The following is a 144,179-nucleotide window of genomic DNA, read 5'->3' as shown; positions in this document are numbered from 1 at the left end:
CACCACACGCATAAGTCATTAGTACGGACTAGAGATAATCCGGACAACAAGGAATATTACACCACACGCATAAGTCATTAGCACGGACTAGAGATAATCCAGACAACAAGGAATATTACACCACACGCATAAGTCATTAGCACGGACTAGAGACAATCCGGACAACAAGGAATATTACACCACACTCATAAGTCATTAGCACGGACTAGAGACAATCCGGACAACAAGGAATATTACACCACACGCATAAGTCATTAGTACGGACTAGAGATAATCCAGACAACAAGGAATATTACACCACACGCATAAGTCATTAGCACGGACTAGAGATAATCCGGTCAAGAAATATTACACCACACGCATAAGTCATTAGCACGGACTAGAGATAATCCGGACAACAAGGAATATTACACCACACGCATAAGTCATTAGTACGGACTAGAGATAATCCGGGCAACAAGGAATATTACACCACACGCATAAGTCATTAGCACGGACTAGAGACAATCCGGACAACAAGGAATATTACACCACACTCATAAGTCATTAGCACGGACTAGAGACAATCCGGACAACAAGGAATATTACACCACACGCATAAGTCATTAGTACGGACTAGAGATAATCCAGACAACAAGGAATATTACACCACACGCATAAGTCATTAGTACGGACTAGAGATAATCCGGTCAAGAAATATTACACCACACGCATAAGTCATTAGCACGGACTAGAGATAATCCGGACAACAAGGAATATTACACCACACGCATAAGTCATTAGCACGGACTAGAGATAATCCGGACAACAAGGAATATTACACCACACGCATAAGTCATTAGTACGGATTAGAGATAATCCGGACGTATCTCGGGTCAAGGTATCACCTAGATGAACGGATTTTGACTGTATTTAAGTGTGTACGGTAATATCCTTTGTAAGTGTGAGTGACTGTGAGATTTGGTAATTGGTGTACCGTCAAACCGTCTCATTTTCCTTCCGTTACAGGCGTGCGAAAGGTCGTGTCTTCAGGCACTACTGGTGAACCGTTGCGGTTGTTGCGATGTAATGATTCCTTGTGATGCTGCAGCTCTCGGTAAAATCCTGGAAACCGTCCCACCAATGCCATTCCCACAGTGTAACTTCAGAAATTCAGGTAACCCTGTTAAACAGTTAAACACGTGTTGGCCTCTTACAGCAGAGAGTGAGTGACCTCTCTTACAATAGTCTCTTATAGCAACAACTTTTCATGACACGGCACTTTACTGTTGTTCCTATTTTGAAGAACCTCAGTTGTCTCCAGAGTGCTACTATCAGTTATACCCTATCATCGATTTATTTTTGTGTTTTTAACCCGAAACTATTGTCATTTCTGAGAATGTGAATATCTTCATCTCGTTACCTGGAATGCTTACCAACAATGAAACTTTCCGTAAGTGTTCGCTTCAGCAGCAATACAGCCTGAGAACAACCCCCGACATTGAGTATTACATGGGCGTTATCACGGCATCGGGGACTACATTGGAAATCTTGAACTACATGTCTTCCGCTGACATGCGCACAGGCATGGTGTTTATAGACATGAGGGCCTAGATTTTCGAAGCTCTCCTAGCGCTAAGATAGTCAGAAGTGTCTTGCATCAACATTAACTTACGGCTATCTCAGCGCAAAGAGAGTTTCGAAAATCTAACCCCCGATAACCATCATTATCCATTGCTAGACAAACCTAGTCAGGTTCGGTTTTGCATTGATGGTGTACTCTTTGTTTACAGTTTATGACTTCATAATCTGACTTCGTAGACAAAGGGCGTGTATAAGATTGAGACGTCGATGTGCGTCTTGCATTAGCGTCCTGGTAGGTAATTACTCCGAAGACATTCCAGAGTTTGGTGACTGGAAGTTCATATTTGCTCCATTTGTCATCAAAATGAAAACTTGATGAAAAAGATTAACCTCTGTCCGTGATGCCCGTGAGTTTTTTTAAATGGTTTCTCGGGGCGGTATGGCAGGCTAGTGATTGTATGGCAACAACCAGCGTGAAAACCCGCTATGTTGGTTTCCCGAGGCAGTAGGGTAGGTTAGTAATTGTATGGCTACAACCGGCGTGAAAACCCGTTATGTTGGTTTCCCGAGGCAGTAGGGCAGGTTAGTAATTGTATGGCTACAACCGGCGTGAAAACCCGCTATATTGGTTTCCCGAGGCAGTAGGGCAGGTTAGTAATTGTATGGCTACAACCGGCGTGAAAACCCGCTATATTGGTTTCCCGAGGCAGTAGGGCAGGTTAGTAATTGTATGGCTACAACCGGCGTGAAAACCCGCTATGTTGGTTTCCCGAGGCAGTAGGGCAGGTTAGTAATTGTATGGCTACAACCGGCGTGAAAACCCGCTATATTGGTTTCCCGAGGCAGTAGGGCAGGTTAGTAATTGTATGGCTACAACCGGCGTGAAAACCCGCTATGTTGGTTTCCCGAGGCAGTAGGGCAGGTTAGTAATTGTATGGCTACAATCGGCGTGAAAACCCGCTATGTTGGTTTCCCGAGGCAGTAGGGCAGGTTAGTAATTGTATGGCTACAACCGGCGTGAAACCCCGTTATACTGGTTTCCCGAGGTAGTAGGGCAGGTTAGTAATTGTATGGCTACAACCATTGTGAAAACCCGCTATGTTGGTTTCCCGAGGCAGTAGGGTAGGCTATTGACTGTATGGCAACAACCGTCGTGAAAACCCGCTATACTGGTTTCCCGAGGTAGTAGGGCAGGTTAGTAATTGTATGGCTACAACCGGCGTGAAAACCCGCTATGTTGGTTTCCCGAGGCAGTAGGGCAGGTTAGTAATTGTATGGCTACAACCGGCGTGAAAACCCGCTATGTTGGTTTCCCACGCAGTATCAGCTGGAATGTGTCTCTTGTCAATATTAGCCACTTTATAAGACTTTGGTAAATACAAATATTGCGTTTTTTGTTGTTTTTGTCAAAAAGGTCAAAGTCGTGACCAGCGCGAACCATTCCGACTGACGAGGAAGGGAAATAACTCTGATTTCAAGAATCATTTATAATGAAAATCGTTACACCAGACACTGTGCCGTAAAGTTAACATCCACTTACATGACAGAGGTAGTATTCTGATGCCCATTTGATTCCAAAACCGGAGACATTGTCTGGTAGTAAAGTTGACTGCGCTTAACGTTTCAGCTGATATACAATGTGACTGGTACATGACGGCCGTGAGTCGAGGTTGCTGGGTGGTGTACCAAGACAGCCCCAAACCAGACCCACTGTCCACATTAATTCAATTAACGGCCGGTACATCCATTTGTACGGAGTTTCGGGCGTCGACGCAGCGATAAAACAGCAAATGCTAGATTAATAAAGATAGCAATGTTAATCTTTTGAGATTCCTGTGGAGCGGCCGTCATGAAGCTGTTTGAGGAAGAAGACACTGATTGTAACACACGGTGTACACCGAGTTGCAGGTTAGTGTGTTTGTTTACACAACAAAGATATCATATATATGAATGAGAATGTAATGTCGTATGTATATTTTCGTGGGTGAGTATGTAATGTACTATGTATATTTACAAGGGCGAGAATGTAATATGCAATGTATATTTACATGGGTGAGAATGTCATATGTAATCTATACTTTCGTGTGTGGGAATGTAATGCCGTGTGTATATTTACGTAGATAACAACTTAATACAGTATGCTCCGACATTTAGAGAATGTTAGCTGTAGCCGACCATGAATTAACCATTGATATTGAAAGATGGGGACTATTTTATGGATATACAACTTCTTTATTTTATACAACTTCTTTAAAATAGTCCCCATCCTTCATCTACCCTTCTAGAATGCCTGTCAAAGAAGTCTAAGTGATTTGCTCCCTTAACATTCCAGAGACGAGTCGTACGAGCAGGACCTATCGGCGTCCATGTGGCCAGCGTCAAACCACGTCCCCAATCTGGCAGAATCATTCGTGGCTCAGCTCGTCGCAAGCGGCAGGGAGGTGCCGATCAGTGAAAGTTCTTCTGCTTCGGAGAAGGAGACTTTCTTCAGGTTACACTGTATTAAATATTCATGATTTGGACATTTTGTAAATTAAGTCCATAAAGGTTGTATTGTAGGCCCCAGAGTGTCATTTAGATAAGGTTTCTTCATTTCAGGCGGAATGTTATGTCTGTGAACGTTTTCTTCAAAGCGCTTAACTATGAGAAGATTGAGACAAGACCAGCGTATAATGTAAGTACACCTTCCTTTCGCTACGACTGTTAATAGTATGTTATAAACGTGAGTTGGTTAACACTACCTGAACATCGGAGAACATAATTTGGCAAGTTGTGTGCCCGTGCAATATTAGTACAAAATATATACTCCCTGTCAGTGTCTGAAAAAGAGAGAAACAGACGACTCGGAAATAAATATCGATTAATATATGGCTGATTTCCCTTCTATATTCCAGCAGTAGTAGGAGGGTCCTATGTCAGCATAATCACATCTCCTCCCAGTGGAAGAGTCTGTTGTCTGATGTCGGCATAATTACCTCATGCCTGTATTAAAAAGAGTGTGTTGTCTGATGTCAGTGTAATCACATCTCTTCCTCTCTGTATTCCAGTGGAAGAGTCAGTTGTCTGATGTCAGTATAATCACATCTCCTCCCGTCTGTATCCCAGTGGAAGAGTCTGTTGTCTGATGTCGGCATAATTACCTCATGCCTGTATTAAAAAGAGTGTGTTCTCTGATGTCAGTGTAATCACATCTCTTCCTCTCTGTATTCCAGTGGAAGAGTCAGTTGTCTGATGTCAGTATAATCACATCCCCTGTCTGTATTCCAGTGGAAGAGTCTGTTGTCTGATGTCGGCATAATTACCTCATGCCTGTATTAAAAAGAGTGTGTTGTCTGATGTCAATAAATTATATGTGTTCCAATGAAAAAGTCTGAGATCAGCATAATCACATGTCCCCCTGTGGAAGAGTCAGTTGTCTGATGTCAGTGTAATCACATCTCTTCCTCTCTGTATTCCAGTGGAAGAGTCAGTTGTCTGATGTCAGTATAATCACATCCCCTGTCTGTATTCCAGTGGAAGAGTCAGTTGTCTGATATCGGCATAATTACCTCATGCCTGTATTAAAAAGAGTGTGTTGTCTGATGTCAATAAATTATATGTGTTCCAATGAAAAAGTCTGAGATCAGCATAATCACATGTCCTCCTGTGGAAGAGTCAGTTGTCTGATGTCAGTGTAATCACATCTCTTCCTCCTTGTATTCCAGTGGAAGAGTCAGTTGTCTGATGTCAGTATAATCACATCTCTTCCTCTCTGTATTCCAGTGGAAGAGTCAGTTGTCTGATGTCAGTATAATCACATCTCCTCCTCTCTGTATTCCAGTGGAAGGGTCTGTTGTCTGATGTCAGTATAATCACATCCCCTGTCTGTATTCCATTGGAAGAGTCAGTTGTCTGATGTCAGTATAATCACATCTCCTCCTCTCTATATTCCAGTGGAAGAGGCTGTTGTCTGATGTCGGCGGCCAGGCAGGGTTGTGGCTTGGCTTCTCCCTCCTCACGCTGGGTGAGGTTCTGGAACTGATCGTAGATGTTGCCGTCCATCTTGTCACCAAAGTATGTCGGCGAGATCAAATCAAACCATCCACTACGCATCGCTGACATGACTTACTGACGTCGACTGGGCTCAGTGCCCGCCAAAGCCTTTCCTCATATACGATACCTCAGACATCAGATAGGTTTTCAAACAAGACAACCAACAAGGTTCTAGACAGGAGTGAGCGACACATTCACAGGAGTAAGTGTGAAACTGAATTTCGAAAACATAAACTTGAAGTTTCGAAAGCAACAATACCAATATCATTGTGTACGCTAACGTTGTGATACCTTGTTGTTTCTGAATGCCGTGGAACCTATACAGTCGACTTGGAGTACCATGGAAGGAATAGTTCTGTGATCTTTTCTTCAGAAAAGAAAATAAATGTATCGTTATAGAAATCTGAACTGTCATTAGCCAAAGTGCCAGTTCATCCTTCCTGGAGACCAGACAAGCCAATTCTGCTCAGTTACCCATCTGAGTCCTCTTGTGAAGTCTATGAGAGACACAAAGCCACGAAAATATAGTTGTGAAATAACCAAAGAAGAAAATGTTAAACGAAAACTCAGTTTTTTTACGTTTTTATGACCGGGATGTCTCTTCTCCCGTGATAGCAGAATATGGCGGCGAGTCGACGTTAAGCCGCTGACAAAATATGGTCTCCACCAAATATATACATTTGCAAGAGGCTTCATAAAATTATCTATTTAGGCTCACGGTTTTATTCATTTAGAAGAGAAACATTGGTAATTTCCTGGTGTTACAGGAAATATATTGAGTACCTATACGAGGATACAAAATCTTAGCAACCATTCAGAGCATCAAGGGACTCTGTGCCCTGTCATTTATAACCATGTGTGTCCTGTTGAAGTATGTGCGAGACTTGTACAGTAGAACAACTGCGATCTTTTGACTGGTGATTTAAAAACATTTAAATACATATTTGATGTCAATAAACTCTTTCATTACATATTTGTACGTCCTAAGAATCCTAAACACGTGGTTGCATAAATAACGGTTGAGTAAAAAGCCTTTAGCCTTTCATACATACACCACGTGTGACAGCCAGGATTCGATGGCGCGTTGTTCAAGCTAACAATGCCTGTTGACAAACACAACATTCGCTCACACGTCTTGCATAATGTGGACATGCATGACAGTCGATGTAAAATATAACGTATGCATTATTTATTGTGATAGAGTAATTACAATCCATAATCCATACCTTCCACATTTACTGGTTACGAGTAAATAAAGCTTACTCAATTTACTTTTATCTGGCGATCTCGCTTGAGCAATATCGGAGACATCCCATTGTGGGTAACGTCAGAACGAACTTTGGAGATCCTCTAATAATATCCATTCTTTTCTGAAACTCTTTTAAACAGATTTTGATGCGATAACCTAGATCGATTATGGAATGGTTAGAATCATGTTTTATGGATAGCAACCACCACCTATATTCTTTGAAAGGCGATTTGAAGTTGATATGATCAACCTGGGACACCATCTCACTTCCTAAGTGGGGAGAATGATTTAGTATGACCAGAAATTATTGAGAATGTTAGGAACATGTTTACTTGGATTTCTAGTATAAACAACCCGCCCAAGGCGCCCAATTACAGGTAGATATCGGACGTAGAAATAATATACCTAAAGAGGATAGGAATTGTAAACTTTGCAACTTAAATGAAAAAGAAGATGAATTCCATGTTATTTAAAAATGCCCACTGTATAATGAAATTAGACAACAATATATTCCTCAGAAATACATCAAGAATTGTAATCTTGTAATGTTTTGTACACTTATGTCTGATTGTAAAAGTGAAACGGTAAATGTAAACTATATATGCTAAATGTGTATTATTTCCATTACCAACGTATATATGAATGCCATTATGTTTATTTGTATATGGGGCCTATGGCCGTGAATACAATAAACTGAATGGATTGATGGTATAAACAACCTTGACCAGTTTTCAAGAGCTTGGTTTCATTCTACAGAGACTCCGTTAATCCTGTTTCATTAGTTCGTGAAGTTATCCCCCTTTGTTTAATTGCTACCAGACGTCATTTTCCGTGACCCTCAGTATGGATGATTTACAGAAGAGGAAGTTATTTCAGAGTATTACAACATGGGCATCAGATCAGCTAAATTAAGGTTGAACAGGCATCCCTTTGTCCACTCATTATCGTGTTTTGACAAATACGGCAAATGGATATGGTATTGAGCACCAGCGCGGCGCAGGTAGGCCCAGAAAATTTACTGTCGGTGCTAGGAGGCGGCTTGGCATTCTCTTCTGAATACAAACGAAGGAGTTTAGGAAACTTAAGACTGGATAGGATTGATAGATTAACTGTGGTTGTCTGTATGTAGACAATTAAAACTGAGCTGCATGCAATGGGTTGGCAGAAAAGTCGAGGAATTCCATCACCGATCATGAGACAGCATAGACATTTTGATTTGATTTTCTCAGATGAAAGTTGAGTGTGGCTGTTTCCCAATACACTGAAATTCTGGACCAAACAAACTGACAAACCTTTGTAACAGCACCCAAAGTACAGTCTGAATGTAATGTGTAGGGTGGCATATCTGTGTTAGGGACAACACCCCTCTGTGTATTTGAATGGAATGTGACCAGTGAACGGTACACAGATATTCTCGAGGGACATTTACTTCCATCTGCTCACCTGTTGTCTGGAAATTGTTTATATTTTCGAGCAGGACAACAACCCAAATCATCGTTCCAAGCTTTTCATAGGCCCGATTTCGGTCCCAAAGTATGACATTATTAGATTGGCGAAGCTAGATCTATAGCCCTGACCTTAATTCAAGAGAAAATGTTTGGGGACTTATGAAGGATAGTGTCAATATGAAAATTCTGACAAATATTGCTGGAATGAAAGGTGGTCCGATATTCGGACAGCATGAACCACGACTTACTAACTTCTTTGATCAGTAGTAGTATACCCCGCTGCATTGACGTCTGCATCGCTGCAGATGGCGACTTGGCAAAATACTAACTGTTCAGCTGTCTTTGTATCTGGAGTTATGTTATGCTAATATTCATGTTTAATAAGCGAGTAATGGATGAGAAAATAGAAAATATTACAATCTCAATAATTTCTGGTCATACTGCATCTTAAACAGTAAATCAATTGTGGTGAGTCGACATAAACTAGTGCGCATATAATAACGCTCGTCACCTACTGATATACGGTCATTTTCGATTCATGAAAGGATTTTGCCAGTATTGAACCGGCATTCATCATAATCATTCAAAACCACACTCCCACTTAGAACTGTAATCAAACAGATCACCCAGTAACCAGTGCTGGGTTGTGTGTACAGGCTCGGTGACAAGGTCGATGGCGCGTCATCGTTTGTATCAATCACTGGACTGTCTGGTCCAGACTGACCTTTAATGTTGCAGGCAAATGGGAGATAACATGGGGTTGATGTACAATGTCATTCACACACAAAGCAACGTAAAGGTTAAGTCTAGACACTCGTCCATCTGGTGGGCATTTACAACCTTGTCGTGATATATACTTCAGATATTTGTAAGGAGACATTGAAGGTCATTCTGACCCACATGTGCAGTAACACTGTCAACTTTTGATATTTGATTGTGTTCATTTCAGCGATTCTCAATGCTGATTGGTCAAATGAAGTCTTATTAGGTCAGTTTTCCTTTGAGATAAATCTGTTGTTCATGTCATACATACTAGGTGCATCATCTGAACAACAGGTAAGTTTCTATACGTATAACAACCTTTTCCTTCTATTTCTATCATAAAATGTCTGTCTCATAAACAATACAGACACCTTGATGCCATGCATACTTATACTTGGATTACACTGGTTATAGATTGTGATTCCACATAATAAATGCCTACCAGGAGTTGGTTTCACTAGGCAACCTGTACCAAGGTTAACCTTAAATCCCATTCTTTAACACTGTAGTTACTAAGATTACCTTAGTGACTTACCGGTTGCTGCTTTGTGCCCAAAGACTTTCCTTTTATTGCAACCTATACTGAAAGTCATTAAAAACGCAATTCTGACATTCATGATTTCCTTACACAGATGTGAGGATGGGTCAGAGGAGTCAAACAAAGGAGTGGTCACCTACAGTCATATCCAAGATTGGCCCCCAGCACTATCTGGCAAGTTGGTGGCGATGCAATAAAACTGAAGGCAGCAAGGTGTCTTTGTACCATTTGGGAGCTGAGAGGAGGTTGTCTGGTGCCAGTTGTCATCCTTGCCATATCAGCAGCTGTTTCAAACGGATTTTGCAAGTGTGAAACTCATCACATGGGTTGCACCAGGTCGCTGGCCATCAGCAACACCTCTGGTGTCCCGAAAACATTATTGCGAGTCGACCAACAGTGGATGGATACACATTTAAATGTCTTGCAATCATCACATCTGAAGTAACTTGTTTAACTACACCGATAGCCAGATTCCTGGAAAAAATCATCAACAGAACTTTTGTGAGTTCCTGGGGCTCCTTTCACAAAGCAACCTTTACTAAGGTTAACCTTAAATCCCATTCTTAAAATTGCACTAAGGTTACCCTCAGTCCAATGTTAAAGAATGGGAGTTAAGGTTAACCTCTGTAAAGGTTGCTTTGTGAAAGGAGACCCAGGACAACAAATACCAATTGCATTTCTAATAGCGTTCAGTATAATAACAAGTTATTTGAATGTCCCTGGGTCCTCTTCCTTGTTTACATGACATCACCGGAAGAACAATGAAACTTACAAGTGTCTGAGATTTATTTCAGTTCATCCTGGAGTATGCCTGGTGTGGTGTTCATACTGCTGGCTGTTCTAGCCAACTTGAAAGATTGAAGGCCTGGTTCATGGATGTATCCTGAAGTGAGGGAATGTTGCTCACAACATCAGTCACTGGATTGTCTGGTCCAGATTAAAATATCTTGCAAATGAAAAAAAGTGAGAATACAGAGTAAAAACATAATTCACCTAAAGATGTCAGGGTTCACTTTGTCATAGGCGATAAATATAACATGGAAACAGACTGAACAAGTTGAAGATTGCCTGGGTGAAACACACGCTGGTCAGCATGACTGAACAAGCTGAAGATTGTCAGGGTGAAACACACATGCTGGTCAACATACCACAGACTAAGGTAAATCTGCATACCTAACATCACAACTGATGCATGTAAAAACTCTACACTAAAAAGAACACTAACATGATCATTTGTAAAAAGCAATAATACACTTTTCAAATATTTGTGTTCTAAGTAAACTCTATCTGAAATTGTGACCCATTTTTCTCAGCCACAAACCATAAAGAAACAGAATAAATTTGAAAAACACCTTTTGCAGTCATCAGTAATTTGGACCAACGTATCAGAGAAACATCAACTGAAAATCAGTTCCCCACAAGCTGTGTTAATACTATACTTAACAAAATTAGAACGGGTGCACGAGTTGAATACTCCTCAGGGAGCTGAGTTGGTTAAAAGAATGCCAGAAAAGACATCTGCTGTACACAGGGACACTCAAGTGCCTTGAGCATGTACTAGTTGTGTGGATATGTGTGCAATACAAATACCCTATAATAATGACATTATCACAAACCATGTCTGATTATAAATATAGATCATTTGTGGGTTCACTTTATGTTCATAAACAAACATCAACATGATCAGTCTCTTTACTACCAATGTATCACTTCTATGTGATCAGGATTTCTTTAGTAACTGAGTATTTAATGCACAAAAGTAAATCTTTGACACTGACTAGAATTAAAAAATATGAGGGATAATTAATTCATATGCAAAATTAAACATAGAAATGTATGGACTATACCACAGTTTAAGTGGGAGAAAACAATATAACCGTCAAATTCTACTTTCTGGATCAAATTCCACTGACTCCACACAAAAATAAATCTCTAGAAAGACATAAAGAGTTTTATTCACAATTAGAAAATTATATCTAAAAGTAAAGAGGTAGCACAAAATGGTATCATGTAGGCTAGTTTAACACACTGCAATGGGCTTGTGCTCAATCACTCTCCATTACAACCTTGGCACAATACATTTTACATGTTATCACATTTTGCACATTCCTTATTAACCACAGTAACATGCCTGAGTGAGTTTAGATTGATCGGTTTTCTGCCACTTTTAGTACTAACAATATTCCAGCAATATCACCAGAAATGGCCTGCAAACATTGTACCCATGTGGGGAATCTAACACGGGTCTTCAGCATGACAAGTGAAAGCTTTAACCACTAAGCTAACCCACTGCTCCTGACAATAAAATGAACACTTTATAATTGTGATCTTAGTCACGGTGAGGGATGATATGTGTGTAATGTTTCTGTTCAGCATCAATCCGAAGGGGTTGGTATAACAGACAGAGTTCAAGATCTGTGTGATTTTACATAAAGATACCACAGCACTAATCCTCACAGACGCCAGGAACACACCAAATTTCAAACACTGCATACACAAAGATATTTGCACATGACCAATATGTGCCCAACCCTGCAATCAATGGAAAGAGAAGATCGCAAAACTAAAAGGCACTTGATCTGCCTGTGAACTTGACTATGGACTAATTAACTTTAGCAACATAAGAAGTTTAACTGCTTCCAACATATTACCACAGACAAAAAAATTGTTTTGGTTTACAAATTTAAACTACAGAAAGAGAATTAAATTATATCAAACTGGACTGTTCAGTGACAATACTTATTTCATTACCCTCGTTAACTGCTTCTTTCACTTCTGTGGATGTCGTGATATGCTTCATTACTTGCATTGCTCCCATCTGGAGATACATACTTGTAGGTTAGATTGTAATACATGAAAAGACAAATCCAACAGTCATGTACTTTCTGTCAGAACAGATGTCAATCCCCATAATTCCACACAATCTTAACAGAACAGTTTTGTGTGAAAGGGACTCTCACTTGGACTGCTATCTGTTCATCGTGTTCAATTTTGTTTTAACAATCCTGATTACATAACACACATATATTATCACCATAAAAGGGTCATGACTTGTCTCTATTGCTCCTCCTGCCAGAATGGCGACTGACTGAACCTTGGTCACTCCTACTTCTAGCCGAGTCCATGAAATCTCGCCCTCGGGCTCTGGGCCTTTCTTCATGATCACCACCGTGATTCCTGTGGTTTTCTTTACATTGGTCTTTGTGCGAAACTCTTGATGATAATGGTGAACTGTTTCTATGACTGTCTTTCCTTCTCTCAGAAGGAATCTGATGAGGTGCAGGGCTGCTGTGATAACGTGGTTCTTCATCCCTTCTGTGTCTTGACGATGACCTGTCAAGTCTTGGATCGCTTCCATGAACTTTTCTACGGAATCTATCCTGACCAGATGTTCCAGGTTTGGATCCTCTACGGTTATCGACAACTCTTGTAGCCCTAGACCTATCATCTTTTCGTTCCAATCTACGATCACGACGTTTATTTTTATGCCTATTTTCATGATCAGAAGGTTGAGATGACAAAGGCTTCTTACTTTCCCTTCCACAAATACCATATATTTTCTGTTCAAGGAGCTGCTTTGCTTCCAACAATTCTCTCAAATCAACAGACATTTCTTCATCGACAGGTCTATCTACAGCTGGACCTTCTTCATCATTAGTGATCTCCCCATCTTCAGAACATTCACCACCATCACACTCCCCATCTTCATCTTCAACTTGAGTTTCTGTGGCAGGTTCTCCATTCTGGCTTCTGAACTGGTCACCATGAACGCTTTGGTCACAGTCAAATTCAAACTGCTCTGCATGCAGTGACAAAAGACTACACTGAGTGTCTTCATCTAGAGATGTCACTGGTTTCCTAGTTACTGTTTCTGGTGATGTGGTTTTATCTGAGGGTTCATTAGACGAAGCCAGCCTTGCAGAAGCTGAAGTAGACATGTCTGGTAATTTAAACTTGGCCTTTTCGTCATTACTCATTTGAGATCTACTGGCCATACAAACAAGATCTTCTGATGACTCAGGATTATAACTGAGACTACTGTCATCCGAGAGAAGCAAGTCATGTCGCAACTTTTCAAAATTTTTCAGAGGCAGACTTTCACATGATAGAGTTTTCATTAGCATCTCACTCTGGCTGCTTTCACAGTGAAATGCATCTTGATCATCAGTCACACAGACATCCTCTGAACTCTCTTCTTCATTGCTACCCTCGTCCTCCTCACTGCTGGACACACTATCACTATCAGCAGCTGATACTGAGGAATCACAGGATGAAGTAGTAGTCTTACTTGGGACACTGGATAGGGTTGTCACAGTTTCACTTGAACATGCACTCTTGGGATTATCTGAACAGGATGAAACCTGAGTTGAAGATACAGTTTTAGAGGATGATACAGAAATGTCCTGACTTGTTGCCGAAATGACATCTTCCTTGTCTTTGGAGTCAGATGTACAACTTTCTTCTGAAGTGCTTTCATGACTGCCATCTCTTTTGGGTGAAGTTATGTCCAATTCCTCACTTGTGTCACTTCTATCCATACTTTGTATTGAAATATTGACAGGTTTATCAGATGATGCAGGTTCTCCATCCTGACAGGGGGGCTTCACCTCCACTGTTGCAGCAGTATCCTGGTTCAGTTGAGGTCGGATTTGACCTTGAGAGGAATTAACTTCAACATCTTTTTTGCTTTTGATTTGTCTACTTAACACAAGATCACATTCATCAGCAGCTGCAACATTTGACTTCATGGTGCTTAAATCAACCAAGGTTAATGACTTTGTATCCATATAACCTGAATGTAAAGCATGTCTGGGAGAAGATGCAACCATGCTATTATTGCTAGAACTCTGCTTTGATTTTGGTTCATCTTGATCAACTACTGTAGCATTGACTTTATTTGCTATTGGGTTACTTTCACAATTTACAACAATTTCTTCAGGTCTCTGAACATGTTTCTTTGACAAGTCTAATGCTCCATCTTCTGACAAACTAAAGCCACGGAAATGACTAGACTCAGTAAACGGTTTTGCCTTCTTTACGGACAAGCGACGTGGCCTTACTGTTGATCTCACAGACAAGTCCATGGGTTTAAATGTGCAGTGACAACTATCTACTGGAACTAAGCCGGGCAGACTGGTGCCACACTGTGAGCCTGAAATACTTCTTGATCTTGTTTTCACAAGATCAATTGAAACGTTCTCATCATTAGTTTTTTGGACTGGAACAGAAGACTGCTGGCACAAAGTTGTTCTGTTTCCTGACAGTTCTTTTGTCACCAGACAATTGGTTGATACACTGTCCATTTCGACATCACTGCTCACTGACAAATGCCTGCCTCTCTTTTTTGTGGCTACATCACACTGAGATTCATTCATGTTGATGTCACCTGAATCTTTGTTATGAGCAACATTCCCAGACAAATGGTTTTCTGGATGACATTTCATTCCCACCTGTCCAGATGTGTTCCTACATTCAACAATTTGGGTATTCCGCATCTCATCCTCACTCTCAGATTTGGCATATGATGTAGGAAATGAGGTAAAATCAAATGGTTCCACATGGTAGGGAGGTCTTTCATGGCCATTCAGACGACTGTCCACATGATGAACAGGTAATGGACCCTCTACATGGGACCCATCTTTACTAACATGTCCACCTTGATGGGAGGAGAGCTTGTTTGTGGATGTATTTTCACTTCTCGACTTCTGAAAAGTATTTTCAGTAATTCCAATTTCAGAAACTTTACAAGTGGCATTATTTACTTTCATAGGAACTCCGTAATCCAACCTAGGATCTCTTCTATCAACATGATCCAATTTAATGTCATTATTAGGAGGCAGCTCTCCAGTACCTACGCCACTTGAGGCCACAGCAATTTGTGTTTGTTCAATCACTTTGGGGCTCACAGAAGCAGGGGTTGTGTGTGAAGAAACCCCAGTTGTTACTGGTGATTTTGTCTCTGATAAAGTAGATTTTGTAATATTATCATACTGACCCACTGAATGAGACTGAACCTTCTCTTTTCCTACACGCTTGGATTTGTGTTTCTTTATAGAGTTCTTCTTCTCTCCTGAACTCAAGTCCATATTTTCTTCCTCCTGACAACCTTTACTGGATAATTCACCTGCCACACTGGAGCCACGATGAGAGTCTGAATTACTTCTTGATGAATGCTTCACCTGGACTCTACATTTCCGAACATACATATATGGCATGGTTCTGGAGCACCTCTCCTCCTCCATCATCAGATCCAGAGAACAGTCTCCGTCTGATAGGTCACCAGCCATAGACTCAACTGTCTCCCTGTCTACAGACACACAATTGTCTGACAAATGGGTATCTACAGTACACATTGGCAAATGTTCAATTACATCTCCATGAATCTGCACCTTCTCCTTACTCACATCCTGTTTGGCACAAAGCTTAGGTGAAGTTCTATCATGTTCACCTTTAAAATCTGCCATGGCATCATCTTTTGCATTGGCAGTACCTTCTTCACAAAGGAACTGATCATCTGTACATTTAGCCGCATCTACAGGACAACCCTTAACATCCATGACAACCACCCTTGCATTAGCAAAGCTGGACCTCTCCCTCATCTCTATGTTGTGTATAACTGAATCAAAACAAGATTTGTTGACCGTGTTGTGGGTATCTCCTACCACATCAGGTTTTCCACTCAGCATTATTGGCTTGATTCTTCTCTTTTCCTTAGATGCACTGTAAGAGGATGAGCTCACTGAACTTGTAGGACTATTGGATGAGTCACCTTTCATCACAGAACCACTTGCTGATAAAGATGATGGTTCAAATTCCTTTTCATTTCCTCCTTTCCTTTTGTCCTGATCAGAAGAGATATCAGTTTGAGGTCGCACAGAATTGTGTTTCACAGCACTGCTGGTCTCTGCATCATACTTTGTCTTTGTTTTAACTGAAGTGCCTTTCAAGAAACTTTCATCATTTTCACTTCCAGCTTGTTTATCACACTTCAAGTTACTATCATTGTTCCTATCAAGCAACCTACCACCAGCAAGACCCTTGTCACTGGGTCTTGGTTCTTTGTCACATGCTTTTGAGTCATAGTTTGTGTTTTTCAAACGTTCTGATATGCTTTCAGTTTTACTGGAATGTCGTTTTCTATTTGCTATTTCAACAGTTTTCTGTTCCATTCCATCTCTCTTTCGCTTCAAAATATTCCGTAAGTCTCCAGAATAGTTTTGGTCATTTCTACTGGACTCTATTCTTTTCACCTTATCACCACTGCTTGATTTATTACGTGTCCTGCTTCGTTCATCTGCAGGACCATCTTTTGATGACTTCTTCAACCCTATATCTCTCTCACCAGCCTCAAGATACTTATCTCTCTCACGACTGTCTCGATCATATTTCCTCGGACCAGTTCTAGATTTCTCTGTAGTACCCCTATCACAATGATCTCTCTCCCTACTTGTTTTGGATCTACGTTTGTGGTCCTCTTCCTCTGCAAAATCCTTCTGTTTGTGATCTGAGGATTTGCTGTCATTCCTCCTCTCCTTTGCTGGGCCCTGTGTCCTCCTATCAGGTTTGTCTGGACTTTGGCTGTGTGACCATGGTTTTCTACAATCTTTGGGTTCAGGGGTCACAGGATGTTTGGCATTTCCGATTTTCTGCCTTTTAGGTGTCCCTTCATTGATTGTTTCGTTTCTCTTCCTTTTCTGGTTGTCGAATTCACCAATTCTTCCTCTTCTTGGTAAATGTGGATCAGTGTCGTCTTCAATCCCTCGGGGCACCTTCTGTTGACTAGACGATGACTCAATATACTTTCTGACCTCAGAGTGTTTTCCTCGGAAGTTTCCGGCACCACGTTTGGATAACAATAAGCTGCAGATAAAAAAGAGGAAAAAGGGATCATTATAAATGACTTAACAGAAGTGTTTGAGACACAAGGCATACAAAAAAAAAGTAAAAAAAATAATGTCTTTCTTCTTTCTTGAGTAAACTACTAACCTGTACATTATTTAAAATGTACTGGTCTGGTCATGTTTTAGCAAGACAAAAGAAACATCAGCTTATGTTATTTGATCACAACTCCAACATACATTCACCAAAAAATCATTGTCGAGACTTCATGGCATTACTTAATCTATAGATTTAGCTACATCCTTGCAACACTTACTTCAGCCTGCTGATTTCTCTATCTTTTCGTTGGAGTTCTGTTTTAGAGGTTAGGAGGAGAGATGTGATGTTTTGTTTGATAACTATGTTCTGTGCACGGGTCTTCTCTTCTGTTTCCTTTAACTTCTGAAGCTCAGCCTCCAGGTCCTGAATCCTTGCTACTGCAGTGGAATACTTTTGTTCCAGCTGAAGCAAAAACAGCATTTAAATCAACAAGGTTATTTTTGCATGGAGGACCTACAATGGCAAGCTAACACTTATACTTGGTGAAAAGGAAAAATATATGTTTTTGGCAAAATTTGATGAGGGAAATTTACTAACTGACCCCCCCGCCCTGCAAATTCATCCTAAAAGAACTTTACACATTACACACTTTGAGACAAAGATCAAAACTGATAAATTATGCACATGATGCAGGAGCAGAATGTTTCTATTAAATCTCACAACTAAACAAAGACCAAATAAAATTCATAAAAATAGTCTGGAGAAACATCAGCTTATGTTATCACTGAATTGTAATAGAAACAGGGTAAAATATCAAAAAACTTTGTGTGTACCAATCTGAATGGCATGACAATATGTCTGATGTGGCTGCCATAAAATGATAAACTAATCTGGATTTGATCCTCTGTGTTATCACTGATGGGAGTAGTATAGGGAATAGGGGTTCTGGACCACTTTCAAGAAATGTTCAAGCTTCCCTGGTCTAGGGGTTTCTTATAGAACATAAACATAAAGATGTGTTTTTCATGGATGCACCATGTACATGATTTGTGTGTTCATAATCAAGAGAATCTAATAGAATGGACTGAGGCGCAACTGTTCAAAAGTCGACAGTCATTGCTAGTGGAATCTGAAAGTGATGCAGCAGGATACACTGGGATCCTCTATCTGTACATACCAGTGACCCCAATCAAACCTACTTTGTTAAATTCTTTGTAGGAAAAACTTGCCTGTATTTGTGAGTCGTGTCGTTGCTGTAGTTCATCACTGAGGATCTCTGTGTACAGGTCCAAGTTACTGTCCTCTTCACCAGGCTTTACTGAAGATCCACTCCTAGCAGTTTCAACACCATCGTTACCTACACTTGATGACAAGCCAGCACAGGTTGACACAAGCAACTTGTCACCTGAAGATGATGACTGTTCGGATCTATTGTTGTCAGTTATGATGTCAGAATACAAGTCCAAACTTTCCTCTTCAGGCGGAGGCTTGTTGGGGACCAGGGACTGAGGTTTTACATCTTGTGACAGAGGTTTCAAATTTGTTGATGGAGGTTTCAAATCTGGTGATGGTGGTTTCATATCTGGTGACATGTGTTTCAAATCTGGTGATGGACCCAGGGGAGAAACTGGCACTGGAACGGATTTAGGTAAAGATCTACACGCAACAAGTGCTAGTTTTGAGTCTTCACATATCATGTCTGTGTATAGATCAAAGTCATCTTCCTGGACCACATCATGGGCCATTGTCGTAGGCTGACTGACTTGTGAGCTTCTGTCTTAGGATTTGATCAAGTCACGGAGAGGTTTCACATGATGAGGTTGATGGAGTTTATCTGTAATGTATCATCATTGTTGATAACTGTTACAGACAATATTCCTGACTGATATAAAATACTAACAAGTTTCTCCATGCTCAGGACATTTTCAATAAATTAATTAATCTAGGATTCAAAACGTGGAAACCTTCAAAGGCAGCTTAAAAATTAAAACAAATTTGTTAATGAGCCGCACTAGGTTCAAGTTACGGACCAGGGGCCCGTTTCACAAAACGCTTGTAGCCTAAGATCTCGTAAGTTTTCTCGTGGCCATTGTACCTCCTATACTGTAACACAGGAGCTATGGATGCTACGAGAAAAGTTATGAGATCTTAGGCTTACGAGAGTTTCGTGAAACGGGCCCCAGACAATTAGTAATCAGCTACATGCAGGACAACCATATGTTATACTTGTGTGAACAAATACACACATTGGAGCCGACCTGCAACAACGTTGAGAAATGTACACAAACACATGTCCCTTCATTCATGAAAACACTGCCCAAGTACAAAACTGTAAAGGTCTTCACAAAACTTACAAACATAGAAAAAGTGTCAAATCGAAGTAGTGGAATGTTTAAGTGCTACCAGTCATCATCAAAGACTGCTGCATATATACTTCTTTATATTAAAGTACTGGAGCTGATGAAAGATGAAATCTGCTGAACAAACTCATTTCTTAGCAGTTTATCTTGAGTCACCTGATATTAATAAGGTCGAAAATACACTGACGTTTTCATTTAACGACTATATTTTTAACTGCAGTCTAGCAACACCTTTCAACTTAACAAGTCAGTAATGTCAAACAATAGAAATGTTTTCTTTAAATCCTCGTTCATTTTTCTGATCAATACCTACAATCAGAATGATATCAAAATCCAATGTCCAGTCTCAGTTCTGCTCTCAGTTTCACTTTACCCGCCATTTCAAGCAAGTACGCAAGCGTCAACATTTCGAAGTTCCGGGGGATGTTAACAAGGACACATGCGCGTCACCATTCCCGGAAGTAAACATCCAACATGTCGGCTCTGCGACAAACACCGCTGACTTGCAGTGGACATACTCGACCAGTGGTTTATTTGAATTTTAGTGATATAACACCATATGGATATTTCAGCATAAGCGCTTGCAAAGGTTTGAATATATCTTTGGCTTCTAGCAGAGCATAAGTCCTAGCGAACTAAATAGCGTTCAATATGGGCACGTGCTCGCACCTGTAGTACCGACAGACAGCATGACACATCGGTATGCCACCGAAATGTGATTTTTGTCAGATATAGATTCGAGGAGAGATTTTAAGGGCGTAACATTAAATTTTTCTTGACTAGAGTGCAGTTTACCGGGCGCGCGACCCGGGACTGCTGAGCGTTCGCTAATGAGCGCGCTATAGCGCGCTGTAGAGCTACTGAACTGTCTCACTTTACCGCGCTGATGTATCCTTAGGGTTAGGGACCCCCCTTCTAGATCCTTAGGGTTAGGGACCCCCCTTCTAGATCCTTAGGGTTAGGGACCCCCGCTTCTAGATCCTTAGGGTTAGGGACACCCCCCTTCTAGATCCTTAGGGTTAGGGATCCCCCCTTCTAGTTCCTTAGGGTTAGGGACCCCCCTTCTAGATCTTTAGGGTTAGGGACCCCCCTTCTAGATCCTTAGGGTTAGTGAGTAAAGGTTAGAGTTGGCAAACCTTAGATGCGATTATATCCATCCACGAATCGAAAGTCAAACGATAAACGTCATCATATATCATAGCTTCGCTGGATTGGCTGCACAACATCTTGAAAACAATGCCTAGGTGTGGCTTCTCGCTTTGATGAATGGGTAGGCGGGGCCTAGCTCTGCGCATGCGCAGTAAATGAAAACAAACCATAATAGCTTGTTTTCATTCACTGCGCATGCGCAGAGCTAGTGGGGTAATGACCCGTTAAACAAGCACTAACAAATTGTGATCGCACCGGTGGTCCCGAGGTAGCGTGTCCGCTAATTAGTCTAATTAGTCTAATTAGAATCCCACGACCCCTGCTGAGAGCGTTCGGGCCCCGCCAGCACAGCGAAAAAAATCGGAAAAAGCGCGCCCGGTAAAGTGCACTACTCCCTTTTTCTTAAATGATATGTCCAATAATGATAAAAACCAGATGCTGAAACTGTATATTTGGTTCGGTGCAGCATTCGTACTAAAAGACAAAACACGGAACAGGTTTGCTCGGGTGCAGGCTAAAACGTCACCGAAGCAAAACTGCACCTGGCATAAACGGCACCATTTGGACACAACGGAACCTCCCCTTGGCGAAGACGGCAACAAATGTTAGGGCGAAAACGTCACCTTATAAAATTTGAAAAGGATGAACATTGATACGTTCACTTTAGTGTTTTGTGAACATTGGATGAACATTGATATGATTGATTGATATACGCATCAACATTCAACTAAGCCATGTCACCGATGAGGTGTTCAAAGTGTGGAGCCTGTTCAAGGATGGTGACTTGTCCTTATCTCAAAGTATAAGATGTGCAGCAATTCATGGACCCATCTTTCATTGAGTTACTAAATAAAACATTTAAACAATAAAAAAAATATTAAAACTTTAAAGTCAACATAACAACAAAGTCAATATAACAATGTTTTATATATGGTGCTGTTTTAGCCCATCAATCAGTAGCCGTTTTCGCCAACATGGTGCCGTTTTCACCACACGATTTAGGTGCTGTTCTGTTGTGGTGCCGTTTTAGCTCGGGTTCAGTTCCCGTCACGGATACCACGCGTGATGCCAGTCTCTTGTTCACCTGTTTTAATATATGTGGTATGTTGCCCTGAAAGAGCTGAAAAAACTTTTTCAGAAATAAATAGATGTGTTGTGTCTGTAGAAGTAAGTCCTATGGGCACTCTGTCTTTAATAAACAAGATTAACCAAAAGTTGAAGTTTGTAAGTATTGACATCCCTTGCCATAATGAGTTTCTCAAGGTCCATGGACAACCCCCTGTATTAGAAACCCCAGTCTGCCTGTGGTTCAGTTGGAAACAATTTGATATAACTTCAATGAATTTCTATTCCACGATTGGAAGAATTTGAATCTTAAGCAGAAAGGAAAATATATCCTATCGTTGTAATACAACTTTGTGGATCTTTAAACCAATTATTAACACAAGTATAGCACTTTAATATTTCTAAGGTTGACCTACTTTCAGTTCGCTCTCAGGACGATCATTCCATTTTAATTGTCATGTCATATTTTGATTTAAGAAAGATGAATGAAAGCTACGAGTATATTCCTTAATTATACATGGACAACTCTTCAGCCACTGAAGATAGCAATAGGACACAAAAACTAGCTGGCGTAGGAAGCTGCGCTATGACTGGATATCTGTAGTCACATGGTTCAATAACAACAAATCAAAGAGAGGGTTACTTCCTCGTTTGTACTTGTTTCAAAATGGCATAATTTTTGTAAGTTATTGCAAAAAGGTAAGTTAAACAGGTGGGCAGGCAACTTTCAAGATGGGCAGGCAATATTTATGGGCCACCAGCCCGGCTGTCAGGTTGAGTTGAAAAATTATTTCAATCACTGCCATAGGCATATAGTACAGTAGCGTAGCAGTACAGTACAGTAGCGAAAATTGTTGAGGTCAGTGACACTTGTTTGGTAAAGGACGACAAGACTACACAGTGAAGGGTTGATCGGACAGTACAGACCTTATATGGCTAACAAAGCTTTATATTATGGTTTGGACCTGCCTAGTGTACCAAATTAGACATGGTGCTATATTTAGAATGGGGTATCCTCATTTTCACCAAGACTTATTGGCTTTCCCATGTCATTGACGATACATGCACAATGTATCAGGATGTAATGCCAGTTGCTTGTCTTTTTGTCAGTTTTCTTCTCTTCGTTATTTTAAATATAGGAGCAGACGATTGTTTTTCAAGTAAAGGAAGTTTCCCTATCATGGTATGCTCATAAAAATTGCTGTAGTGATCAGCAACTTGAGAAAACAATACGGAACTGGAATTTTATTCGGAAATAGCCACTGGTTTGGTAATACCCGATACCGCTCTAATACATCATGTGTGAAATTCATGTCTGTAGGAATGAATATGTTAGATGAAAGATCTGTCAGAATTTAAAGTCTATATCACTAGAAAACTGCTGGTATTCAGGTAATATGGAAATAAATGCTGCTGTCTCAGTGTAGTACCATTTCGTAAATAATTTAACAAGTATACAGTTGCACTCATTGTGAGTTTATTGTAATTGTTGTTATTATTGTCATTGGTACATTGAAATTTCATTTTCCATCTCCAAAGTATCTGTATCATGATAAACATAATAATACTACATTATTGAGAAGTGTATTTTCTTGTGAGTCTGAGTTTTCTCCTAGTGCTCTGGTCGTTCATTTTTAGATGGAAAGCCAATGTTACGGCAAGGCGACACAGGGGACTGGATTGGGACTTTCGAGGGTCACAAGGGAGCAGTATGGGGAGCCACACTGAACCGAGATGCCACCAGGGCTGCAACTGGTGCTGCAGATTTTACTGCGTGAGTAAACTACACCGTGTGTGACTGGGTGACTTGTCATGTGATATGCATCCATGCATACTGCTGATAGAAACTAATGGAACAAGGATGTGTACACTTACAATACTGTGGTGTGCATGCAACATAGAAAAGGCTGAAGGGTGTGCAGCCCCTGACATGTCCCCATGAGAGCACCTGTGGGATGTTCTCAGGTGGAGTCCCAGCACCTGCTGGTATGGCCCAGTGAGGGTTAACTGATCACGCCAAACAGTAGGTAGTAGTAGTGTAGCAGTGTGCATGTTGACTGAAATAGAAGGCAGTACTAGTTCAGCAGTGCGCACCTTGACTGAAATAGCAGGCAGTACTAGTTCAGCAGTGCACACCTTGACTGAAATAGCAGGCAGTACTAGTTCAGCAGTGCACACCTTGACTGAAATAGCAGGCAGTACCAGTTCAACAGTGTGCTCCTTGACTGACAGTATTCCATCATAGAGTTGTGCATGTATGACCCAATGAGTACCCACTAGATATTGATCTACATACATGGATTCAGTTTGACTGACATTTATTGTCATTACATCTTCAATGTCATTTCATGAATTTCCTTGTTTTAGGTTTGTTGTATATATAGAAAGTTGTCAAGAGTTCAAGATACTCAAGAGATAACCTTTAAATGATTTGTGTAACTGAGGTGGGTGGGGAGGGGGCATGAAACATAACCGAATAAGAAGTAAGTGCAGTCTTGTAATGGAGGCAATGCTCACCTTAATTGTTAGGAACGTCTTTCCTACTTTTACCATGTAGTAAGTGTGTCTACATGCATTAAACAAGAGAGATTTATCTAGATGCTCACAGAGGCCAATATATTTGACTATGTCTGCAGCAAGAATCAATGAAATGCTCAAATTTGTGATTGAATGATTTAGGTGTCATTCTAAGCCAACACCCCAGAATGTTGTTTATAATACCAAACTGGGTTCAGAATTTAGTATATATAGATGTAGCTGAACCATAGCTGAGAGAAGTATAAAACTTAAAAATGTCATGTAAATCAGTGTTTCCAAACAGCGTTAATATTTTTAGAGAGTGTATAAGCGTAAGAGATTTGTTCTTGATTAGCCTACAGTACTCACTTATATTTCATGAAAGTACAGAAAGGCTTTGTTGTGACTAACACATGAAGATCTGGGTTAGAATTGATTTAACGGTGTCAGATGGTCAAACGCACTGACTTGGTTGACACGTCATATCCCAGTTATGTAGATTGATGCTCTTGCTGTTGATCACTGGATCAACCTCCACCATACATTTGGAATATGGCTAAATGTGGCATAAAGTTAAACTAACCCACTCACTCACACTCTTTGTTCGAATTAAGATAAAACATGTATGTTACCAGGAAACTCTGGGATGCAGAGAAAGGCGAGGAGATCCACTCGTTTGCCCATAAGCACATTGTGAAGTGTGTGGATTTCTCCGCTGATAGCAACTTTCTTCTCACGGGAACCCAGGAGAAAAACCTTCGAATATTTGATCTGTTGAAGCCAGAAGCAGGTAAGTGTAGATGGTTTGAATGTCAGCAAGACTTGAGACCACGGCTTTAAGCAGAACTAGCATGTTAGCTTGTTGATGGATGAACAACTTCTATTTGTTGAAAGCCTTAAGTGATGCAGGTTTTATCATGTTCACCTGTTTTTGGGGGCTGGGTATGATGCTGATAGATCTATGGCCATAATAAGGGCCAATCTACTAGTGGAATCCATGATAAGTGGATCCTGTCACTGACAAGGGACACGATTAGTCAAGGACTTGGCATGAGACTGCTGTGAATTTCAAGGGTACAAACAACAAACAACAAGTGATAAGATTTAGAAGTCATGAGTTTACTTTTACACCACACTCCGCAATATTCCAGCTATGTGGCGACAGACTGTAAGTAATCGAGTCGTGGACCAGACAATCCAGGGATCAAGAGCAGGAGCATTGATTTGAGCGATTGGGAACCAATGACATGTCAACCAAGTCAGCGAGCCTGACCACCTGATCCTGTTAGTTGCCTCTTACGACAAGCATAGCCACCTTTTCTGTCCACTTTCACGGGTCTTCAGAAGTGAGAGTCGAATGTAAAATGGTTGAAGTTTGATTGAAAAAGTGTAACATTATTTAATATGAATTTCTGATGTATATTCTTACCTCTGTGTTGCATGAGTTGATGCAGAGATCTTTTGTGACATTTCCAGAGCCACGAGTACTAAGTGGACACACTGCCAATGTCAGATCAGCCTTGTTCACAAAGGGAGATAAATCTATCATCAGCATATCAGATGATAAGACTGTCAGGTAGGTAACTGAGATCTGTAAAATGTTCGTATCTTCACATTGAATCCAACCATGGGTTGCCTTGTAACAATAACTAATTGTTAGATCAGTAATGTGTATATACTGAACCTAAAGTCTGGTTCAAAAGCAGAGCAGTGTTTTACTGTTGAACTTGTAAATATAAAATACTCAATGAAACTTTGAATATAATAATTTACTGAGGCAATCTTCAAGTGTCTCAATGTTAGACACTGGTGTATTTATGTCCAACTACCTTGATGTGTTACAACAAGTTTGAATTTCTGCTCACAGTAGTGAGTGTTCATTCTTGAAACTGCATACACATAGATCGTGTTGTCAAGTGATGCCCTTTGCTGTTTAGAGTTTTCAAGAATTTTTCTTTTCCCTGTTACCATGGTAGCAAGTCATGTGTCCACTTGTGTGTATTTCAGACTCTGGGATGTCAGCAGTGGGACAGAGGTGAGGAAGATTGATCTGCCAGCTCAGCCATCTAGTCTAGAGTTGGCCCGCGACGGAAGTGTCTTCCTGGTCACACATGGCCATAAGACATGCTTTTTTAATTCTGATACGTGAGTGTTGTCTCCATTTATCCTGCAGTTTTGTGAATCATACAATATTTGAGATCTGTGCCAATTTTTCATACTGTTGGTGTTCGGTAAATTAAGCTAAAGCATCCTTGTAAAACCTAGATGAGAATAAACTTTTGAACTTGTCCGTGTACTCACTGCTGTGTGTCTGTTTCAGGTTTGATAGTGTGAGAGAGTATGAATCCCCAGCACCGGTAAACTCCTCATCTCTCCATCCTTCAAAAAACATCTTTGTTTCTGGAGGCGAGGACTTCAAAATGTACAAGTATGACTATGAAACTGGAGAGGAACTTGGTAAGATTGGCATTAACAATAGTTGATATAGAAACTGTTTTCTAAACATTTGCCAAGATAACAGTTATGAGAAAGTGCACACTGTCTGTCAGATGTTTTCTTGTTTGATGCCGTCACACTGGCACAATGGGAGGATTTGGAAAACTCAGATGTTGGCAACATGATATAATTCCTGAGCTAAGAGGATAAGGTAGTTTGAGTGGCTTAGTGGTATGGGTGTTTAACTGCCTTGATATGCTAATCATGAGTTCAAACACCAGATTAACCCAGATATCTTTCTCGGTTAGCACCTTTCCCCTACAAAGCTATGATGTTATCATCTGACTTCAAAACCTTTATGACCATTCCATGGTCAAAGGAGGCTCCTCTAACTGGAGGTTGGCATTCCAGTGACACATGGGGCTCTGAAAATCCTCCGAATTGAAAGTTATAATGATCATTGTCATGTATTGGCTCTGAAATCCTTCATTTTGTTCCATTTTAGAATCATTCAAGGGACATTTTGGTCCAGTTCACTGTGTGAGGTTTTCTCCTGATGGGGAGTTGTATGCCAGTGGCAGTGAAGACGGAACTCTACGTTTGTGGCAGACAACTGTCGGCAAAACATACGGTTTGTGGAAATGCATCTCTCCAGAAGACAACCTCTCAAACTCCGATTCCAACATTCCTCTGAAGGCAGAGGCGTAACATTGGCACTTCCTAGCGCTCACAAATCTTGCTTCATGTCCACAGCTACTGACTATCTAGCAAATGTTTCACTCTGAACTTCAACAGAACTCAAAGATGTTGGCTACCTGTCAGTGATGTCCTGTGGAATGGTAATTAAGATGACTGATTTATGTTGCGATGCAAGTCACAACAAATACATGCAGCACAAATACAGAATTATTGTCAGCTGTTTGTCGTTGTGTAAGTTCTGGTTGAAGTCAGATCAACTTCCGTTACTTCTTGACCATGGGACCTCCTGAGAATGTTGAAAAGGAACATGTCAGTGATCAGTGTATTGACTGTAGGATGCTTTTTGTGTTCTGTTTCCATTGGTTATATTTCCCCCAATTCAACTGGCAAGACCTGAAAATGATTCAAGATCAGCATTCTTTAATGGTCCTAAATTTGATGTATTGACGGGGATGTTATTGAAGCAAAATAAATAATATAAAGTCTTGTCTAAGTTAAATGTCTACTAGTTAGTACAAAAGACTTAATGATACGTTGTTATGCTATTCATAAGTAGTGAAGAAACACTTGATTCTTTCAGCTACTGTGTTATGAAAAAATCAGATTTCTTTGGGTACATGTAAATGTATTTTGTTGAATGTAAAAGGGTTGACATAACTATAGGCTTTAGGAATAATGATATTTGAAAGTTTTATAAATTGTTTCAAATATTGTTTGTCTATAGAAGATAAGTATTATTAAGTGTATACATATTATTAATATCTACTATATAAACATTGGCCTTGGCAGTGTATTAGAAATATCTTCCAGTAGTCGCCATGAACAAGACAATCAGTGGGAAAAGTTACTATACTAATCAAAATGTGTCACAGAACTCTGGAAGCTAGTATACTTTACTTCTTTTGAGTGATGTGTTTTTGGCATGATGCTGTTGTGCTGAGATACTAACATTTAATCTTCTGTCTCTTTGTGAGATATGTTTCCTTATGTGATGTGAGCACACTCATCTTCGTTATTTTGAATAACACAATAGCACAACATTTAGGAGCATATGCTTGCTCCTTCATCAGGTGAATAGCAGGCAGTATCAAGGGGTTATATATACATACAAGAGGCACTACAAAGGAAACATTTTTAACAATGTTGAGGAATGAAAATATAACATAAACATGAGGCCAGTAATACACTAAAACAACATGGTAATTGCCTTGATGGAATATAACACAGACATGAAGGGGTCAGCAGTACACTAATTTACAACATGAACTGGCCACAGGTACCATGCCATGTTTTGGGGTGGGGTCTGGCTGGCAGTGCTGGATCCTTTGCAGTTGCTGTGAGGAGGTTCTTGAGGGTCTTGCCACTTGAACATGTGACATCAATGCTAGCTTGGTTCTTGATGAGGCAGGAGATCTTGTGTGGCTTTTTCTTTATTTCCTGTCTAGATTACTGGAGAGGAGCCCAACCAGAATTCTTGAGAATGTGTTAGCAACTCTGTTATTTGTGTGGTTTAACACTTTTTGTTTAAAGTTACATATTGATGTGAGTTTTGAGATCAAAATGTTTTTGGGGTTTCACAACAATGAAAATTCTTAGTTCTGTACAGATCACATGTTCATACAGAAATATATGAATGAAAATATTGGGACGTATCTTGATACATGATGTCAGCATTATATCATGGGATGATATATTACCTTCTGACCCAGTGAAACAACAAGCAGTTTAATGCATGATTTTGTAAGTATTTGGAGAGGCGAGTCACTCTCTTAATATACAATTCTGACTTTTAGTAATCACTCTTTGTCTCTTCTGATGCATTGTTTACAAATCAAAGCTGACCTTCCTAAGCTTATGAGGCTATACTTGCCTTGTTTCATTTGACATGTCTTCACTTCTTTGAGTATATTGGGAGACAGGCATTATTAGTATGTTAGGAACCACTTCTTTCATGGCACCCAGTTGTGGGGGTTCTAGAACTGGTTTTGAGTAGCAGATTAAGAGCTATTCAAAAGTTATCTCACTCCAACCCCTCAAAAAAAAAGAGAAAAAAGGAAGATGCTACAAAAAATATAAATGAAATAAAAAAAATAAAGAATAAGTGCCACCACTCTACTTAATAGTGCCATGTAGATGTTCCTGATACAAATATATTGTGTGATGTGTGCTACAAATGTTCATTTGCTTCATCTCAGTGATATTTGAGCCACGCAGGTAAGAGATTGAATCACCCCTGGTAAAAGCCATATATGTATTTATTTGAATAGATTCTTCAGTATGGTGCAAGAGTTAACATGTGCATAGTAATGTTTTAATTTAGTTGCTCATACCTAGTGTAAACATTGTAAGCAAAATAATTATTTTGTAAAGGTTCAGTTGCTATGTACCTGGGTGGTTTGGTCATCAGTGTTGCAATTCACTGTACAGAGTAGTTGCCCTTGGAAGCCAGGCACCCATGAATGCAAGTCGGCATCCAACTTTGCTTCAGCTATCAGCTTGATAGTGCCCACTGAAAAATATCTGAAACTTGCACCAGAATTTGTTTGTTGAAAGTACAAGGAACAGTAAAAATGCAAAATCTTAATGTCAACACCTTGAAAATACTGTATAAAGATACTGCATCTATGAGAGTATAGATGACACATCCTTGAAAATCTTGCATGGCAACATCTAAATATCTGTGCCATTGTCAAGTGAATGAATGGTGTTAACAGGCAGATTCTAGAGACTACCGATATGGAAGGATCTATTGTTTTGGTTTCTGTTTTGTGTTGCATTTTCAGGAAATAAGTGCAACTTTGTTAACTCAAACAGGTTATGGTCTTTTGAAATAAGTACTAGAAATAATTTGCAGTTATGATGTTTATGAGCAGTGTCTCGTCTGTTCCACTGCTTGAGTATTAGACTCTCCTTGGCTGTGAACTGTTTTACTGCTTTTCAATTTAATGTTATTAATATCATGTATGTTGAATTTATATGGTTTAATATGAATATACTTCAAGTCTGAGTAAAGCAGGCATTTTGAGTCAACGTAATTTACCTAAAGATTGAGAATGCTCAGCTTCGCTAGAATCATCTTTTGGATACCATTGTGATGTCACATGGGACAAGTCTCATCAGCCACATGTTGACATCTTGGTGCTGAGCATGGCAGGGCATATTAGTTCCTCAAACCAACCTTTACTTTACCACATGCTTTATCACAGAAACTTAAAAAGCAGAGAAACTCATGATCAGCACCTTCTTATTGCATGTTTTATTCTCTACATCAACTGACATGTCAAGGTCCTGGTTATTGTAAGAGTATTGTAATGGGGTTCAGTGGTAAAGATTGCTGACTTTGTTGGTGCATGGCATCATGTCATTTGGGTAGATTGATGCTCTTGGTGTTGATCAGTGGAGTGTCTGTTCCAAATATGATTATTTACAATCTGTGTTTATGCATCGACAACAAACAAAAAATAGCAAAGAAAACCTCCACATTAATTCAGTGATAACTGCCAACATGCCAGTCACAGTTAGGGGAAGATAACTTTAGTTCTTTTCTTTCACTTTTGTAGGTTACATGTTTTTCGCATTGTTATGTACCATGTGTCCTCTAATGATATTGTGGCTCCTGTAGTATGAGGACATGGCTACCTTCATCTCTGGATAAAATTAATGTTATGAGTGGAATGTTGTATTTAAAAAGTGGTGAGAAACAAAGACACAGAATCTGAAAACATCAACAGTGCTTAAGAACATATAATAATGAGGACATGGCTGATGGAGTATGAAGAACAGGAAATGAATGATATGAATGCATTCAGGGGCGCAAGCAAATTGTGATTAGGATTGGGATCTGTTTTTCTTTTCCACCGTTTGTTTTAGGTGGATGGGATGACTTGAATGAATTAAGAAAACTTTACCGTCTAATTCCTGCAAAAGTGCTAACCTCAGCAAGTGTAGTTCGTTTTCAAAAAGGGACGAAAGCAATATGATTGTGAGAAACTGACTAGACCATGGTGTTCTGCATTAACTTGAGAACAATTCATGGATGTATTTATCAATATCAGATATTTGATAGTCACTTTTGTAGAGAGGGGTGGTTTCTTTGTTAGATATATGACAAAATCATGTTACATGTGATGTTTTCAGTGATGCAAAATAAATGCATTTATCAGTTTGTGTTCAGTAGTGTTTGTCGTCTTTCTTGATGCTTGTAAATGTTTGAAATTCCTGTTTTGGAAGTCTGGGACTACAAGGCTATGAAACCTCAGTCATGAGTGAATAAAAATGTCTACACTAGTCTTGACCTGCAAGAGCCCACATAAGTGTTGTTGATCAATGCTCATTCTATCACTTACTGGTTTTCCATGTCCAAACCATAATACTTGCAGGCTGTCCTGCACCAAATCCTATTTTCTCCTTATTCTCATGGATAGAGATTCTGCTTGCAGAATGGAAATCTGACACCCTGCCAGGTGCTTGGTATTAAAGGAATAAAACAACTGAGATGAGTCAGTATACTGTGTTTGGAGTAGCCATGTTAGCCTGCTGAATGGTCTACCAGCACAAGTTCGGACAGCGCACACCGTGGACAGTGTATTCAAACAATGATTGGATTGAACTGGATGCTTACAATTAATTTTCCACTTGTTTTCTTGTTCATTCTCAACATATATTTTGAATATTGCCAGGTACAGTACTAAATTGCAAACGAGCAAAAACATGATTTCAAGGCATCTGGTTAAGAAAGTGACTCCTGTATTAACAAGCACCTGTCAACATTTGCAAGCATTTATCAGCTCATACAATTAAGTGAAGGACCATCTATTTTGCACCAAAATTATCAAAGTAAAAAATACAACAAAATAACCCACATTGTTTCATAAGTATTTAATAACAGAATACATTACTACAACTCGTTTAGAAACCATGTATAAAGTTCAGCTTTCCTTTTCCGTTTTGAAATGGCCAATAGACTCCACACAATCACAAATAGTTCACTTCCAACAACAGTCTGATGTAGTCTGGTAGTGCTTACATGGTGTCTCAAGGAGAAAGCTTCATTCATACATTATGTACAAACAATATGCCTACATGCGGTCCCATTAATCTGCAGGCTCAAATGTGTAGTGTTGCACTGCTTTCTCCTGTGCTGGATCACCACCATTTTCCAGGTAGAGGTTGTTGAATGGGTATTGTTTAGGCATCTGAAATACAAACAAGCACGCAATAAATCACCTGAATCTGTAAATAGCAAAAGGCACTAGTTTAGGGTCTGTCTCACGTATCTACCACGTTTTGCTGAAATATATTAAGAAATGTTCATGTTTTGCTTCAGCCAAAGCCCTTCCCTCCCTTTTGAGACAAAGTCTGAAATGTATCCATGGAAAACAGAAAAAAAAAATGCCAAAAATCTGTATAGTATAAGACACAACCCTAGGTTCAGTTTATTATATCTACTAATTTTCGTCTAAAAATATCAAACGTATTTTGAGTTATGCTCCAGAAACAAAACAATTATGGACAGACGGACAGATAGAAAAATCAACTATATCCCCCAGCATTACATGCCAGGGGGATAATAATGTGGGAGGGCTGTTTTGAAGCAACATTGAACAACGTTTCTTCAGCAATTGGTCACCTATAGCCTGTTTTTATGACTGTATTGTCATCAGTAGTAAAATAGTCTTAGATTTATGTACAAGTTTTTTTATACACCATCTATGACACTCTAGTTATTTTACAGTCCTTTGATGACTGGACTTTAAACAATTTGTACTTTTTATGAATGTGAAACTTATTTATTCATTATATGGCTGAAATATTGCTGATGTGATATTAAATTTTAACTCACTCACTTAAACAATATTTCAGTTCAGTGGACATGGTGTTGACAAATAAAGCACCACTCAGACCTTAGTTCACCCTTTTTGGGGATGGAAGAATATACCTGGAGAGTCCATGTTGAGTTATAAAAGAATACATGTACAAATACAGTGAAAGTCAGATTCTACTTACCACTGGCAGAAAGTGTGGGTATGGTTCTGTCAGAATATAGATCGCTAATAATGTACCGAGGAAAGTACCAGTTGATAGGAACATTGTCCGGCTGAAACAAATACGCCAGACATAAATAATGACAGTTATGATCATTATCATTATTATATTTTCAGGTATGGGTATTGTGTCAATACTTCCATAGAGTGTTTTGTAAATTGTATTTTCAGTGTTATCAGATCAGCGCATACTAAATCTGTATGTTGAAGGCCCTGCAGTCACAGTGCTAGTTCATTCCAAACATACATTCTCTACTTCATGTGTAATCACATAAATGAGAAATACACCTTTTTAACTTAGCAAATATTCAAAATGTAAATGTAAGGCTAAAACATATATCCAAAAAACGCTTTCACGGGATACAATGTATAAATGAAATACTGCTGTTATCATGAAATGTATGTCATATTTGGGATTTCACTCTCTTGGTAAAGTACAAATTCTAGTACTTTTTTGGTTCAGTCCCATCTGGAATTTGAACCTGTACCCTCACAGTCAGGCACATAATCGCCAGCACACAAAGTCAGCCATCTAGCCCGCCCAGCCACCGCGACTTCCACAAAAATGAAAGCCAGACAACAGGTAGTCTAGACTGCGTATTTTGTGTACCCCTCTGATAAGGGTAAATTGGCACAGCTGCCACGGCCGAAAGCTATGATTACACGAGGCCATTTAGAAAGTGGTCAAATGAAATACATGTATATGTCATTTTGGGGATTTCACTTTCTTAGTAAAGTACAAATTCTAGTACTTTTTCGGTTGAGTCCCATCTGGGATTCGAACCCGCACCCTCAGAGTCAGACACCTAATCGCCAGCACACATGTTGTCATGTTATGAACATGTTTCATACACTTTCACTGAAAGATCTCTATATTTACAACAGCCAAAAATGTCATTGTCTATGTTATTATAATAGCCCTTGAAAAACATTTTAATTAAATAATCAGTTTTCCACAATTTACCTGTATATACACCTATTTTATAAATCCAAGATATATCCCTTCACATACATACAAAAGTATTTTTTGTCATCGACACATCTTTGTAACAAAATGTAGAAAAAACCTTGCAAACTTGGGTTTATACATCTCAGTATCCCCATCACAAGCAGTAGCTCTATATATAGTTACAACTCATCTTGCTGATTCATCTCGTGAATTAGACTCATTTCATGCTAATGCTGTTATACAATCCTTATCTGTGACATTTTATGGATCACATTATCTAGTTTCTCAAACAGATTAGGAAATGCAACAAATTTTATCATAAACTTACTACGACAGTCTGGGGTTGGCATTTATGTTGTACCTGTCTTCACCAATCATATCATGGTCGACATGCAACTGAAATATACAAAACATTGTCATCACACATTTTAGTTTCATATGGAGCTCATAATCATGAATATATCGAGTGGCACACTGCTCTTGTAATCACACTCATCAATAATTAAGATGAGTACCTTGAAACAGTTTGGTAAATTTTGCACAATCTATTTTAGATGCGTCCTAGTCAAAATGGCCACACTTTGATATCAAATAATACAAATGTCATGAGCATTAAAAACTAATAAAACAATGTATGGCCATTTTGACTTTCCTGTGTGGCCATTTTGACTTTTTGTGTGCCCATTTTGACTGTGGGTCGTGGCCATTTTGACCTTTTTGTATGGCCATTTTGACTAGGGTCAGTGTGGCCATTTTGACCTGTTCCCTTTTAGATCAGTTGACTGAAGTAAGTTTCTACATTTAGGGGCCGTTCATAATTTATCACCAGCGGGGGCGATGAGGATTTTCAAGGGGGGGGTCAGCTGTTTTGCTTTCTTTAATTTATTATTTTAAATAGGCAGGGAGGGTGGGGGTGGGGGGTGTCATGTGTTTTGTACATACAATGCGTATGTGTGTGTGTGTGTGTGGGGGGGGTCCTATCAGATTTGTACAGAAAAAATATAAAAATCCTCATCGTCCCCTCCTAGTGATACCTTATGTATGGTCCCTTACTGTAGTGAGTCTAAACTTTTTGAACTTTTGGATAGTATAGTTTAAATAGTTTAAACAACGTACAGGTTCACCATAGTTTCTTTTTATCTCTGGTAAATCCCAGTCCTCATTTGGATCCCTGATATCTCCAGATACATGTGGAAGCTTGGGGTAGTCTCCATATCCAGTACCATCATCAGCATACACGTCATAATCTTCAACCCGCAACCCGTATCTTTTGGCAGCATTGGCGCGTTCTTCAGGGGTCATGGGATATGGGCCTGGCTTCCAGTCCTTATTCCAGTCTGTAACAAATAATCAAATGACGTTTTAATATCTCATGAAAGACGAAGTTTCTCATCATTACATTAGACTTCTATCTCTTGTAACAACATTCTCACTGAATGGTATCATTTAGTTGCTTTAGTTCGCATTTCATGGTTGGAGAATTTTGACAACTATTGTTTGTTCCTCCACTCACAGTGTATGGACCTTTATCCAATTTTGCATTAACTGAAACAACTGGAATCATTTGGCCAGTAATATGAAAACAGTCTTTGGCGTCAGATTTCAGAGGTTAGGTCTGAGGTATTTTGGGGTGCTTCAGTGAATGCATATTCCTAAGCGACCGACTTGACGCGATAGTGATAAAACACTCAAAGTAAAGACTCAGTTTACAGTACGTACTTGAAACTACCGCTGATGTCTTGATGGATCTGTTAGTTATGCATGGCCGAAACACTTTGCTTGCTAGCAAAACACTCCTGAAGGTCGCCATGTTGGACGTGAAAGTCAAAGACTGAAGATTGTCAACAAGGGCGATAACTCTTTACCCCCCCCCCCCCCCCCCGGGAATCAGGGTGTTTGTTTCAAAAAGAAGGAAATACTTTGAAATGTTGTTTATTGTTAAATCAGAATGCAGACTTCGTAATTTCTAGGTTGATTTCTTCCTTTTTGCCCGGTAGTCTTTGATAGCATGTTTTGATATAAACTGGAAATGATAAACTAAGAATCTATTTGAAATATGTGTTTGACCTGACTTACTAAACATTAATCCCTTCATGTGCCATTTCCGCCATGTAGCACGTTAAATATCAAATATGTTGCCTAGGAAACTTCTCACACAGGCCACTAAAAAAAACTTATTTTTGTAGGCTTTGCAGTATTTAAGCTAATAGCTCAAAGTCATTCGATCATCATGCTTTACACTGAAAATGAACAATGACTGCATCATCTTTGAAAATACTTTACGTATACTGGTAAACTGGGACATATCGTTCACACATACGCATTCATTAAAGACACGAGTTTTTTTATGTGTATTACTTTTAAATGCCCTTCAAAGACTCTATACGTATTCAGTACTCATTTAAATGAAATTTGTTGGATATTTGAGAAGAAATAATACACGAGCTATGACAGTGAAAAGTTCTTTGTTCTCAGCATAGTTATGTACTGAATTTATGGTAGTATATTATTGAATAAACGTTGAAATAGTTTATGTCTTGTAGAGAGATAGATGGGAAACTAAATCATCTGATGGGCGACGTATCAGAACACTTTTGTGTGGTCTGCAATAATGCAATGTTCAGAGTTCAGTCCCTTTGTACGTGAGGAAGTCAACCCACCAAATGTTTCTGATTTCGCACATAGATCGTAAATGGTGTCGGTTTTCTTAATGCAAAACGTGTGTCGGTCCACATAGAGTCCAGACAGAGACGTTTAAGAGGGTCCTGTCAGGTGAAAGGTAAGTCATTTGTACGGAATGCCAAATATGTCCTTTGTTAATTTTGTCAGCTGATTGGCATTTTGACTCACTGTCAACACCCACTGACAGCACCTCGGTTGCTGTCAACAGACTCTCATGGTCTCTGACGGTCTGTTCTCCACGTAAGACATCGGTATATTGATTACAATTTTGCGCATTTCAACAAACCATTTGCATTTTTAGTAAGTACCTATGAGGCGCTATGTTTATTGACTACGTTACCTGACAGTTCCATTAAACAATGTCTAAGTACTGACAGTATATGGTCTTTGGTACTAAGGATATGACATGCCAAAAGATGTGTTAGTGTGAAATTAGTATTTCACGTATTTTATTTATAAGCCATGAACTGCACTTGTGAATTAGCAAGAGCCTTGTTTAGAGCCTAATTACGTTACAGTTATGCATGATTGATTGATTGACTGATTGATTGATTGATTCAAATTGCTAGGTTCAGGTGTTCACTACATGTATTTATTTTATAATAGTTGTTTCGATATGCTTAATCATTAATGCTTCATGTCCTTCATGCAAATGAATGGAGGAATCATGACTACAATTAATTATCATTGAAACTCCCATTTCATCTGACTTAATGTCAAGACCCTGTAATTTCCATGAGGTGTTTTTCTCCAGTGGAGTACCTCTCTCTTTGGCGATCTGAGCATACCTCTGTGGGTGAGATATGTAATCAGATGCTTCGAAATCCTTGGTAATAGGAAGCAAAATTCATATCTACTGCTCAGTCTAGGTAAACTTCGTCTCAGTGTATTTCGTTACACTCCACCACTGAGTCTAACAAAACCTAGTAGAAGGTCGCATCAGGTAACCTTTGAGCAACCAATCACAATCCAATCAAATGCGAGACGGTTAAATAGATTTAGCCAATCAGACAACGGCTACTATTTAGGGATCGGAGGGACTTTCAAAATATTCAGGTCACCGACACAGATCTCTCCACAAACAAAAATCAGCATGTAACACAGTTATTTGACCTAGAGTATATATGCTTTGGGGTTTCTGTTGACATGGTTACCATTAGCTAATATTTCCGCAAGACAACGTCCTTGAATATTGTCAAAAACACTATTTTCAGCGACTGTTTACTCACCGTTGTCATGGCTGTACGTATGCCGTGTGCATCACCCGGAAGCGATTGTATGCTAAATAACATTCAGAATCGTTCGGGTACAAACCTTTTCGAGATAAAAAGTTCAAAAGGTATGTGCGAATGTGCACTTTCGCGATTTGGTTAGCTGTGTTCTGATTAGTCAGTCTCAAAGTTTACCTGACGCGACCTCCCATAAGGTTTTGTTAGACTCAGTGGTGGAGTGTAAAGAAAAGTACTGAGGATAAGTTTACTTAGACTGATCTACTGCTTGACATCTATTAGATGATCAATCACAGTGAATGTGTTTGTGACAAGCAGGCGAGGCAAGTAATCTGGATGAATACACTTGGATGCTAGAGACAGATTGGTGATTAAGCACTTGCAATATATGCTGATCGTGGCGTGAAATCAATACCGCTATAGTTTAACATGTGTTTGGTAGAGTGATTTAGTTCATCAAAACATCATCATGACACGATTCGCACAAGGAAATTGAGCTTTTCAGTATTTAGATGGCAACCTGATTCCCTCTTGTTTCAAATGTTTGAAAACATTGAATATTCTGGAAGGCGATCCCATATATGCAAATTGAGATCATTTGTTACGTGGTGGTTCATCAAATACTAATAGCAATAATGTCTTATCTCAAAAAGGAATATCATTGAGGAAGTGAAAATGAAAAGAAATAATGCTCTATTGTTGAGTTGTTTTTGAAATTTGGTTTGTGAACAACATGGCATCTACAATCAAAATGAATTTGAACAAAGGGTCGATTTCTCAAGAAACTGAGGTTGATGTGTTGAGACATCTGCTTGGCTGAAGGACCTACACATCAACCTTTGTTATCAGACAAAGTATATTTAGGATTTACCTAGCATTACTCCTGTTCAAATTTTGCAGATGCTTGATGGGCATTTAGAAGTTGGATGGTAACACAGCAAAGTATGGTATGGGTTTACAAGGTCTTTATTGTTTTTAACACTGCATTTCTTGGCTTTTCTGTTATCATCATTCACCTGATGAAGGGACAAGAAGAAGTCCAGGAATGTCGTGTTGTAAATAACAAAGATGTTGTAAATCTATTGTTCTATACCATATGTTGTTGTGAAGTTTTTCAATTCTTGATGCAGACAGACATGTACCTGTATTGGAGTAAGAGATAGGGATGGCATGAGGCCATTCCAGAACTCGAAGCCCATTCCTGGTGTTTCCTGTAGTGATAGTGCTGGAATGTTGCTACTGTGATGTAATACCATACATGCTCCTTCATTCTTTCATAGTAGAACTATGAATGTCTTGTTTATAATGTTTAACTTACAGTAACCCTGGAACCTGTACAGACCACCAAACCACTGATTTCTATAATAGAATAATGTAATAGCATGCTGTACCCTGTCAACAAATTCACATGTTGGAGGGGAACTTCACTTGTGCCAACTGACTCTCCTAATAATATGAGCAGTGTTGACATTTTAACTAAATCTCTTATCTATTGCTGAAGTATATTAATCTAATTATCATATTTGACAGTCTTTATCTTGTTGAAAAAAAGATTTTTGATAGTTATTTCTATATTGTACAACTAATGAGAATAGAAATCTTATTGACTTTCAGTAGGATGGCATTGGTTTAACATTGTTTTTCTAGGTGTCAAAAACCCAGTAAAATCAGCTATTCTTAAAAGTAGTAATGCTTGTTTCTTAATTAGATTTCAGGAATTTGTAGAGAAGAATTATGGCTGAAGATCGAGAGATTCTCCGCGAGGTCTGGGAAGGACGAATCCCAGTGTGTTTTGCCTTAGCTTCAGAAGAAATTGAAACAGTGGAACAGCCTGACCCCTATTATGTAAGGGCAGTGAAATATGATCCTGTACTGTCTGTATATTTCTTCGAGTCTATATATTAGCATCAGCTTTTTTGATAATATCCAGTTAGAGCGTTCAGCTTGAGAATGAGTAATCTTGATTTTGAAAGTGAAAAACAATTTATCTTATGTTTGAAGTGAAACCATGAAATAATCCAGGGTTTATCCTAATGTTCCCTTTGAAAGCAAGATTTTGTATTGTTTATCATGTTGATAAAAGCAGAAAAACTCTACCTTCTCAAAACAGTTTCCCTCTGAATTCTGTTTTCCATGGTGTTCAAACACCATCATCAGTGTAATGTTCAAGTTAAAGTAGCTCACTGTGTAGAGGCAAAACTTTGTTCATGGCTATAGGGTAACAAGCCGCTGATCTGAGTCAAGTGTACTTCATTTATATCAATGGTAAGTAAGTAGGCCGATGCTAAATATCACTGGTTATCGAGCAAGTGTTAAGGATAAATATTGCTTAAAAGGTATCTGGAAGACATGGTTTGGGCCAGTGGACTAAAAGGTTGTAATTACATTGACAAACAACATGAATGTCAGTTCTCTGAATATTATAAAGATTTTACAATATTTTTAGCTGTTGGTGCCCCGACAGAGTTATTTCCCCTTAGTGACTGACAAGGTCCAGAAGCACTTCCTGAAGTGTGTGGAGGCTGAGAAACAGGGGGAGATGTGGCTGGAGTTTGAAGGCCAGCCACTCAAATGGTGAGTTTAGAAAATATGATATGTATATTGTTACCATGGTGATGACACATGCTTTGGTGTTTGAAAGTTGTTAAGTTTTGTTAGATAACCTATGCTTCAAGGATCAATGTGCAAATTCTATCATGAACAGTTTCAGGTAAATTATTTATATGTAATGATACCCTATGTACTGGAGCTGATCATAAATCTGGTATGGTTAATGATAAGATGTTGCATGTTACAGTAGAATCACAGGCTTGCTAGGAGCAAGATCCACTTTTCCAGCAATCAGAATGTTTAGTATCTTACTACTAAACAAAACACAGATGAGATTTAGATTATGTTGATGGTGTGTGCACTGATGGTTCAGTGTTTGGTGATGTGTGAGGATGTTTACAGGCACTACCCCATTGGAGTGTTGTTTGATCTCTATGGATCAGGGACAAGCTTGCCATGGAATGTAACAGTCCACTTTCAGGTGAGTGTGTTGCAGAATATAAACATTGTAATTTTGAGTATGTTTATGAGGGGGAACAATTTTTAACGGATGGTCAACTTCTTTGTTGAAAGGTGTTGCATTGCTGACCACAGAATAATATGAGGAAACAAAAGGCTAAAAGTATTGTTAGAATATGCCCCAAACAGAAGACCCAGTGAAGAAGCAGGTTTTAGTTGTGTACTCTGTTCCAGCACTTCCCCGAGGATGAACTGCTGCACTGCCCCAACAAGGAGGCTGTTGAGTCTCACTTCATGTCGGTGGTGAAGGAGGCAGACGCTCTCAAACATCGCAGCCAGGTGGTGAACAGCATGCAGAAGAAGGACCACAAACAACTGTGGACAGGACTTCAGAATGGTGCGGAGCTGGAGTAGGATGTTGGGAGTTTGATTTGTAGGTTGAAAGTGTGGATGCATGTAGGAAAAAGTGTGTAAACATTTGGATGGGGGTGGAGGAGGGGAAGGTTATGAGGTGGAAGAGGGGTGTGAAGTGAGAGCGTAGGTGTACGGGGTGTAAGAGGAGGGAAATGTGTTTGTTGCTATAACAGATGAATATCTGATAATGGGGTTGATTGTGTGCTATCATACCAAGACTCTTGGTATCAAGCTATGTTTCTCATTGCAGACAAGTTTGAGCAGTTCTGGTCTGTGAACAAGAGGCTGATGGAGACCACTGTAGAAGACTCCTTCAAATACATTCCTTACAGAATATACCTGGTATGCTGGTCTGTCAGCCAGACTGCCTTTGTCTGTCTGTCTGTCTGTTTGTCTGTCACAGTTGGTGTGATTTGTCTCTTCCTGTATTGCTTATGAGAGGCAGGAAAACTCGCAACATATGTTTCTTTGGTGTTATCTTAGTCCCCTAAACATGACATATGTCAACTTTGCTTTGCCGCTTGTTGAAATACCAGCTGACCTTGGCAGCAGGTCACATGGAACACTGTTTAAATAGCAAAGGACTTTTGCTCTAGGGGGAGTGAAAACATTACCTTGGCTTCCATCGTAAGTGCTTGCTGCTCAGGGCAAGACCGGATGTCATTGACTGTGTGTTGATGGTACTGCTGCAGAGTTTGGCAGGAGGGTGTCCACATGGTTCAAGTTTTAGTTGTCTCACTGTTTTGTTGTCGGGGTAGCCTAGCAGTTACAGCATTTGCTCATCAAATGCTTTCCATTCGATTTCCTATTTGGGTGCAATGTGTGATGCCTGTTTCTGCTGTCCCACACTGTGATATTGCTGGAACATTGCTGAAAGTGGCATGAACCAAACTGACTGTTTCTGGTGTCCTGCATCGTGACGTTGTTGGTATGTTGCAAATGCTGTGTTGTACTGTCATTCCTCCACTGATCCACTGTGTATTGATCAAGATGGAAGACCACTTTGAATGTCTAACTTCTTTTCAGCCTGACCAACCACTTATACAAAGGTTGTTTCGACCAGTCAATGAAATGGGGGAGACTGAGACGCTGGGGACACTGCTGAACATGTCGTTGCCCAGTGACACCAAAGACGGTAAGCGGAACACTTGTTATAAATGAAAACATGACTAGCTACCACAATGGTTATCTCCCCTATTAACCAGGCCACTAACTAAGTATAATCGTGTGTTGAACTGTAACAGCGAGATTATCATTAAGAATCACATATTTTCTTTGTATAATTTCAGATTTAGAAAATGTGCATGTACTGATCCAGGGAATAGAGCCATCGTTGGACACCCCGATCTTGTGGCTGAGTGAGCACTGCAGCTATCCTGACAACTTCTTACATATATGTGTTGTTCTCAAGCGTCTAGTGCAGAGCTAGCACTAGCATACAGTGTGACTGAAGGGCTGTGTATAGCTTCCACAATGAGTGAACAGGAGGATAGTATGTTCATGTTTTAGATGGGGAGGTGTTCAACCAGACAGGTGTTCTGTCATTCAAATGAGAATGTCATGCATTATCGTATTTCAAATCAATGTTTGTTGATTGATAGTGTCACCATGGTAACCAGGTATTTGTGTCAGGAAATCCATGATCACTGGATAATGAAAAAATCATGTCCTCTTTTCTTTGTGACTCATATTCTGGCAAAGCATTGATTAGAGATAATAACTTTGTTAAACTTCGTTACTGGATTTGAATCCGGGTCCATCTTTGAACCACTTGCCTCACATCACAGAGTCATAGTGAAGACAATTGTGTTCACTGTTTCAGTTTATTAACATGTTATTTATTCCACAAAATGACCTGCTTCCGAGTTGTCATTGACCATTGGTTGACCGTTACTCCTTCCTGTATGAATAGATGCTCTGTATTCGCTGTAGTTAGCACACTTACCAATTTCAGGATGTACAGGTAAGCACTCTTATTAAGCAGCCCTACAAAGACTGCAAAACTGCATGACAGTCCATATATTCTTGTGTATATTACAGAATGTTGTCACAGAAAATAGCATTGCAAAAGTAGTAGAGGATTGTGCTGTAACTGTTATCCCAACTAGTTTGAAACCTAATTTGGCAATTAATTCATTGTGGACTTTAAAGATGTGATATATACATTTATCATGATTTTGTCAAATCTGAAAAGAGGAACCTAGTTGCCCCAGACTTATGATTGTCAGACAGACCGTTTATATACAACTGCATGTGATTATCTGGTAAGCCAAATAAATAGATTAATAGATACTGTTTACTACATCAGCTACTTTATTTAAATGGCGACCTGACTATTTTAGTGGGACTTGAGGTAGAATGTCACCATCAGCCTACTGCAAGTCAGGTCTCATGGACTTGGTTCATTGTTCATGCTGCAAGTGAACACACTTGTTTAGTCAAGAATGAATATTTACAACCAACATTAAAACACCAGGAATATTACTTATTACACATTTGCTATCTTGGATGCTAATTGTTTTGCATGTATTGTATCCTCCAACTATGACCTAGGTCAGTCTGTGGAATGTCTGCTTCTGTATTTGTTCTCATATGGGAACATCACCACTATGTTGTTGAAAGAGATGATGTTGTAGGGGTGGACAGAGTATCTGCAGCTACAGGTTCCTGTATCAGGGTTGAACGTCGGCTGATCTGACACTTTCTTGGGCTGTAGATCAACCAGGGGGAAGTGTTAGCGTAATGTACAATGTGTGAATTACAATGGTCCGTCATTAATCTGATGCAGGATGGTGTAGCCTACCCAGAACTTGGCTTGTTCACTCTACATGATGTAACCACCATGTTTACACTGAATGCTGATGATAGTGACCATCGTGGAATGTATGTGTTGGTGAGGGTGTGTGTATGTTTAGTGGGGAGAATGTGTGTTGGGGAGGGAGTGTGTGTTGGGGAGGGAGTGTGTGTTGGGGAGGGAGTGTGTGTTGGTTAGGGATGTGTGTTGGGGAGGGAGTGTGTGTTGGGGAGGGAGTGTGTGTTGGGGTATTTTTTTAAATGTTTTGGTAGGAACTACTTCAGTATGATGATAAGATGCGGTGTTAAAACTGAGTCGCTTATCAGAAATATTATTAGGAATATTTTGAAATATTTTGAATCTTTCTCCTAACAAGAATGCTTGTTTTATGAGTCTGCTCCACTGTTCAGTCTCCAAGTGGAAAAGCTTGACACATGCACTTGCTGTTTGGGTCTTGTCTTTCTTTGGCTATATGACAATGTGGAAAGTGAAAGTAATATATTGTTTTGTTGTTTGGCTTGACACATATATATTCTAGTGTTTCAGATTGTGCTTGCTTGCTAAGTGCTGGAGAAGATAAAAGTAAAACACTTTCACAACTTCTTTGTTTGGCTTTGAACATTAAATGTAACAATTTATATATTTATGTTTACAGTTTAATCAGTGTATTTAAGTTTGGTGTGATCTGTAGTTCAAATTCAAAATAAGTAAAACAAAGTTACCTGACCATATGGTTTATTAACTAAACCAAAAGCGTACGTTCTCCTTTCAATCTCATTGAAATCACATTTTTAATATTGATACTGTTCTGCTTCCCATTAGGTGTCAGCATACCTCCATTACCCACATCAGGTGACATCCAATCCAATCTGAATGAAAGTTGGAAGGCAGCATTGTAAAGTGTTTTGGTCATCTCTCTAAACCACTTTGACTTGGGGATTTCTGTTCTAACCAAGGAAAACCCATGCAGGCCCAGAATCTGTCCTGAGTGTTCCCCCCTGTCGGTTGTTGATGCCACACGGTTCAGACATGACTGTACTTCAGATGTCCACAACAACTTAATGGCACAGTCTTCAGTATGTAGCTGGCTATATGGTCAGTTTCTGGTAGAGGTATCACAATATGACATCTGATTATACTAAGGCTGTTTCTCCTTTCCCCTTCCTGGTACAGGTGGGCTTATGTTGTCACCCTGTCCATGTCAACCTACATTTCACTGACTTAGAACATATCAACCTCCGACTGAATTTGATTCGAAGAAAAGCGCACTGAGCAGCTCAGGTTAGGTCATTTCAGGTCACTCTAGGATACACAGTATTGAATGTTGTCAATATTTGAACAAGTAAATTCAGCAAGAATGTCTACATTTTACAATGGGGTTTGTATTGACTTTGTAAATAAATACTGATGTATTTGAATGATGTGCTCATGTGAAAGTTGCAACATGACATTTAGTGGACATTTAGTGGCATTTTAATGACGGTTGTTGTAAGAACTTACAGGATATTAAGGCTGATATTGCTTATGGCAGCCATGATGCTGATCACATGATACTGTTGTTAGTATTGTTCTGTTGTTCTGTTCTGTGATTGGCAGATACAGAAGTGTTAAGTGCTAATGTGTGTACACTGTGTGCAATAAAGATGTATCCATTTTTCGTAACCTGTTGTGAAATTATTTGGAATTCCAAACCAGAACACAGGGATGGTGCTGGCAAACCCAGACTTTAAACTCATCTGTCATTAGGATTAAAAGTACATGTGTAGTAAGGGCCAGTCAAGGGGAGGGTGAAGATTCACAGCAGTGTATACTTTTAAAACAAAACACCCACTAAAAAATAACCACCTTGGATCCATCAATTGTCTATGTACACACCCAGTGTCAGAGAGACAGTTTGTTCATAACACCAGTGAGAAGAATTCGATAAATACAATGTTTATTCCTGACATATGGTATTTCCCATCCCAAACCATGCTCTTCCAATAACGTTTATATACATGTAATTTATTTAACGGCACTGGGAAATGTCAGTATTGGGTGCAGGATGGAACAAGCATCTAGGCGTTACATTAGAGAACTGAACACTACAACAATAGCTGATACAAAATGGAGATGATCCGGTAATATTCATCAACATGCACAAGACCATCAGCTAAAGTGATAACACCAACAATTTCCAAGACCTGAAGCATATGTCACCGAGAAAACCTGTCCGTGTCCAGGTAAATATAAACTCACACTGACAGCTCACTAACTGCCATACCCATTAGCTCGTTACTATAGGTGACAGACCAATTCCTGCATTGACAACTGACATGGCCAGGTGTCCAAGTCAAGGCCGTTTATGAAAACAGTCATAGTTTTCTCTGTGCTTGATACTACATGATAGTAATCATAAAATATAATTCTGATCCGTTACTGTTATGCAAGTGACATATATATACAGAAGCAAGACTATTCATGCTGATATTGTTTACAACACTAGAAGCGGGTATTTCTACCTTTATAGAACATTTGCAATGATGAATGTTGCAGATATCATACAATGAAGACTATCCAAATTGTGTTAAATTCAGCAACCTGGTTTAACACATCACACAAAATTTGGCTATTTTTTCAAATCAAGTTGCAGACAACCCTGGATAGTGACAGTGCGTGGCAACATCCCGTGATGACGTGATGGCGTTGTGCGCCGTGCAAGGTGAGGGTGGTGATCATTTACAAGTGTCTGTGGTCGTCTCATTCCAATCTTGTGGAACCTAATCACTCATTGTGGTCTCTCACTCCAGTCTCTAGAGACAAGATAAATTTCATTAACAGCAAGCATGTGCTTGAATGTCTCTATTCACATAATGCATTCTATATAAATAAGCAAAGTTCTGTGTTGGTCAGCACATGATGACATATGAAACTGGCATTCGTTGTACTGAGTTGCCTACCTTAGATGCACCAGAAGCCTGTGGTCTGGAGTTTTGAAGTGTACACTAGCTTCATTTACCTGCCCAGGTTTGATATCGCAAAACGTGTTGCATTCACCGAAGTGGTAAACCTGCTTGTAAGTTCTGTATCAGTTCGTGTTTGCCTATCAAATGGAACTGGTTGGTTGACTTCTTGTTTTATGCCACACCAATCAACTTTCCAGCTATATGGGGCGGTCTGTAAATAATTCAGTCTGGACCAGACAATCCAGTGATCAACAGCATCAACATCGATCACGATGCCAGAGGTAATGTCAGGTAACATTTGCTGGATCCCAAAGCATGTCCGCCTGTTACTGTGTACTGTGTACGTGCGGTGACGGAACCAGTGTAGGAAAAATTACATTCGTAACTACTCGTGTCATTCCGGCAAGCCGGATCTTCTTGTAGGTCACGGAAAGAGACGAGTAGGTACGAATGACTACCGCCTCACACCTACGATGGCTTTGCGGAACGACCCGCTGTTCAAAGCATCAGCGCAGCATACCCAGAGAACCAGGATTGTTCAGGGCCTATAACATTCGTAACTACTCGTCTCTTTCCGTGACCTACAAGAAGACTCGTATCCCTCTCGTACGCCATTATTGCCAAGAATCTTGGCAAACCAATCAAATCGCGCGTAGTAAAACACATTTCAAAACATGAAATTGGCGGAACCGTTGAACTTTGAAACTTCGCTACACTATACAAAGCACAATTTGAACATAAACTTTGATCTAGAAGATGAACAACTTTCAACGCTGAAACATATTTGCAACGGGAATGACGGTATTGCTGTTTTACCCATGGGAGGTAGATATTCCATGAGCCATGTTTGGAAATTAAAAGTTAGCTTTCGTTGATAAAAGTACTAGACTATTTTCATCTTCATGCCCGTTTGCGCTTAGACAGGACCCAGTCGAAAACATGGCCAGGAGAGGGGTACCAGACGCCATCCGGCTTGGCGGAATGACACGAGTAGTTACGAATGGGCCTATAATTGTTCCCATTCGTAACTACTCGTCTCTTTCCGTGACCTACGGGAAGATCCGCCTTGCCGGAATGACACGAGTAGTTACGAATGAGGCGATAGTAAGTCCATACTTTTGCGCAGTCGTATGGCTGTCACTACGCTCTCGCTTTGCTGAAGCACCCAGCTGTGTAGCGCCAGCCCCGGCTCCACTGTAACATTCTTACCTCATTGACTTGGCTCTTGCAGAAGACTAAGCCGGTGTAGATGAGGTTGGCGACGAGAATGATGAGTCCCAGCAGCATGAGCACAAAGTTGCTGATCCTGGTGTCTCGCGCTGTGCACAACTGGGTAGACTGGACCTGGACAGCATCAACTCTGTAAAACAATGACCGTCAGTTATACACTGTGCAGTCTCTACACCGTAAAACAATGTCCGTCAGTTATACACTGTACAGTCTCTACACCGTAAGACAATGACCGTCAGTTATACACTGTGCAGTCTCTACACCGTAAGACAATGACCGTCAGTTATACACTGTACAGTCTCTACACCGTAAGACAATGACCGTCAGTTATACACTGTGCAGTCTCTACACTGTAAAACAATGTCCGTCAGTTATACACTGTACATAGTTAGGAAGACTGAAGCTGGACAGCATCTACACCGTAAGACAATGTCCGTCAGTTATACACTGTACATAGTTAGGAAGACTGAAGCTGGACAGCATCTACACCGTAAGACAATGACCGTCAGTTATACACTGTACAGTCTCTACACCGTAAGACATTGACCGTTAGTCATATACTGTGCACGGCTGAGTAGACTGGGATTGTAATGTCTGCGAGACATTGTAACCTTTAGAGTAATGAGGAGTCACATGTGATTGAAGCGGCTGTATAAGGTTTCGATTACTGAGCTGGTTATGAAAACTGAGTTTTTGCACCTTCTCGTAAACCAAAGAAAACTATTTGTATTCTGTCAATATCATGCTTGGATCAGCTGTTCAAGGGCGCTTTGTTTTTCCCTTGATCATAGGATGTCAATCTCAACGGAACACAGTGTAGAGACTGTATTTTTCAATCTCAACTCCCAGGAGACCATACAGTTATTGCGTGTTTCCCACCCTGGTGATGGCTCCATTTCACTGATGTGTGCACAGGGACACGTAGTCACACTATTCTGTCCAGGTCTACTACACCTATCTGGCAGCTATGTGTTTGCATGTATTCATATGGCTACCACTGGCCATTTACCAACGATTCGACCATTGGCTCCTAATCCCAGATTGTTTTCAGGTCTTAGAGGTTGAGAAACGTTACCATAGTTACGTTACTCACGTGCAGGTGTACGAGTTTCCAACCTGGTTTAATGTCCACATATCTTGGCACAAGACCGCTAGTAGCCCCGCACTGGCCAGTGACAGGATCACTAGGTGAACTAAACGCTGTAAGGCAAAAGGCATTTACATGTACTCTAGTCATACTACCGCTATAATCTTTATGCATGATGCGACATTTTATAACGCATTCTGTCTATTACATCTAATAAGGTGATATATCTCAATATTACATTCAATAACAAGTGTTGCATATTACCGCAATATAAGGCGGATTATACCACTGACCATCTACCCACCCGTCTCCCTCCAACACAACCCCCTCCACTGCTCGTCTCGACTTGCTTGTATTGTACATTTCAGATCTTAAACCTTAAACCTGCTCTTACATTTTAAACACTTAACCTATGCGAAAGTTTACTATACAATACAAATATACCTTTAAAACTATATAGGTGAAGGTAATGCTGGTCAGACACCACCAGGCCTTATGGTTTTAACGCAGGACATATAGTATTCCCAGAAATTATTGAGAATCATGTTGCGTCATGTAACTCATTACGTTTATTAACTTCTGGCGTTTTACTTACATAAACATGTTAAAACATCATCCTTTTACAGTCTCAGTCTTGTTTTAGTACTTTGTTAGACCTCCTCGCTCAGCAATGCATGCCTGAATACGCCTAGGCACACTACCCATCAAAGTTTGTAGGTAATCGTGTGACAGGGTATCCCAATATTGGACCACCTCGGCCTTCATATCTTCAATATTTCTCAGTCCCTTTTGGTTTATTCGGTCCTTCATGACTCCCCACACATTCTCAATTGGGTTTAGGTCTGGGCTGTAACTGGGCCAGTTAAAACTTGAACATTTTCGCCCGACAACCACTGTTTTGTGTAGCGCGCAGTGTGTTTTGGGTCATTATCATGCTGGAAAATCCAATCATCTTCATACAATGTTTGTGCTGTCGGAAGAAGGTGACCATTTAGAATGTCAACGTATCTTTCTTTTGTCAGGTTTCCCGTGAAAACACACAATGGCGTCACTCCGCGAGCCGATATGCCACCCCACATGTGAAACTTCGGGCTATGTTTTGGTCGCTGGTAGATAGGTTTTACAGTATCTTTGGTCCAAATTTTCACACAATTAGGGAAAAGCCAAACAGAACTTTCATCCGAAAAGAAAACTATCCCAATCTTGATTTTCATGAGCCCGACACCAGTTTAAACGTTTTTCCTTTTGTGCATCTTTCATCAACGGCGAGGGAATTCCACGTTTTTTCACCCAATTAAGTCTCTGTAATTCCTGCCTAACTGTTTCATTGCATACCTGAGGACTTCCTCTGCTAATCATTTCATTTCTGATGTTCTCAACACTTTTCAATTTGCCCCTACTCACAATCTGCCCAAGTCTTCGGCGATCCACAACACTGAATTTCCTAGGCCGACCTGACCCTGCTTTGTGCTCTATCCCGGTTCCTGTTTGAATATTCTTCAAAGTTCTGTATACTGTAGACAGAGGAATACCATGTCTACAAGCTAACACTTTAGCATCAGCCTCACCCCTTTCAAAATCATCTAGAATGAGCTTTCTTTTCTCTCTTGCTGTAAATTCTGCCATGTCAACACGGGAAGCCGTCTGCTCAGACAAGGGAGATAACTCTGGACGTAATGAGCTGCCATCTAAGCCTTCAAGAGTTGTCTCCCTTATTTAGTATGCTTAGTGCATAGTGAAAACCCTTTTTCCAATCTTAGCATCATTAGAAAAAAAACAAAGATTTTCTCAGTAATTTCTGGGAACACTGTATATACATGTACTTACCGTGGTGGGGGATTTCTTCATGTTAGCTACTAGAGCGGTTACACCAGGTACAATTAACTAAAACAAAGCAAAAAATAACAAAATAACAACAAATCAGGTTTGCAGCGCATGCTCCTAATACTTTTGTTTATAAACTATGTCTCCATTTCTTTCGTTTACTGGTGTATATTGGCATACAATTGTATTGGAAGAAACTATTCTGATCCCACATGATGTACACCGAGTAGAGCAGATGTTACATGCCGAATACAGCACGTATTATGTACCAACTGCAGCAGATGATATGCATCTAGAAGAGCAGGTGTTATATACCGATTACAGCAGATATTACATAAAGAGTAGAGTATATGCTGAATACGACAGGTGTTATACACTGAATACAACACATGTTGTATACTGAGTACAGCAGATGGTATATATGAAATACAGCATATATTATACACTGAATACAGCACGTTAGATTTTGAGTAGAGCAGATGTTATAAGCTGAATACATAAGATGCTATATACTGAATACAACAGATGTTAAATACTGAATACAGCACATGATTTACACTGAATACAGCAGATGTTATATAATGCATACAGCAAATGTTATATGCTAAATGCAGCAGATGTTATATAATGCATACAGCAAATGTTATATGCTAAATACAGCAGATGTTATATAATGAATACAGCAAATGTTATATGCTAAATACAGCAGATGTTATGTACTGAATACAGCAAATGTTATATGCTACATACAGCAGATGTTATATAATGAATACAGCAAATGTTATATGCTAAATACAGCAGATGTTATATAATGAATACAGCAAATGTTATATGCTAAATACAGCAGATGTTATGTACTGAATACAGCAAATGTTATATGCTAAATACAGCAGATGTTATATAATGAATACAGCAAATGTTATATGCTAAATACAGCAGATGTTATATAATGAATACAGCAAATGTTATATGCTAAATACAGCAGATGTTATGTACTGAATACAGCAGATGTTACATGCTGAATACAAGTGTCATATAATGAATACAGCACGTGGTATATACCGAAAACAGCAGATGTTATATACTGAATATAGCAGATTTTGTATACTGAATATAGCAGATGTTATATACTAAATACAGCATGTGATGTATACTGAATACAGCATGTGATATATAGTGAACACATTATCCTTACAACGAGGACGATAATAAGGACGACGAGGGATATGGCGATGTTGGGCTGTATGATGTAGGGTTCCATCGCGGAGTTGCTGTTCGCGTGGCTGAAGTTGATGACTTGAAGGATGCATGTTTGGATACCTGAACAGGGAAAACACACGCAGGCCTTTAAATATATACCGTTAACGTCTCTGTGGCGTCATCGTTCATTTCTGATCACGTGACAAACTGACGCAAACTATCTTGTGTCTGTGCATTTTATATGAACTTTTAAATTCAGAAACATGTAAACACTTCAGTCTGTGGTATACGCGAGAGTAGTAAATTTTGTTTACGTCACTTTTATCAGCGTTTCAGTTCAAGCGTATCAGCTTGATGCGAGTGGTATGTCCCAATGGTTCACTGATCCTTTGATCATTAACAGTCAAAGTCTAGATTCCAATCTAGAATTAGTAGATCCTACAACGCCAAAGGGACGCAACTCGGTCAGTCGTCCAAAGATTAATTCAATTTCCAGTCAGCTGCCTTATCAGTCTGAATCACTTTAACATTCATTTCTGTATTTTAGCAAAACACCTTTATCAGACAAATGGGTTTCACGTTATTATATCAATAGGCGAAGAACTCCCCTCAGTATCCAAAATCATTATTGGTTACAACGATAAAGTACCTTACCTAAAAATATCAACAGTGTTGTAGTAAGAATGGCGATTGTTTGATCCAAGTCCGCCATGGCGTCTAGAGCTGGACAGTTAACTTACAGCTAAAATCTCTCCATACCCGAACGCCCAGGAAAAGAGACGACCGACAGCACACTGATAAAACTATCCAGAGTAGCCTGGGAACAAATCTGTTACCGTACGTCCTCTGTTTGACGTTCCAATCACCCGACCAATCAATCGATGTCTCCCTCCACTCCGAATGCTTTAAGTAAGGTCGGGGTTATCGATACAGGTTTTGCACATTGTGTGATAAGAAAATGCAAATTAATTCGTTACCGTGTCGTAAGTATAGATTTCCTGTCAGATATAAAGTTTTTTACACCACTCGACGGGAAGAAAGCGTCGTCAATGACTGACTACTTCTGTTTACAATGACGTTGAACTGTATCGAGCTGTCATAAGCCGATCTGTCGCTAACAGCGGTTACGGGTTCCAAGAACCGCTTTAACAGTTACACTATCCCTTTTAAATCGGATAAGTCAATATACAACATTTTAAAGATCTCCATTGATAACACTTTCAAACAGTCCACCAAGCGTTCGCAGTTCCACGTCCACACGTCTTTCGTACTTTCGATAGCTCGAAACGTTACGAACGTTTTGTGGATTGGTTCCCAGGGCCTCGATTTTCGAAGCTCTCTTAGGGATAAGAATTATCATACATTAACACTAACTTACGACTATCTTAGCACTGAGGGAGCTTCGAAAATGTAACCTCTGGTCAGTAGCTATGACATGATCAATGGTGGTGCGAAACTACTTTACTGTGTAATTGAGTGAATACTGTTTAACGCCACACTGAGTCATATAATGGCAGCCTGTAAGTATATGAATTCCTGCCAGACAAACCAGTGACTGAAAGCGTGAGCAAGATGACTAGAGTACATATCTGAACAAAGACTCCCTACCCGAACATAGCCTTACTCTGTCTGAGAGCTAAATTTGACTCTGTTGCTGGTCATCAGAGGCGACTAAATTGAATCGGATGGTCAGGATGTGTGACGTGTCGATGACGTGGTTTGCTAATGTTGATCCTTGACTAGGAATACCGAGATAACGAAGAAGTGAGTGAGTGAGTTTAGTTTTACACCGACCTAGTCAATATTCAAATTATATGGCGGCGGAATGTAAATAGTCGCGTCTTGAGTAGACAGTCGAGTGATCAACAGTATGAGCATCGATCTACGCAATTGTGATAAGATGACAAGTGTCAACCAAGTCATCGACCTGACAAACCGATCCCGAACGAACCAGGAATACACCGTATACACAGTTCATCTGTGGAGAAACTGATATATCGAACTGTTATCGGAACTCCGGCACAATAAACGGACTAACTGCAATGAATCCCGAATTGTACTTCGTACTTCGCCAGATATAACGACCTGATGTTCAGTTACACTTATAGCTTACTGAATTAGAACTGCATTACTGCAAAACTATAAAGTTCTGTGATAAGCAAATTACACGCATGTGCCTTAGTCAGCAGAACACCGATACATTAGGAAGCAGAGCATCCTAGTTCACAGCCAGTTTCTGGCTCACATCTTTGTCCCCTCTCTCTCACATCGATTCAATACTCAGAGAAGGAGAGATATTCCTGAGTACTATAGACTCTTGGGTTCTGATACAGATAGTTAAAGAACAGCATAATGTGGCACGTCGTCATGACATATTACGAAAATGTATTTGGTAATAACACATAGTGATAACCCAACATTGATCGTTTTGCTTCTTGTTGTCGGGGGTATTCGCGTTCTTTTGTAATCCCTATTTTAGGAATGCAGTGGCATGCAATTCAAGATGGCATCCATGGGCATACGTGACAACTTGGCAGGTGTCAGACCAGGATTTCTTTCTTCGTTTTAGTAGACTATGGGTAATTTGTAGAAACTTCAGTGTTCTCAAGGACATAGTTGGTGTAATTTACGTAATGGTTCATCTGACTAGATAAATGTACTTCTTGATCAAAACACCTAAAGAGGCACCACATAACATGTCGGTATGCCCTATTCACGTCTTCGTATTGTACCCACTCTGTTCTGCAGTTTAAAACCGATCCAGTTACAGTGTAATGAGGCGTGCACCATTGCATGTCTTTGGTCGTCCTGTGTGGCATTTCTCATTGTATAGAAAGATGACAGAGCTACTAAGGTAGGCAGTCAAACCGTAATTCCAGTATGTACATAGTGATAAACAGAGAAGTGACGTGATAGTGATAGCTGACTGGGAACCGTGTTTCGAGTCATGACCGTTTCAACAAAGCAACAATAAATTATTGCTGTCAAATTACACGAACTCGAAGCAGTGGAGGAATTTGTACGAATCCAAATCGTTTTGTTTCGATATGTCGTCGAGTGAGTTGGGTTTTACGCCGCGGTATTCCAGCAGTAGCATGGCGGGGGACACCAGACATTTATACAATGTCCATACGTGGGGAGTCGAACCCGGGTCTTCGGCGTGGTGAGCGAACGCTTTAACCATTGGGCTATCCCACCGCCCTCCGAACCCACGAACATAAGGTCCACATCCTGTATTCCCAAATGTTCTATAGATCGGGATGACGACAGCACGCAGTTGTCTCATCACTGTGCTCTTGTTGAGGCAACGACCCAAAGCTTTCGATGCCGATGACGTCACTGTGAGCTTGTGGAGCATGCGCAGGCGATGGTCATCATGTGAAGTCACTCTTGGTCTGCTCTGGCGCCTTCTGATGTTTAGCCAGTTCAATGCTCTAAGACACAAGATGCAACATTCTAGAGGCCCGTTCCAGCTGCGCTTTTGATAATCGTGGTATTTTGATGTGTGCCTTTAGCATGTATATCACCTACAATCCCAGATGACTTTATTTTATATTGCTGGTACATGTCATGCACGTGCTGTGCAACATAATCATTTTTTTCAATTCCACCCAAAACACCATAAGGAATACTTCTGCGGGGCTGTGTCGTGGCCAAGTGGTTAAAGCGTTGGCTTGTCGAGCCGAAGACCCAGGTTCGATTCCCCACACAGGTACAATGTGTGGAGCCCATTTTGGTTGTATCCCGCGATACAGCTGGAATATTGCTAAAAGAGGCAAAAACCCATACTCACTCACCATTTCTGGTGTTTTGGCAAAGCGTACACAATGTTTGTTACTGGTCAGACTAAACAGAACACTTTTTCAAAATATTTCAGTTGTTATAATCCCCTCAAAACCTTTTTGTATTTAAGTTTACACTAAACACTACGACCATTTTGGTGTGGCGTAGCGTTTATTTACTACAGACTTATACATTACAAGCTCTGAGATTACTTTTTGTGAAAAGTATTTATTATCTTATATGTCACTGAAACAGTACAGTATTTCCATTTGTCGTGGTGGGCGCCTCTGAGCCAATACTAACCCGTTCTCAAGAGTTCGGATCAACGCTGAAGCTATCAACCACTATTTGCTTGTTCTTAGACACTATTCCGTATAATTGCACTGTGTGAATGTCGTACAGGTAAACACGTCATGTGCAGACCAGGACTGTCGTGGATTATGCGATTGGGACAAGCGATGACAAAATCATAACATCTTTATTACATTTTTTTTGTCAGAATATACAATATTATACACATGATAAATTTCGTCCTTTATATCGTGGCCAGTTGGGCGCAGGACACAAGTGCGAAGCCATATAAATATTGTATAAACATTACTTCCTAGATTCGCTTATCTGGACACGTGTGAATATGGACAGTTTCATTGAGAAGGATGCACTCCGGATCAGCGGGATTCCACGCTATTCACCTCTATGGTGTATGTTCCATTGAGACATGCCGATACGTACAAACAATTCTACCGCAAGTGGTTTAGGGAGTTTGGTGCACTCAGCAATATTCCAATCACATGGCGGTCTAGTAGAAGGAAATATTATCATCTCATTGCAACGCTTAAGATCATAATCTAATCTAAACTAAGCTTCTTGAGCATATAAAAATGTCATTCATCTTCTCGAGCTCCCCTTCGATCACTGAATACTTGACGTAACACTGACTCCAGCAGATTAAAGCATACCACCCGTTTGTAACTCTACTGTCGGTTGAAGATCTATTTGTTCCTGACACTAAGCACATCGGAGGTCCTTTATTCATTCTGATTTGAACTTCTCTCATCTGTGGGAGCAATCGGGTTTTCTGTTGGACCTTGGCCCACTGTCGCAGTAGCCGCTCGTGTTGGACATTTTATCTGGAAAAGGTTTGTACTAGTAACTGTCTGGCGAAGTATCTGATCTCCAGATTTATTCTGTTCAGATGTGACGAAATGAATTGATCAGCTAACGATAGCATATTTAAGTAGGTAATGCATAGCATGAATTGTAATATTTGAATAATATATCCGACTAGAGTTTTTACAAATCATAAGAACGTTACAGTAGTGATGAGACCAGGTGTCCACCAAACGGTGAGTATATCCTGTTCTTCCGGGTACCCGTCACAAACACATGCAGCAACAAGTCAACTAATCCCTTGATCAAACACAGGACCATATGGACAGTACTGCATTGTCGGATAGGCCTGGAAGTGTCCTCTATTTGACAATCATAAAAATGTTTGAAAGCTTTACTGAGACCTTGAATACTGCAGCCACATCATCTATAACAATCTTTCGTCTCGTATGGTCACCAATGCCGTAACTATCTAAGGTATAAAATTTACGTACCAAAGTTTAGACAATATAATGTTTCAAATTTGATTTTTTTCTGAGATTGGAAAACGTTTCTGAGATAAGTTCCAAGTGGACCACAGACCTTTGCGCTGCATTAGTAATCTAAAGTTACAGCTTGTATAACACGCAGGTATTACATCTCCTGGATTGGAAAGATTGTATACTCACCAACTTTGCTGCAAGTAACAGACTGAGTACCTCACAACATAAAGCCAGGACGATGAAAACGAGGTAGGAGATGCGCAGATTTCCGCAAGCACAGACGTTGTTGGATCTGGAAGGAGAAACGTGGATACCACTCAGTTAATGACAGAAGCTTAACAACCCTATCATTGGTGTTTTACTTACATCATGGAGTTTAAAGAGGGTTCGAAGTGTTTTGGCGTTTGTCACAATACCAGCTTAACACAGGAACAAACCGTAGGTTCAGATCACGTGTACCACTTTAGTGACCATGCCAATGACAAGTGACCTACGCAGACATTATGTGCCATATAGAGCCTGATACAGCTTTTTGAGAACGGGGTGGTGCACATTCATGAGAAAGAGGGAACGTACAGTTCAGTAGTCATGTGATAGGGGGTGGGGAAGAGGTTGGTGGTGGTGCGCATCCCAGCAGTATCCACAATATACTGCCTCAGGTACCGCAATAACGGTTTGACGATAAAGAACCTGTGTCTTCTTGTCATCAGTACGGCCACTAAATTCGTACTCATACTAGTAGGTTCAGACGAGGCATTTTCTTTAAAGGTCACATGCAACCAAACAATCAAACATAATTAAAATACAATTATGAATCATTCATGGCATGTAATATACACTGCTGCGTGTAAAAAATAAATAAACAAAATTATAAGCGTACAATCCCGATTCAAAAATGCAATATTTTCTACTTGGGCTTACTTCCCTCGAAACGAAGCCTTCGGGAGACCGAACCCAGTCACAGCGGGTGTGGGTGCACTGAAGTGTAACGACGGCTTCCGATTGGCGGGTTCATTTGCTGATACGCTGAGGGCTCATTTTGTGTACAGAAAGATGATCTGTTTGATGATCATTTTAGAAGTATGGCGAGTCACAAGAAAGTAAGATTCGATCCAATAAAAAATCATCTCTGTAGAGATGGTGAACCACTGAGCGGCTGGACAACTGTCATTCGTCCAAGCAGGACTTGAAACTGACAAGACTTTGCACCAGTTTCCGTCAGATCCAGTCATCCGAGAAAAATGGATGCAGTTTGTTTGCAACCCACAGACATAAAAACATGTCATGTGTACAAGTATCACACCTGTCTAATTACATAATGTGGCAGGGACAGGACTCGGGTGCAAGAGTCATAAATCAATTTGTTTTGTTTATGACGTATAGCCTGATAGGTGTAAAGTTCAAATTGCATGTGGTCAATGAGTGAAGTTGTGTATTACATATTGTCTTTAGCAGACAGGCAGGCAGACTTATAGGTGTCAATAAACCAGGCATTGAGCTTTTTCTGTGACAGAGGCTGCTTACCACAATCAACAAGGTTTTTTATGTAACGAGTAGATTATTTATTTGTTTGTGTACACAACCAACATTAGACCAGCAGTTGAAACCACTTTTTTCCCCCAACTCCGATTTCGCGGGCTTTTTTTCATCGCGGTTTTTGCAACTTAGGTTGAATTGGCATTTTTGATGATTTTTTTCGGTAAGTGCATACCAAAAGGTATCAGAATCTGAAAAGTTGTATTTTACGTTGCATGTGATACAAAACAGGAAGTCGCAAAGATGTTCATGCTCAAACTTAAAACCGTTATGACGTTACTGGTGTGGAACGTGAAAGAGCTAAAATACACTATAGAAACATACTGAACTACAGTACAGGAACATGCTGAAGTACAGTACAGGAACATGCTGAAGTACAACACAGGAACATGTTGAAGTACAGTACAGTACAGAAACATGCTGAAGTGCAGTACAGTGCAGCTCAGGAACATGTTGAAGTACAGTACAGGAACATGTTGAAGTACAGCACAGGAACATGTTGAAGTACAGTACAGTGCAGCACAGGAACATGCTGAAGTACAGTACAGTGCAGCACAGGATTATGTTGAAGTACAGTACAGTACAGTACAGGAACATGCTGAAGTACAGTACAGTGCAGCACAGGAACATGTTGAAGCACAGTACAGTACAGGAACATGTTGAAGTACAAAACATTACAGTACAGGAACATGTTGAAGTACAGTATAGTACAGCACAGGAACATGCTGAAGTACGGTACAGGAACATGTTAAAGTACAGTACAGTACAGCACAGGAACATGTTGAAGTACAGCACAATACAGTACAGGAACATGTTGAGGTACAGTACAGCACAGGAACATGTTGAAGTACAGTTCAGTACAGTACAGGAACATGCTGAAGTACAGAACAGTACAGGAACATGTTGAAGTACAGCACAGGAACATGTTGAAGTACAGTACAGTACAGTAACATGTTGAAGTACAGCTCAGTGCAGCTCAGGAACATGCTGAAGTACAGTACAGAGCATGAACATGGTGAACTAAAGTACAGAGAAGGTATATGCTGAGGTAGAGGACAAAACAGTAACTGAAGTACAGTATAGAACCTCCATCAACTTGGAGGCACGTTTGTAGCGATATTCTCTTGCCCATTGGTGTTAACGTACATGGGTTGATCTGCACACACGCAGTTGTTGTTGTCGAGACGGCAGTTAACACCAATGATGTCGCCAATACCTGCCGCCTCGGATGCCAGCAGCACACACAAGGTTAGAATCCCTATCACTAGGAAGGTCACATGGACAACACGCAGCTTCTTCTTGTAGAACCGCTGAAACAATAACACCACTTATACACTGAAGTGAGTAGTTTCGCAAACGTTTCAAACCATTATCAAACTGTTGAAACTGTTCCCAAACAGAACTTATGAGGCAGTATGTGTGTTTATTACTGGCTCGTTGAAGATACTGCAGTGTAATATTTTCACTTCAATATTACACTAGTGTAATACCGCTTGACCTATGACGTCAAAATGGTTCAAAGTTGTGACGTCACAATGCTGATGTTGACGTCGCGATTTTACTAGACCTTGCTTGACTTGAAAGCTGAGTGTCCTCACACTACACAATTTCGCCGCAGTTTCTGTCAATTTATGTTGGCGAGTAATAAACAGAATACTAAACTCGCTTCCGTGAAATACCACTCGTTAAAGATTTAGTATCAAACTCGCTTTCGCCCGTTTGATACCAAATCATTAACTCGTTTAATAAAAATGGTATTACACGGAAGGTCGCTTAGTATCCTCTATGTATTGCACCTATTGCCCGACTCGGGGGCTTGTCATTATCATGGCCACTAAAGTCGTACACTGAGGCTTGTATGCTTACCCGCTGTGTCTCCTTCTTGATACACGTGTAAAACAAACCTATTAACGACGGCACAAACATCTGTCAAAAAACGTGGTGAAAAGACTTATATAAACATCAGTTGTAGTGGAACTTTCTGGAATATGTTGAACAATGTTACATGATGGGCAACACATACATGGCAACACTACACGATGATATACATTACCTTGTATTGTGTATTACAAAAAGCACCCATAAAAATATTCAAGTATCAAAACTCGAGCTGGATGTGAAACAACTAGCACTGTTCTTCTAATATATCTCTCACATGTATGTCCTTTAATGGGATAGAAACATTTACTGTCATTCGAATTGGAATGAGTTTAGTTATACGCCACACTTAGCAATATTCAAGCTATATGGCGTCGGTTTGTAATTAATCGAGCCTGGACCAGACAGTCCAGAGATCAGGAGCATGAGCACCGATCTATGCAACTGGGAAACAATGGACATGTGCCAGCGAAGTCAGCCAGCCTGCCCACCCGATCCCTTTAGTCGCCTCTTACATGAAGCAGGGGTTAATGAAGTTCTAACCCAGATCTTCAAAAGCAAATTGGAACTAGAAACAAAGTGAAGTGAATGGTTTATATTTTAGCAGAATACAAATGCAATACACTGGATTTTGGATGATGAATTTAATACTTTCACACCGTGACATGACTTACCGCGACGGCTAGCAGCAACACGTGGACTCCCACGGGGATGTCTGGCCTGATCTGGTAGTCGGTCAGTTGAAACCCGGAGTTGGCTTTAATGAAAGCTTTGTTCAGCGTCATGATGACAGTCGTGAGAAGACCTGCAATGAGATAAACTCGACTACGGGCGAATAAACTCGACTTCGGATATAACGAAGTGCATGACAAATAAACTTGACTTACCTATTTCAGCAAAGGCGAAGTAGACCCTTTTAGGGTCACTGGAAAAGCCTGCATGAATATTTGCGGAAAGGCGTTTAAGACATGGTCGAATAAATTCGATTACCAGGTAAAAATTAAGTCTACTGGTCAATGTCGTTTGAGAGTGAATGCTTTTAGTTTTAGCAATATTCAAGCAATATCATGGTGGGGGACACCAGACATGGGCTTCACATATATACATATACGGGGACTTGAACCCAGGTGTTCGGCGTGACGGGCGAATGCTTTAAGCTACCCCACTCCCCGTTTACGCTGAGACATAGAAGTGTAACATAACATAGATATTAAACCACGACTCATTCTTACTTAAGGAGCAGCAGAATTTCTGCACTTGATCAGAGCGGAAATAATTAAAAATTAACATACAATTTTACTTGTGCCTTGTTCACCCGGTAGAATCTGTTTCGGCAGATGATCGAGACAAGAGATAAAATACGTTTGTTGCATACATGTTTGCCAAATCAAAACAGATCCCAGTTTCGCATTCCCCCACGGACATGATTAGAAGTTCTGCTACATAAACATGTACTGTAATACTTACATAACAGCAGCAGTCCCAAGTGGACAGTCAAACCAACTACCATTTGTAACTTCATTCTTCATTTGTTGATAAAGAGCCTGCTAGTTACTCCATGTTTAACAAATGCCCTGATACCGTAGTAATTCCTGTAGCGGCAAAACGAAAAGTTCCGCCCTGCTGTACTCCACCTTTGTTCTAACCACCCTTCCACCCGGCGTCGGTACACGGCGGGAGCCCTTTATTGCGTGCAGCATAGATCGATTACTTACCTTCTTTCATACCTACATAATTCATTTCAGCGTCCCAGGCAGGTGTACTTGAAATCCCAAGCCACATATCTCCTCGCTTGTCAGCTTGCGTGCAACTCACATTGAGTGATAATATACATATGGAAATTAATTAAGCAACACCAAATTCAAAGACACATAAAAACTTAACAAAGTTTAACGAAGTAATTTTGATGATTGATTATTCAATTTTGATGTATTGACATACAGCATGAGCTTTTCATGGGTTGATATGACGCGCGTGAAGCTTGCACAGCGCACGTGCATTGCTTTAACCTCAACTTTCGAAAAATGCACTTTTTCCCTGGGGTGTTTACAAGCGCAGGTTGTCGATTGCATTCGGTTTTTCATTCATTTCAATGTCATGGCACGTAGGAAATTATCAGAGGCCACTCGTTGGCAAATAATCGGCATGAGGAATGCTGGTATGTCTCTAAGACAAATCGGGACTCAAATCGGACGACATCATTCCATAATTTCAAAACTTTTGAAAAAATACCGGGCCACTAATGAAGTTAAAGACCTGCCTAGACCAGGAAGACCCAGGAAGACCCAGGAAGACCACAGTCCGGGAGGACAGAGCTTTACTGAGACTTGTACGGCGCAGGTCCTTCGACTCGAGCTCTCGGTTGAGACAGGAGTGGCTTCCAGGGAGACCCATCTCGAACAGGACTGTTCGGAATCGTCTGAAAGCTGCAGGATACCGGGCAAGGAGGCCAATCAAGCGACCCAGACTGTCTCCAGCCCATAAGGCAGCCCGACTGGCCTGGTGTAATGACCGTTTGCACTGGAACATTGCCTCTTGGAGGAAGGTCCATTTCTCAGATGAGAGCCGGTTCTTGCTGCACATGGTGGACGGTCGTACTCGGGTCTGGAGGCAGAGGAACACAGCAATGGCTCCACGGAACATCCAGGAGACTGTGGCCTTTGGGGGAGGTTCCGTTATGGTATGGGGGTGCATTTCCATGAACTGCAAGTTGGATATCATTACCATCCGTGGCAACCTTAACGGTGTTCGTTACCAACAGGAGGTTCTTGACAGGGCTGTGGTACCTCATTTTGAGAACCATCCTCTGGCAACGAGACCCATATTTATGGACGACAATGCTAGACCTCACAGGGCGCATGCTGTAAATGATTTTTTGCGGCAAAATGCAATTGACAGAATTCCATGGCCTGCCATGAGCCCTGACCTCAACCCCATTGAACATTTGTGGGACTTTATTGGCCGTCGTGTGAGGCAGAGAGACCCACCAGTCCATAATCTCAACGAATTGACGGCTGCCCTGCATGAGGAGTGGAACAGGATCCCCCAGAATCAGATCCGGAGACTCATCCAAGGAATGAGGAGGCGTCTGGAATCGGTGGTGCGTGCGCAGGGAGGACACACTAGATATTGATGAAAGTCGGTGTGCAGACTCTCAGATGACTGTTCTTTCTTTCCATGTGACATTTGTGTTAATACACCTGACAACAACGTCTGTGGATGAATAGTAAATTGTGTCCATTTTTTCATGAATTTAAGACAGTTTTAACAATTTGGATTTCGTTGCAATAAAGCAAAGTCTTGATACTTTTTCCCTTTAAGTTGTTTGTCAGAGATCGTCTGTTGAATAAAAAAGTGTCAAACTATATCAACCCGGCATATTTTGATTGTCAGAACACTTCAAAGTTGCTCCAATAGAAAAAATTGGGGTGTTGCTTGATTAATTTCCAGGTGTATATATACACCCATGAAAAAGTTAAGCACCCCTTGTAATATTTACAAAGTTCTGTTTTCCGAACAGCTCGTTTGTAAAACAGTATGCATCTTTTGCAAAATCATGTCTTCACTACAAGGAAACACTTTAACGTTTCCTCCAAAGTTAATAATGAGTATGTCACAATACAGAAATCATTTGTATTGCCTCAAAAGCTGGGATACCTGGGACTGGCGAGAAAGGATCAGGCAATATCGCATGTATATGATGCCAGTGACAACAACGTCCATTTGTAAACGGAACACCGTAAATCAATACGTTATGCACCCTTCACGTGGTTGGTTAACCACCCGTACCCCCATCAGTCGTCGTATCCGTTGAAGATGAAACTGTCGCTGTTCTTCGTGCAAAGCTACTTCCAACTCACACAGATTGTGAACAGGTAGTGTACACTATAAGTTATCACATCGTCTCTCGGGAAATACGGGGTTTTATCAGTCCCTCATAAGGTTGTATAAGGGAATACAGCCTTACTCGGAACTGATAATTTGGGAATAATTTCTTAAATGAACATTATTATCATACACACCCTCATGTACAAACTGAACTTGAACACAGTCACGTTATCGATCAACATGTTTGGGGGTCCTTGGTAATAGTGCTTCATACTGGTGTGTAGACTAACACACTCGTAGTGACACGTGTGTCACCATACGTCCATACCTCCCAGGAAGTGAGATTAACTAGGGTTTAACATCGTCTTCAACATTATTGCTCATATATCGCGACCTGCGTGTACGTTTACTAGTTTCACTGAGCAAACCAACAGAGACAGCATGGCTATGTTTAAGAGTGACAGTCAGCCCAGTCAGCAATAGACTTGAGTGCCATGGTTCATATCCGATAGTGCCAAACAGCGGTCAGGGGAACAAAAAGTAGCCACTTGCTTCAACAAAGATATGCTCAAGAGACAAACACAATTGTAGGGACGACTCTGCTGGAGATTTCTTATGAATCGTGAAAGGGTTTTGTCGCTGTTATTGTATTCGACTGCTCTAATGGACTGATATCGACAGGTCGCAGTTCGGTAGAGCATACAACCAAAGCGGAAGTCCGCCAGTAGATGTTTTTACACGTTCTGCGCATGCGCACAGCGAGTCTATAGTTAATATAAAACCAACGAATGTTAAGTTTCATTGTGGCGCGTGCAAAACGTTGCGTCTCGTCATGTGCACTGCTGAAAAGCATTGAAGTCTGGTTAACATGTCCTGTCTGTAAATTAATTTGTGGAATTGGCCGTGTTTATTCGGTGTTTTTATCTCGTGATACATAGGTAATTCAATTACAAATTTACACATTTTAACATTTACACAACAATCTTATCAATAGAAACAGCTTGGGCCCGGGGCTGGTAAGGCGCCGGACTAGTGGTCCAGAACTTGAGGTGTAGGGATCGAGCCCTCATGTGACCGCGTGTAAAAAACCCTAAGAGTCAACTTTGTCTGCAGACTCTTCCCATGTTGTCACAACCTCTTTGTACAGTACACAACTCTGTGCACTTAAAAGAACCCACGAATCCGCTGGTATTGACCAGATTGTGGTCACATGAATACGTGCGTGCACCTAGCTGCCGGACACAAAGTACTTGACTATGTATCCCAGTCCACACAGCTTTGAAATGGGTATCTGTTTAGCATGAGAGAGCAATAATAAATTCGGTGCGCCTAGTGACAGCAAGAGTTGTATACTCCCCATGGAGTTGAGATTTGTAATACAATGCGACGTTGAGGTTGACATCCACTGATCGAAGGCAACTTTTTCCAACGTCTCGAGCAAGCACTGACTGAATGGATATGTGCGCTATATAAATATCAATATTGGTAGAAGAGAACCAAGTTCATTTTCTGCATTTCGCATTCGGTCATGAGAACTGAGACTCGTGACGCTCATGGAATTTATGGGAACATCAGGGTGACCAAACCTTCCTGTCCCATAAACCTTCTTGTCGCAGCTTTGTCCTTTTATCTGGTTAGATAATTTCCCTAAATACTCATAAGAGTTATTCATAATAGGGTTACGATAGTCTCATGTACATAACATGTTCATTTCTATTTTGTAACTATGAATATTTGTGGGAAACAAGCTGCTACGGTAGAGAACTAACAAAAAGATAACGTTCAACTGTTCTTTGAAGTAGATATTGTCTGATTTATTTTCATTTTTCAATACCGATAACGTTATGTATGTCTATTTACCGCGGCCCATAAATGATATCCCCTGAGCACGTTGTCGGTATATAGACGACCTCTGTGGTCCAGGGGATGGATTGTCTGCCTAAGTATGGTGCTTCCATCCCTTAGCCACGTCATATCGAAGGATAGTTAGCGGACTGATGGTTGGCTGGTGTGGACTAAAACTCCTGGGACTGTATTGTATCTGAGTGTCTACAAACGTACAAAACAATACTTGCACCATTCTACCATATAGATTGGCAGTGATACACTTGAACCAAACTTGCACAAAACCCACTTGATATTACTCATAATATGTGTGATGGCTTTGATAAATATGAATCATAACCAAATATTGATAGCGTTTGACTGTCGTATATCATCGAGTAAATCGCTTTACAAGCGTGAGACCACCAGTCATTGCATGACAGGTACATGGTTTTAAAGGAGTAACATGACGAGATAGCAGGAATCGTTGTATCTACCATCTCACAGGGAGCACATGTCAGACAAACTGTCAATATGGCCTTCGGTTAGGGGGCATGCGCAATCGAAACGGAAATAATGATTTGACATGAGTTCATTGCCAACGTTCCTCTCTTTGAAATGGCGGGAGAAAAAGCAACGCTCTACGTTTTTATGCTGGCATTATGTGAGTTGAACTTCAATCTGTGAGTTAATGAATGACTGATTTAGTACCTGAATCTTTTTGAGTCACACGAACAGATCATTTCATATTTTGATTTTCTGGGTATTTTTACGACGCGTAGCATTTCAAGCCAACAGTTTCTGAACAGTTCAGGTATAATGGTTCTTATTTTAACCCTGCATTCCCGCTCTGAGAATATCAAATGATCCGTTTCTTGTATCGTGTATGCCACATTTTGGAACAGACATTGCCCGATTTGATGTGAAGTCGTCACGATCACCGTTTATCACAGTCTCAAAGTCTTACCATGTTTGATGTTTGTATTCGAACGGACGCCACCTGAAAACAACCCCAGTCTCCAAACAAATACAAGCCCCTAATCTTAACCTATCTTTCACATGTGTGACCTAAGTTCATATCTCCCTCCAAGAGTTGCTTAAAGGTCACATGCAACGGAAAACACAACTTGCAGATTCTGATACCTTTCGGAATGAACTTAAAGAAATAAGTGATAAAAATGCAAATTCAGCTTATAAAGTTGAAAAATAACGCGATGAGAAAAAGCGTGCGAAATCGCAGTTAAAACGATTCATTAATTTTCCCCCAGGGCTGGTGGAAAAAATCGTTTCACCGGCTGTGCTGCGATGCGCCCATAGAGCATGTGCGGTGATTAGGTTCGCGCGGCTCGAACCGGGAAGGCGACGCGTACAAACACAGCAAGTGATGAGTGCAAGGATTATCGCTACGGTCTAATTTGGAGAACAGAGATGTTTCTTGTCATTACGACATCGACGTCAAGTCTGAGCTAGAGATTCTTCCGTGAAAATTCAATCTGTAAATAACGCAGGTTCTTCAAGAATGGCAGACAGTTCCAATGTTGAGAATTAGACGCCAGATGCCAGTATGAAATATGGTTGTGGTTGATGAAATCCCAACAATCACTATTTGAGTACCGTGGGACCCTCAGATTGTTGTGGATATTCATGGTCTTATGTATTCCTCTCAGAATATTGCTGACAATTTCATTTTTTTGGGTGTGTTTTCATCAGAGCGAATATACTACTATTACCATTTTAATGAGTGGAATTCGGTTTTCAAAGCATACAAAACAACATAATGTGTTAGGAACAAGTGGTTGGTGATGACTGATGAATACTCTTATAGCTCACAGTTTTGATTACCTTCGTTAATTCCTCAATTACACCGGGTTCGCCACAGTCATTTTTGTTCACATTTTAATGCGATACTCACTGAGCCATTAAAATAGCGAGAGACCATGTTGTTCTCTATACTTAGCTGTTTACTAACGACTTTACTTGATTTTAGGTCTAGTGGAAATAGTTCTGTTGACGCTGAACCGCGCCGTGTACAACAACTTCAACAGCAGCATCGCCACAGGGGCAGGCGTCAGCATCTACGACTACTTGATCCAACCGGATGTTCAGCTGTATACATCCATTTTCGTCGTGTTGATTGGGGTATGGTCTTGCTGAGTACGCATTGTTTCATGATTAGGCCACATCCCACTGAATCAACTTCCATGACTGCCGTGACCTCAAAATATCCCCTATCCTGACGAATCTCGGTTTGATCGTGCCCTTTACTTTCGGACATTTATTGTATCACATTTAAATTTACACGTCATACAAACACGTCATATATATCTTTTCACGTCATGCTAATACGTCACATAAACATTTACACGTCGTGCAAACACGTCATATAAATCTTTTCACGTCATGCTAATACGTCACATCAACATTTACACGTCATACAAACACGTCATATATATCTTTTCACGTCATGCTATACGTCACATGAACATTTACACGTCATACAAACACGTCGCATTTCACTGTCTGCTAAATAGAACATGACTGCTGCATTTCATATATAATAGGTAATATGTTTTAAGTTAAATTAGACTAGATACGCGTCTGTGCTGCAAAGTGCGGAGTCGTAGACACTTGGGTCGGCCTCTTGTACAGTTCTGTGCGCAGGCCTTAGTAAACATGTATAACAACATCTGTGATGAATATAGCGCTTGTGTAATTTGTGTTCCAGACACTTCTTCCTGCGCTGTGCGGAATAGCCTTTACCCGAGTTAAAAAACAATGGACAGTTGTAAGTATTAAAATCCAAAACCGTACATTCGTACTTATACTAAAATGTCTATCCAATCTAATGCAAGCGAGTGATATTCTGTGCTCATTCCTCTCCATTCGCCCCTTTCCGTAACCTTGGCGTGTCCCGGAATAACAAGAGTAGGTCACCACTGTAGCTGTGCTGAGTTTCAGGTATGGAAAAATGAGGCGATGACGCCACCCCCACCTACCCGCCCCTTTCCATGAATGTATTGATCTCTGGTGACGAATCCCACTATTGACTGCGGATACTTTGAATTTTGTCCTTTAACACAACTTACTCTTATTGAGTCTTTGAAAGGCATACTCTTAGTTTATTATATCATCATATATTTTATGCCCAACTGTAACATTCATTATTAACTGAAATATTATTGCATAAATCTGAATCATTCAAAACAAATGAAGCATTTTCTGACATATCAACTGTACGATACCTTCTCATAATACGTACTGCTACCGTTGAAATTTACCAATTTAATTTGAGACATATATTTTTGAAACAGAAAGTACAGGCGTGTCTGTTCGTGACAACGGTTATCGGGTTCTTGTGCACCGGTGTCCTCACAGTCCTGGACGTCTCTACGATAGGGAACGTGAGCCACGCCCAGTGCTGGTACACCTCCGACAACGGGTGCTTCTGTGGATTAGCCGTCGAGCCTTACACCACGTAAGTAGGAAGCGTTGTGGTCCAGCAGTACTTGACGTAAGTAGACAGCGTTGTAGTTGAGCTACACTTGACGTAAGTAGGAAGTGTTGTGGTCCGGCTGTACCTAACTCAAGCAGGAAGCGTTGTGGTCCACCTGCACCTGTGGTCCAGCTGTACTAGAAGCAAGTAAGAGGCGTCGTGGTCCAGCTGTACTTGGTGTAAGTAGGGATGCGTTGTGGTCCAGCTGTACTTGACGTAAGTAAGAGGCGTTGTGGTCCAGCTGTACTTGACGTAAGTAAGAGGCTTCGTGGTCCAGCTGTACTTGACATACGTAAGAGGCGTTGTTGTCTAGTTGTACTTGACGTAGTCAGAAAGCGTTGACATAGGAAGACATAGGAAGCGTTGTGGCCCAACTGTACCTTACGCAAGCAGGGAGGGTTCGGGTCCACCTGTACTTGACGTAAGTAAGAGGCGTTGTGGTCCAGCTGTACTTGACATAAGTAAGAGGCGTTGTTGTCTAGTTGTACTTGACGTAGTCAGAAAGCGTTGTGGTCCAGTTGTGCTTGACGTAAGTAGGAAGCGTTGTGGTCCAGTTGTACTTGACGTAAGTAGGAAGTGTTGTGGTCCAACTGTACCTAACGCAAGCAGGGAGGGTTGGGATCCACCTGTACTTGACGTAAGTAGGGAAGCATTGTGGTCCAGCTGTACTAGAAGCAAGTAAGAGGCGTTGTGGTCCAGCTGTACTTGACGTAAATAGGAAGCATTGTGGTCCACCTGTACTTGGTGTAAGTAGGGATGATTTGTGGTCCAGCTTGGTGTAAGTAGGAAGTGTTGTGGTCCAACTGTACCTAACGCAAGCAGGGAGGGTTGTGGTCCACCTGTACTAGCAGCAAGTAAGAGGCGTCGTGGTCCAGTTGTACATGACAGACATAGGAAGCGTTGTGGCCCAACTGTACCTTACGCAAGCAGAGAGAGTTCGGGTCCACCTGTACTTGATGTAAGTAGGGAGGCAGTGTGGTCCAGCTGTACTTGACGTAAGTAAGAGGCGTTGTGGTCCAGCTGTACTTGACGTAAGTAAGAGGCGTTGTGCACCAGCTATACTTGACGTAAGTAAGAGGCGTTGTGGTCCAGCTGTACGTGACGTAAGTAAGAGGCGTTGTGCACCAGCTATACTTGACGTAAGTAAGAGGCGTTGTGGTCCAGCTGTACTTGACGTAAGTAAGAGGCGTTGTGCACCAGCTATACTTGACGTAAGTAGGAAGCATTGTGGTCCAGCTGTACTTGACGTAAGAGGCGTTGTAATCCAACTGTACTTGACGTAAGTAAGGGGCGTTGTGGTCCAGTTGTACTAGACGCAAGTAGGAAGCGTTCTTGTCCGTCTGTACTTGATGTAAGTAAGAGGCGTTGTGGTCCAGCTTTACTTGACATAAGTAAGAGGCTTTGTGGTCCAGCTGTACTTGACGTAAGTAGGAAGTGTTGTGGTCCAGCTGTACTTGACGTAAGTAGGAAGTGTTGTGGTCCAGCTGTACTTGACGTAAGTAAGAGGCTTTGTGGTCCAGCTATACTTGACGTAAGTAAGAGGCGTTGTGGTCCAGCTGTACTTGACGTAAGTAGGAAGTGTTGTGGTCCAGCTATACTTGACGTAAGTAGGAAGTGTTGTGGTCCAGCTGTACTTGACGTAAGTAGGAAGTGTTGTGGTCCAGCTGTACTTGACGTAAGAAAGAGGCGTTGTGCACCAGCTATACTTGACGTAAGTAAGAGGTGTTGTGGTCCAGCTGTACTTGACGTAAGCAAGAGGCATTGTGCACCAGCTATACTTGACGTAAGTAGGAAGCATTGTGGTCCAGCTGTACTTGACGTAAGAGGCGTTGTAATCCAACTGTACTTGACGTAAGTAAGGGGCGTTGTGGTCCAGCTGTACTAGACGCAAGTAGGAAGCGTTCTTGTCCGTCTGTACTTGATGTAAGTAAGAGGCGTTGTGGTCCAGCTGTACTTGATGTAAGTAAGAGGCGTTGTGGTCCAGCTTTACTTGACGTAAGTAAGAGGCTTTGTGGTCCAGCTGTACTTGACGTAAGTAGGAAGTGTTGTGGTCCAGCTGTACTTGACGTAAGTAGGAAGTGTTGTGGTCCAGCTGTACTTGACGTAAGTAGGAAGTGTTGTGGTCCAGCTGTACTTGACGTAAGTAAGAGGCGTTGTGGTCCAGCTATACTTGACGTAAGTAAGAGGCGTTGTGGTCCAGCTGTACTTGACGTAAGTAGGAAGTGTTGTGGTCCAGCTATACTTGACGTAAGTAGGAAGTGTTGTGGTCCAGCTGTACTTGACGTAAGTAAGAGGCGTTGTGGTCCAGCTATACTTGACGTAAGTAAGAGGCTTTGTGGTCCAGCTGTACTTGACGTAAGTAGGAAGTGTTGTGGTCCAGCTATACTTGACGTAAGTAGGAAGTGTTGTGGTCCAGCTGTACTTGACGTAAGTAGGAAGTGTTGTTGTCTAGTTGTACTTGACGTAGTCAGAAAGCGTTGTGGTCCAGTTGTGCTTGACGTAAGTAGGAAGCGTTGTGGTCCAGTTGTACTTGACGTAAGTAGGAAATGTTGTGGTCCAGCAGTACTTGACGTAAGTAGAAAGCGTTGTGGTTGAGCTACACTTGACGTAATTAGGAAGCGTTGTAGGGATGCGTTGTGGTCCAGCTGTACTTGACGTAAGTAAGAGGTGTTGTGGTCCAGCTGTACTTGACGTAAGTAAGAGGCGTTGTTGTCCAGCTGTACTTGATGTAAGTAAGAGGCGTTGTGGTCCAGCTGTACTTGATGTAAGTAAGAGGCGTTGTGGTCCAGCTTTACTTGACATAAGTAAGAGGCTTTGTGGTCCAGCTGTACTTGACGTAAGTAGGAAGTGTTGTGGTCCAGCTGTGCTTGACGCAAGTAGGAAGTGTTGTGGTCCAGCTGTACTTGACGTAAGTAAGAGGCTTTGTGGTCCAGCTATACTTGACATAAGTAAGAGGCTTTGTGGTCCAGCTGTACTTGACGTAAGTAGGAAGTGTTGTGGTCCAGCTGTACTTGACGTAAGTAGGAAGTGTTGTGGTCCAGCTGTACTTGACGTAAGTAAGAGGCTTTGTGGTCCAGCTATACTTGACGTAAGTAAGAGGCGTTGTGGTCCAGCTGTACTTGACGTAAGTAGGAAGTGTTGTGGTCCAGCTATACTTGACGTAAGTAGGAAGTGTTGTGGTCCAGCTGTACTTGACGTAAGTAGGAAGTGTTGTGGTCCAGCTATACTTGACGTAAGTAGGAAGTGTTGTGGTCCAGCTGTACTTGACGTAAGTAGGAAGTGTTGTGGTCCAGCTGTACTTGACGTAAGTAAGAGGCGTTGTGCACCAGCTATACTTGACGTAAGTAAGAGGTGTTGTGGTCCAGCTGTACTTGACGTAAGTAAGAGGCGTTCTGCACCAGCTATACTTGACGTAAGTAGGAAGCATTGTGGTCCAGCTGTACTTGACGTAAGAGGCGTTGTAATCCAACTGTACTTGACGTAAGTAAGGGGCGTTGTGGTCCAGTTGTACTAGACGCAAGTAGGAAGCGTTCTTGTCCGTCTGTACTTGATGTAAGTAAGAGGCGTTGTGGTCCAGCTGTACTTGATGTAAGTAAGAGGCGTTGTGGTCCAGCTTTACTTGACGTAAGTAAGAGGCTTTGTGGTCCAGCTGTACTTGACGTAAGTAGGAAGTGTTGTGGTCCAGCTGTACTTGACGTAAGTAGGAAGTGTTGTGGTCCAGCTGTACTTGACGTAAGTAAGAGGCGTTGTGGTCCAGCTATACTTGACGTAAGTAAGAGGCGTTGTGGTCCAGCTGTACTTGACGTAAGTAGGAAGTGTTGTGGTCCAGCTATACTTGACGTAAGTAGGAAGTGTTGTGGTCCAGCTGTACTTGACGTAAGTAAGAGGCGTTGTGGTCCAGCTATACTTGACGTAAGTAAGAGGCGTTGTGGTCCAGCTGTACTTGACGTAAGTAGGAAGTGTTGTGGTCCAGCTATACTTGACGTAAGTAGGAAGTGTTGTGGTCCAGCTGTACTTGACGTTAGTAGGAAGTGTTGTTGTCTAGTTGTACTTGACGTAGTCAGAAAGCGTTGTGGTCCAGTTGTGCTTGACGTAAGTAGGAAGCGTTGTGGTCCAGTTGTACTTGACGTAAGTAGGAAGTGTTGTGGTCCAGCAGTACTTGACGTAAGTAGAAAGCGTTGTGGTTGAGCTACACTTGACGTAATTAGGAAGCGTTGTAGGGATGCGTTGTGGTCCAGCTGTACTTGACGTAAGTAAGAGGTGTTGTGGTCCAGCTGTACTTGACGTAAGTAAGAGGCGTTGTTGTCCAGCTGTACTTGACGTAATCAGGAAGCGTTGTGGTCCAGCTGTACTTGACGTAAGTAGGAAGTGTTGTGGTCCAGCTATACTTGACGTAAGTAGGAAGTGTTGCGGTCCAGCTGTACTTGACGTAAGTAGGAAGTGTTGTGGTCCAGCTATACTTGACGTAAGTAGGAAGTGTTGTGGTCCAGCTGTACTTGACGTAAGTAGGAAGTGTTGTGGTCCAGCTGTACTTGACGTAAGTAAGAGGCGTTGTGCACCAGCTATACTTGACGTAAGTAAGAGGTGTTGTGGTCCAGCTGTACTTGACGTAAGTAAGAGGCGTTCTGCACCAGCTATACTTGACGTAAGTAGGAAGCATTGTGGTCCAGCTGTACTTGACGTAAGAGGCGTTGTAATCCAACTGTACTTGACGTAAGTAAGGGGCGTTGTGGTCCAGTTGTACTAGACGCAAGTAGGAAGCGTTCTTGTCCGTCTGTACTTGATGTAAGTAAGAGGCGTTGTGGTCCAGCTGTACTTGATGTAAGTAAGAGGCGTTGTGGTCCAGCTTTACTTGACGTAAGTAAGAGGCTTTGTGGTCCAGCTGTACTTGACGTAAGTAGGAAGTGTTGTGGTCCAGCTGTACTTGACGTAAGTAGGAAGTGTTGTGGTCCAGCTGTACTTGACGTAAGTAAGAGGCGTTGTGGTCCAGCTATACTTGACGTAAGTAAGAGGCGTTGTGGTCCAGCTGTACTTGACGTAAGTAGGAAGTGTTGTGGTCCAGCTATACTTGACGTAAGTAGGAAGTGTTGTGGTCCAGCTGTACTTGACGTAAGTAAGAGGCGTTGTGGTCCAGCTATACTTGACGTAGGTAAGAGGCGTTGTGGTCCAGCTGTACTTGACGTAAGTAGGAAGTGTTGTGGTCCAGCTATACTTGACGTAAGTAGGAAGTGTTGTGGTCCAGCTGTACTTGACGTTAGTAGGAAGTGTTGTTGTCTAGTTGTACTTGACGTAGTCAGAAAGCGTTGTGGTCCAGTTGTGCTTGACGTAAGTAGGAAGCGTTGTGGTCCAGTTGTACTTGACGTAAGTAGGAAGTGTTGTGGTCCAGCAGTACTTGACGTAAGTAGAAAGCGTTGTGGTTGAGCTACACTTGACGTAATTAGGAAGCGTTGTAGGGATGCGTTGTGGTCCAGCTGTACTTGACGTAAGTAAGAGGTGTTGTGGTCCAGCTGTACTTGACGTAAGTAAGAGGCGTTGTTGTCCAGCTGTACTTGACGTAATCAGGAAGCGTTGTGGTCCAGCTGTACTTGACGTAAGTAAGAGGCGTTGTGGTCCAGTTGTACTTGACGTAAGTAGGAAGTGTTGTGGTCCAGCTGTACTTGACGTAAGTAAGAGGCGTCGTTGTCCAGCTGTACTTGGTGTAAGTAGGGATGCGTTGTGGTCCAGCTGTACTTGCTGTAAGTAGGAAGCGTTGTGGTCCAACTGTACCTAACGTAAGCAGGGAGGGTTGGGATCCACCTGTACTTGACGTAAGTAGGGAAGCATTGTGGTCCAGCTGTACTAGAAGCAAGTAAGAGGCGTTGTGGTCCAGCTGTACTTGACGTAAATAGGAAGCATTGTGGTCCTCCTGTACTTGGTGTAAGTAGGGATGATTTGTGGTCCAGCTTGGTGTAAGTAGGAAGTGTTGTGGTCCAACTGTACCTAACGCAAGCAGGGAGGGTTGTGGCCCAGCTGTACCTTACGCAAGCAGGGGGAGTTCGGGTCCACCTGTACTTGATGTAAGTAGGGAGGCAGTGTGGTCCAGCTGTAGTTGACGTAAGTAAGAGGCGTTGTGGTCCAGCTGTACTTGACGTAAGTAAGAGGCGTTGTGCACCAGCTATACTTGACGTAAGTAAGAGGCGTTGTGGTCCAGCTGTACTTGACGTAAGTAAGAGGCGTTGTGCACCAGCTATACTTGACGTAAGTAAGAGGCGTTGTGGTCCAGCTGTACTTGACGTCAGTAAGAGGCGTTGTGCACCAGCTGTACTTGACGTAAGTAGGAAGCATTGTGGTCCAGCTGTACTTGACGTAAGAGGCGTTGTAATCCAACTGTACTTGACGTAAGTAAGGGGCGTTGTGGTCCAGTTGTACTAGACGCAAGTAGGAAGCGTTCTTGTCCGTCTGTACTTGATGTAAGTAAGAGGCGTTGTGGTCCAGCTGTACTTGATGGAAGTAAGAGGCGTTGTGGTCCAGCTTTACTTGACGTAAGTAAGAGGCTTTGTGGTCCAGCTGTACTTGACGTAAGTAGGAAGTGTTGTGGTCCAGCTGTACTTGACGTAAGTAAGAGGCGTTGTGGTCCAGCTATACTTGACGTAAGTAAGAGGCTTTGTGGTCCAGCTGTACTTGACGTAAGTAGGAAGTGTTGTGGTCCAGCTATACTTGACGTAAGTAGGAAGTGTTGTGGTCCAGCTGTACTTGACGTAAGTAGGAAGTGTTGTGGTCCAGCTGTACTTGACGTAAGTAGGAAGCATTGTGGTCCAGCTGTACTTGACGTAAGAGGCGTTGTAGTCCAACTGTACTTGACGTAAGTAAGGGGCGTTGTGGTTCAGTTGTACTAGACGCAAGTAGGAAGCGTTCTTGTCCGTCTGTACTTGATGTAAGTAAGAGGCGTTGTGGTCCAGCTGTACTTGATGGAAGTAAGAGGCGTTGTGGTCCAGCTTTACTTGACGTAAGTAAGAGGCTTTGTGGTCCAGCTGTACTTGACGTAAGTAGGAAGTGTTGTGGTCCAGCTATACTTGATGTAAGTAAGAGGCGTTGTGGTCCAGCTATACTTGATGTAAGTAAGAGGCTTTGTGGTCCAGCTGTACTTGACGTAAGTAGGAAGTGCTGTGGTCCGGTTGTACTAGATGTAAGTAGGAAGTGTTGTGGTCCAGCTGTACTTGACGTAAGTAAGAGGCGTTGTGGTCCAGCTGTACTTGACGTAAGTAGGAAGTGTTGTGGTCCGGTTGTACTAGATGTAAGTAGGAAGGGTTGTGACAGAGCTGTACATGCAGTACGTAGGGGGCGTTGTAGTCTAACTGTACGTTTTTGTTCGTATATTGTTGAGCTGAGCAAATTCGTCCCCATCGTAATTAGTGGGTTCTCACTGGCATTGGTATATAAACTCTCTTCCGTGTCTCCAGAAATATAGTGAAACAGATGTTCTCACCACGTTTGCGTTTGTCCCTCCCAGAAACAGCGTTTGATAGGTATACAGACCCTACCCTCCTACTATATGAAAGGAAATGGATTAAACGACAAAATGAGCCATGAACGGTTTCTAAGCATGACGTGCCTCTATGGTTCTCACAAACCCGTGTTTTTGTTTAAGATCTGTGATGGTGTGCGGGCAGTTTGTGGTCCGTCTCCTCTACCTTGTGTGCATGGGTCTCAGCTGCATCTCCACAATACTGTGTCTCATCACAGTCACCTGGAAGGTATGTCTTCAACAATAACATTCCTCTAAATTAACGTAATACTTCCAATTAAAACAAATTGTTAACAGCAACTCGTTTTAACTGATTATTCAGACTAAACCAGCGAAGAAGAAGAAGATGCCTGGATTAAGGGACAAGAAGTCATGGCCGAGGGTGCAGCAGATTCTTCAGAAGAAGCCAAGACACGTCAAAATACAATTCAGGACAGCTTGACCAGATCAGTGTACAGACAGAAACCTGACAGTAGAGGACTAGACTGAAAGCCTTCCGGGAGAGATTTGTGTGTCTAGCGCATGTTTATAGAAGAACAGCATGTCTTATGGGTGCTCTGTAAACTACAAAATACGAGAAATATGTGTGTCCTCAGTGAGAGTTCTCTCACCTGGTCCTTCCTTTATGACTGTATACTGTGTGTGCATACAGTGTGTCATTCGTAATCCCGACATTTTAGTTGTTCTTGGAAAACCCTGTTTCATGGAAGAAGGCCCTCGGATACTTTCACTAACCCTGCTGCGTCACACTGCCCATCATGGCATGACGGTCGGGTCGAATGAGCATTCTTTCCAGCCAGTCAGAGGCAGTTTAAAGGTCACATGCAACCAAAAAATCAAACATAATTAAAACACATTTATCACTTATTCATGACATATGATATACATTGCTGCTTTTGAAAAAACAAATAAACACAATTATAAGCGTACAATCGCGATTCAAAAGTGCAATAATTTGTACTTGTGCTTACTTCCCCCGAAACGAAGCCCTCGGGAGACCGAACCCAGTCATAGCGGATGGATATGCACTCAAGTGTAACGACAGCTTCCGATTGGCTGTTTCATTTGCTGATATGCTGAGGGCTGATTGTGTGTACAGAAAGATGATCTGTTTGATGGGCATTTTAGAAGTATAGCCAGTCACAAGAAAGTAAGATTCTTTATGGATAACAACTTTTTTTTGTGTACTTGATGCGTCGTTTCAGTATGGATTCATATACTGTTGTCAAACAAAATCATATACACGAAAAGAAGTCGTTATCCATGAAGAATGTTTATACAGATGTTGGGTTTAGAAAATACATGTTCTTTGAATTTGCGCTCGATCCAATAAAAAATCATGTCAGTAGAGATGGTAAACTACTGCGTGGCTGTAATCTGTCATTCGTCCAAGTACAAAGCAGGACTTGAAACTGACAAGAGTTTGCACATGTTTCCATCAGATCCAGTCATCCGAAAAAAGTGAATGTAGTTTGTTTGCAACCCACAGACATAAAAACATGTCATGTGTATCACACGTGCCTAATTACATAATGTGGCAGACACGGGACTCGGGTGCACGAGTCATAAATCAACTTATTTTCTTTATGTCGTATAGTCGGATAGGTGTTAAGTTCAAATTGCATGTGGTCAATGATTAAAGCTGTGTATTGCATGTTGTCTTTAGCAGACAGGCAGGCAGGCAGACATATAGGTGTGAATAAACCAGACACTGAGCTTTCTCTGAGACAGAGACTGCTTACCACAATCAACAAGTTGTTTTACGTAAACGAGTAGATTATTTACTTGTTTATGTACACAACCAAGATTAGACTACTGCTCACGACCTCAGACACTGGTCATGCATACTGTTTCAAGCTCCGCGAACCTATTCACTGCGCATGCGTTATGGACGCAGCGCAGCCCAGCTGTTGAAACCAGTTTTCCCCCCAGCGCTGGGGGGAATTTAGTGAAACGTTTGAACTCCGATTTCGCGGGCTTTTTTTTCATCGCGTTTTTTTCCACTTTATAGGTTGAATTGGCATTTTTTATGGTTTGTTTCAGTAAGTAATCTGCAAAGTTGTGTTTTACGTTGCATGTGACCTTTAACTTTACCTGGGTTGAGTGTTCACCTGACGCGACCTTCTCTGCGGATGACGTCATTGAGGTATCATAGTGGAGTGGTATATTTGACTGTGATGAGACTGGTCCATTTGGCGGTTGTCACTGATGTGCTATTACAATACCGTAGCCAGTGTAGCGTAGTGTACTTTGAATACTATGAATATCTTCGTACTAATCACCCAGTTCCATTACATGATGGCAGTGCGGGTTCCTTGTAGCGTTGCGCTACCTAATCTGTACTACCCATGCACTTGCTGTTGCTGATACATGTATTGTCAAACCGAAATACATTGTATACAAAATATATCATGTTTGCCTTGTTTTATGTATAATATGTGGTCGTTTGTGTTTTGACGCACTGGTTACCAAATATACGTCTTGGAGACACAATGTCTACCGAATATATGTCTTTGACACATAGTGGCCACATATATTCATCCTGGAGACGTAATGTCCACCAGATATATGTCTTTGTGATATTGGGACCACCAGATATATGTCTTGGAGACATAATGGCCGCCAGATATATGTCTTGGAGACACAGAGGCCAACATATATAGTGTCCACCACATATATATGTTGGAGGCATAAATATCCACCGGATATATGTCTTGGTATCATAGGGACCACCAGATATATGTGTTGGTGTCATAGTGGCCACGAGATATACGTCTCGGAGACACAGATATTGTCTTGGGAACATAGTACCAGCAGAAAAAATGTCTTGGAGACATAGTGGCCTCCAGATGTACGTCTTGGAGACATAATTTCCACCAGATATAAGTCTTGGAGACATAGTGGCTACGTGATATACGTCCTGCAGACATAGTGGCCGTTAGTGGTCTTGGAGACCAAAGTGGTCTTTGACCACCAGAACTGTGTCTTGGAGAGATAATGGCCACCAGATACACGTTTTGGAGACACGATATCCACCAGATATACGTCTTGTAGGCATAGTGGTCACCAGATATACGCCCTGGAGACATAATGTCCACCAGATATACGTCTTGTAGGCATAGTGGTCACCAGATATACGCCCTGGAGACATAATGTCCACCAGATATACGTCTTGCATGACCACATGATATGCGTCATCGTATCACAATTGTGGAGATCGATGATGCTCATGCTTTTGATCACTGGATTCTCTTGTCCGTACTTGATTATTTACTGACCGCCGCCATTATAAGTTGTTCACCGGTCACAAGGGGTCCATGAGCTCATGTACCCTCGAGGTTTGTTTATGCTCACCGAGCCGCTGGGCACACGACCCCGAGGGACCAGTGAACAACGTATTTATCTTAACGAGCACCCGAATTTTAATTTCGAGGTGTTTGAAGCACTTCTGTTGAATGCGAGGCGAATTGCCATTTTGCATACGATACAAGGTAAACAGATTTAGAGTTATCTCCCTTCCATCGATTTTCAATCGCAAAACATCGGTAATGTCCGTGCTTCATGCATGATTCAATGGTATTCGAGGCAAAGAAGTACAACCGTGAAGCACCAGAAGAGTTCGGAATTCCCAGCGGTGTACATTAAAAATAATACATCGCCTGTAAGCGGGGTATTTTGAAAATAATAGAATAGTACTTAGCCAATCAGAAAGCGACATTCATGTGTGAGGTAAGATAAAATGTTATATCTGGAATATAACATGTGGCATTAAGAGCGAGTGAGTGAGTGAGTGAGTTTAGTTTTACGCCACACCCAGCAATATTCCAGCTATATGGCGGTGGTCTGTAAATAATCGAGTCTGGACCAGACAATCAAGTGACCAACAACATGATCATCGATCTGCGCATGTGGGAACCGATGACATGTGTCAACCAAGTCAGCTAGCCGGACCACCTGATCCCGTTAGTCGCCTCTTACAACAAGCACAGCCCTGTACGGCAAGCATGGGTTGCTGAAGATCTATTCTACCTCGGGACCTTCAAGGGTCGTGGCATTAAGAACAAACTAACCAGCCTTAAAGACACTTGTGTTACACAATCAGCTAAGTCTCTTCACCCAGTCCACCCCGTGGAGACAATCAGATCTGTCAGATACATGTGTAATGGGACAGACATTATGGTGTTTAAATTGCTTTGATCAAACCTGCGACTGTCTGGTACTAATCGTCTTTAACAGACGTTTAACATTTAACATGACGAGAAAGCAGCTGCATTTTACTCAAACCTAGACAATGGAATGTTAAAAATGTAACAGGTGTTGTCGATAGAGTATTGCGAAGGTTTGATAGGCACCCTGCACCTTCCTGTACAACTTTACTTGCATTTTTTCACATGGCAACTAAGCCTAGCAAATCTCTCAAGTCCGATATTTAGTCCGACTGCATGAGGAGTCTAGGCGCTGAAGCGTTCTCTCATCACGAACTGTGTTCGATTTTGAAGAACCCCCAAACTTTAATCCCATTAAGACCACGGATTAGCTGGGTTCAGTCAGCTAATCATAAACCTCTCAGAATGTATTCAACCAAACAATTACTTATTCTGGTTGTAGAGGTTTAGACTGTGGACTGTACCGGCGGAACCTGACTCCAACAGCTGGGGTATATTCAACATATTTTTATGACTCATTCTTGCGCTGAGGAAACTGATTGAACGCATGTGTCAAAAGTGTTTCTTCCATTCTCTATGTCTCCGGCCGTGATATTGCTATCCGCTAGGGAATCTGTACTCCTTGGAAACACCCCCTTGGAAACACGCAACGTCACTCGAATTTGTTATAAACGTATCGTCTTAATATAATTCTGTTAATCTAACTTTGAAGTTAATCCTTCTAACAACAGATCAACTTGGCAAATAGCCAACCCTCTATCTCACGTCACTGATCTCAATGCTCCAGTCAGGGGCTTTGAACATGGTATCGGCAGGTCTGTATGTACTGATCTGGTTGGTTTACACTGATATGGGGTGTGTTTCGAAACAGTTGCAAAGTTATCACGATAAGGTGTCACTGCAGTCGTGAACGCCGAGGCAACTGACAGGGAGAAGACGACAAATATTCAGTATGTCTGTCACGTCTCTGACCCCCCGCCGAGTTCCATGGACGACTGCCATGAATGACACCTAGGTAACAAACTGTTCATACAAATACATGCATTGTCTGATTAACTGATCTTCCTGGTCATTCGCTAGCGTTCTTTAGCTGTATTTGTTAGCCGTAAACACTTAGATCACCAACATACATACGAATGTTCATAAAAAGTAGAGTTAAGACATTCGACAATGCTTTAATAATCTTGTAGTTACCAAGGAGTTACGTCCCCTGCCTTCCAGGAGATTGTTCATATTGCAAGTTTGACCTGAACTTGTTTTTACGGATGTTTTTCATCCAGTGCCTCAACACTTACAGAGTTTGAAAGGAGCAGAGGAACATTTTTTAAATATAATTACGGCATTTCCTCACAGTATTGTCAATTAATCCTTGTTTGAAAGAAATAATCGTTACTCTCACAGATATCTGTATCAACGTATATCAATGCTGGAAATGAAAATGAAACAAAGAAGCAGTTTCAGATGACCTTGACCTCCCATATGTCACTAAGACTCAATCGCTCAGTATATATTGTGAAAGTCGGTCCAATGGCGGATGAGTCGAACAGATACTCGGATAATCCCCATTGCAGTCCATTAGGATTGTTCAAAACTAGTATTGCAGACTTTGTTTAGTATAAATTAAACCATGTATGGGATAAGGATAAGGGAAACTTTTGAATGAATTGTCCGCCCTTGGATTGTTACACACCCTTGACTGAAGAAGTCGGTACATGTGGGAACCTGATCGCAGTTATAGGTATGACTTGCGATCGGGTCAGTCAGAGTAGAGATCATTGCATCTCGTCATGCCCCTCCGTTGCACTGAAATACATTTACATTGTTTTATTGCCTGTTTCTCTCAACTGCTGCACATACTAACACATACTAATAATAAGAATCATATTTTACAACACTCATGGCTGACAATTTTCACAGATTACATATACATGTATACCCATATTTAACAAAAGATGAAATCATCTTTGTCAGTAAGCATGTATTTTCAACGCAGAATTAATTAGTAACAATACACATCCGGCTGACTCCTCGCCCCATGCCGGATTAGACAGTGTTGGTTGCTATATATAAATGGATATTCGGGCTGCTCATGCAGAGATCCGGTATTGACAGCTGCCGGGTTAAGGGTTTTTAAAATATGATATATGTACTAGCTACGGACGGGATTGAGATTCTATGCCAAGCTGACAACTTGCCGGATGGGACAGCTTCTACTGTAGAGAGAAAGGTGGTATGTAAATGGGTTTTGTACCAACACATGAATGACAAGTAATTGATTGGTTATTGTCTTTCGGTTACTTCCTGCCACGTCCTTCCTGTCTGCCGGGTGGCCGCAATGACAACAAACAACATCGACTGTAGAAACTATGGACAATTCAAGGAAGATTTATGTAAGATATTGGAATGTACCCAAAATATTACATGCTATTTTATAGATTGCTTCAGTGATATCACTTTTTAGAAACACTAGATGCCACGAATGTGAAAGACGTTCAATAAACACCAGTGTTAAATGCAGCGCCTAAATTCGCCAAGGAAGGTATATATTTGTTGATGTCAGGTGTATCGGCCAATTTTCAAGGCCATGTTAAATCACATTTCACCGAATGTCATTCTAAGTAATGTCAAAACAACCTTTAACGCACGCCTTGACACAACATCGCCATCATGATGCATACCGTTCATGTAAAGATAAGATCAGGTACTTGTTTCCGACTGTCACAAAATTAACGAAAGGTGACCTTGACCTTGAGGGGAAGATTCACGATGCTGGCATCACCCTTGTGATATTACCGCGCAACTGCTGGTTCGGGAGATCCTTCCCCTATGAACATAATATACAGATGATGATTTTAAAGGTGTATGTTCAAACTGTGCAAAGGTTTATGTGTGAGTAGATGAATAATTTTGGTTCACCTCCTCTTTGATAGGTATGTCAGTTATATGGAAAGGGAAGCTAAACGTGAAACCCGCGAAAACAAGAATGGTGTAGGAACACCTAGAGAAATAATCAGGGCCAACCAGGAATCGAACCGCGACCTTCCATTTGGTTTTATCAGAAACCCAGAACAACACACAAAGTATAACCAAAGAATGTAGCACGTGTGTTTACCCCGGCCAGTTTTTATGACAGCGGCTTGTAACCTATCGAGTCTGTACAAACCAGTGGGCGATGTAATGAGCGCTGCAACATGTCTGAATATGAATTTGCAATAGAAGTGATCTCAAATTGATGCCACATTGGACTTTGCCGTCATAAAGCCTTTACCGATTTCTTCACATCGTGGCATTATATTCCATGAATAATATGACATAAATTCCTTTCATGAAACAGGAAAGGCACAGAGCCTCATTGTTGAGGTGAAATATTCTGCAATATTCGGTACTCTTATATGTATTACTCAGATGTAGTTTTAAAACAGTAAACGAAAAATAAACGATGAAATGTCAATCCTACAGGAGACGTCACTGAATGCGACCTAAAATATGACGTCATGAACAAGCGATGATGCATATTGGTGCACTACTAAATCTTCTCTGTGAGTGAGTTTAGTTTTACGCCACACTCAGCAATATTCCAGCTGTATGGCTGCGGTATGTAAATAATCCAGTCTGAACCAGACAACCCAATGATCAACAGCATGACCATCGATCTGGGCAACTGGGAACCGATGACATGTGTCAACCAAGTCAGCGAGGCTGACCACCCGATCCCGTTAGTCGCCTCTTACGAGAAGGATAGTCGCCTTTTATGGCAAGCATGGGTTGCTGAAGGCCTATTCTACCCCGGACCTTCACGGGTCACTTCTCCGTGTCTCTTGGGGCGGTGGGAATGAAGGCTGAAGCATGACGTCGCTCGTCACGCTGAAGACCCGGGTTCGATTCCCCAGTGGGTACGATGTGTACAGCCCATTTCTTGTGTTCCCGTCGTGATATAGCTAGAATACTGCTACAATCGGCGTAAAACTGAACTCACTGTCGTGTGGTGATTGTGTTCCATGTCAGAAAGGGTTTGTGGTAACCATGGCAACCATTGTTGTTAGAGACGTAACGAGGTCGGGTGGCCAGGCTCACTGTAAGTCACTGTAACCTATTTCGTAAATCGGTGCTGCTGATGTAAAACACTGGATAATTTGGTCCAAGCATACTTGTTTCGAACCATCCTCTCCCGAAGTATGAAATAACATGCAACCCAAACCCGGTATGATTAATCACTTGGTTCGCGGTTAGTATTTACGATGGACTCACGCAGACTTATGAAAGTCTCACCATTTTAGTTGAGCAAACCAGGCTGATTACGTCACAGCAGAGGTTGACACACAGCAGTGCCAGGTACGTGATCCTCATCTGCTTCATGACACATACTTCTGGGTTCCTGCAAAACACAACTGTTACAGAATATATAGCATCACATATTCTCGTCTCATTATGATATGCCACGTATCAAATGTTCAGACTCACGTAAGTATCCACTACATGGTATGTATACACTCATGGCTACATCGAAGATGAATTATTCCACTAGCTTGGGGGAACAAACTGCAAACATATTGCAGATGAACTGCACGAGGATCATACATCATATTTCTGAAAAACTTGCAAGTATCGTGTGTATGAACAGCTGCGTTTTTGTGTAAAGTTTCACTGAGTTTCATCATTTATTGAACTCAACAATAATCCTTCAACGTTATAAATTTGTTTTACAATACATCAGTTCCGGTGTCAACGGTACCTATAAACAATAAGGAACATTTAGTTAATCTAGTTTAGAACAGTTCACTGAAGTAATAGGCTACACGATGTGGAATGGCGTTAGTCCATAGTTCCAAGCATCTCCACACGAGCAGTAACCAGTGAAGTAACTGCAGGACAAGGAGTTGATCTCATGTATCCTGCTGGCCTCCGTCGTCACCAGCACTGCCAGACATATCGTGCCAGCAACAGCGCTCACTGCGTGAACCAAACGGACCTTCTGAAAAGGAAACCATCCTAGCACTCTATGGACCTGGAGAAAAGTTAACGGTGGGTCTCTTACACCAGGTATGATCAATACTGGGCAGTGATTCTTGAACCAATAAAATCGATTTATATTCTTTTCAGATTTGTCAAACAGTGGAGTATGAATGTCTGTCTGTTATAGCTATTATGTCAATAAGAGTATTCGTATGTTCATATAAATTCTAATGCGGATGACAACAATGATGTTGATACTGACGACGGTGATGTCGACGATGGTGTTCAAGATGATGATGATGATGATGTAAAGACGACGATGACGATGTTGATGCTGACGATGGTGGCGATGGTGTTGATGATGACGATGATGATAAGTATGACGATGACGACTCACGCTAGACATCTTCCTGTTGACCAAATGAAGACCCAGACCACTCACTCCTGGAATGAAGCCCTGTACAAAGATAAGAGACACATGATGTTCACAGGTGTCAGGGTGGCTGATGGATGTTATATTGCAATTTGTGTTGAAGTGACAGTTAGTGGCAATGTTGGATTAAGTCTCAACTTACTTTCGCCAAGGAATATTGATGCCTGTGTTATCAACATCGTCTCACTGTATGTATGTGAGCTTTCATCCCAATTGAGCTGGTGTAAGGTGTTGAAACTGAAATACTGTTCACAGAGGCGATTATATTTTTTTTATTATTCATCAACTTTGCGATATGCGATACCGTGTGTTATTGAGTGTCAGCAATACAACATTACCATCTTGGGGATGATGGGGTTTACCTTATGTCTCTGTTTTCTAACACCCCGCTTCCCTGTCCTGCTGCTCTAAAACGAGGTGAATCAGCTTACCCCGACCAGTAGGAGCAAGACGTGGACTTCAAAGGGTATGTCTGGCTTCATCAGAAACAAGGAAAGGTTCACATTGTAGGGATATAATGCAAGGGCATCGTGGTTCTGTCTGTAGACGCCGTAGTTAAATGCCAGTAACACGGTGTTGATGACACCTAGAAATCACAAATGAGTGAGTTCAGTTTTACATCGCAGTTAGAAATATTCCCGCTATATCACGGGATATCATAAATGGGCTTCACACATTGTACCCTTATGGGAAATGTACCTCGGGTCTTCGATGAGGCGAGTGGAGCCACCTGGCTATTCCAGAAAGCACGAAACTGGCATTACAGTATCGTAGATGGGTACCCGGTAGTATGTGAAGACAATGGGCTTGACAGCATATATACATGTATACTGAGTTCGTGGGTGAACAAAATATGTAAAGTAATGGCTGCGGTAATGTTAACATAATAGTAAATATCATCATGCATGCCCTATATATTATCTTCTGAATCATCATGTTTAGGAGGTCTGGGAATAACAACTGGATTAATCCGCCAATTCTGCTTACAAACTATAAATTTGACTTTCTATAGTTATTACGATCGTGAGCAACCTAGCAGAGCCAAGTAGTTCACTGTCTTATTTATTATTTCGTTCTGTTATATTCTTAACCTTCTTAGGCATCTATAGGCATTCTGGACACATTCGTGAGCTCCACCAGTCAGCTATTCGATCACTGTTTTCACTTCCACCTATCCACCTCATTTACAAAGAGACACACTGATAATGTAATATAACTGAAATGCTAGTCAACCAATATTAAATCCACATGTCCCTCTCAGACGCCTACTTAGACCGCATTCTAGTTATAACACGTCAGGTCAGTTTGATGTCGCATAACGGCGTTTTTGGACATGTATAAATTTGGTTATACCCTTGCATGGTTATTTCATGCTAACAAAACAAGGAATGTAATCAGGACCTTTTGGGATTCACAGTCACACGTTCCAGGAACTCCTAAGAAAAACTGTGGCACCCTTCGTGAGACCACAGGCAAACTGTAGCGCAAATGGGTTGCGCAGCATAGAAAAAATGACCAGTCTTCTTACATGCGAGCGAAGCGAGCAAAGGTTGGCAACGTACTTTCCTCGCGTCAGTTCGAAAAATGTTTTTCAAGAAAAATAAAATATCGCCACCATCAAAGGTATTCATCCATTTCTTCACTGGGTTGTGCTCTCACATTTCCCAACCTAATGTTGACAATTACTCACGTGAAATACTTTTTATTCAACATTTTAAGCGCAACTCGTGGTATATCAGACTGTTCTTTGCCTCCATTCCCTCTTCCAGCTTCCGGATCAACGGAGTGAAGGAGCAAGAGGATATTATTCCATATGGAATACCTACTGTTACCTCCCCTGCTTCATTAGCCCATTATGCCAAAAGTGTTTTATGTAGAATAAATGTTACGAAAATTCTAACAATAGCAACGACAGATAAGACAAATAAGCTCCAACAGGTTCATGATAAAATTAGGCAATATCGTATTCCTTTTTAATTTCTGCTTATTCTTGTTCCTTCACATCGTTCAGCCAGAAACTAGCAGAGGTTATGGAGGCGCATTAACTACTCGTCTCTTTCCGTGTCCTACTTGGCGGAATGACACGAGTAGTTACGAATGATGGAGGCGAAGAACGATCTGAATACCACGAGTGGCGTTAAAAATCTTGAATTAAACATATTTCACGTGAGAAATGATAAAACATACGGGAGAAAAACTGAGAGCACAAGGAAATGAGGAGATGGGAGAGTACCTTTGATTGTGGCGGTATTTTATTTTGACATGAAAAATAGTTTTGATTCGGAGCGAGGGAATTACGTTGACAACCTTTGCTCGCTTCGCTCGCATACAGGAAGACTTGCCATATTCTCTATGCTGCGCAACCCTATTTGCGCTACAGTTTGCTTGTGGTGAGACATAAACTAGAGATACCAAAGGATAGCGTAAGAACTCAGTGTCCTGTGATGTTAATTCGAAAGGAGACGATTTGTGTACGACATCTCCAGAGATACGTATAATGCCATATAAGCAATTAACTGCTCTCTGATAAAAATATAATTTGTTATCGTTCAGCATGCAAAGCACATGGTGAGCATAACAATCAAACACCTGGTAGTCATTAGGTTTTAAAACAAAACCACATTAAAATGGACTTACTTAACGCCAGAATGATCCCGTGTAAGGTGCACCCAGTAGCTCCATTTATGCTAGCCATGATATTTGCACATTAAATATCAATCACCACCTTGTACACAAGTGCACCGGTATATAACGAATATCAAAATAAATCTGGACAAGAATCAACCAGTGTTTGTTCAAAACACAATCGTCCTCCTGAGTCAGATCTTAGACATGCGTCAATACCATAGGGAAATCATTTCTCTATCCGTTAATCAATGATTAGTCGATAGGTTGTCGCAGAGACCATTTATTTTGGCTACATAACCAGTTCGTTCTGCTGATCAAGATAATGTCTGTCCCTTAACCCTAGACTAGAGGAAGTGCTTGTTTTAGAAGAAGATAAAAAAAATCCGAGCCATATCTTTCCGCCTCCATGGTGTGTTCCGAATGTCTAATAACCTCGAGGACAGTCTCAATTTTATCACATTTGATAAATAGTCCTAGTTTTATAGTTCCATTTTATATGTTAGACAATGAAATGAAGACTGTTGCAGTCTAGCAGCATTCCGTTTTGTTGTACGGACGGGTCTTTAATTCAAGATAACATGCAGCAGGATTTGCATGACTGGTGTTTCGTTAGACGCATATAGGCATGTTTTGTGTAAGTCCAATCTTGCTCGGGAATACCCACATTAGTGAAGTGGTGAGGAGTGATAATAGATATTTGGTGTGCTAAAGCGCAGTCTAAGTAAACTTATCCTCAGTACTCTACCACTGAGTCTAACAAAACCTTATGGGAGGTCGCCATTCGTAACTACTCGTGTCATTCCGCCAAGCCGGATGGCGTCACGGAAAGAGACGAGTAGTTACAAATGGGGAGGCCGCGTCAGGTAACCTTTGAGATTCACCAATCAGAACACAGCTTACCAAATCGCGAAGGTGCACATTCGCACATATCTTTTGAACTTTTTATCTCGAAAAGGTTCGTACTCGAACGATTCCGAATGTTATTTAGCGTACGATCGCTTCCGGGTGATGCACACGGCGTACGAACAGCCATGAAAACGGTGAGTAAACAGTCGCTGAAAATAGTGTTTTTGACAATATTCAAGGATGTTGTCTTGCGGAAATATTAGCTAATGGTAACCATGTCCATAGAAACCCCAAAGCCTATATACTGTAGGTCAAATAACTGTGTTATATGCTGATTTTTGTTTGTGGAGAGACCTGTGTCGGTGACCTGAATATTTTGAAAGTCCCTCCGATCCCTAAATAGTAGCTGTTGTCTGATTGGTTAAATCTATTTAACCGTCTCGCATTTGATTGGACTGTGATTGGTTGTTCAAAGGTTACCTGACGCGACCCTCTACTAGGTTTTGTTCGACTCAGTGGTGGAGTTTAACGAAATACATTGAGACGAAGTTTACTTAGACTGGCTAAAGCGTGACTATGTTTTGCACAATGCTGGGGGTAATCATGGTAAAACATGTTTTGGGGGCGTGCCCGATATTTGGTACCATATTCCGAAACTCCAAAAACGGCTGCCAAAAAGGAAAGGTTTCTAGCTGTGTGTCACCATTCCCGGGCCGGAAGACCATGCACAGTGCTAGGGAACATGATAAAAATATTTTTGGGGTGAGTCCGATTTTTTTGCCTATTTTCCGAAAAAATGAAGACAAAAGTCAAAGAATGCTGAACTCCACATATATAAAATGATCGCCGACTATGAAAAAAATAGCTCCATTTGTTGCAATATGAGAGGTATATTTAACATCCAAAGGGCTATTTCTAATACTCTGAAGAAACATAACAAACAATGCATGTTCAGTAACAATTTAATTTACCAATCAATTAACGAAAACAGTAACTGTTTTGATCAGTCACGTGAGTCATCATTTTGTCAAACATTGATCTCTGTGATTTTGAAGCCTCCTTTAACAGTTCCAATTGCATTTTCAGATCAGTGTGCATAGAAGTTGAGAAGATTTACAAATGCACTTCTTTGAGCATGGAGGTCGAGACTTGCAGTCACAGCTGATACATTCTCGTCAACTTCGTGAAGCTTTAGAAATCAGTCGCCGGTGCTTTCTGTCTGAGGCGTAAACAAGTACGCCACGTGCTGGCCTGACACATGTTCCTGTTTGTGTGCTGTGGCAGAGCATCCTGGGTGGTTGGGGGGAGAGGTTCTGAGTCAACTTGATCCTGCGGTTCACCCAGTTTGGCCAACATGTGTATCGGCATTGCTATATGTCTGTAGCACCTTTTTGCAAAGCAACTTTGACATGAAGGGAGATTGTGGTATCCGCCTCTTCCTGATCAGTGCACTGCATATCCTCTTCACCTCTTACGCGATTGGACCTTACAAAGATTAGATCGTCTCGAGATGAAGAGAGGAATCAAATCTCAGTATTTGAATATTGGACTCGTTTTTGACATCCAGTTTTTCCAGTCAGTCTTCAAATGGTTGAAGATTTTCTGCTATAATCCCGTCGAAAAAAGTTGCATTGTTTTAGAATTGGAAATCCTTGATTTTTTTTCCAGCCAAAATGGGCCCAAAATCTCGAGCATACCCCAAATATATGTTTCATCATGATATTCCCCAGCACTTTTTACTCTGGCGTGTAACAACTAACCTAAAAATCTGACCAACGCTACTGCACTAAATGGGAGGTAACTGATATTGTACAGAGATCTCTAATTTAAGATTCAACAGACGAGAGTGAGCAAGGAGAAGAAGAAACAGAATTAGAAGGGAAGTGGACAAAATATAATGAGTATAATATACTCAAAAAATCAAAATATTTACATATATCATAAAAAATGTATGACGTAACATATCTCACCACCCGCACCAACGTGGCTTCCTTTTTAGTTCGTTCAAAGAAAAAATTCATCTGTTTGAAACACTAGTAAAATATATGATTGTTCCCCAACCACAATCAATGGGAAGCAACTCTTGTCCAATCTCACTCGGCGGCTGATAAATATCAACTAGCTCAACTTGAGAAATAGTCACGTGACCACCGGAGGTGTTCCCTGTGGATCTAAAAATACAGGTAGGTGATTAAAGTTGAAAACACACCTGTTTGGGCCTGGATTGGCGACAAGTAAGCGTTCCGGCGACATCAGTATTTCCTGCCACGACGTTCCAGTCGCATTTCTTGGTCGTACGGCACCCGAAACGCCGTCAATATAGCGCATTCCACTGGTTTTTCACGGCCATTTTCCTGTCAAAATCAACCTTGTTTTGGTAAATTTTTATGACTTTATTTCTTTCAACCGGTTTCGGTGTAAAGTGGTGATATCTCGCTGTGATGTTGGGTGTATATGAAATAGAATTATTGCCTTTCCTTGAGTCAGTTCTGGCTTGACGGGTGTGATTTCCACGAGGAAGTTGATACTTGGCATGAATTGTCAAAATTCAACGTTAATCATGAGCAGATGTGATTTGAGGAGGCCAATATAATGGCTATACACAGAGTATCTCATTCCGGAAGCACTGTTATAAGAATTGGTGGTAACTATCAAACCTGAAAGAGCACACTTTGAAGCATATCTATAGGCTGAGCGTGCCATTTAAATGCCTCAACTAGTGTTAGTGTTTGTGTTCATGCTTCTACATCAGTGAATACAATATACTGTTTGACGTTTATGTTCATTTTGAGGAACAGGTTTCATGTAGTACGTTATATTTATCGTCAGTTGTGTTATTTGAGAATAACACTGTATTATGTGAATCAAGTATGTGGACACACCCACACGTAGTATATGATAGAGAGTCAGATGTGAGATAGAGGTTAGGTGTTTTCAATGATGTAAGACAAAAACATAATTATAATCTTTAATATCATTTAACGTTTTGATTTTAGATTTTTTAGATTTTTTAGAAACCTTCTGTGAAAAAGGCTATATTTATCTATTTCACACAAAAATGTCAAGGGTTTCCTACAAAATGGTGACATTGTATCGACAAAACCGTAGCTACTTGCCACATCCTCTAGGTATTTTGTATGTGTTTTCGACGATGAGCCATACCATTCCCCCTGCACTGCAAAAGAGTGTTGTAATCAGGTGGCTTCCTGTTTTATGCATAACCTGTCACTAGCAGACAACTGATCTTGCTTAATTTCACTCACTGTAGTTTGTTATACAGCCAGTTGATTGTGCATCTGAAGTGGTATTAACACTCTTGGGTAAATAATATTGATGTGTGTTTGCTTTTAATGTAGCCTAATGTCTTTATTTCAATTGTCAGTGAAATGTCTCACGACAGGAACTGGGCAATCACCCTACTGATGAAACTGTTTGTTCACTCAGACTGTGCATGTACTTCTCCAATATAGCTGGCTTTGGGATATAGCCCAGTATTTATCTTGATCTATTTTACTGTCATGGGACCATTCAGTGATGTATATTATCATGATTATTGGGTTCAAGACTTGAAAATGTGGGTCCCAGGCATATGACTCAGGTAATGTTACTTTTGAACGAAACATGTTTGTGAAACGTTTTGTGTGGCCTTTCTCTATATGATGTGTATTTCGTCCTTTCTGATTCAACATAAAATTATGGGTGGTGGGGTAGCCTAGTGGTTAAAGCATTTACTTGTCAAGCTGAAGACCCGGGTTTCACTCCCCACATTGGTAGGATGTATAAAGTGTCCCCAGTCATCATGTTGCTGGAATGTTGCTAAAAGTGGCATAAAGCTTATTCACTCACTCAGTAAATTAATAATCTTGTGCTGACGTACCTTGTTCCAGGCATATCTGTGCATATAGTACACAATATTACAAGTCGATTGTAACATTTAATGTTGAATTTACAAAAACGTTTTTTATTATTCCTGAAATAGTAAGAAGTATGATGACATAAAAATCTGTTATTTATAGTATTAGCACAGAGATCATAACCAGCTGTTCACTCTGTGGATATGGTGTATGCAGTTTGTGTTTAAATGTATTTGTGCATCTTGTGTATGGAACAAATGTGCAATGTGACAGACCTATCCTTTAAATCGTTAGGAACATTTCAATGTGTATAATATCCCACCAGGATAATGTTGTTTATTGTGTGGGGGATTCCCTCTGTGAAATATGCAGAACAGATGTAAGCGTTATGACATTTTGCATCAGCATCAGTGCTCGATGATTGCTAGAACACCAGCAAGTTAAATGATTATCAAAAGAGTTTGTGTCATTAAATTTGGATGTATTTAAACATCCCTGTCCATTGTTTATGACCTTGTAGAACAGTTTCAAATAAGAATGAAGTTGAATTTTTTCAAATATTTTCATTTTCTCTTTGGACATGTTAGAATAGTACACACACTATACATGAGGGCTATTTAGAGAGAATGTTCAAATGTCATATTTTCCATCGTCATTCATTATTGAAAGTTTACCATGGTTACATGCCAAAGTGTTTGAAATATGTAATTAACCTGCTTAACACATTAGGTCAGTCCCATACACTATCCTAACTGTTAGAATACATTGGAAGTGGCTGCAACATGTGTCTATCTGTAAACATGTCTTTTGTACAATTTATGAGAAATAGTATTTTTCACAAAAGGAAGATAAGCTAGGCTTCATTGTCAGGCATTGACAGTCTTGGTATTGTTATGAGTTTGCTATTATGTTTAATGCTTAAATTGTGTCTGCTTCGTTTGCAGGGTGTAACAGTGTGATAAATAAGGGTGGAGAACTATGACATGAGTGATGATCTAATGTGACCAAACACATAATACAGTAGTCAAGAAATCAACCTGCATCATTAGCAAGCACTAACAGTGACAAACGTATGTTATGAGCGGTTTTAGAAAACTATTGACAGTTTACCAACCCAGGATGTGTCTGATGTTAAACAGACACTTCTAGGTGTTGTAAGTAATATATAGTATAGACATGGCAATACAGTACTGAGGCCTATTAAACATCAATTTAGAAACCCAATATCATGAGAAGCACATTACATTACAAGTTACAATGGTGAAAAGGCAACAAATCTATACTGTTGAATGACATGGACAGGCTTACACAGATTCTCTAGTATTTTCAGGCTGGCTGTAGATTATGTGGTGCTCAAAGTTGCTTCAGTTGCTGTGTATCTGTATGCTTTAACCCATCAATATCCCATCTCTGTTTTCTGAGTTTAAAAATGATATGGTTCTTTGTGATTCAATGCCTGAAGAAAGGACCTGACTCTATAATATATAAATACTCCATTGTGATACAAATCATATCATGCCCTTGATTTACTGTTGCTCTAACAAGTTGCATGGGCGACAGTCATGAATGGGCTATTATGCACCAGTTTCAGATTTTAGCCACATTCTAACTCAGCTTACCATACTAATGAAAAATTGACTGGATTCACCTTGAAATTCAATTTTTAAAAGCTATCCCTCATGACTATAAGCCTTAGTATATTATTGCTCAGTGCTCATTGCAACTCATTACACAGGACAAAAACTTTCATTGTGTTTTTTTTATATTTAAACTGGTTTTACCCAGTTCCAAATTGTAGCTAACTGAGAACTAGATCAAGATTATAACTTGTAAATGTTTCTAGCATTGTATTTTCTACTCCCTTCCGCACGTTTCAGAAAGCCTGAGTAGAAAACTAATGTGACTTTTAGAGGATACAATCTGACTTCACAGTAGTGTTCAAAGTTGTGGACTGATATGTTGGTGATTGTTGATCACTTTGATCATGCTGTCAGCACATCAGCTTGGGCTTAACCCTCTAGAGTCCACAAGTCAAACATGTATGCCTGCAGTTAGTAGATCGTATGCTAGTTCCATAATAGTTTACCTCACATGGCAAACACTTCAAGTGAGAGTTGGCATTATTAAGGTCAGGGACTGGTATAGGTGTCATGGGTGGATATTCACTGACCTTGCATACATTATCCCAAGGCTTGTAAATGAAATATTACCAATCACATCTGTAACAGTTGCAGGAATTGTCACAGTTCACTTCTCCCAGACACAGGTACAGTAGAATACTTTTGGATACACGGATATAATGAACTGACGGCTATAGCGAACTGTTTTAAAGTCCCGAATAAACCACTATATGTTATCATATAGAAAAGTCGTGAATAACAAATTCTCTATAACGAACGTTCCGGCTATAGCAAACTGATTTGCAATCCCCACGCGTCCCAGGTAACACTAATTAACGGTGTGAATAACGAACTGATGGAACTCAATAGGTGTCATTGCCAGTTAGCAATGCTCACTTTGAAATCCTCGACAGTTCCAGTTAACACTAATTAATGGTGTGAATAGACAATTGAGCAAATTCAATCAGTGTCAATTAGCGGCGCTCACTTTGAAATCTGACCAATAAGTTAGACGTCAATGGCTAGCACTTTTGTGTACAAAACACACTCCAGTTTTTACACCCATTTGAAGTTGTAGTTTGCATTATTAACCAATCAGATTGCCGGAGGCTGTAAAGCCCGTCGCTGACGACCTAGTTTTGTATACTTCCGGCACAGCAACTCGGTCTTTGGCGATTTAATAGAAAACGACAAGTGCATCCCCTCAAAAGGCCTGTGTATATGCCTCCCACACACTTCAGAAATGTGGATAGAAGCGTTTGATACTCGTGAGACTTTTAAAATATGATATGTTCAATGACGAGTGCGTAGTGACGAGTGACCTGTGTAAGATTACTGACTTTGTAGTGGAAATGAATGAATGAATGTACGAATAATTCTGAGTAGGAATGTTTTGTACTCTATAGTGTGTTTTACTGTTCTTTCAATGGATTTTCGTGAATAGCGAACTACGGATATTATGAACTAATTTCAGTGGTCCCTTGTAGTTCGTTATAAAAGTATATTACTGTATATGAACCCAGCACTATGTTACCACCATGTTATTGCAGATAGTTTCAAAGTTGTAGTTGCTTGAGACCCTACAGTTTTTTTTAAGTAAACTGAAAGTAACAAGCTTCACATGTTCAAAGTCAATGGATGTTTTTGAACAAGCTTCTGCTCTGGTAATTTTGTAGTTTTTGTCGGAGACATTGCATGTTGTCAGCCATGTTGATAGGTCAAATACGCAGAATATGCAAACAATCTCTGTAAATTCAAGCTTAGTCATCATATTAGTGCCAGGTGATGACCGGTCTAAGGGACATAACAATCCACTGTTTATCAGGTTTGGGTGTAAGGAGGAAAACAGGTAATGTTTAAATGTTTTATTCATAGCATGGGAGTAGGTATACAAAGGCCTACTAGCACATAGTGCCCCCTTGGATTTCAGAGTTTATTCCCTCACATAGGGCAAGTATTTCATGTATTTGAAAGAACCAGTTCCACTGCATTAGCCATTGTGTGTAATGTGGAAAGATAGGATGTGTTTTCATATACCTGGCAAAGAAACTTGTGTGGTGCATCCAACAACTTGTCGGTATTCACCTCTTGCTGATAAAATAGCACGTTTAGTTGGCAGGAAACTGCTTATCAAGTAATCTGAAAACAATGTATTGAGTAATCTCTCTTGAGAATATACCTGAAACAGATGTGAAGTTAACCAAAGTTTATGTGTTAATACTACAGGAAACTGCTTATCAAGTAATCTGAAAACAATGTATTGAGTAATCTCTCTGGAGAATATACCTGAAACAGATGTGAAGTTAACCAAAGTTTATATGTTAATACTACAGGAAACTGATTCAGAAACTTTGTGAAAACATATATTTTATTTGTTTATTTTGGTCGCACAAATAGGGTATTTCACTAAAGGGGATTGCTGTTTTAATACTGAGAAATGAGAAATAAGTGGTAAGTGCTAATATTTAACACATCATAAGATCACAAGATGTCTTACACTCCAATCAATGTGCACTCATTCACACACACATACGCACTTACACATGCGTATGCACACGAACAAAAGAGCAATTTGTGATACACACATTCGTGTCTACAGCTTGCCTCGCCTGATGGCTTCTATTTTTGTACATTTCAGTATTATTTTGTGGATATTGTTACATAGGCTCACTGGACTGAACAAAGTGTTACAATATGCTGGGTTTGGTTTTTGTGACTTCACTTTGGAAAGATACACAGTTCTGCCATTTCTGTACTGGCCAGCGACCAGATATCACCACATCCTCGATACAGCGCATGCACAGATCTTACAGTGTCAATTTCATTGTTTTTCCAAGAGGAATCTTCAGATAGATGTTGTATATCGTAAAACTTTTCCATGATAAGTAAACAAATTTTCAAACCAATAGAGAGAAGTTAGTTTTTCTAAAATTGTAATAGCGGGGGGGGGGGCGGGGAGAGATGGGGATGTCACGTGATCGACAGGGTTGGGGGTGTAACTTTTAAAAAAAATCTTAGAAAGTTACACTGACATATAACTTGTGTTTCTAGTTACAAAGCAGCATTTTCCTGTATGGTTTTGTATAAAATTTCACATAAAAGATAAATACAGCTTCACTTCAATATGTCCACGTTTTTTCTTACTGACAATCCAACGTCTGCTAATCTGCCAGATTTCAATCCTTGTCAGTTGAATTTGTGATGTACTTGCTTAGTGTGAATTTTAATGAAAAAAATACCCACCAGATTTGCATATTGTTTCAAAGGACTCAAAACCAATTTCATAACAATCATGTGGTTATTTCATTGAAACTTTGTAATAACATCAACCACAACAAAACACTATGAACCACTTAAAATCTTTAATTTTTTTAGGTTTAAAATAACATCAAACAGATACAAATCTTATTTTAAAAAATGATATCAACTGTAGTCCCTGTATTTATTCTACAAACATCTGGCAATCTATTGGAATATGTACATGTTTTGTCTACGAAATTCACCAACAGCCAATACAAGTTACTATAAAGAGAAAATAAATCTGTTGGTCCAAGATCGGAATATCAGTTAAGTTACATGCTTAAAAGTTAAATGATCTGGCTAGCTATTCTCAAAACGTTCGTAACCCTACAAACTCCTTAAGCCCATTCTTAACACATTGGCTACGATCAAAGTTAAGAATTCTTAGGGCTACAAACATACCTACACTAACACATATCCACAAATAAAATGTCAGTTCACTCTGACAATTAGAAACAATTCAATGAGGTGAATCAGCATTCGTCCACATTCAAAATGAGAGTAGGGTTTGCTCTTTCAAATTTCATTTTTAAAATAAAATACCATTGATGAAATGTGCTCAGCATGTCAAGGTTAGAAAGACAATAATTTACTTACAATTTTATGTAATATTTGGTGAATAGCGTGAACTATTCGAAAGTGGAGATAACTGCTCCTGTTAGTTGTTTGGAAAGCACAGTATGTACTACCGCGCTTCCTATTGGCCGCATAATAGAAAAATAGAACTGTAAACAAGCAGGATACATTGGTGAATAGCTAATCTATCAGCATGAAAACTGTTATTTCATTTGGTTGAGGAACTACTATGGCAATCGCAAAAGACCACTAAAATACGGAGATAACTGGTCGCTAGCCAGTATCACTAAAGGTAGCACTCCAGGATGGAACTTTCAGTACAACTCAGTGTCTGGGAACCTGTATGTACTTATTATTTCATTGCGCTCTTTTGGATTTTCATGATGATTTATATACGTCATTAATTGATTGCAATGAATCTTGTGCATCAGATCCAGTATATGGTGGTTATTGATTGCGCTGCTTCTATAGACACTGTGTAGTCAAATAGAATCAGTAGCAATGAAAGTATTGGCAGGTATCTGGTTATCATCACCAACCAGTTATGGCACACATGTGATCATGATTCCATATGTCCAGCTTAAGATAGATACTGGATAAAATAGAACTTTGGAAATATAATGCACCGAAAGAATACCAGTGCTCAAATGAATAAGATAATGTACAAATGGTAGGTTTTTAGACAGAGAGCTATCAACATTGTGATGGCATTTACCTGAGTCGTTATGGACATTGTTTACAGTTATTTCCCAAAATATGTTTGAACAACAAACTTGAAAAACATCTTCTTTTCTTCTATTGACAAATATGCGTAACATGAACATGCTTAGAATGTTTCGAAATGTTTAAGAGTGTTTCAGAATGTTTTGAGAATCATTATGAATCAACTAGATATACAATCCACTTTGTGGATATTCATTAACAACATTGGTGTGTGATGTTTCTTGTTCAGACTGGATTATTAACGGACTGCCACTACATTGCTGAGTGTGTCATCAGCAGCTCACAAACTATTCAATTATTGATGCTTCGACTCAGCTAGAGTGTTGCTGTGAGGGGTATTAAACAATTGAACCCTTAATCTGTTTTGGTTAGGGAGATCATAGCACATATAGATATCACTGTATCCAAAAACTGTTTGTTGATACCGAATCAATACAGACCTATCAGCGTCAGTACAGCAATTCACATTTGTTAACATCACCATGGATAAAATGGACATTGAAAAGGCAGAAAGTTCAATATATAGGAGATAAACATCACTTGTTGGCCAATTCATGGGTGTTTTTAGTAGTTGAAACACAGGAATTCATTTGTAACTGATGGCATTAGTTGTACTTTTGTTTACATTTCATCAATCAGCCTAGTGCAGGTTGAACACATTTGATGCTCCAGTTTTTATAATGCAACAAACAAGTCCAGTATTTGACTTGTGTTTTGCTTTGTTCCAGAGTGAAGATGTCAACTCAGGATGGTTAGTTTGATGTGGTGTGAGCAGAATGAAGACCTGTAATCATGAGTAAGTACACCCTGGACAGACAGTGGATCTTACTGCCGGGGCGGGGAGGTGACCCAGTGACATGGATTTGATTCCTCAAGTCAATACCATGTATTAAACCCTTATATGGTATCCTCAGCTGCATGTTGTTGGAATGTTTGGAGTCAGTGAAGTAAAAGCATTATCACTCACCAATCATATGGCCGTATCGATAGTCATGGAAGCAAGCATGAACTGATTGCACAAGTGAAGTGATAAAATGAAGATGTGACAGTTTTGACACAAGACACTGCTGTCGTATGTTAATACATGTCATTCACACCATAAAGTACAAAAGGAAAGGATTACAAAAATAGATGAGGATATGACATTATCAGCATGACACAGATTTCCTCACTAAGCTACTAATATGGTGAACATGTTTGTCAAGCCTTTGTTTACATGATGTAAAAGTGTATGATAACTTATCAAGATGGAGAGAGTGATGCATTTACAAAATTACCCCATGAAAATTCACTAGTCATTTGGGGCTACATCCTCCATATCTCCACTACACCATGCATGCATCTACGGGTCGGCCCGTTAATTTTTTTACCTCCCTTTGCTGGCTTCGCATTTTCACAGTAGCCAATCAGCTAAGCTGCCGTTAAACCAAACTGGCTAGTGTCAGCAAACAAGGTGTTCGTCTGCTTTTCAACTTTTGGGGACATCATGCAAACAAATGACAGGTCCGAAACTTTACATAAATATATGCAAGAACTACTACTTCTTTCAGAGAACCTCTGCATGGTTTGTGTTGCCAGGTTTAATTGGTTAGATAATTCAAAAAGCGAAAGTGAGTTGTGATTGCTATGCTCAACTTCCCAGCGTAGACATCTGATTGGCTAAAAGTGAACCATGGAAGGTAATAAATTCATCCGGAGCAGTAAGTGCATCCAGGGTATTGTGGAGACTTAGCAGAATGAATATCCTGGAGATATTGAGGATGTTGGAACTAGTGACTGTGGAGATTTGGCCCAACTGGATTATTACCAGCCATGGGCTAGTTAGTCAGTGGCTATTTCACACTCTGTTAAGGACAGGAAAATCAGTAACCTGTTGTGTAAGATTATGCCTGTAACCCATTCTAAGTGAAAATGATGTGTTCAGCTATGTGTCTTTATCATTGTGTCTGTATTTAAAAAATGAACCTGAACAGGCAGTTCAATTGTGAAAAATAGTCAGGCATTGTTATTTATGGTGGATGAATGTTATATACTGCATCATTTCAGATTGTCATGGCATTAACAGCCAAAAGAGAGTGCTTAGGATGGTGTGTTTAGCTTTTGTATGAAGTTATACCATGTTAAGATCAAGGTTGTCAAAAGTTGTACGTAGTGGAACAGGATAAGCAATTTTAGAAGCTGATTGGCCAGAGAACCAACCTGCACATGCTTTATTTTGATTGGATGGTCAAAGGTCAATCTGGCATGACATGATGTAACTTCCTAGATGAATGAAACTTGAAAATATTAGGTGGCCCACTCTTCTGGTGATAAACTATGGCAAGAGACATGCTAGTGAGTTAGTGGTTAAACTGCGAATACATTGGCTATGATGAGGTAGCATGAAAGTCAGGATGTCCTTATCATAGCCCAGACATTATTTGTTGAAGGGGTGTCACTAGATCATGATCATGCAAGGCTGTAACTCAAGTACCCCTTGACCTCCATTGATATGTGAACTTAGATATACTCTTCACTGCTAATGGATGTATTATGATGTTACAAAGTTGTAGCATGTCTAATTCTCATGGCTAGCTACTCCATTGTTTGACCTTTGACCCAGTAGAGTGTGACAGTGGTCTGAGTTTGTCAGGTCCTCTGAGGTCCGGGACACTCCATCAACATGTCATCTTGCCTACACAAGAGGACTATCCTCTGATGTTAAGTGTTGTGATTGGCATGCTATGCCAAAAATAACTTGTTCTTACATGCTCAGACCATTATGGCTGGTTGTTTTGATTAGAGTGAATATTTGAGAAAGCCTAAAACAAATTGCAAAGGGCTATTTAATAATTCAGGACTGAGTGAGTGAGTGAGTTTAGTTTTACGCCGCACTCAGCAATATTACAGCTATATGGCGGCGGTCTGTAAATAATCGAGTCTGGACCAGACAATCCAGTGATCAACAACATGAGCATCGATCTGCGCAATTGGGAACCGATGACATGCGTCAACCAAGTCAGCCAGCCTGACCACCCGATCCCGTTAGTCGCCTCTTACGACAAGCTGAGTCGCCTTTTATGGCAAGTATGGGTTGCTGAAGGCCTATTCTACCCCAGGACCTTCAGGAATATCCCATAACACTGCATGCTTTATCTATGTCTATCTATCTATCTATGCAAGGCAAATGACCTCTTTCCTCTGTTATTCATATAGCTTTGTTTACACAACATTGAAATTTCGCCCCATATTTGGATGATTTGTTTGTGTTGGTTTGCAATGAGAGGGAAGTCTTTGGTTTTTTTTGTAGAATCCTCTTTAGACAGTGGTATTGTTTTATGAAGGGGGCTATTGTTGTAATTGTTATTGATCTACATAATGCACAGGGCATGATTAAGTTTTTGACCATTGCTCACACTCTTGCAGGGGTTAAAAAATCCCATCCCCCGGCGCCCGGGACAAGTCAGTTTTCATTTCGGGCAATCAAATAATGGTATCTTACATCTCCATGGACTACTGGATAATTTCCACTTATGGTTTCAAACTGCAAATAAACTTGGATCTTATTTCATATCTGCTCATAATGTAGCTAATACATTTTGCAGTAATAGTAATTTAGAGTTATTGTTCTTTGAAATTTATCACTCTTCGACAAATAGTCCAGTAAACATTAGCATCAAACATTGTGTCATAAAATCAAGGCAAGTGGAAAGTTTGTCAGGACAAGTAACGTTCTTGAAGTCACTTGCCCTGTGGCAAGTCCCCCATGTCTTGGTCACTTGATTGTCTGATCCTGACTAGAATATTTTGCTGACAGCCAATTTGGTCATCACCAAAGGAAGCAAAACAGTAGTATTATGTGAATATATATTGCTAGGCTACTAATCGTATTTAGAGATTAAAATTAGATATATTTACAAACGTTTTCACTTGTTATTTTCTATGATTATTTGCAGGCTGGTCTTACTTTGAAGGTATTGCTGATTATCAATGTATCGCTAACAGTGCTTTTGTATTAATGGACCAAACCAGCATTATACCGAACTCACTCACTCACTCATTTTGTAGAGGTCTCTGTATCCTAATCTATGAAGTAATACTTATAAATTGTAACCATGCCCTTTGCATACCATTACCAATGTGTTAATAACAGTTCAGATTTATACTACAGTTACCAACTTAACAGCAGGTAACAGGGCAGAGGCCCTGTGATATTGATCAGGAGCAGTTATTGTAATATATGTAATTGTTCATGGGCACTGTGAATCACAGAGTGATATTTACATATAATGACAGTGAGCATAGCACAGTGGTTTGATCTGTGATAGGCCACTGTGCACCTTGATCCACTGTGTTCAGATCCTATAATCCTTGGTTTCATAACAATATAATCATGACATTGACCATGTACATGAGGCATGTTCCTCTGAGTTAACTGGGCAAACTAGGACATTAATCAGGCTTCTGAAATGCCTTGACTGAAATACACATATTAACATAAACCTGGAATTCAAAAACATGTTAAACTCTTGGTCTCCTGTGTACTGGTGCAAAAACAGAGGTAGTAACTACTGGAGACCAGTGTAACATTGTTTTATTTGGGATCACACTTGCTTTGTAAAGTATAGATCTCAGTACCTTTGTTGGGTTGAGTCCCATCTGGGATTCCAACCCACACCCTCAGAGTCAGACACCTAATAACCAGTTCATACAGTCAGCTGCCTAACCCGCTCAGCTACTGTGACTTCCACTAAGCGGTACAACAATCTGTACTTCACTATGAAATCCCAAATATGGCATGTTATATGTGACCACTTTCTAAATGGCATTGTATTCATATTTGAGTTCAGTTTGTAATCACCCACACTTTGAAGTGACATTGATTAGATGGAATCATTAGACAGGGATTGATGGCACAGTTACTTAGTTTTTGATCATATATTACCATATGATTACTGAGGGATCACTAAAATGTGAACACAAGTAAGATACTACTGAAAATAATCCTTGTCAGATGCAAATGAATGAATTAAATTGTTTTTCAGTGCAGTGTTTGTCATAGAGGCTTTACACAAATAGTGGATCAGCCCTTGTAGCATGTACAGTAGTACCAATATCACTTGATAATCTACAGAACAGGTGCATCCTGGCACATGTGAAAATGTGTGTGTGAGTGTGTATGTGTATGTTCATGAGTAGATGATATCTGTGTGTGCGTGGATGCATGTTTTCGTTTGTTTATGTCGGGTACCTCTACTAGTCCTGTCTACTGTTGTCTACCTTATGGTGCTGAGTAAGAGAGTCCGATGAGATACCATGCTGTAGTTTATACTGAATGCCTACTCACAGTATATTATCACTGCACCCACAATAACTTGTTCATTCCCTAGCTGCATTTGGCTACGAAATGGCTGATTCGGTGATAAGTAATACTCACTCACATATTCCCTTAAGGTAAGGTAAGGAAACAAACAGTAATTTCTTATGGCTGACATAGTATGAATTGGGATCAACCAACTCTCTCAGATGATTGTGATAAAGAATAGAAAGACATGTGATAAGACATGTGATATCACTTGTATTCCTCTCAGATCTGTAGTCTGCCATTGTCTAGTAGAGAAAGTATGATTTCTTCACCTTTTATATTTTACAGATATATTTTTAGAAATTATAAATGATTTTTGCTGAAAGAGTCAGTATGTGATGGTAAGGAATTGTAATGAGCTAGCACAAGACAGCAGAACACATTGAATTATGTTCCAGTTCAACATCCTGTAGGTCGTATACTAGGAATGCTGAGCAGAGGATTATGGTAACAGATCTCAGCAATGATTAATATCTACAGTGAGCTACATTATGAGGGCGTGGCCAGGATCACATGGTCGTGATCTCAAATAATGATGCTACAATGTAATACATGATGTATTGAAATACCAGCTGCATATGGTATGTCTGTGCATACAGGTTACTCAAGACTGACTTAGGTCAGCCTTAAGTGATTATTAGACACAAAATGGGGACTGTGATTCAAGGCATTAACGAGTTGCTATCACATCCACAGTATTATTTGGTGCTGACAATAGAGAGGTTTGGTTAAATGGTGGTTAGTTTGTAAAGATGCTCAATTATGCATTTGGAAACATCAGAAAGGATTTAGCTGCATTACTATGAATGTTGTTCTAGGTTACCCAGACAAACCAGAGGTTTTGTAAACCATCAATACAGGTTATTGGTAGCAGCGTTATGAGTTCCTTTGTGGTTGCCATGGTTACATATTTCCTGTTGTGACTCATTGGTGATTTCAAACTGTGGTAAATGAATCATTGAACATGCTATACATGTAATCTGTTATTACAGAGGGGATGTGAAGAAGACACTGATGATGGTTATCTTAAGGAAATGCCATGTCCTTGTGCATCTGGTGTCCTGGGCTGTGTTCATAATGATTTATAGCCCCACCTCTTTGTGGCATGCTGTTGTGATTCCAGCAGATAAGACTTGATAGGGAGAAACAGTGGAAGATATCAGTCTTTTATGTGAACCTTATGAAAATGACATTGGAGTAACTGCTTCAAGAACAATTTGACCTTACACATGTCACTCTGTGTTTGGAGTGAAATAGAAATGTTGAGGAGTTGTAATGACGAAACAAACATACTTTATCCCAGTTGAATATGGAACAGTTTTGGAAGCAAATCACAAGATATAAATGGCTTTGCAGCAATTCCCTAGATTAAGTTAATATTACAGTATCCACCAGTTTCATGTAATGTAACCCCTGAACTGATCACTGGTAATTACTAAGATGTTTTTCAATGGTGAGTGAGTGAGTATAGTTTTTCATTCACTGATATTGCCGCTATATGTTTTTCATCACATTCACCAATATTCTAGCTATATGATTTTTCTATAGAATTGATGCCACATTTGTGCAGATAATGATTTTAGATAACTGAGAGAATGTGTGGTTTGAAAGTTTTCTGCAAATTTTGAAAGGAAGGACCTCTTCAATGTTGCCATGGCAAACTTTGGAATAATTCATGTGCAGTCTGTAGTTGTCATTTGTATCATTGGTGTCAAGGATTGATGCTCATGTTATCAGTCAGTGGTATCTGTGGTCTACACTCGATTATTGATAAGCCATTACCATGTTATAGATGGAATAGGGTCTGATAGTGGTGATACTACATGGAATCAACCAACAATTGACTCTAAAGCCTCACCAGAGAGGCAGATAGCAGATTGGTTTGTGTAACTCACTGAGTATATAGGACCCACTGATAAACCAAAGGTACTGTTACATGCAGATTGTATAATGGTGTAGAATTTCCATGTCAGATGAAATTGTAATGTGATTCTGGAAGGCTGTAGTGCCTAAGTGACAATCAAGAAGATTGTTTGGTCTCGAGAGAGCTGGGAATGTAATTTGAGTGCACGCTGATTCATTGTTTGGGAATACGATTGTGTGGAACCAGATCAGGCTGTTGGGCATCCATGTATCAGTGTATAGGGCATTATGTCAAAAAAGGATGATGGTGATGGTGATGGTGATGATGTCGTGGTTAATGCAGTAATGCTACAACTAAAACTGTTTCTGTAACTCTTCATGCACTTGAATGGATTGCTGAGCAAAAAGTTTTCCTTTGGTCTGTGTTTCTTACCTATTTATCGATAGATTTTGTCTCATAGAGTTAAATATTTACATTCCAGAGTGCTTAAGTGTAGATTCATGTATTTCTTTTCAATATGAAAATGTCAGAGGTGATAAAACACAGCAGGTGTGATTTCAACATAGCATGTGATAAAACCATCGCTCATGTGATGAAACGTTAGTCGAGGTGATGAAAACCATAGCAGAGGTGATCAAACTATTGCCAAAGTGATCATACAATTCTAAGGCGGTGAACCATAGCTGAGTGATGAAATCATAGCAGAGGTGATGAGACCATAGTGGAATTGATGAAAACATATCAGAGGTGATGAGACCATAGTGGAAAAGTCATGAAATCATAACACAGGTGATGAGACCATAGTGGAAGTGATGAAATCATAACAGAGGTGATGAGACCATAGCTGAGTGATGAAATCATAGCACAGGTAATGACACCATAGTGGAAATGATGAAATCATAGCAGAGGTGATGAGACCATAGTGGAAGTGATGAAAACATAGCAAAGTGATGAAACCATAGTCAAATGACGAAACCACAGTTGAGGTGATGATACAATTGCCGAGGTTGTACCATTTCAGAGTGGTGAAATCAATCCCGATTTGTGATGACATGATAGCCTCTTGTATTTTGTAGAAAAAACTCAGGTTCTAAAGTGAAATGGTTGTTGTTGATTTAAGTTGGACTCAAAATATATAAGTTATATAGAACGAAGTCAAACTCATAAAGCGGTGACGGCTCAAGAAAAATTCAGTTCATATATGACAACAAATTGTTGATTCCTCTTAGCTGTATTTTATCCGTTGTATGGACAGTTAATCTCTTGCCTGGTGTTGCAGTCAGTGCGTAGCTAGGTGTGAACAGCCCCCTTTGTCATGTTCAAGTGGACTAGTTTGTCATGAACACCCAGAGATAGCCAAGGTGTATGTGATACTAAGACCCATAAGGAGCTGGTATTGTGAGTCAGTGGACCTTGGAGAGTTACAGTGTGTATGGGAAGCTTTGGCCTGGGCAGTAGGGAGAAGTATGTCCACTGATTCAAACCCACCTATTGCTCAAGTCTCTGTCCAACTGTCGTCCAACTATCATCCCCACTGTTATCCCAGCTCTCATCTCAGCTGATGTTCAAGGCCTAGATTTTTGAAGCTCTCAAAGGTTGTCGTAAGTTAACGTTAAGTATCATATGTATGGCACTTATGACTATCTTAGCACAAAGACAGCCTCGAAAATCTAAGTAGGTACTATCCACTGGTTGTAAAACTCTCATTCCAGCTATTATCCCAGCTACTACCTAAGCTATTGTCCAGGTGTTGCCCCAGTTGCTTACTATCTGTAGTCTGTTTGCAGTATGCTGTCCAGTTACTTTCTAGTTGTTGTCCAACTATCGTCCAACTTTTGTCCCAGCGTTCATCCTATCTGCTGTCCAGTTTCTGTCCTTCTGTTGCCCAACTGTCCAGTTTCTGTCCTTCTGTTGCCCAACTGTCCAGTTTCTGTCCTTCTGTTGCCCAACTGTCCAGTTTCTGTCCAACTATTGTGCAGCTACAGGCCAAACTTTGTCCAAGCTACTTCATTTGTTTGTGTCTTATGTCCTGCCCCACCTTCCTCCTATCCTCTATGTGGATTCCAGAGCACACAGGTTATTGTAGTTTTCTGATTTGAAACTGAAAGTGTTTGTTGGTTGTGATTGTTACACTTCCCATGCTTCACCTTACAACAGGAAAGTAGTCATGACATTTTTGTCTCAGTGTCTTATATAGAGATTAGTATACGAGCATGTGTGTCATACGAATGAGCCAAACGAGCCTGAAATTTGGAAAATGCATAATTTTGCACAAGTTTCATGTAAGTCATATGACACACTTGAGTGTAATAATTTTTATGTTATCCATTATATTCATGTAAATTTGTGCAGTAAAATTTGATAAAAAGTGTGACGGCTCTCTTGGCGTCACATTCAGTTGTTTAATGTTGTCACAGATACCAATGTACAGAAACAATGGTTGCTAGGCTAAAATAATATGTGCATGCATGCCATATATGACACTGGTTGTGTTTCTCCATATTGGTCACTATACTTCACATCAGTGCTCTTGTGAGATCAGTCTGTTCATTGTACACGAGGTAGTCATTAGCATGGTGACATTGTTGACTAGTCATATTTCTACACGAGGTAGTCATTAGCATGGTGACATTGTTGACTAGTCATATTTCTTATAAATGTGAATGCATGAGGCATTTTTGAGTAAAGGCAAGCAAACCACATATTCAGGTGTAGTTTTTCATGCTGAATAGGAATCTGTTGTTTGCTAAACTCAATCCTATTCAAGACATACTCAGCATGAAGCATGAAAAACTACCCTAGGTTATGTGGTTTGCTTGATTTTACTCAGAAGTGCCTCATGCATTCTTAAATGCACATTTCTGAGAAATTTGAATAGACTGTTGTCAGCAGAAGGACTAGGGTGATTTGTATGACCCTGATATTTTTATGGCAGACTGCATATAGAGTTAACCTTTGTGTCCGTCTGTCCGTCCGTACGTAAAGTGGAATGTATTCTAAAAAAAACGCTCATTGTAATTCAATGAACTTATACATGGGCTTTCTTTGGACACCAACGGTGTGCATCTCATAGTTTGTTTTGTATCTCATGTGTTTTTTGCAAGGTTAGAGACATCTGACCTTAGGTACATTTAGCTGAATTTCTCTTTGAATTATAGTGTAATAGGGGATGAAGTCTATCCACTTCTCCACAGAAACTGTTCAACAAAATTGAATGAACTTCAATGTGTCTTTTGGAGGGACTCATATTCCTTTTGTGCAGTGTCTTAATTTTCGTCTTGTTTACAGATGCTTGAACATAGTTGAATTTTGTTGTATTCAGCCTGTTTGTTCAATCAAACAGAGGATGTATACTCCTCAAACATTATTTTACGGAATTCATTTAGATTATATGTGTGCTTTATAGGGACTCTAAAGGTGTGCATCTCATATTTTGACTTCGTATGTTATTTATTTTTCCAATTTGAATGCGGTTTGAACTTTGTTGAATTTGTATAAAATGAATCCACTTCTCCACAAAAGCAGCTCAGCAGAATTGATTTCCAGGTAAACTATGTTTCAAACTCTGCAAAGTGGCCACTGCAGATAGTACATGTAATTTTGGGTTATTATGATCATGGTTGGCTGATTGATTCTGCTGCAAACATCTTGCCACCCAAATATTTTTTGTAATTTTTCACTTATTCAATCTCAATTGAATTATTTTTTTTGTTTTTCATTATCAGCCATCCTCGATGTCTCCAGGGTATACATTCCAATAGATCTCCAGTATACAATGGATGCATCTGTGTCTCAGCCTGATGAATTTATGACCTCCTTTGGATGGCATTGTTATCCAATCAGGTGCCTATGCTCTTAAGTTGAGCATACCAATCATGACTCACTTACACTATTTAAATTATCTAACCGATTAAACTTGGCAACACCAATGGCAGGCCGTTATTTCGATCACTGTATGTACAGATGAAAAATATGCAAGATACGGTAGGAAAAATCAGAAAAAATAGCAGATACGAACTACACCAATGGTCTTAGAATCATTTATAGATGCATTTATCTGAAAAAGTATTGCTTTATTGTTTATTGACCTGTTTACACAAGAGTAGTAATGTTGTGGTGCACATATGAAACGAAACATGAAATTATTTACACGCCATTAAATTCCATTCAGTACACTAACTTTTCCCAGTATTCTTATATTGAAAAAATAAGGCGTAGATATTGATGATGTTGAAAAATTATCTAGAGCCCTGTGTATGATTTCCTCAAAATCTGCAACCATTATCTTTGTTGACACAGGCAAGCTCGGTTGTAATGGCGGCTTAGCTTATCGGTTATTGTGAGAAGGGAGGTGATAAAATTATCGAGCTGACACATAGATGCACAAGGGTATAGTGGAAACTTATCGGAATGTATATCCAGGAGATACTGAGGATGATTATTCGCATGATTTTGTTCCACAAGTGGTGATGAACATTTTCAATGTTTATTGCCTTCTTTGTTTCAGCAACTAGCACTGTCACCGACTATGATGAAATTCAAAGGGCTGCCAAGGAGAGGGCAGAGATTGTCGCCAGATATGACAAGGTAGATGAAATTACTCATTTCTTTGTTGACACAAGATGAGCATACAAATATTATTTGGTATGTTTCAAACACAGCATCACCAACCCTAATCTGACACATATTTTGCCATATCAATCAGCTGTAGCTGTTTGACTTCCTGTTAGTATATACTAACATACATGGAAAAATACACAGCCCCATGTTTCAAAGTTTCAATATGTTAACATTAACCACAGCTAAGGACCATTTCCAAACCTCAGTATAATTTACAGTGTGGATACATTGAACCTGAAGGTAAAAATTAAATGTCAATTACAAATACGAAAAGATTACTCATGGTTTTTTTGTGGGGATAGCAAAAGGGCATCTGCTGGGTCATATGGTTCTGTTCTCTGATTTTAGGCAATTCCAGACTATACCATGTATACTGTTTGACAAGCAAGGACATGGGAGTCACTTTGTTTTTAACACGCCAAATGACATCAGTTGGTGAAGTTGCGGGATTCTGAGGGTTGTATTTCCCCCAAGTGTTGCCACTTAGTGACTTATGGACAAACTTAAGTCCTTTGCATCATAAGTTTGCTGATATCTTCTAGCCAGTCTGCTGAGTCAGTGGATGACAACCACCATCTTTTGTAGTAGCCCTCAGCTACATGCCAGCATTATGCCATTTGTGAGCAGCTGACAGTTGTGGAGGCCCCACATTAATGGCTGTATAACTCAATATTAGTGTCTGATGCTGTGCTTGGTGAAACTGAGGAGGGTTAAATAGGAATCAATGTTTGTGTGCATGTGGAGGTGTCAAACATAACAGCCAATGTGCATACTGTGTTAATCTTTATAATGGATCCATTGTAGATATGTACAATGATTTTTGTGTGTGTAATTTGGCAGACTTTGGAAAATAAGTCAACAATTATAGCTCCACAAATATTTATTCAGATATCAAGACAAACATGAAAAAAAACAAAACAAAACAAAACAAAACAAAAACACCCTGTAAACAGTAAAGTCATTTGCAGTTCATTTATATGCAAATATCATGGGATAGTCATGGTCATGACTGAATTGGATGTCATCAAATCCCAGTGACTTGTTATGTTAGTTGTATTGTCCATGATTGGTTTACACAGCTTGCTCTCACAGCCAGGGAGACTGTTTGCATCATTAAACATCAGACACACTCACATTTTTTGTTTGTGTATTCCAGGGCAGAGAAGAGGGTGCTCACATTGACCCATGGGAGGATCCAGCATTTGAGGTCTACCAAGTGACAGACAGATTTGGCTTCATTCAGTAAGTAGTTCACTCTTGTTGATTAACCACTGGTTGTACTGACTATATATTATAAAGCAAAAGTCACTTTGTTCTTTAATCTGATCGGTTTAAAAACATGATCAAATGGTATTCAGTTCACAGAAATTGCAAGAGCATATGCTACGTATTGACATGTACAAATATTGCACACAACTGTATTGTTGCACCGTCAGCAGTGGTAACGCCATTAAAATCATGTTGTGATGTAGTCAGGATGAGGTCCCAAATGAGCAGCTCCAGATGCTACCATGGGAACCAGCTTAAATGGTCAGCTCTTGACACTTAATTGCTGCACCCATACTTGATGTCAAAGAAAACAGACAGCAAGCCTATTGGCTTCCTTTTATGTTTTCAATGCCAATAAACATATATTGGCCACTATGTCCAGTGTTAGCGTAAGCAAGCCCATCAACCTGTATACCACCACCATGCTTTAACATTACTGGGTTTATAGGGGGTTCCATTATAGGTTATCATGGTATCAATTAACAGTAAATTCAATCATATATAACTAAGCATTGAAGTCTGTTGCTCTTTAGTAGCCCTGTTCTCAGTGAAATACAAGTTTCCTTGACAAGCCAACACTTCAGATATAAGCATGTTTAAATCAACTGAAATTTGATTGTTGGGTTAATTGGTCCAGTTTTGGAATGTTTACTGAATTTGTTGCTAACATGGGGCCAAATATTGGGTCATTAGTACTGCGCCATTTCGTAGGCAAGTGCTATGGTATAGAGTTGCAATAGATCCTAAAGCTGTGATCACTTTGTGGATTATTTTCATCATGTGTACAGCTGATATATGTATGTATAACAGGACATTCCTCTGTCTTGCAGTGACCATGCTCTGCCTGCCACCACAGATGCTGCTGAAGCCAAGGTTTGGAGTAGTGCATTCGTTTTCTAAAATTAATGGTAGCAAGTAGTAAAAATATCATATCATGGTCTTATTTTGCTACAGTGTTTTGCAACAATTACCTCAAAGTGATATTATTCACTTGATAAGTCAAATTTAGCTTGCTATCAGATGGTGCAATGATGTCACCTAATGTGTTCCTGCATAGATCTTTGGTCTGAAGTGATGAGTCAAGACAAAGTGTACAAGAGGTACAGTAACATACTGCCCCTTGTACAGATATCTCTTGATCTAGTTGTGTCCTGTCATCTCATGACAGTTGCACAGTGCCAAACCCCTCTTGCAGGCTTCATCCCCCGAGGGGCTATAGCAAGATGGATGAGGGGGAGTAAAGGTCCAAGGAGATCAACCCCTGCTTATGGCCCTAGGCCAGAACTGTTCGCTCAGATAATAGCTCTAGTATGGATGCTGAAGAGTCAGCTGATTGAGAAACTAAAGTTTTCATGATGCAGTGGAGTACAAAAGCTTTATGTGACATTGTTAAATAAAAAAACATCAGTCATTTTCTTTATTGTATATATTGATAATCCTTTATTACAATGTCCTTGGCACACTGCAGTGTCATTTGGCACACCTGATTTGTACACTGGGTTCCTTAAGTTCCACACTTTGAAAAAATACATTTCTGTACCTGCCTTTCTGGGTTACAGATTAAATGCTTCTTATTGTTGCCTTTTGTTTCAGGCTAAGACTCTCGAGATTGAGAGAACTCAAAAATGGTTGAAAATGCTGAAGAACTGGGACAAATATTTTCCCGGTGAAAAGGTAAATAAGGTGAAAAGCTTTTACATCATTCTTCTTCATGTTGTTCGTATGAAGGTCCAAGGGCGGATCCCATAGGAGGTAGACTGATGATTTGATCTTTGTAGTGACACAGCCTTGCTTACTCCTTGTGTCCTAGTCACTTAGATTGTCGCTTCACCATGTGTCACAGGTTAGAGATACTGCCATGGATGGTGGTGCAATATGGAAAGGGATAGTTGGTTGTTGTGGTGGGAGATGGTAGTGTTATGTGGAAAAGGATTGTTAGTTGTGGGTGAGATATTAGTATTTTTGTTCAGAGGGACAGTTGGTTGTGGAGGAGATGGTAGTGAAATATGAAAAGGATGGTTGTGGAGGAGATGGTAGTGTCACGAGAAAAGGGATAGTTGGTCGTGGAGGAGATGGTGGTATCACATGGAAAGGGATAGTTGGTTGTGGAGGGGATGGTAGTGTCACATGGTATGGGATAGTTGGTTGTGGAGGGGATGGTAGTGTCATGTGGTAAGAGATAGTTGGTCATGGAGGAGATGGTGGTATCACGTGGTAAGGGATGGTTCTAGAGGGAATGGTAGTGTCACATGGTATGGGATAGTTGGTCATGGAGGAGATGGTAGTGTCATGTGGTAAGGGATAGTTGGTCATGGAGGAGATGGTAGTGTCACGTGGTAAGGGATGGTTGGTCATGGAGGAGATGGTAGTGTCACGTGGTAAGGGATGGTTCTAGAGGGAATGGTAGTGTCACATGATATGGGATAGTTGGTTGTGGAGGGGATGGTAGTGTCATGTGGTAAGGGATAGTTGGTCATGGAGGAGATGGTGGTATCACGTGGTAAGGGATGGTTCTAGAGGGAATGGTAGTGTCACATGGTATGGGATAGTTGGTTGTGGAGGGGATGGTAGTGTCATGTGGTAAGAGATAGTTGATTGTGGAGGGGATGGTAGTGTCATGTGGTAAGGGATAGTTGGTCATGGAGGAGATGGTAGTGTCATGTGGTAAGGGATAGTTGGTCATGGAGGAGATGGTAGTGTCACGTGGTAAGGGATGGTTCTAGAGGGAATGGTAGTGTCACATGGTATGGGATAGTTGGTCATGGAGGAGATGGTAGTGTCATGTGGTAAGGGATAGTTGGTCATGGAGGAGATGGTAGTGTCATGTGGTAAGGGATAGTTGGTCATGGAGGAGATGGTAGTGTCATGTGGTAAGGGATAGTTGGTCATGGAGGAGATGGTGGTATCACGTGGTAAGGGATGGCTCTAGAGGGAATGGTAGTGTCACATGGTATGGGATAGTTGGTTGTGGAGGGGATGGTAGTGTCATGTGGTAAGGGATAGTTGGTCATGGAGGAGATGGTAGTGTCATGTGGTAAGGGATAGTTGGTCATGGAGGAGATGGTAGTGTCACGTGGTAAGGGATGGTTCTAGAGGGAATGGTAGTGTCACATGGTATGGGATAGTTGGTTGTGGAGGGGAGGGTAGTGTCATGTGGTAAGAGATAGTTGATTGTGGAGGGGATGGTAGTGTCATGTGGTAAGGGATAGTTGGTCATGGAGGAGATGGTAGTGTCATGTGGTAAGGGATAGTTGGTCATGGAGGAGATGGTAGTGTCACGTGGTAAGGGATGGTTCTAGAGGGAATGGTAGTGTCACATGGTATGGGATAGTTGGTTGTGGAGGGGATGGTAGTGTCATGTGGTAAGAGATAGTTGATTGTGGAGGGGATGGTAGTGTCATGTGGTAAGGGATAGTTGGTCATGGAGGAGATGGTAGTGTCATGTGGTAAGGGATAGTTGGTCATGGAGGAGATGGTAGTGTCACGTGGTAAGGGATGGTTCTAGAGGGAATGGTAGTGTCACATGGTATGGGATAGTTGGTTGTGGAGGGGATGGTAGTGTCATGTGGTAAGAGATAGTTGATTGTGGAGGGGATGGTAGTGTCATGTGGTAAGGGATAGTTGGTCATGGAGGAGATGGTAGTGTCATGTGGTAAGGGATAGTTGGTCATGGAGGAGATGGTAGTGTCACATGGTATGGGATAGTTGGTTGTGGAGGGGATGGTAGTGTCACATGGTATGGGATAGTTGGTTGTGGAGGGGATGGTAGTGTCATGTGGTAAGGGATAGTAGGTTGTGGAGGGGAAAAACTTAGTGTCATCATGTCTGGGATGTGATGTGCTAGATTATTGTCAATGCTCAATAGTTGGCTATGGAGGAGATGGTAGTGAATTATAGAAATGGATAGTTGGTTTGAGGTGCATTTTGTATAGCGTATGCTCTATGTAGGGAGAACTGAATTGGAACAGAATGGAGGCCGCACATGGTGGATGGATTCAGAATGGGGAGGCAAGGGATATGGTATTTATGAGTTGTTTATAATCATGTATGTCAGTTGCATTTCAAATTCATGCTGGTAGGAAATTTGCTGTTTCAGGTGTCTTTAAAGTCCAGACAAGAGATTAATTTAAAGGAATTATAAAAATGATGCTTATCATTGCTTGAAGTTTGATGTGTTATGCACATGGTTAGATAGCACAAGTCATCAAAGAGAATGGTTTAGAGTTACAGTCAATAGAGCTGGTATCCTCATCCACTGGTCCGCCCTTGTCATTAACACTGTCCATCTATCTAACCATTGTCCATGTTGTGTTTTCTTACCTTGTTATCTGTAGAGTAGCTGCTTCACTGTTATGTGTTTTGTAGACATTGATAGAGTACATCATTCATGTGCACAGTGCCTTAATGCCATTATGTTGCCTGCAGAGGTCAGATAGTAATATCATGTCTTATATAGAATTTTGCTGTCAAAGAACATGAACATGACCTCTGAAAAGTTCACTTTCGACTCAACTAAAGATCGCATCGTGCACAGGCTTGGTATGTAGGGGACAACATTGGCACACTTAATTACAGTGAGGGAGAATCTTAATTGCTTCCTATTTGGGATATTGTTGCAATCAATTGGTTAGTTCAACATTCCTGTTATTCCTTAACTCATTAGTCTTGTTCCTTGATGTGTAAATAATAAGATATGTGTCTCAGTGTACCTATTGGTACACTGTAAATCATGAAAATATTGTCACCAGTTGAATATGTGTTTAAATTGCATCATGAAGTGAACATGAACAACTTCCTCATTTGAAAAGCATAGAGAATGTTTGATACCATTGCATGGTGTGGTGTGTTACAGTTCGGGTTGATATTTACACTCACCTACTTCACCTATTTCACTTGAGGTAGATAAGCAGTATACAGCATTCATGAAACATGTCAGTGTAAGCTTTCTCTGCTGTAAGACAAACATGACATTCATTGAGGCCATGAGAGGTTGATCCATCTGTGTTTACAGACCATTACTTGATACTGTACACAGTGAGAAACAGTCAAGTACAAATGTTTTCTAGAGCTTTATGTGATAAGTGCCATTGTGGGCAGTGTAACACACCAAGTATGATGGTATAATTTAAGGTTTTCACTGTAATTTAATGGATGCCAGTAGATTTTTCGTGTTAGGTGTTCAGACAGACAGGGATTTTTGTGCCTCAGTACTTAGAACAAGACACTGACATTGACAGTGATCAGTCTTTATTAAATGATGAAAGGGATTTTACAAATGCTTCTAACAGTGTGACTTTGTTGCTTTGCTTGTGAAGTAGTGATCATTATTCAGTCTTGTCAGTACTATTAGTTTGCTAGATACTTGCAGTAGTTCTCTTACTCTAGCAACAGGCTAGCAACAAAACATTACAGAAGAGTATTTGAACAATATTGTTTAATATAAATACATTGAATGTACAAACTGGCCCAAGTTAGCAGATATGCGATAATGTCAGTTGTTATTCTCTCTATGCTGCTTCTCATACTACTAGTGAAATGTTACTTTGGTTGAATATTTTGTAACAGAAAGGAATAGATTGATTATGACTTCTAATTTACATGTCTTCCTCGCCCTCTGTTACAGTAGATTAGGAATTTTGTTGCATTTGATTTTAATGGATATTTCTGTTTGATTGCTCTGTTACAGCTTGAAATGATTTTATGATAGATCAGTCTCTGTATTTTCAATGTTGGAAAAGAGTTTGTTATATGAATTATATTTAATAAATATTCCAAGACTTGTAAGTTGTTATTTGCTTGCGTTCTGCTTCATACTTGAAAATGAGTTCACCCAAATGACTTTGATTATATTTGTTTCTTTCTTGGGATGAGTTGAAGGACTATATGTCTGAAATAGGTGTAGCAGTTATTTAATGCTTATACAGGGTATTATATTAATAACATACCAGTTATGTGTTATAAATTTATTTTGCTAATGCTGATGTTTAATGACATCTGTCAGTTAACGAGGAGGATCTACAAGGGAATCCCAGACCGACTCCGGGGAGAGGTGTGGTCTCGCATACTGAACATCACCAAGGTCAAGGCAGAGCAAGATGGTGTATACAAGGTAGGGAACACATGATATGTATATAGGATAGGTTGAGTTAAACTTGGCGTGTAGGTTGTAGTGACACCTGAAGTGTATATAGGATGTAGTGACACCTGAAGTGTATATAGGGTGTAGCAACACCTGAAGTGTATATAGGGTGTAGCAACACCTGAAGTGTATATAGGGTGTAGCAACACCTGAAGTGTATATAGGATGTAGTGACACCATAGTGACACCTGAAGTGTATATAGGTTGTAGTGATACCTGAAGTGTGTATAGGGTGTAGTGACATCTGAAGTGTGTATAGGGTGTAGTGACATCTGAAGTGTATATAGGATGTAGTGATACCTGAAGTGTATATAGGGTGTAGTTACACCTGAAGTGTGTATAGGATGTAGTGATACCTGAAGTGTATATAGGGTGTAGTGACATCTGAAGTGTATATAAGGTTTAGTGACATCTGAAGTGTGTATAGGATGTAGTGATACCTGAAGTGTGTATAGGGTGTAGTGACATCTGAAGTGTGTATAGGGTGTAGTGACATCTGAAGTGTATATAAGGTTTAGTGACATCTGACGTGTGTATAGGATGTAGTGACACCTGAAGTGTGTATAGGGTGTAGTGACATCTGAAGTGTGTATAGGGTGTAGTGACATCTGAAGTGTATATAAGGTTTAGTGACATCTGACGTGTATATAGGATGTAGTGACACCTGAAGTGTGTATAGGGTGTAGTGACACCTGAAGTGTGTATAGGATGTAGTGATACCTGAAGTGTATATAGGGTGTAGTGACATCTGAAGTGTATATAAGGTTTAGTGACATCTGAAGTGTGTATAGGATGTAGTGATACCTGAAGTGTATATAGGGTGTAGTTACACCTGAAGTGTGTATAGGATGTAGTGATACCTGAAGTGTATATAGGGTGTAGTGACATCTGAAGTGTATATAAGGTTTAGTGACATCTGAAGTGTGTATAGGATGTAGTGATACCTGAAGTGTGTATAGGGTGTAGTGACATCTGAAGTGTGTATAGGGTGTAGTGACATCTGAAGTGTATATAAGGTTTAGTGACATCTGACGTGTGTATAGGATGTAGTGACACCTGAAGTGTGTATAGGGTGTAGTGACATCTGAAGTGTGTATAGGGTGTAGTGACATCTGAAGTGTATATAAGGTTTAGTGACATCTGACGTGTATATAGGATGTAGTGACACCTGAAGTGTGTATAGGGTGTAGTGACACCTGAAGTGTGTATAGGATGTAGTGACACAGTAGTGACACCTGAAGTGTATATAGTGTGTAGCGACACCTGAAGTGTGTAAAGGATGTAGTGACACCTGGAGTGTATATAAGGTGTAGTGACACCTGAAGTGTATATAGGCTGTAGCGACACCAGAAGTGTATATAGGTTGTAGTGACACCTGAAGTGTATACAGGGTTTTTGGAGTTACACCTGTATAAAGGGTAGGTGGTGTAACACCTGAAGTGTATACAAGGTGAAGTAACACCTGAAGTGTATACAGGATGTTTGGAGTGTATAGGATAGGTGTTGTAACACCTGATGTGTATACATTTTAGGTATACCTGACATTGCCCCCCAGCTGTTGACAGGGTATGTGTAGTTACTCCGCTGATGTGTGTACAGTATTTAAAGGGAACCGGTAACTATTTTCAGTCTTCAGAAATATATGTTTCAAGTGAGACAGACATCTAGAAAGTTCTGTTCTGTTAAACCACAAATTCATAAAACAGAGATATTTGTGTGTTTGTCATTGATGTTGTTAAAAACTGTTCGGACTGTGAAAAATAATTGTTTCATGTGTTTAGCGAATGAGAGATCGTGCCAGGAGGTCGTCGACCCACATTCGCCAGATTGACCTGGATGTGAACCGAACGTACAGAAACCACATAATGTTCAGAGAAAGATACGGTGTCAAGTGAGTACATATATGGGCAGATGGTGGTGTCAAGGGTGTACACGGACGGGCAGATGGTGTTGTCGAGTGAGTACACGGATGGGCACATGGTAGTGTCAAGTGAGTACACGGACGGGCAGATGGTGGTGTCAAGTGAGTACATGGATGGGCAGATGGTGTTGTCGACTGAGTACACGGATGGGCACATGGTAGTGTCAAGTGAGTACACGGACGGGCAGATGGTGGTGTCAAGTGAGTACATGGATGGGCACATGGTGGTGTCGAGTGAGTACACAGATGGGCACATGGTGGTGTCAAGTGAGAACATGGACTGGCACATGGTGGTGTCAAGTGAGTACATGGACGGGCACATGGTGGTGGGAACTGCCTCCTGCAGGAACACTGGTAGTGTTTAGCAGATTAATTAGTTAAGCTTTACATCGTGCTTGTCTGGTCCAGAGTTAATAATTAACTATGTTGATGGACTGATTTATAGCTGTATTGTTGATTGTGTCCTTAAACAAGATGTAACAAGAAGTAACTGCCCACCAAAGCGTATCCCTGAGTAGTAGCTATGTATTCCTCTTGTGTTGCAGACAACAGGCCCTGTTCCATGTGCTCGCAGCCTACTCAGTGTACAACACGGAACTGGGGTACTGCCAGGGCATGAGCGAGATCGCTGCCCTACTGCTCATGTACCTCAATGAAGAGGTATTACATATATGGTGTATCCCTAACTTCCTCCATCTGGTTTCCCTATATTCCCAGACGAGTCCGTCTATAGTGAGATGGTTATTTCTCTCATGTTCCTGAGTATATTGTCAACACAAATAAAAAACACAGGAACATAACAAGATTTTGTCATTTTGAAAATGTTATTATTTGAATCATGTATTCTGATATTCGTTAATACTGTTTAACGAAAGTATTCTCACTGTCAATGACCAACAATGTCCCTACTCGTATTCATTCTTTTCTAAAGGGTTCATATGTTGCACTCTGTCATTTAATACTGTACATATATACCTTTTATGATTTCAGGAGGCCTTTTGGGGCTTGTCCCAGCTGTTTGTCACAGAAAGACACACAGTTCATGGTAGGAACCTCATTGCGTACTGTCAATACTTACCCAATGCTATTCTCTCCACGGCATGGTGAGGTAGCCCAAGTCTAGTTCCTCACAGTGCATTGCAAAAGCTGGCCATAGTTAACTGTGTTTAGATTTTGATTGAAAAGACTTGCGATTCAGATGAAATGCATTTATGAGGTTTCATCAATCTTTACAATACTATGCGTAACTGTGTTGTGCCAGAATTTCGTAGAATCGGTCTGCGAATACATCCCTGGCAGCCTCAACTGCGTTCTGATGTACAAAGTTCTGACTGTAACTCCCATACCTTAACACAGGTGGTCTTGAAAACAAATGGAAAAGTTTGATTGGTCAGACTGAATGACTTGGTTGATACCACATTTTCATGGTGCGAATTATTGCTGATAACAACATTTACTGCATTGCCTGGTCCTGACTCAGTCGTTTTGATATATCAAGAATATTGCTGGCTGAATCTTTGAACTGAAAACCACAAATATTCCTGTAAGTAGGTTGACAAGTGCAAATTCCAAAGTAAACAATGTTTTAGAGGAGATCAAACCTGGCACAGCAGTGTAAGGTCTCATCTTGGTGTAACCCTTTATCACATCATGCAGACTGTCCAGTGAATGCTCCACAGTTTTACCCAGTGCTTTTTGTCTTCAGGCTTCTTCATCCATGGATTCCCAAAACTCCTGAGATTTCAAGAACATCATGACGTTGTCTTGAAAAAGTTCCTCCCCAAAATCCGAAAACATCTGGTAAGATACTTAAAGTAGTATTCAGCCACCCCCCAACCAACAGTTATTGACTATGCATTGCTGAGAATGAATGTGTAACATTCAGTGTATTCAGCATGTGTTTTATATGGAACTGCTATATTTGTTTTAATTTTTCCTTATCTTGACTCATGTTTAATTGCTTACTCTCCTCTTCCTGGTGAAGGTAGTTGAACACCTGAAATCCCTTAAGTTCCCTTTTAAAAGAAGTGGACCTAAAATTCACACTCACCCATGTATTGCCTCCCTTGTCACGCACATGGTCAGGCGACCGCCATGATACTTCACTCTCTCCCTATCACACAACGATTGCCCATATACGGCGATAACCTTTTCATTCTTTTGGTTTTTCTAACTAAATTTGTGTTGTATGCGGTTTTTGGCTTGTATATGTTTATTGCAATGATACAGGTTCGTGATTATTGTGCATTTTTCTACCATGCATTTTATCAGGCAAATCGTGTTTTCAGTGCAGGTTATGGCTGTCAGTGGTTGACCCGCATTTACTTTGCCCAGCGTGTAAACCTTTATGTTCTGCTCATACTTGTTGTAAATTTTACATTAAATTGTCTGAAGCAGATTTCTTATTATATTATGGTCTGTTCACAGACATGCTCGAGATAAGCAACGTTGGCTCACATTAGCCATGTCTAAATCTAGTGAAATAAAGTTGGGTAATCTCCAGCGAGATGCCAGCCATATCTCCGAGGTTGTGTCCAGGGTCGGGCGAGTCCCCTCCCAAGACGCAGAAGAGACCATCTGTTGAGGCAGGGCCATCACAGGCCAAGAAAACTAAGTCATGGAAGTTGAAGTCTTCATCTGTAAGATCATCGTGGAATCATCCCTCATTGATGAAGAAATCATTCGGGGAGGAGATGGTCCCCTTAGAAGAATGTCAATTTTTTGACGAGTCTCCGTTGATGATACGGAGTGAATACATTAGTCAACGGACATCAGCAACTAGATCAACACGAATGGCATCATCAACGCCTCAGAACCCGTTTCATCTACAGCAGACATCGCAGATGTCGATTGCAACCTTTGGCATAGTAGACAACTCTTCAACACAGTGGTCAATGCATTTGATGCAGGCGCCTTCATGCAGCAATTCACAACGCAGATGATGAATCTTATGGAGTGACGATTGGAAGGGGAAAGATGACTGAACTTGTCAATGATGTCGACAGTGAATCAGTGAGATACTGCAATCACGTCTGAGGATGAAGAGGAGGTGCACGCACACATGCACTCCAGAAGATCCAGTGCCAGTCATTGGGTCGTAGCACAGAGAAGGATACACCCACGCAGAGTGAGTGCACTCGCACGAGTAGTTATACTCGGGGGAGCGACGTCACACTTTCACGTGAGTGCACTCGTGGATGGACTTGTCAACGGAGAAGGTCTCCTTCAGTCTCCCCCATTCATAGAAGACGCCATATGCAGTCATCCTCCCTTTCGGACTCAGACTCACACAGTTGGGATCGTCGGTGATCTATGAATTCGTCTTTCTCTAGCAAGAACAAAGTTAGACACAATCATGATTTGTCACTGGAGGAAGCCCTATTTCGGACTCAGAAGTCACATCGTGGATCATGAATGGTCTGGACTTAGTCTCATCATCCAAGGATTCCACTTATAGGATGAAGAAGGAAGACATGGGTTAACGTTTCTGGCAATAGCTCCAATATCTACGATTTCTGAGAAGTTAACTATGGCATTCAAGTCAGCATCCAAGTTTCAATAACAACATATGCCACCTTTCAATGATCGTCGCTTCCCTTTCACCATGTGGAGACCTCCATCAGAGCACCAGATGTAGATGAGGCATACAAGATCATCAGCAATCCCCGCAACGATCTTACAAGATAGACAACATTCGGACGGTTTCGGCTTGCGTCTCAAGTTCAGCAATCCTGCGAACGAGGAAGAGTGAATGTTCCTGTCAACTTTCGTCAGAAAGGATCAGCAGTTTACGTGCGAACACCTCATCTCAACTACTGTGGGACTGAATCTACTCCCTCAATGTGATTGAAGAGGTAACAAGGATGATTGACCAAGAATTTAGAGAAGTCATGATGATCAAGTCCATCGACACCTTGACAACGGTGCTCAAGCAGACGGGTGCGGGTTAAACCAACATTCGCTCTGAACGGTCCTTTTCAGGACCACCAAACAACCCAAAAGAATGCTTGATAACTGGATGTAAAATGAAATAAAACATGTAATATAATATTAAAACAATAAAGTCAACATAACAATGTTTTATATATGGTGCCATTTAACCCATTAATCAACAGCCATTTTTGCCAATATGGTGCCGTTTTCACCAAACGACTTAGGTGCTGTTCTGTTGTGGTGCCGTTTCAGCTATATCCCAAGCAGAGAAGTCAGCGTTACACTAACAAGTCCAAGTTCTCCAGAGCTCAGAGAATGAGGGATAAGAAGTTTAATACCGAAGTGTCCAGGAGGTAAACACTGAAGATCAGGGTCGGAACAACTGGAGTTTTCCACCCTCAGCTGTTCCCACACAACCATCTCCAGTGGGTGAATGTCTTGACTGGAAGAAGTGGGCAATTCCCAATGATGAATACGTCACGAAGATTCTTCGAGATGACTGCAACATACCACTGCAAACTACACCTCTGATCACAAGAGGTGACGGTATTATCTTCGGTGGAAAAGTTTTGACACATCTACATGGAAGACAATTTGTTTACATCAGTTTGAAGCGACGGAATTTTTTTCGCACGCTTTACTCATCTAGACACATGCTCGCCAAACTGCATGGTTAAGGACAAGCCTAAATGCTAGCAAGGGTATCACCATTTGAACAAGATTTCATGATGATCAGTTATCTGCTACACTGGTGACGTCACGTCTACAATCTGATTGGTCCCTGAGAGACGCCTTGTAAGGAAAGCTAGTGACCTTACATCTACAATCTGATTGGTCCTCGAGAGACAACACCCTGTGCAGAATGTGACGTTATTTTTCCAGCGTTAGGAAGTTGTCTACATTTGACCTACAGTCATTCAATGATGGAAAGATGTTGTTTACACGATAGATTAGCAGTCTACAGTGTCATTTGATTTTGCAGACGGCACAGAGATTGTTCTACAGCAGACTCAATGTTGCCTATCAGGAATCTTGTAGCAATGAATGGCAGTTTCTGATCGGACAGCCAGCCAGCTATAAATAGACTTCCTTGGAATGTCAACACATTCAGCGTTGATGATCTGAAGATGAAGAGTGACGCATCTTTACGGCATACAAGCTCATCATCGGAGAAGTCAACTCAGTCTACAGTTGGACTTCACTATCAGGCTACTAACTCAGCTCGAATGCCTTGAGAATCTAACTCCTCTGGATTTGATTCATCACTACATTGAGATACATCGCTGTCTCAGGATTGGTGGGTTGAAGTTCAAGCCGATGATTAGAACAAGTTCCTCTCTCTCCGTTATCACTATGTCAGTGATAATGTCTACTCAATCTGCTCACGTCACCTCAGGATATGACCAGACAAAGACGCCTAATACTACGTTTATGACAGTGGTTCCTGAGTCACGGTTTCATGTCTTGACCAGTTTACGATGCTAGACAACTTGAAACCACACCTGCTATGGGGAACTCACCAGTCAAATGTCTGTGTTACAGTTGGCATTCAACAACCATTTCTATGTAGACATGTCTCCCCAAGGATGGGATGCCCATCTAAACAACAGGAAGGAAGCAGCAGGAATCTGGAAGATGGAAGATCAAACTCTTCCCATCAACCTTTTGGAGATAACAGTGGTGATTCATGCTATCCATCACTGGTTGACAACACTGAGAAACAAGCTACTGATGATCCACACAGACAATTTAACAGTGGCTTTCTACTTAAAGAAAACAAGGGTCAATGAGATTGCCATCGCTACTACACCTGTTGTTTCAACAACATGGTCAACAGTCTGAATCTCCAAATAAAAGCATGTCACATACCAGGAGTCTGTAAAATCATGGCACATACCTTATAGACTTATTTGCAACATGGTTCCACAAACAGACTACAACCTTTGTATCACCGGTACCTGAGATGCTCTCAGCATTCCAGGGAAAGTACTAAAACGCATTCGCGTTTCCCCCTCCATTGCTGCTACCGAAAGTCAAAGAGAAAATAAAACAGACCAAGAGGCTACAATTGACTTTGGTCGCACCTTACTGGCTAACGAGACATTGGTTTCCAACACTCACAGAGGAGTTAGGGCAACCAACACTACAGCTACCAGATTGGGAAAATCGTCTCGTCCATCCCCACACGAAACAGGCGCACAGCAACCCATCTGTGTTCCAACTGGAACGTATCAAAATCTGTTTAAAACATAGAGGATACTTGATGAGAGCAGCGAAAGCAGTTGCCTTAGCCTTACGGAAATCCACTCGCACCCTTTATGATGACAAGTGGAAGCGGTTTGAGACATACACCAAGAAGAAACTCTTCATGGCGATGAAGACAACATACCCGCAGATAGCAGAATATTTATGTCACCTATGACATTCCAGAGGTCTGAAAGGCTCTACATTATCTACATACTTGGCAGCTCTCATCCCAGTTGTCACCATGGAAATGGGGCCCAAGCTAACTAAAGTATCCGAGTTACTTGCCTTGCTACACTCCTTCAAGTTGGAAGATCAACAACGTAGATTTAGAGCTCCAACAAGGGATCTAAACATCACACTCCAACATCTCACAAGTGATGTGTATGAGCCGCTTGATTGGCCCTCGTTTGAACTGTTAACTCAGAAGACACTGTATTTACTTGCCTTGGCTAGAGCTGCACGAATATCAGAAATTCATGCTCTAGACTTCAACCACACAAGCTCTGATGCAAGTCATCAGCAGACAGCTCATCTGGGTCTAAGATGGGATTTTATTGTGGAAAATCAACTTCCAGGTCAACCGGGTAGACAATTCCACATACTGGCACTATCTTTAATCCCTAGACCCCATGATACTCGAGATTTATCATTATGTCCAGTCAGAGCATTGAAGCACCAAGTCTAGTAGGCAACGTGTCAAGTGCCTGTTTTGTCCTATATCTACTGAGACACTTACGGAAGTATCCTGCAACACTATCTCAGTGTGGATCAGAGCTGTTATATTGAGAGCCTTTAAAGCAGCAGGATTGGAGCCTCCGCGAGCCTCCAACCCTCATGAAGTCAGAGCCTAGGCCTCTACACTAGCGCTACATGTGAATTGCTTGCTATCAACTATAATAGAGGGCTGCTTTTGGAAGTCAAACATGGTGTTTGCCAACCACTACCTACGAGTCATAGCCATGGAGGACATCTCTGGCATTCATCAGTTCGGGGCTCTTGTTGCTCAGCAACTAACAGTTTTCCGAAGACGCTGAATTCACTCACGCGTTTTATCACGTGACTTGTGGAAACCAGGCGCTCTGCAGAGTATAATGGTGGAAAATCCATGCACACGTCTTTAACAGACTCGCATAAGTGATTATGACCCGGTATTCATAATGAAGATACTTGTACACGAAGAGGGGTCGCAACTAGTCTCGATTGCTATATCTTGACATTTAGTTGCATCAGAAACTAGCAGGACGCTAGTTACATTTGATGTCATTACGTGCCAGTCAACGAAGTTGTCTACGGAAGACAAGTTCGACTGGATGCGATTCCCCCACAATCTACAATGAATATTAGAAAGGACAGGACCGCATTATCGTCGTTATAAGTTCCTGTTTGTCGGGGAAATTATTGGACGTAATTTTGAACAGCCAACAGAATCCAACATGGTCTGACTCACTGCCATTTCCTTCGGATTCTGTAAGCAAGTAAGCATGAGTCAGGATAAGGAAAAATATGTAATTTTCTGAATAAAATTGATATTTTATACTTATCCTGACTCATGACAAAAGCCCTCCCACCCGCCCCTCATAGACACTCTGAATTCTTGTATTCTCGTGTCAGGCGATTATAAGAGAGAGTAAAGTATCATGGTGGTCAGCTGACCATGTGCGTGACAAGGGAGTTAAAACATGGGTGAGTGTGAATTTTACGTCCGTTTCTTTTAGAAGGGAACTTCAAGGGATTTCAGGTGTTCCACTACCTTCGCCAGGAAGAGGAGTGTAAGCAATAAAGCATGAGTCAGGATAAGTATAAGATATCAATTTTATTCAGAAAATTACATTTTCAAACATGCACTGATGTAACCTTCCTTCAGGAATTGCTTGTTATCTCAGGTCCTAACTTATTCATTAGAAGTGACATAAATTTTCGTGATGTCTGACCAGTGGATTTAACTGTGTGTCTGTTGTCATGTCCTGATTGCTTATAATATCAATCGACCCGTGAAGGTTCCGGGATAGAATAGGCCTTCAGCAACCCATGCTTGCTATTAAAGGCGACTCAGCTTGTCGTAAGAGGTGACTAACGGGATCGGGTGGTCAGGCTAGCTGACTTGGTTGACACATGTCATCGGTTTCCAAGTACGCAGATCGATGCTCATGTTGTTGATCACTGGATTGTCTGGTCCAGACTCGATTATTTACAGACCGCCGCCATATAGCTGTAATATTGCTGAGTGCGGCGTAAAACTAAAACTCACTCACTATAATATCAATCACTGGACACAGAAGACTGGAACAGTAGCATTGTGAGATGACTGGATATTGTATGTGGTGAACAACTCCTCACTGATATTAGCATGCAGGCAGTGTAGGATTGAACTTTTTATTGAACATGTTTTGGCACTGTGTAAACTGTAAGATTCTGCCACAGGCCCAACATCCAAGGAAACAATGTAAATATTTTGTATGATATTTTAAAATAGTATATTTGTAAATGTGTCCAGTGTTGAATAGTGTGGCTGATGTCCTTGTAGGAGAGGAATGAGATTTACCCAACACTCTACACCATCAAGTGGTTCCTTCAGTGCTTCCTTGACAGGGTGAGTGCAAATCATACAGTGAAATAACAATTGATTAGTGAATAAAATATAAGAGAAGAAAGGGACCTGTGATGCTGGATGGATTTTATCTCTCTTATGTTTTTATGTTCCAGGTCTGATTGTTTGCAAATTTGAACTTTGATAATATTTTGTGATTCTTAAGATGTTTGGTATCATACTAATGTCATGTAAGCGAAGCTTTTTCCAAACACATTTGAAATGAGAATTTATCGAGATAAATTTTTAAGTTTTTAAAACTGGCATCAGTAGAGAGGGTAAACCAAACTTTTTATTGTCTTTGCTTGTTTTGTGACAATAGTCCAATGTGTAAGTTTACTATAACTACCTAAGGCTTTCTTTTAGGAATAACATCCTGTAGTTTCAGGCTTGTTTAAGTTATTGAAAATACAAATTGTGATGTATTCCTGGTGCTTGTAAGTGAAAGTGTGACATATGTTGTTTGCCAGACTCCATTCCACCTGACACTGCGGTTGTGGGATATCTGGATGTTGGAGGGGGACCGAGTGCTCACCGCCATGGCCTACTGTATTGTCAAGATGCACAGAAGTAGGTACTCACAAAGACAATGGGATTCCATGTCAATCTGGTGTAAATACATACAACACTGGGTGTAGTATATACTTAAATGATTAACTCCACTCTTGGAGTTGTCAGACAGGATGGTTCCTCTGTTTTTTATGACTGACTTGAGTGGAGAGTGAGTGAGTAGTGAATCACTGATTGAGTGAGTTTGTTTTAAAACCTTTGTCCCACATGTGGGTGTATGTGGAATTTTAGCCCTACCTAATGCAGGTTTTTAGATGTTCACCATGTTCATGAAAGCCACAAGCCTGTTACTGTGCTGCCAAACTAGTGATTATAATCAGATGATTCAATCCCTAACCACAATAATTTAAAATGCTGATATGACAAAAAGGGTTCTACAAGTAACCGTGTTTTATTACCTGTCCTGGCTGTTTTGTGGTGTTTGTTTCCTGATAATGTTTCCACAGTTATTGTTAAATTTATTATTCTAAACACGATATCATACACTGTCCGGTCGTGTGAGGCCAGTCTTTGATATTCCCATTCCTAAGTCAAGCAAACAGACTTAACCTGTAACCAATCTTGTTGGCTATATAAGTACACAAATTGTTGATTCATTAATCTGATGCTTCAGTCTCTGAGTCTGAGCATCAGTTATTGGTTATGCATTAGCTAAGTGTACTTGTTTTTGCTTCATTTATCCGGCTGTGCATATGGGGGCCATATTGCCGAACAATAGCAGGGCTAATTATCAGTAAACTTCAATGGCAATTAATACATTGCAAGTTGAACAAGTTATGAGTTTATAATTTTGATAATTAGCAGGTTGCACTTCGTGTCATTTTGAGCAAAAGCTGTCACAGTTTTTTGTGTTGTTTTTATTTCATATAAATACACACCCTGTCAAAGTGTGATCTTATGCCATACATATGTTAAACGTGAACATTATTCAGTTGTAATGAAAAGGAAGTTACTTTATCTGTCGAAATTTGCACTTTTTGAATAATGAATGTGTCAGATTTTAATCCATGTCCTTCCTCCTCCCAGGACGAATTGGCCGGATGCAGATGGACGACCTGTTGTCCTTCTTCCAGAGTCAGCTAGAAAAGGACTTCAGCTATGATGACGACGTTGTGATTGAACAGCTTCAGATCTGTATGGAGGAACTAAGAAAAGCCAGGATGGATGTCCCACCCAAACCGAAGACTAATGAGTCTCCTACTCTTCCATTTGGGCTTGATATTGAGCCCAGTATAGATCAGTTGATAGGCAGGAGAACGGTAGAATCTATAGATGAACATTTCCGACGGAATCCTAGAGGTGGGAAGGCAGCATATCTCCGGAAGCGCAATTTGGCCACAAACGGTACCCCAGAAATGTCACGCAGTCGGACTGACACCCGTTCTATACAATCAAGTCGGTTGTCTGAGTACTCTATAGATGGATCATCGTATTATGATACTGCTGGCAACTCCAGAATGTCTTTAGTGGATTACAGTGTGAGGACATCCGTGCCAAGTTCACGGACCTCATTTGCTGATGCTTCAGAGATGAATAGCCTCAATCTTGGTCACAGTACACAAACACTCGATCGGGTGTCCGATTTTGATCCGGACAAAACCCCTGAGTATGAGCATGTAGAACCCCCCAGAATGGCCACATCTGAGTATCATCAGGGATTTGAAGTAGTTCATCCTATCACAGTAGTTGATGTTAAAGTGGAGCCCATGGAAGCTGAAACACAGCCATCATCTGAAGCATCAGACTATGACAACCTAAACGGTATGGAGGATTACACCGACACAGGAACACTTCGACCGTCAATGCCCCAGAGCAAGTCTGATGGCTTCATGATGGTGCATACTGACAGTGAAATGGTTGTGATGAACGGACACGATCAAATATCTACCAACATGAGACTAACCCGAACTGAAGATAGTCTTCATCAAAGTCACTTTTCTGACCGTACAGATCATCGGGAGGTTGAGCATCACAATGGTGTCCGGGTCGAGCGACAAATCTCACGACAGGTTCGAGAGACATCCAGTACAACTAGGAGGTTGATCCACACCAAGTCACACAAGGAAACCGTCTTTCTTTGAACGAATGCATCACAACACTTAGGCTATTTATTCTTCAACTAAATGAAAGTGATGTATTTGACATCCACATCATTAGAGTGTTCTACAGTTAGAAATCCTTTTGTCAGTGTTTGCCATGTCTTTTGATAAGGAAATGATTTAAATTTCAGAATTTGATTCATCCATTGATTATAATTAGGGAATGCATTTTGACATATGTCCACTTTGCTGTCATCAGTTAGTACCTTCCTCATTGTCGTTTTCTTCGAAAAGGACATGCCATTGTTATGAAATCAAGGTTACAGGTTTTGAAAACCACCACTGATGTGTGTAGTAATTACAAATATAAACCTATTTGATAAAATGTACCATTGTTTTGTATGTGATTTTATAATTATTCATTGATATGACCAATTGTATTGCTGTATGTTGAATGTATAGGGCTTTTAGATTGTTGAGCAATGGAAATGTCATGGCTGTCACCACTGATGTTACTCATACTTTTACTCACATCTGTTTTAGAGACCTTGTCTGTGATACTGGGATATTTTGCTTGATATATGTGCAAGAATGACGACCTATGTTTTCCTGTGTAAATTTTTGTTAATGAAAAGTGTTGCTTCGTGTTTCCATCAAAACCACCCGTCTTTTGTAAAACCAGACCTGAATTTTACATGATGAAAATGGTTTTGTTCCGAGTCTCATGCCCATTGTGTCACCATGGTAACTGTTACTACTTGAATATCCCCAGATACCTACTTTTCAGCAGTGGCTGATGTAAGACTTTATGTGGGAACTTTTATCAGTGATATGTTTTTATTGTAGTTTGATCTAAAAGCTTGGTGGAATGTTGTAAAGAAAATAAGTAAAAGCATTGTTAGCATTAGCATTAGAACTGAAAAAAAGAAACTGACAATGATGTGACAATCATGCAGTACTTGACATGCTTTGTTGAACAGGTGAATAGTCGAGCAGTCATACAAACAGTTTTAGTGATTTGATGAATATAACTTGGACAAATTCGACACAGCATTAGCTCAAGGATTGCTTTGTTGAACTTGTCTATGGCTAGTATAAACAAGCTATGTGAGCATAATGGTCATTGGTAATACATGTGTGTATACACTAAGATCATTGTGTTTAACAGGACCTTGACTGGTACAGACATGTTCAACATCAGAGTTCTTATCTGTGTTAGATCTTACCTCTTGTGGACGGATCTCACACCAGAGTAGGATTTACATTATGGACAGTGAGAGACCTATGTTCTTAGTACTTTCTGTACTCTGTTGCCACTCAACACAGTTACGTTGTTTTCACATCATCATAAGTTTAACGATGATGTCACTTTGAATTAAGCTTGAATCCTCTGATTACCCCTTATTACCATCATAGATATCACTGTGAATTACAATCTAAAGCCATCTTGATATCTCTGTGAATTATATTTTTATTATGATGATGCATGAATCTTCTGATCAGAACATCTCATTCTTTGTGAGTACATCATCTTGAGAGGCACAAATCGAGATACATTATGCACAGAGGATTCAGTCTCCTTATCTACAGTTCTCACTTTCCATCAGTGACACATGGTCACCCCTTCATCTTGACCTTGACCTATGCAACCAATATTTCAAGTGAAACTTTCAATGATATCTGCTGGTCAGGATTGTTTTCATCATGATATTAAGGACACAGCACCATGATATGCATGAAAGGAAGAGCATAACTTGGCATAAAGGAAATACAGATAACTTGGCGTTAAAGAAATACAGATAACTTGGCGTTAAAGAAATACAGATAACTTGGCATAAAAGAATTCCATCACCTTGTCTGATTTGGTACAGCTCCCTTAAGTTTGTCTAAAGAACCAGCTATTCACCACTTGTCAGAACTTGGAGCCTACACAGAGAAACACAGAGAAGTATAGGTTACAAAATGTTGGTCCTAGAAGTTTTATAGCAAATGTTGAAACATTATTGTGATGTGAATATTGACTGTAAGTCTGGATTAGTTGGTGAGCTGTAATCATGAAGTATGTTTATTGGGACATTGTGTCAATGCAGAAATGGATGAGCACTATGAACATAAGTACTCCAGATCATGTAGTTCTGTTTTCGAGGAGATATTTCTCCTTTCAACTTGCTGCTGTAGAGGTGAGTACAGATGATATCCCTAACACTGGCACTCCTACAGCTCATGGTAGTATCACATAGACATTCTGAGGAACTGTTGTGATGTGTCAACATTGGAGGATATACTGCTCAGGTAGTGTCTGAATACTTAACTGATCTCATCCCCAGGGCTCTGCACTAACATTGTCTTCCACATTCTTCAGTCTGCACAACATGGCTGACAGGTCAACAGGGTTCCAAGACACTTCTCTGAGGTATGATACATGATGAGATTACAAAAAAAGAAGATGGGGAGCAATAGTTAGACTAGGCGTCACATAGACTGCAGTTTGAAATGATTTTGATGATGTAGACCGAGCTGATTCACTTGTTCTGATTGAACTGTGAAAGTTAAAGAGTGAGTGTTGAGTGCTTGTCCTGGACGCAGAAGTGTATAGCAGACTGGCGGCAGGCGTCTTTGAGATATGTCGTTTTCAGTTTTGTCTACATTTTAATATCTTTATTATATACATATTAGACAGTGATGTCTTTTGTACCTGGTTTGAGTGCTTTCCTGGATGTACCCTCAGCTGTTGTTTCTGTTGAGGAAGAGCAGGTCAGTAAGATGAGCTGTGGCTTTACTGTGGCTATGAAGTTGAGTGGGTGTCTTTGGTACCATTTCAGTGGTTTGGCCCAGTGACTGAATAGCTGGATTTACCATAGTCTGTATTAAAACCATAAGTCTATAGAGTAGTTGGTATCTGAATGTGCTAAAGGGTTCAGTGAGCGGGGCATCCATTACAAGGGAGATAACTTTGAAGGTTTTGTTACAGCAGGCTTTGAAAGATTTGGATGGGGATAGCCCCAAGTATATGGACATAGGGTACACTGAAATCACAATACATCCTAGTCCTTTTTGACAACAAACATTCTCAATAACATGCTTGAATGGAAAACTTGAAATGTTCATATTAGGCATACAAAGGAGAAATATATATTTCTGTTAAGAATGTAATGATACTGAATTTGTGGATTTAGTTACAAAAGTACAAATGATTAGTAGAATCGGAATGAACAGGCAGTGAACAAAATGGTGGCAGTAAAGTATAAATGCTTTATATCTTGTTGAGTTCAAATTGAAACCCTTGAAGTCTGGACCCTGTAATTCTAAACACCAGGCTTCTTTGATGATGTTGCTAGCACTGTTTATATAGATATAAAGGCCATTACCCACCTGGGGAGGGGAAAATCACATAAACTTGTTGCACCATGTGGCTTCGAAGTTTTATGCTCCCAAGGGAGATGAGGTTGATAATAAAAAGTGCCGTTGAGATTGACATCCAATGATTGTGAGAAAACAAAAGCGCCTGTGTGCAGCCTAGCTGGAACTCTGTGCTATATAAATAGGCTTTAATAATTATAATAATGATTACAACATAACCATTTGTTCACCATCACCAAAAGCCTGATTTGATACTCCACATGGATCATGGGTGTGGGAACATTCATTGTGGCCCTTACTTGATAATGCCCTTCTCCTTTCTGTACTGTTGTGTAAAGGTGTATGTTCCAGCCTTGTGTCTGCCGTGAAGTAAACGCACATCCATGTGTTCAGCTGTGTAGATATGCTTAATGATGTACATGATTCTTCTGTATATTGACCGACCCATCTGGACGTCTTTTGTCAATGTTGCCCTTTCTGAACATGTGCATGAGTTCTGTGGAATTGTTCTGTTTTTTGTGAAATACGGTTACTGTTATATTCCCTACTGAACCACCATGGGTGGTTTGTTGAAGATTTAATATGGGTAACACAGAAGTGACCTGTATTGTTAGCTGTAGTGTTTTAAACAAGGTACTTGGTGCATAATGTTCAGTGTGGTTTCAGTCAAATACTCTGAATGTATTTCTGTGTTTTTATCAGTCTCCTTGGTGCATGATTTTGTTTCGTATGATTACTGTGTTGCAAGTAAATGAACATAATAAGAGGAGTCATCACAACTCGCCAGTTTAACGTAGTCACTAGTTTTAAAAGGAGGTGTGTAAAACCTACCTTTAAACTGTCATGTAAGTGTTTATTTAATTACACATTATCAACTGTGTATTTTATGGGGCATAGGAAATTATGAACTACATACATATACAAATTGACAAGAATTAAAGCTGATGTTATTTAAACCATATGCATGTTTTGTGCATCTCTGAAATTAGTGTTAGTGAACACACTGAATCACCACGGCCACCTTTTGATCAGTATTCCATATATAGAAACACCTTGGTTTTCATCTCATTGTTTCCCAGCCACTGCTGCCTGTATCTCCTTTAGGTTTTGATACCTTTACTAAGTTTGCAAAGTAATAACAGGCATTGCTAGTTGCTCACATCACTGAAAGCTTGTCTTGCATCCTTTGGTGTTGACATATGTAAAATCCCTTTTTCCCAGAAACCACAGGAGCAATGACTTTGTAACATTATGTTCATGATTTGTATGAGGTTCAAATTGGATTTTCAAATTAACAACCATATTTGGCAGTTGTGAGGATGCATGTCTTGTGAAATAATTGAAAAATTTGTATGGGATTGGAAAATGCTTTATCCTTCTCTGAAAGTTAAAAAGTGTAAAGTAAATTTAAGTGTTCTATTTGATCTAACAACATCTCAAAAAGCAGGTTTGTATTTTAATAGCTGTTGACTGCAAATTTTGTTAGGTGTATGACCATGTCAGCATGTCTAACTGTTGTTCTTACACAGGGGAGCTACAGTGGTGCTATTTTTGACTGGTTGGTTTAGAGAAAAACTACATCAGGGAATTGAAAACTGTATATTCTGAATTTTAACCATACATGGAAATATACATAGCTGTTTTTCTTTTGGACACTGATGGGAAACAAGATGTTATTGATATGGCACTGGTTCAGTGACCAGAGGGGGACTGTCATATAGATGGAATATTGCTGACTCTGGCATAAACATCAAACGATATAATGATAAGAAGGATAGTGGTATCAACCCAGATTTCAACTCATTGGAATATTCATGTCAGCTTGGTATCATGGGTTCTGTGTGCAATGATTCAGTGGCTTGTCAAGACAAAAGAGTTGCTTGTCACACCCAAGACCATCGTTGTCATCATCATATGTATATAGTGTAATGGCCATCGATGTCAGTTTCTGTGATGTTGCAGGCTATCACCTAATGTTAAAAGACACACTCTGGAACAATAAGGTCATCATGTCACAAACAGCTTCTGGCAGCTGATGGGAAGATGTTTGGTCCAAACACTATAACATTTCTGGTGTGCCATGACATTGCTGGAACATTGCTAAGAGTGGCATAAACCCCACTCACTGTGGTCATGAGCAGTATGCATACATTGGGCCACAATCTCCACATTATTTTCACAGTATACATCTGAATCTTCTTTAAGATACCCCCATATCCAAAGTGAGAGTGATGAATTTGGACTGATCCACTGATAGCTTCATCACTACATGTTGCTCTGATAGCTTACCTTTTTCATTGTCTAAGTGTCTGGTTGTCAGCTGGTACTGACATTCAAAGAACTCAGTTAAGACTACTATTCAACCTGATAGTGTCTTGCTGCTGAGACAATGTTTGAGCCCTGCAAGTCTGTCTTTTTTGCGAAAATGTAATTTTCAATTTCTTGTTTTATGTGAATGATGAAATTCTGCCAAAGTATTGCAGCATCAGTTGTATCAAGACATCAGTGGATGATCGAGTCCAGCTTAAAAATCCATGCAAGATGATTTCAGTGAGTGAGAGAATGTGATAGCCAGTTTACGTTTGTGCATGCACAAAAGGAGCTGTTTTGTAACTCTTTTTACCATGGTAACTGTAACCATGAGAAATACTACAACGTATAGCAAATGTATTGCAGATGTTTATATATATTTAGAATGTGCAGAATACATCTGCCATTGTGTAGATTGTATGTACTCCAATATTGGTCTGTGATTATCATGTATATTGGCTGTATATGTTGATATAGTGCCATATTGTCAGTGTGTGTATATAGTAGTCTATATTGTGTCATATGCAATGAAACAATTGTAGAGAGTGTCTAGTTATACAAGATTAGTAAACCTTTGTATGAACACTTTTATTTTTAATCAGAGTTATTGTTATACATCGGAATGGAGGAACAGACAAATCTGCTTCTTTTTATTGTAGTTTCTCACAGATTGCCCTGTCTGGAAGTTGTGTAAAAATGTATGTGCAAGGAAGTATATGTTTAGAAAACTTTTACATGTCAATCAAAGTGGTTAAAATAGATGTTCAGTCTGATCAAAGCTAGTCTACCTTGATTGTGAAACTTCCAGTGGATCTGATGTTTTTCAAATTTCTATATATTCTTTAGTTGATAATTGTTTTGTGAATAGGGATTGTATGCAAAACTTTAAAATATTCATGTTGTGGGTCTAAGTTTTAAATGAGCCATGTAGACCTGGCAAAGGCATTATTAAATCTGTAGTTTTAAGCTGAAGAGCATGGTTGAAAGAATTCTTCAGCCATACATAGCTTCCATTGATGTAACTTTCTGTTTGCAAGAACAAAACTGTTCAGTCAATCCTTGAAGAATTTGGAAATGTTTTTGTATCTGTGAATAGTACATTACTGCTTGCTAAGATTAATACAATATGGGTCATGGTGTCCTGTTTTAAGAAATATTTGAACAGTGGAATGATGCTGTGCAATGACTAACCCTAAAGACTAGTGATTTCATCCCCATTATTGTCTTGCCTTAGATAGGTTTACCTCAGAGATATTCAGGGTTAAGTGCCATTATGTTCATGACCTCTGACCAGTCATTGTGAAGTACATACATGCAACATCATGGCTTATTTCACCTCTGAACTCAGTACACTTGAAATATCACATTAAAATGCTTCATCATTTAAAGTGCAATAGACATTAGTGTTGTGTAAATTTGTACAAACTGACTCAAGAGTATCAGAATTATTTAAGCCAACAGAGAAATGTGATGATCCACCTCAAGTGGTTTTTCAACAGTTTTCTCATATACACTGGTCAAAAAAGTTGTAGATAATAAATTTTTGAAAAATTTCTTTCAACCTGTCCAACTTTATGAAAGAGTATGTTCCAGACTATGGCTCAGATCAGCCAACAACAAACTTGACTTGTTTGGTATGTCACCCAATTCAATGCAAGAGAAGTTTTTTGTAAGTGCTATTGAAGTGATATACAGATATATCAACTCCTAATACTGGATAGAGAATGTCCGTGTTCTGTGTAGATTCATTTCTCATTCATCCACTTGTGATTTCATGCTTTTGTAGCCATACTGTAGGAAGGGCTAGCAACGAACCCACATGCAACAGTGAGTAGATGGTAGTTCTATGCAAATTTTCATTAACTGTAGATGTGTTGCGGATCAGATTGTGCAGTCATCTGACTGTCACTGTCTATGCATGTTGTTATATGGCAGACTGGGGCTCCCAAGTATCACCATAGAGTTTTGTCTTGCTTTTAATGGGGAGAGATCTGAATCCACAAGGTGGTTTTGTCATATTTGACACTGTTCATAGTCATCACATTTTCTACAGTGTAAGTGTGTAGATTCAAACTTCAGAAAGTTACGTGTTTTATTCCATCATATATGAATACCATGTGTTGTTATAATTTAGCGGAAGTTTGTTACTAGTGGACACCTGAACACCTGTAATGGAAATGTCCATGCTTAAATTCCTTACTCACAATATATCAGCCATTAAATGCTATGGTCCTCCCATAATGAAAGTTATGCAAGTCTTGGTGATTTTACAGATGGTTTGTAGAAAGAAACCTCTGTGATAGAAATAGGTATTGCTGTGTCAGTCAACCAAACTTTCATTAACTCTGTAAAAAAGTCATGTTTGGCTTATTGTTTGCGCTGAAAACTTTCTAATGCTGCTAAATGCAGTATTCAGTGAGTTGATGCCAGTAATTGTGATTGCATTTGAAGATGCTTCTGAAAGAAATGTCCCTGTATGTTAAATCCCATGTGTCCAGTGAGGATATGTTGTGTAATCTACAAAGTATCCACTCCTCCATCGGATATTTTGGGTACTTTAGATATGAATGAGGGATATATGAAAATTCAGACACTTTTTGGCACATCTATATGCATGTTGTCTAACATATTTCTAAAAAAGAGTCAATATTTGACCTTGTTTGAAATATTGGTAGATTCTGTTCGAAGAGAAGGCATTAAACTAACCTTCACTTAACCAAGGGAGACACTAACTATCCACCTGGATTACTTTGAGCAAACCAGATGTGGATGCCCTTTGAGGATCTGCACCACCACCTCCTCCTCCCTGCAGGTGTGTCACAATTCTCATTCAACCATGTATATATCTGTAACTGCGTACATGTACATTTCTGTAAGATAGAAACTTGGGTCCATGTCGACCAAGTCTGTGTCGTGTAGGCTCTTTTTAAGACCTGACTTGTAAACAATTGTTTGAGAGCACTGCCTGCCTCCCGCACCCGTCAATGTGTATGTGTTTGGTGTCTGGAGAACTGAGGGGACTAACTTCACCATTCAATACCACTCCTTACTACATCCTTAACAGGATATGTTTCTCAAACAGTATTGAAATAAAATGTAGTTTTCAGCTATTCTAATGTTGTTGTGTTTTGTCTAAGGTTTTGGATGCATGTTTCCTGTTTACTGTGTTGGTCCTACAACCCGACCGGAGAAACGATTGTGTCCCGCGATTTTTAAAGTCATTGTTTAATGATGGAGGATGTGACAGCCTTAGTTCGGGGTTATAGCTAAAACGGCACCACAGCCAAATGTGTCCAAATGGTGCCGTTTTGCTTTGGTGACGTTTTAGCCTGCACCCATAGTTCGCAGGTGATAAACATCACAGTCAGTATCTGTTTGAATCTATGCAGTTCATAGTTCACTGGGTCTAATCCCAGTCGGAAGTTGGTCGTCATGATCTAGGCGATCCCAGTAGAGCGCGAGTCCCAAACTTCGTAATATTTTAATGTTTCCTAGGAGTAGGGGTAATCTACATCTATATATAGTCTCCCTGTTAGGAGTAAATATTTATGAATTCGTCTTGTACAAACTGAATTGCATTGTCTTATAATCATTGATTACAGCCCCTATATCAAGTGGTGTTTAATATTTACTACTTGGAAATATCAAAATCTTACGAAGTTTGGGACTCACTCTCTATCAGGATCGACCATGGAGGAAATGATAGTTGATGACGACCAACTTCCGGCTGAGCATGGACAGGGCTTACCTCCAGTGTAGTTGGTTATGAATGTTTCATATACCTAACGAATATTCACATGTACGATTCCCACAAACCAGCTGTCGTGTAACCGTTCACAGAGATAGCCGTTGCTGATAACTTGGTGCACCAAATTATGGAGGACCATGTAAGTACCGTATGTCGCACAATCTACTTCCGCATGAGGAACAATGCCAACATCCGTCAGCTGTTGACGTGATGCGTTATGCCATTTGGCCAGATCCTCTATATTCACACGGCTGGACTACTGTGACAGTCTAGTGGGTAATGTTCGTCACGATCTTGTCACCAAATCACAGCGCGTGCAGAATGCAGCTGCTCGGACCATCACCAGAAGCGGTATGCGGACACACATCACACCAGTCCTTGTCAAACTTCACTGGTTGCCGATCAAAGAAAGGATCGACTACAAGATATTGTGCATCACATGCTGCTACACCAATGACTCAGAACCTTTCTACCTGTCCAACTTGGTGAAAGAGTATGTTCCATCTCGCTGTCTCAGATCAGCCCACAACTCACTGCTCAAAATTCCCACAGCCAAACTGAAAACCTTTGGACACACCTTTCTCGTTCA

General features: G+C 40.4%; 9 protein-coding genes across 12 annotated transcripts in view; 4 read left to right on the top strand and 5 right to left on the bottom strand.

Annotated features, from left to right (window-relative positions):
- Positions 1-5,661, top strand: part of LOC137286685 (acid-sensing ion channel 2-like) — a 19,990-nt gene extending 14,329 nt beyond the window's left edge. Inside the window, exons 8-12 of the mRNA XM_067818662.1 lie at positions 1,009-1,156; positions 3,393-3,471; positions 3,896-4,054; positions 4,162-4,237; positions 5,497-5,661. Coding sequence (XP_067674763.1) covers positions 1,009-1,156; positions 3,393-3,471; positions 3,896-4,054; positions 4,162-4,237; positions 5,497-5,661 — 627 coding nt within the window. The remainder of the gene's footprint in view (positions 1-1,008; positions 1,157-3,392; positions 3,472-3,895; positions 4,055-4,161; positions 4,238-5,496) is intronic.
- Positions 5,662-11,531: 5,870 nt separating this feature from the next.
- Positions 11,532-20,246, bottom strand: LOC137287645 (serine-rich adhesin for platelets-like). The gene is made up of 4 exons (XM_067820027.1): positions 20,144-20,246; positions 18,700-19,304; positions 17,748-17,932; positions 11,532-17,452 (listed from the first exon to the last, which is right to left on the bottom strand). The coding sequence occupies exons 2-4, from the start codon at positions 19,213-19,215 to the stop codon at positions 12,637-12,639; spliced, it is 5,517 nt and encodes a 1,838-aa protein (XP_067676128.1). The 5' UTR covers positions 19,216-19,304; positions 20,144-20,246; the 3' UTR covers positions 11,532-12,636.
- A 17-nt stretch (positions 20,247-20,263) lies between these two features.
- On the top strand, positions 20,264-31,865 carry LOC137287640 (serine-threonine kinase receptor-associated protein-like). Its single transcript, XM_067820023.1, has 7 exons — positions 20,264-20,419; positions 23,683-23,818; positions 25,197-25,351; positions 26,038-26,137; positions 26,569-26,706; positions 26,882-27,018; positions 27,503-31,865. Exons 1-7 carry the CDS (start codon positions 20,305-20,307, stop codon positions 27,703-27,705), a joined length of 984 nt encoding a protein of 327 aa, XP_067676124.1. The 5' UTR covers positions 20,264-20,304; the 3' UTR covers positions 27,706-31,865.
- A 694-nt stretch (positions 31,866-32,559) lies between these two features.
- LOC137287643 (NADH dehydrogenase [ubiquinone] 1 beta subcomplex subunit 8, mitochondrial-like) lies at positions 32,560-36,529 on the bottom strand. The gene is made up of 5 exons (XM_067820025.1): positions 36,409-36,529; positions 35,806-36,026; positions 35,018-35,085; positions 33,703-33,793; positions 32,560-32,891 (listed from the first exon to the last, which is right to left on the bottom strand). Exons 1-5 carry the CDS (start codon positions 36,497-36,499, stop codon positions 32,790-32,792), a joined length of 573 nt encoding a protein of 190 aa, XP_067676126.1. The 5' UTR covers positions 36,500-36,529; the 3' UTR covers positions 32,560-32,789.
- Positions 36,530-37,314: 785 nt separating this feature from the next.
- LOC137287641 (autophagy protein 5-like) lies at positions 37,315-46,474 on the top strand. The gene is made up of 9 exons (XM_067820024.1): positions 37,315-37,468; positions 40,309-40,445; positions 41,047-41,174; positions 41,553-41,631; positions 41,844-42,006; positions 42,274-42,365; positions 43,050-43,158; positions 43,313-44,964; positions 45,037-46,474. Exons 2-8 carry the CDS (start codon positions 40,335-40,337, stop codon positions 43,450-43,452), a joined length of 822 nt encoding a protein of 273 aa, XP_067676125.1. The 5' UTR covers positions 37,315-37,468; positions 40,309-40,334; the 3' UTR covers positions 43,453-44,964; positions 45,037-46,474.
- Positions 46,475-46,736: 262 nt separating this feature from the next.
- On the bottom strand, positions 46,737-54,154 carry LOC137287644 (uncharacterized). The gene is made up of 6 exons (XM_067820026.1): positions 53,758-54,154; positions 53,099-53,223; positions 51,907-51,963; positions 50,086-50,192; positions 48,972-49,122; positions 46,737-47,609 (listed from the first exon to the last, which is right to left on the bottom strand). Exons 1-6 carry the CDS (start codon positions 53,813-53,815, stop codon positions 47,598-47,600), a joined length of 510 nt encoding a protein of 169 aa, XP_067676127.1. The 5' UTR covers positions 53,816-54,154; the 3' UTR covers positions 46,737-47,597.
- A 3,191-nt stretch (positions 54,155-57,345) lies between these two features.
- LOC137286378 (uncharacterized) lies at positions 57,346-66,427 on the bottom strand. 3 transcript variants are annotated; one of them, XM_067818196.1, is made up of 6 exons: positions 65,915-66,427; positions 62,567-62,697; positions 61,881-61,940; positions 61,161-61,324; positions 58,665-58,770; positions 57,346-58,016 (listed from the first exon to the last, which is right to left on the bottom strand). In XM_067818196.1, exons 2-6 carry the CDS (start codon positions 62,675-62,677, stop codon positions 57,915-57,917), a joined length of 543 nt encoding a protein of 180 aa, XP_067674297.1. In that variant the 5' UTR covers positions 62,678-62,697; positions 65,915-66,427; the 3' UTR covers positions 57,346-57,914. The 3 variants fall into 3 exon arrangements, with proteins under 3 accessions (XP_067674297.1, XP_067674296.1, XP_067674298.1); XM_067818195.1 differs by lacking the exon at positions 65,915-66,427 and adding an exon at positions 63,360-63,587; XM_067818197.1 differs by lacking the exon at positions 65,915-66,427 and adding an exon at positions 63,185-63,297.
- Positions 66,428-84,516: 18,089 nt separating this feature from the next.
- LOC137286164 (uncharacterized) lies at positions 84,517-90,862 on the bottom strand. Its single transcript, XM_067817845.1, has 6 exons — positions 90,731-90,862; positions 88,525-88,679; positions 88,058-88,117; positions 87,504-87,679; positions 86,977-87,082; positions 84,517-85,531 (listed from the first exon to the last, which is right to left on the bottom strand). Exons 1-6 carry the CDS (start codon positions 90,786-90,788, stop codon positions 85,469-85,471), a joined length of 618 nt encoding a protein of 205 aa, XP_067673946.1. The 5' UTR covers positions 90,789-90,862; the 3' UTR covers positions 84,517-85,468.
- A 2,820-nt stretch (positions 90,863-93,682) lies between these two features.
- LOC137286448 (USP6 N-terminal-like protein) lies at positions 93,683-135,102 on the top strand. 2 transcript variants are annotated; one of them, XM_067818318.1, is made up of 14 exons: positions 93,683-93,750; positions 102,368-102,435; positions 113,355-113,434; positions 114,624-114,709; positions 115,567-115,609; positions 116,330-116,419; positions 120,738-120,845; positions 122,657-122,766; positions 123,342-123,456; positions 123,787-123,841; positions 124,502-124,596; positions 131,501-131,566; positions 132,034-132,133; positions 133,160-135,102. In XM_067818318.1, exons 2-14 carry the CDS (start codon positions 102,432-102,434, stop codon positions 134,212-134,214), a joined length of 2,007 nt encoding a protein of 668 aa, XP_067674419.1. In that variant the 5' UTR covers positions 93,683-93,750; positions 102,368-102,431; the 3' UTR covers positions 134,215-135,102. The 2 variants fall into 2 exon arrangements, with proteins under 2 accessions (XP_067674419.1, XP_067674420.1); XM_067818319.1 differs by having other exon boundaries at positions 116,330-116,410; positions 133,160-135,055.
- Positions 135,103-144,179: the final 9,077 nt, after the last annotated feature.

This window comes from Haliotis asinina, chromosome 6, assembly GCF_037392515.1.
Source record: "Haliotis asinina isolate JCU_RB_2024 chromosome 6, JCU_Hal_asi_v2, whole genome shotgun sequence".
Lineage (NCBI taxonomy): Eukaryota > Metazoa > Mollusca > Gastropoda > Lepetellida > Haliotidae > Haliotis > Haliotis asinina.
This window is presented reverse-complemented; position numbering and strand designations above follow the sequence as displayed.

Coding starts and splice junctions, on each gene's coding strand:
- LOC137287645 (XM_067820027.1), bottom strand. CDS start 19,215: ATGGCCCATGATGTGGTCCAGGAAGATGACTTTGATCTATACACAGAC. Junction 17,933..18,699: donor GACACGACTCACAAATACAG/GCAAGTTTTTCC, acceptor TTTTTGCTTCAG/CTGGAACAAAAGTATTCCAC. Junction 17,453..17,747: donor AGAGAAATCAGCAGGCTGAA/GTAAGTGTTGCA, acceptor TTTTATCTGCAG/CTTATTGTTATCCAAACGTG.
- LOC137287640 (XM_067820023.1), top strand. CDS start 20,305: ATGTCGGCTCTGCGACAAACACCGCTGACTTGCAGTGGACATACTCGA. Junction 25,352..26,037: donor TCTGTTGAAGCCAGAAGCAG/GTAAGTGTAGAT, acceptor TGACATTTCCAG/AGCCACGAGTACTAAGTGGA. Junction 27,019..27,502: donor TGAAACTGGAGAGGAACTTG/GTAAGATTGGCA, acceptor GTTCCATTTTAG/AATCATTCAAGGGACATTTT.
- LOC137287643 (XM_067820025.1), bottom strand. CDS start 36,499: ATGGCGACCTTCAGGAGTGTTTTGCTAGCAAGCAAAGTGTTTCGGCCA. Junction 33,794..35,017: donor GCCAACCCCAGACTGTCGTA/GTAAGTTTATGA, acceptor TATTTGTTTCAG/CCGGACAATGTTCCTATCAA. Junction 32,892..33,702: donor ACCCACACTTTCTGCCAGTG/GTAAGTAGAATC, acceptor TTTGTATTTCAG/ATGCCTAAACAATACCCATT.
- LOC137287641 (XM_067820024.1), top strand. CDS start 40,335: ATGGCTGAAGATCGAGAGATTCTCCGCGAGGTCTGGGAAGGACGAATC. Junction 42,007..42,273: donor GTGGACAGGACTTCAGAATG/GTGCGGAGCTGG, acceptor TTCTCATTGCAG/ACAAGTTTGAGCAGTTCTGG. Junction 43,159..43,312: donor GCCCAGTGACACCAAAGACG/GTAAGCGGAACA, acceptor GTATAATTTCAG/ATTTAGAAAATGTGCATGTA.
- LOC137287644 (XM_067820026.1), bottom strand. CDS start 53,815: ATGGCGGACTTGGATCAAACAATCGCCATTCTTACTACAACACTGTTG. Junction 53,224..53,757: donor AACACTGTTGATATTTTTAG/GTAAGGTACTTT, acceptor TTCCCTGTTCAG/GTATCCAAACATGCATCCTT. Junction 51,964..53,098: donor TCCTTATTATCGTCCTCGTT/GTAAGGATAATG, acceptor GCTTTGTTTTAG/TTAATTGTACCTGGTGTAAC.
- LOC137286378 (XM_067818195.1), bottom strand. CDS start 63,414: ATGAAGTTACAAATGGTAGTTGGTTTGACTGTCCACTTGGGACTGCTG. Junction 62,698..63,359: donor CTTGGGACTGCTGCTGTTAT/GTAAGTATTACA, acceptor ATCTCATTGCAG/GTCTTCTCACGACTGTCATC. Junction 58,771..61,160: donor GTGTGTGCAGATCAACCCAT/GTACGTTAACAC, acceptor TTCTCCTTCCAG/ATCCAACAACGTCTGTGCTT.
- LOC137286164 (XM_067817845.1), bottom strand. CDS start 90,788: ATGGCTAGCATAAATGGAGCTACTGGGTGCACCTTACACGGGATCATT. Junction 88,680..90,730: donor CGGGATCATTCTGGCGTTAA/GTAAGTCCATTT, acceptor TGTGATTTCTAG/GTGTCATCAACACCGTGTTA. Junction 87,083..87,503: donor CTAACGCCATTCCACATCGT/GTAGCCTATTAC, acceptor TGTGTTTTGCAG/GAACCCAGAAGTATGTGTCA.
- LOC137286448 (XM_067818318.1), top strand. Junction 120,846..122,656: donor AGCAAGATGGTGTATACAAG/GTAGGGAACACA, acceptor TCATGTGTTTAG/CGAATGAGAGATCGTGCCAG. Junction 123,842..124,501: donor AGAAAGACACACAGTTCATG/GTAGGAACCTCA, acceptor TTTTGTCTTCAG/GCTTCTTCATCCATGGATTC.